At 36.4% G+C, this 140,679-nt stretch overlaps 16 protein-coding genes, 1 non-coding gene and 6 pseudogenes across 26 annotated transcripts; 8 read left to right on the top strand and 15 right to left on the bottom strand.

Annotated features, from left to right (window-relative positions):
• Positions 1–20,402: 20,402 nt before the first annotated feature.
• Positions 20,403–21,884, bottom strand: LOC104789238 (cytochrome P450 710A3 pseudogene; annotated as a pseudogene).
• A 3,090-nt stretch (positions 21,885–24,974) lies between these two features.
• Positions 24,975–25,388, top strand: LOC104789237 (uncharacterized). Its single transcript, XM_010514966.2, has one exon. The coding sequence runs from the start codon at positions 24,975–24,977 to the stop codon at positions 25,386–25,388; it is 414 nt and encodes a 137-aa protein (XP_010513268.1).
• A 1,568-nt stretch (positions 25,389–26,956) lies between these two features.
• On the top strand, positions 26,957–27,880 carry LOC147943730 (uncharacterized). Its single transcript, XM_087512338.1, has one exon. The coding sequence runs from the start codon at positions 26,957–26,959 to the stop codon at positions 27,878–27,880; it is 924 nt and encodes a 307-aa protein (XP_087368464.1).
• A 4,094-nt stretch (positions 27,881–31,974) lies between these two features.
• Positions 31,975–33,807, bottom strand: LOC147943729 (meiosis-specific protein ASY2-like). Its single transcript, XM_087512337.1, has 3 exons — positions 33,669–33,807; positions 32,721–33,472; positions 31,975–32,646 (listed from the first exon to the last, which is right to left on the bottom strand). Exons 1-3 carry the CDS (start codon positions 33,805–33,807, stop codon positions 31,975–31,977), a joined length of 1,563 nt encoding a protein of 520 aa, XP_087368463.1.
• A 1,622-nt stretch (positions 33,808–35,429) lies between these two features.
• LOC104713355 (BTB/POZ domain-containing protein At1g30440) lies at positions 35,430–36,948 on the top strand. Its single transcript, XM_010512267.3, has 3 exons — positions 35,430–35,859; positions 36,039–36,108; positions 36,586–36,948. Exons 1-3 carry the CDS (start codon positions 35,801–35,803, stop codon positions 36,781–36,783), a joined length of 327 nt encoding a protein of 108 aa, XP_010510569.1. The 5' UTR covers positions 35,430–35,800; the 3' UTR covers positions 36,784–36,948.
• A 7,972-nt stretch (positions 36,949–44,920) lies between these two features.
• Positions 44,921–46,605, bottom strand: LOC104786814 (cytochrome P450 710A4 pseudogene; annotated as a pseudogene). The gene has a single exon (XR_015558529.1). The product of XR_015558529.1 is annotated as a cytochrome P450 710A4 pseudogene (transcript).
• A 3,947-nt stretch (positions 46,606–50,552) lies between these two features.
• Positions 50,553–51,332, bottom strand: LOC104786811 (cyclin-dependent protein kinase inhibitor SMR10). Its single transcript, XR_015556937.1, has one exon. It is a non-coding gene; the product is annotated as a cyclin-dependent protein kinase inhibitor SMR10 (transcript).
• Positions 51,333–54,868: 3,536 nt separating this feature from the next.
• On the bottom strand, positions 54,869–59,900 carry LOC104786810 (aminodeoxychorismate synthase, chloroplastic-like). 2 transcript variants are annotated; one of them, XM_010512265.3, is made up of 14 exons: positions 59,704–59,900; positions 58,977–59,318; positions 58,739–58,870; positions 58,585–58,652; positions 58,371–58,435; positions 58,160–58,226; positions 57,814–58,074; positions 57,603–57,729; positions 57,130–57,440; positions 56,930–57,009; positions 56,616–56,718; positions 56,398–56,480; positions 55,667–56,284; positions 54,869–55,474 (listed from the first exon to the last, which is right to left on the bottom strand). In XM_010512265.3, the coding sequence occupies exons 2-14, from the start codon at positions 59,311–59,313 to the stop codon at positions 54,976–54,978; spliced, it is 2,751 nt and encodes a 916-aa protein (XP_010510567.2). In that variant the 5' UTR covers positions 59,314–59,318; positions 59,704–59,900; the 3' UTR covers positions 54,869–54,975. The 2 variants fall into 2 exon arrangements, with proteins under 2 accessions (XP_010510567.2, XP_087306194.1); XM_087450068.1 differs by having other exon boundaries at positions 57,130–57,429; positions 59,704–59,881.
• Positions 59,901–64,222: 4,322 nt separating this feature from the next.
• LOC104789234 (uncharacterized) lies at positions 64,223–66,831 on the bottom strand. Its single transcript, XM_087450064.1, has 2 exons — positions 65,012–66,831; positions 64,223–64,833 (listed from the first exon to the last, which is right to left on the bottom strand). Exon 2 carries the CDS (start codon positions 64,762–64,764, stop codon positions 64,480–64,482), a length of 285 nt encoding a protein of 94 aa, XP_087306190.1. The 5' UTR covers positions 64,765–64,833; positions 65,012–66,831; the 3' UTR covers positions 64,223–64,479.
• A 2,077-nt stretch (positions 66,832–68,908) lies between these two features.
• LOC104789233 (putative caffeoyl-CoA O-methyltransferase At1g67980 pseudogene) lies at positions 68,909–69,640 on the bottom strand (annotated as a pseudogene).
• A 4,621-nt stretch (positions 69,641–74,261) lies between these two features.
• Positions 74,262–77,190, bottom strand: LOC109124665 (putative protein phosphatase 2C 23). Its single transcript, XM_010512264.3, has 4 exons — positions 75,255–77,190; positions 75,041–75,154; positions 74,692–74,956; positions 74,262–74,595 (listed from the first exon to the last, which is right to left on the bottom strand). The coding sequence occupies exons 1-4, from the start codon at positions 76,764–76,766 to the stop codon at positions 74,480–74,482; spliced, it is 2,007 nt and encodes a 668-aa protein (XP_010510566.2). The 5' UTR covers positions 76,767–77,190; the 3' UTR covers positions 74,262–74,479.
• A 5,176-nt stretch (positions 77,191–82,366) lies between these two features.
• Positions 82,367–85,234, top strand: LOC104789232 (BTB/POZ domain-containing protein At2g04740 pseudogene; annotated as a pseudogene).
• Positions 85,235–86,054: 820 nt separating this feature from the next.
• Positions 86,055–87,386, bottom strand: LOC104786808 (outer envelope pore protein 16-1, chloroplastic). The gene is made up of 6 exons (XM_010512263.3): positions 87,200–87,386; positions 87,060–87,111; positions 86,759–86,790; positions 86,630–86,663; positions 86,464–86,531; positions 86,055–86,369 (listed from the first exon to the last, which is right to left on the bottom strand). The coding sequence occupies exons 1-6, from the start codon at positions 87,311–87,313 to the stop codon at positions 86,223–86,225; spliced, it is 447 nt and encodes a 148-aa protein (XP_010510565.1). The 5' UTR covers positions 87,314–87,386; the 3' UTR covers positions 86,055–86,222.
• A 286-nt stretch (positions 87,387–87,672) lies between these two features.
• On the bottom strand, positions 87,673–89,367 carry LOC104786807 (uncharacterized). 2 transcript variants are annotated; one of them, XM_010512261.3, is made up of 2 exons: positions 89,211–89,367; positions 87,673–88,971 (listed from the first exon to the last, which is right to left on the bottom strand). In XM_010512261.3, exon 2 carries the CDS (start codon positions 88,925–88,927, stop codon positions 87,917–87,919), a length of 1,011 nt encoding a protein of 336 aa, XP_010510563.1. In that variant the 5' UTR covers positions 88,928–88,971; positions 89,211–89,367; the 3' UTR covers positions 87,673–87,916. The 2 variants fall into 2 exon arrangements, with proteins under 2 accessions (XP_010510563.1, XP_010510564.1); XM_010512262.3 differs by having other exon boundaries at positions 87,673–88,966; positions 89,211–89,348.
• Positions 89,368–90,477: 1,110 nt separating this feature from the next.
• LOC104786806 (RING-H2 finger protein ATL64-like) lies at positions 90,478–91,321 on the top strand (annotated as a pseudogene).
• Positions 91,322–97,980: 6,659 nt separating this feature from the next.
• LOC104786805 (putative serine/threonine-protein kinase PBL10) lies at positions 97,981–100,703 on the top strand. Of its 3 annotated transcripts, none has more exons than XM_010512258.2 (6): positions 97,981–98,554; positions 99,019–99,344; positions 99,429–99,564; positions 99,653–99,795; positions 99,879–100,002; positions 100,082–100,703. In XM_010512258.2, the coding sequence occupies exons 1-6, from the start codon at positions 98,503–98,505 to the stop codon at positions 100,552–100,554; spliced, it is 1,254 nt and encodes a 417-aa protein (XP_010510560.1). In that variant the 5' UTR covers positions 97,981–98,502; the 3' UTR covers positions 100,555–100,703. The 3 variants fall into 3 exon arrangements, with proteins under 3 accessions (XP_010510560.1, XP_010510562.1, XP_019101458.1); XM_010512260.3 differs by having other exon boundaries at positions 98,020–98,545; XM_019245913.2 differs by lacking the exon at positions 97,981–98,554 and having other exon boundaries at positions 98,850–99,344.
• A 38-nt stretch (positions 100,704–100,741) lies between these two features.
• Positions 100,742–102,901, bottom strand: LOC104786804 (serine/threonine-protein kinase PCRK1). 2 transcript variants are annotated; one of them, XM_010512257.3, is made up of 4 exons: positions 102,390–102,901; positions 101,720–101,983; positions 101,512–101,634; positions 100,742–101,435 (listed from the first exon to the last, which is right to left on the bottom strand). In XM_010512257.3, exons 1-4 carry the CDS (start codon positions 102,834–102,836, stop codon positions 100,872–100,874), a joined length of 1,398 nt encoding a protein of 465 aa, XP_010510559.2. In that variant the 5' UTR covers positions 102,837–102,901; the 3' UTR covers positions 100,742–100,871. The 2 variants fall into 2 exon arrangements, with proteins under 2 accessions (XP_010510559.2, XP_019101457.1); XM_019245912.2 differs by having other exon boundaries at positions 101,720–101,990; positions 102,390–102,887.
• Positions 102,902–108,615: 5,714 nt separating this feature from the next.
• On the bottom strand, positions 108,616–112,673 carry LOC147943728 (uncharacterized). Its single transcript, XM_087512336.1, has 4 exons — positions 112,667–112,673; positions 110,373–110,542; positions 109,213–109,485; positions 108,616–108,954 (listed from the first exon to the last, which is right to left on the bottom strand). The coding sequence occupies exons 1-4, from the start codon at positions 112,671–112,673 to the stop codon at positions 108,616–108,618; spliced, it is 789 nt and encodes a 262-aa protein (XP_087368462.1).
• Positions 112,674–113,826: 1,153 nt separating this feature from the next.
• On the bottom strand, positions 113,827–116,268 carry LOC104786803 (expansin-A6). The gene is made up of 3 exons (XM_010512256.3): positions 115,852–116,268; positions 115,292–115,610; positions 113,827–114,578 (listed from the first exon to the last, which is right to left on the bottom strand). Exons 1-3 carry the CDS (start codon positions 115,991–115,993, stop codon positions 114,269–114,271), a joined length of 771 nt encoding a protein of 256 aa, XP_010510558.1. The 5' UTR covers positions 115,994–116,268; the 3' UTR covers positions 113,827–114,268.
• Positions 116,269–121,424: 5,156 nt separating this feature from the next.
• On the bottom strand, positions 121,425–127,266 carry LOC104786801 (putative LRR receptor-like serine/threonine-protein kinase At2g28960). 2 transcript variants are annotated; one of them, XM_010512254.2, is made up of 13 exons: positions 127,045–127,266; positions 126,209–126,737; positions 125,433–125,905; positions 124,190–124,334; positions 124,025–124,096; positions 123,660–123,731; positions 123,501–123,578; positions 123,254–123,408; positions 122,933–123,165; positions 122,688–122,814; positions 122,521–122,586; positions 122,258–122,447; positions 121,425–122,166 (listed from the first exon to the last, which is right to left on the bottom strand). In XM_010512254.2, exons 1-13 carry the CDS (start codon positions 127,178–127,180, stop codon positions 121,758–121,760), a joined length of 2,685 nt encoding a protein of 894 aa, XP_010510556.1. In that variant the 5' UTR covers positions 127,181–127,266; the 3' UTR covers positions 121,425–121,757. The 2 variants fall into 2 exon arrangements, with proteins under 2 accessions (XP_010510556.1, XP_087306192.1); XM_087450066.1 differs by lacking the exon at positions 127,045–127,266 and having other exon boundaries at positions 126,209–126,270; positions 126,396–126,629.
• A 1,764-nt stretch (positions 127,267–129,030) lies between these two features.
• LOC104786800 (putative LRR receptor-like serine/threonine-protein kinase At2g28960) lies at positions 129,031–133,462 on the bottom strand. Its single transcript, XM_087450061.1, has 13 exons — positions 133,267–133,462; positions 132,475–133,003; positions 131,803–132,275; positions 131,562–131,706; positions 131,401–131,472; positions 131,206–131,277; positions 131,042–131,119; positions 130,805–130,959; positions 130,472–130,707; positions 130,225–130,351; positions 130,026–130,091; positions 129,763–129,952; positions 129,031–129,679 (listed from the first exon to the last, which is right to left on the bottom strand). Exons 1-13 carry the CDS (start codon positions 133,352–133,354, stop codon positions 129,271–129,273), a joined length of 2,640 nt encoding a protein of 879 aa, XP_087306187.1. The 5' UTR covers positions 133,355–133,462; the 3' UTR covers positions 129,031–129,270.
• Positions 133,463–134,228: 766 nt separating this feature from the next.
• Positions 134,229–135,554, top strand: LOC147943727 (putative leucine-rich repeat receptor-like protein kinase At2g28990). 2 transcript variants are annotated; one of them, XM_087450062.1, is made up of 3 exons: positions 134,229–134,436; positions 134,540–135,072; positions 135,414–135,554. In XM_087450062.1, exons 1-3 carry the CDS (start codon positions 134,367–134,369, stop codon positions 135,420–135,422), a joined length of 612 nt encoding a protein of 203 aa, XP_087306188.1. In that variant the 5' UTR covers positions 134,229–134,366; the 3' UTR covers positions 135,423–135,554. The 2 variants fall into 2 exon arrangements, with proteins under 2 accessions (XP_087306188.1, XP_087306189.1); XM_087450063.1 differs by lacking the exon at positions 135,414–135,554 and having other exon boundaries at positions 134,540–135,081.
• Positions 135,427–138,806, top strand: LOC104786799 (putative leucine-rich repeat receptor-like protein kinase At2g28990; annotated as a pseudogene). Its single transcript, XR_015598062.1, has 11 exons — positions 135,427–135,792; positions 135,894–136,135; positions 136,228–136,299; positions 136,392–136,463; positions 136,562–136,639; positions 136,862–137,016; positions 137,099–137,349; positions 137,444–137,570; positions 137,689–137,754; positions 137,937–138,126; positions 138,220–138,806. The product of XR_015598062.1 is annotated as a putative leucine-rich repeat receptor-like protein kinase At2g28990 (transcript).
• Positions 138,807–140,679: the final 1,873 nt, after the last annotated feature.

The raw sequence follows: 140,679 nt of genomic DNA, 5'->3' as shown, positions 1-140,679 counted from the left end.
TTTCATAATAATAATAATTTCAAAATTAATTATCTAGGACAGGGAAAATAAATTAAGCCATATATATCCTTCTCATTTAACTTAATTACACATACTGCCATTGAAGTAATAAACTTTCTTCTGATGTAATATGCTAGCAACACTGTTCATAACCAAATCGATAATACTGTTCATCCGAGAAAAATACTATTCATCAACGATATAATAAACTATTTTTGTAATTTTTGTGTATAACTATTTTGTTAACAAGTTAATTTATATGTTATTACTTTAGAAATATGGATAACAGTATAATTATCGAGTTAAAGTATATTCATTTTCTCTTCCAGAAATGACTATGGAAGCATCTCCACCCGTCTTCTTTTTCAGCGTCGGCTTAGCTTCAGCTCGCCGACGTTGGAACGTTAATTCACTGGCTTTTTCTCGCTCTAGATCTGTCTATTTTAGTTTGCTTTTTATGCTTTTTATTCCCACTTTTCAACCTTTTTAACCTTTCTCAAACCATGGAGAATCCAAACATTAGATACGTTTCATTCAAAAAAGGGAGGTGGCTTCCTGCGAAACCCATCACCCTTTGCATGTATCCAGCCTTTGCGACAACATATCAAATAGTCACTGATCTATACAAGCTTAAAGTCGGATCTCGTTTTGCACCGGAAGTACTCTTCACCTTGGTTTTATTGATGCTAGAAGAACCTCTTTTTAGACCATCAGATGCGCCTTTCCGAGTGAAGATGTCGACGGCGCGCGGAGACCTTTTCTTCAGGGGAACGGCTCTCCAAACTGCTAGGACCTCCACCTTTGTCAATCACCACCATCAGAGCTTTGCAGGGCAGAATATACTTTCTCCGGAGATGTACTTTTCGCGGCAAATTCACACAACCTCTCCGAGCAGCCGCCGCACAACCATCTGCTGTTGGTCAGCCAAAAGAAAACTAGGGTTTCTTTTGGTTAACAATTCTACAGCCCCAGCCCACCTTCTTCAAAACCAGGTCCGAATATAATTTTCTCTTGTCAACCTCTAGGCTAGTTATAGCTTGTGTTTATAAGCTCAGAGGTCGAAGACTCCTCTTGGGAAGTAAATAACCTATACTGCTAGGGTGTTACAATATCTCTTTAAGATATCTGGTTCCTGCTCTATATATGGTGAATGTTATTAGTTTAGATCTGTTGAAGACTCTTGGCAATGTAGCTCGGAACTCTAATTGGCAACAGTTTGATCATGGTTTGGGAATAACCCCGGACAACATCCATCCCGAGTCAATTCTGGCTAACATATTCAACTATCACCCATCTGGCAACACATTTGTGTGTCGTGCATTATCCCAACAACCTTTGTGTGTCAACTTTCATCAACCGCCACTTTTTGTGAAGCTCAGGTCTGCTTTTGTTATGCTTGTGTCATGCTGGTTACAAACTTTGTGTAGAATCCCCTCTCCATGGCCAAGGCCTCGTGAGAGAGGACTTACCAGTTATGTTACATCTATACACTTCTTCAGTGAGAATCCTGATTTTAGCTTCAGATATGATCTCTATTGCTCCCAAGTTCTTTAAGTCCCATGGCTGTTTTGTTTGGAACTCAAATTGCTGAAGGCGTGCATATGGTTATAGATCTTCTTTGATCAACAATCACCCCTCGACATATCTAGCTAGCGACTTCAACCACCATCCAATCGTCTTGAACACCTTATCAATGTTATTTAGTCCATGTTGGACAACGACCAATTGGTCTACCATCGATCTATTCGTGGAAGACGCTTCAACAAGGCTTGATCTCACATGTGGCATACCGCTTTAAAGCTCTCTTGGATCCCTTGTTGATCTCTTTTATTTATCTATGTTTGGCATTGGGGAATGCCTCTTGTTATCATGCTTTGAACTCTGGACCTTTGAATCCCACTCTTTGTACTTCGATTTGTTATTGAATAAAATCAAGTGTTTGGACAAAAAAAAAGAGTATATTCTCTCTAATGGTTCGTTTTGGAGTGTTCGTGTTGGCATATTGGGTTCTTGGATTTGGAAAAAAACTATTAAAGCTTCGACCACTAGCCTCTTCACTTATGCGTGTGGAGGTACAACTGGACAGGGGATGGCCGTCTAATCAATGTTGTTGGCGATATTGGCCCTCAACACCTTGGTATTCTCCGCTTCGCTATTGTGGCTGAGGTTAGTCTTGGAAAAAGTTGGTCTATCCGCAGAACAAGGAGTCACATCTACGAGGCTATTGCAGACATTATAAACCCTATTTCTCCTCCCACTGTAGATGATTGACGAGATAAGGTTTTATGGATGTATCATTAGGGTGAGTATCGTTCTTCTTTCTCATCTAAATGCACTTGGAATCTCATCTGTGATTTTTTGCCTACAATTCCATGGTCTCTTATCATTTGGTTTCCTCAAGCCATTTCGCGGTTCTCTTTCATTTCTTGGCTTGCATCAAGGATAGACTATCTACGAGACAACAAATGGGGTTATGGGGTCAAGCTCATATGTGTCTACTATGTGGTGAGAGGGATGAAACTCGTGATCACCTATTTTTTGCATGCCCCTTCTCTTTCTCCATTCGGTCTGATTTGTGCACTCCTCCCTTGCGCCGCCGTTCAACACCGGACTGGACTGATACTGTTGGAGCACTCTTATTCAAGAACTTGCCAGCGACAGATGCAGTCCTTGCTCACTTGCTCTCCCAAGCAACAATCTACCACGTTTAGCGGGAGAGAAATAGGCACAACCATCATGCAGGTTAGCTATATGTTCTGTAATTGACATGTTTGATTGAGAAAGACATCACAATTCACATCATGAGCTTCAATTACATGCCTCGAAGCAAATATAGCACTCTTGACGTGTTGGTCTTCAATGCGTACACCCGCTCCATCAATGATTGTTTTATTGGTTTTTTTGTTGGAATCTTTTTGATTCTCCAATTGTTTTGAAGCTTTCACAAATTCTACCAAATGTTTGTAAGTATTTTCCTTTTTGTTGATAAATAAATTTAAAATTTCAACAAAAAAAAATTATATTCAATAATTGTTACCTTATACATCACCATGTTTATTTTACCTTGATAACTTAATAATTATCATTGAGTTATAAATTACTATACTGTGTTAACATTAGTTTGATAATATACTAATAAGTAATATGAAATAGTAAAGAGATATATAATAAAATCTTATATAAAACAATAAATATGATTTACTATGTTATGCATTCAATATTTTCTTGAATGTATTAATTTATGTATAAATTTGTGTGGTGATTTGTGGAGCAGATAAAAAATATATAAACTGTCAGATAAGGTTGAGACGCACTATATTAAATGGTAAGTCGGTGTTGACTAATTATGAGCATAATCGGAGAGGGCACATTTGGATTATTTTGAGGAGCAATGTGCGGCTAAATCAGTTTTATAAAAGTGAAAAGATGATAACATGTTTTGTGAAGTTAGATGATCAAACTGATGAGTTTTTTTGTTCTTTTGTATATGCTTTAAATCTTATAGAGCAATGAAAGACCATTCTTGTTCTCCCATTATACAAAGCAAACAGTGGTTGATAATGTAAAAACGAGCTTCAATACTAAGGAAATAGTTCAAGTCCTCTGCATCTTTCACTGAGAATTGTTCATCTAACAGATGAAGGATCTTTTGGATGCCCGCTTGGCTGCTCCCTGTGACAAGAATGTCATCAACATCCACAAGGAGATATATAAATTCATGGCCTACTTGGAGCACAAAGAGACACGTGTCAGACAGTGAGTTACGGAAGCCAAGGCTGAGAAGGAAATTGCAAAGTTTGGTATACCACGCACGTGGTGCTTATTTGAGTCCGTAGATGGCTTTCTGAAGTCTGAAAACATGATCGGGTTTATTAGTGTTGATGAAACCGGGTGGTTGCTCCATATAGAACTCTTCAGTGAGGGTTCCTTGGAGGAAAGCATTATCAACGTCAAGTTGTTGAATTGGCCATGATCTGGTGACAACAACATCGAGGGCTTACTGAATTGTTATGGACCTGATGACAGGACTAAACATGTTGTGTAATCTCATCCATATTGATGATTGAATCCTTTGGCAACAAGACGTGTTTTACATCTGTGATGTGAACCATTAGAGTTAAATTTATTTTTAAAGAGCCACTTACAGCCAAAGACATTGAAGTGGGGTTGATGAGGCACTAGCTCCATTGTTTGATTGCGGGCAAAGGCATCAATCTCTTCAGACAGAGCACCTCTCCACTTCTTATCCTGAAGGGCTTGTTTGACAGCTTGACGTTCAGCCAGTATGCTTCGGGAAAGAGCAGCAGCATAATTACATTTTGGATTTGGTTTGGAAATTTGGTTCTTCCGACGAGTGAGAATTGGATGTTGATTTACCGGCGGTGGATCGACGGCGGGAATGGGAGCTGGTTGTGGTGTCGAGGTCGTAGAAGATGAAGACGGAGAGGAGGATTGATCCACTTGTGGTGTTGGGCTTGAAGAAGATCCATTATTTCCATGGGCCGAAGATGGGCCTAAAGTTGAATTTGGAATGGAAGGCGTGGCCTCTAAAGTTGGAGCATGAGTCAATTCTGCCGCAGAAGTCGATGTCAAATCCGACATCAGCAGGTGAGAACCCGAGTTCGTGGGTCTCGCTGACGGTGGCTGTATGAGTGACGAGGGAGTGGTGTTTCTGGGTTTGGTGGTGACGTTTGGGGAAGTGGTATGGTGGTGATTTGAGGAGATTGGAGCAGAGGTAATGTGTCGGAAGCAAGAGCAGGTGGATTGGAGTGGTGGAATGGGAAGGTATGTTCATCGAACTTGACATGGCGTGTAACATAGATCCGATTTGAGCTAGGTTGAAGACACAGGTAAGCGCTTTGAGATTGAGAGTAACCGATGAACACACATGGGGCTGAACGATCTTCTAGTTTGTGGTTGTTGTATGGTCGAAACCATGGGAAACAGAGGCAACCATAAACAGGTAGCTTGGAGTAGTTAGGTGAGGTGTCAAACAGTAGTTTGAACGGTGACTCCATGTTGAGAACTAGCGTCGGGAGACGGTTGATAAGATAGACAGCAGTGGGAAATGCGTAAGACCAGTAGGTTTTCGGTATTCTGGTCTAGCCTACACTTACACATACATTATCAATTCCAAAGTGAGAGAGAGAGAGAGAGAGAGAGAGACTAACAAACTCCGTACGCATATTTGTTTTTCTTTATGATACATAGTGTATTTCGCAGTCATATATATGTGAATTTTCATTTGCTTAAAATTAATGTGCAGAATGAAAGTGCATCAGAGCTCTGAAGGTGAAAGGAGCTTGTGAAGTGTCTCAGAGTGCTGATACGCTGACGTGGCAGAAGGGCTGACGTGGAGAAAGATTATGGGACGCCATGACAAGATGCGTGAGAAGGAAGGAAGAAGAGATCGAGATATACTCGAAGATATTGAGAGTATATCTTCTTAGAAGAGATAAAGAAGGATATTTCTTAGGATAAGGAATATTTCCTTTTAGTTAGGGATTCACAAAGATCTAGGTTAGAGATCGTTTGTGAAGGGTATAAAAGGAGGGCTAACCGCAAAAAGAGTTAGCACTCGTGGGAATAAAGTTGAGAGAATTGTAAACCTTCAAGTAACAAAAAGCTTTGAAGGAGAGTGTGTTTTTTAACTCTTTTAGATCCACACAGGGTGTTGTGCTAGATAGATAAGAGAGTGAGCTTAGGTTCAAGTCTTGTAAGAAACAAAAGTTTTTATAAGATTGAATAAAGCGTTTGCTTGGCGCATTCCAAGTGTTTTATAGTGTGTGTTAAGTTCGCTATACCTTTATAATTGGTATCAGAGCAAGCACCTGATAAAAAGTTCTGGTATCTTTTTCAACAGGTGAGATCTTGCGACTAGAGTATGGAGAAATCACTGGAGATTGGTGCGTTTCAAAGATTGTTGAAACTGAATCCAAATTACTTTGGTTACTGGAAAGTCTCAATCAAGCAAGTCATCTCAAGCATTGGCATGGAAGCTTGGCTTGCGGTGGAAAACGGCTGGTTTCATCCAACTGAGAAGAATGAAGAAGGCGAACTGGTGCAGAAACACAAAGAGAAGTGGACAGCTGAAGAAAAGGATGAGTCCAAGCACAATTCACGGGCGTTGCTGGTCATCTTCGAATCTTTGCCAAGAGATATCTTTAACCAAGTTCAAGATTGTGTGTCAGCCAAGGAGGCATGGGACATTCTGGTCGTCATGTTTGAAGGCACTTGCCGAGACAGGCATACAAAGCTGGACAATCTTGCATCTACTTTTGAGAGCTTGCAAATGACTGAAACCGAATCTGTGACAGACTACAGTAGTCGTTTGAGTAGTATTGCTCAAGAATCTGCTGTTTTGGGCAAACGATACAAGGACAAGAAGCTGGACAAAAAATTCCTCCGAAGCCTTCCTGACAAGTTCCAACTACACAGATCTGCTATTGATGGGTCTTGGAACTTTGATGAGCTCAAGTACGATCAAGTTGTTGGGATGATGGAGGCTTTTGAGATACTACAAAAGAAGAAAGCGAAGATGAATGCTAAGTCAGTTGCTCCTAAAGCTATAGAGAAACAGAGGCTTGCTAAATCTCAGGAGCTTGAAGAAGATAACAAAGGTGAAATTCTGAACAACTTTGAGGCGTTGCTGGGAGTCATTAAGGAAGATGAAGGAGACGAAGATCTTGACAAGAAGATTAAATCTGACTCAGACAGAGAGGAGGATGACATTGACAGATGGGGCTTCTTATTCAGACTATTGTGCAAAAGACTCAAGATAACAGTGAGCTGTCTGCTGAGAGAGATACACTTCAGATGAACATTGCAATGCTGTCTAAGGAACTGAGTGAAGAAAAAGTCAAGTCTCTGCGTCTTGAAAAGCAATTGGAGGAACAACAGAAGAACATCAAAATGCTTAGCAAAGGAACTAAAGATCTGGACATCTTGCTCAGTACTGGACAATCAAGCACTGCAAAGTATGGTCTGGGATATCAAGGAATCAACTCTAACGAGTTCACACAATTTGTAAAAGGGCAGAACTCTGAGCCAAAACTCAAAGAACAACCTGTTGCATCTTACAGTCAACATAATCAGTTCCTTAAGGTGAACCCGCAGGAGAAGAGGATGCTGGTATTGTGGTCATCTAAATCACTATAAAGCCCAGTGCTATAAGTTTCAGAATCGTGTGATAAAACTAGTGCAGAATGATAGTTTCTATCCAGCTGTTAGAAGAATTAGTCAAGGGTATGTCAGAAAAGATGATCTCTACAGTCATGTTGCATACACAGCGAATAGAACCAAGGTTGATCAGACTAAATGGTATTTTGACAGCGGATGCTCCAGACATATGACAGGTGCTCTTGACAATTTGTCTCATTTAGAAGATGTTGCTAGAGGAAGAGTTACGTTTGGAGATGGAGGAAAGGGCACAATCCAAGGAAAGGGTGCAACTAGTGGTGACACTCAACCACATCTGAAGGACGTGTTCTTGGTGGATGGATTGAAGGCCAATTTGATCAGTGTCAGCCAGTTGTGTGATGAAGGTTTGGATGTTACCTTTACCAAGAAGGGTTGCAAAGCCATTGATGAACAAGGGTCTGTCAAACTCAGAGGAAGACGATCTGGGAATAACTGCTACATGTGGAAATCTGAAATGCAATGTTTTAATGCCACAGTTGAGTTAGACACTGAGTTGTGGCATCAGAAACTTGGTCATGTGAATGTTCACACAATGTTGAAATTGGCTAACCAAGAAGTTGCATGGGGACTGCCCAAACTGAAGGATTATCCACACTGGGTTTGTGGTCCATGCAACAAGGACAAGCAGATCAAAGCATCTCATTGGTGTCTAACAGACGTTCGCACAAGTCATACTCTACAGTTGGTTCACATGAATCTGATGAGGCCTATGCAAGTTCAGAGTATATCTGGCCGGCAATTCATCCTTGTGATAATTAATAGTGAGAAGTGTTCAATCAAAACCATTCGAAGCGATCATGTTGGTGAGTTTCAAAGCGACAAGTTTGAGCAAGTTTGTGGGCATCAAGGCATTACTCCTCAATACTCTGCACTAAGATCGCCGGAACAGAATGGTGGTGTTGAAAGCAAGAACATAACGCTCCAAGAGATGGCACGAGCAATGCTGCATGGCAATCAAGTTTCCCATTGATTATTCATCAATCGTGTGCATGTTCGTCTAGGGACTAGTAAGACTCCTTACGAACTTTGGAAAGGGGAGTCTCCAGCTATGCCCTATTTCCATGTGTTTGGATGTCTCTGTTATATTCTGGATGTTAAGGATCAGCTGGGTAAGTTTAACTCCAAAATTGATGAAGGCATTCCTCTAGGTTATTCTGGACATAGGACTGCCTTTCGTGTCTTCAACAACCGTTTGCAAACTGTTCAGGAAATCGTCAATGCAGTGTTTGACGACATCTTTTTCTTACGGGGTGCAGTTGTGTCTATTGACTTCGACACGGATCTGATAACTGATGATGAGAAGTCTCTGCCAGACGCTGTCAGTCCTGCTTTATCTGACAGACCTGTATCATCGTCTGTTTCAGTTTCTTTGACATCTCAGGTTCATAGGAATCACTCCTCTACTGATGCTATAGGTGTGATTCAGGGGGGTAGAGTTACCAGAGGGAAGATTTAATTTGCTCAGCTGGCTGGACAAATACAAGAGGCTGTTGTTTAGGAGTCTGTCTCTCAGGATTCTTACGTAATGCCATTTGCATGCTTTGTCTCTTCTATGGAACCAAAGAATCACAAAGAGGCTCTTCGGGATGAGTTCTGGGTCGCTGCAATGCAAGATGAGCTGGAACAATTTGAGCGCAACAATGTGTGGGAACTCACTAGACGGCCTGCTAATGTCAATATAGTGGGAAGAAAGTGGATCTTCAAGAATAAGATTGATGCTAGTGGATGCATTGTGAGAAACAAAGCGAGACTTGTGGCTCAAGGTTACTTTAAGTCGAAGGAGTTGACTTTGATGAGACCTTTGCTCCAGTAGCGAGGTTAGAATCCATCAAGTTCATGTTCGGAATGTCATGTGCTCTCAAGTTCACATTACATCAGATGGATGTCAAGAGTGCATTTCTGAATGGGATTTACAAGAAGAGGTGTTTGTCGAACAACCAAAAGGCTTTGAGAATCCACAACATCCTGAGCATGTGTACCGCATGAAGAAAGCACTATATGGTCTCAAGCAGGCTCCGAGAGCATGGTATGAGAGGTTGACTACGTTTCTTCTGGATCAAGGCTATGTTCGTGGAAGTGTAGACAAGACACTGTTTGTTCTCAACAGCGACAATGCACTGATTTTTGTTCAGATTTATGTGGACGACATCATTTTTGGCTATACCTGTCAATCTCTGGTGCAAAGGTTTGTGAAAAGCATGTCACGGGAGTTTGAGATGAGTATGGTGGGAGAGCTGAAATACTTCCTGGGTTTGCAAGTGGAACAATCGGCTGATGGGATCTTTGTGTCTCAAAGCATCTATGCCAAAGAGTTGGTACAGCGGTTTGGTTTAGGGAAGAGTAAAGAAGCTAAGGTTCCTATGGGAGTCAATGACAAGCTTTCAAAAGATGAGGAAGGAGAGGATGTGGATGAAAGACTGTATAGAGGTATGATTGGAAGCTTGCTCTACCTGACAGCAAGTAGGCCTAACATATGTCTGTCAGTGGGGATATGCGCACGGTACCAGGACAAGCCCAAGATGTCCCACTTACTAGCAGTCAAGAAGATCATCAAATAGGTCAAAGGGACAGTGAACTTTGGTATTTCTTTCACCAAGGATACCAATACCAGTCTGAGCAGATACTACGATGCTGATTGGGCAGGTTCAGTGGATGATCGTCGAAGTACAAGTGGATGATGCTTCTTTATGGGCAACAACCTAATATCATGGCACAACAAGAAGCAGAACAGTATCTCACTATCAACCGCTGAGGCTGAATACATTGCTTTGGGCAGTTGTTGTACACATCTTCTGTGGATGCGTCAAATGTCCTCTGACTATGGTATGGATTCTGATACTCTGTTAATTCATTGTGATAATCTGAGTGCAATAAACATCTCTAAGAATCCTGTCCAGCATTCTAGAACAAAACACATAGATATTAGACACCACTTTGTTCGTGAACTAGTTGAGGCGAAACTGATTGAGATAGACCATGTGAGCACTGATTTTCAGCTGGCTGATTTGTTTACCAAGCCTTTGGACTTCAATAGATTCATAAATCTGAGGAAGTCTATTGGTGTCTGTGAAATCTAACTGTTTCTCTGAGTTGTGTTGGTCTAAGGCAGGAACTGGAGCTAGAACAGATTATAGAAATCCTGGAATATATAGAAGATCAACAATCTGAAAAAGTGTGGGAAATAGCTGCCTGTCATACCGGTCTGTCCATCCTGTTAAACGTTGTCATGATTTAAGGAGGTCAAAGAGCTGTGAAGAGACATGCACAGTCATTCTAAGGGTTAATAACCTAGGGAATGTTGAGTTCAGAATCAGTGACTGACACAATCAAATGATGTCACTGAAGCTCAAGATACTGAAGCAGTCATCATAAGGCTGTTTTGGAGATATAAAAGAAAAAGAAGAAAAAAAAAATGTGTGTGCTCTTCAAAGAGATGAACTCTAGCTGCCTTAACATGTTGGGATGGACTGAAGGCTAAAGGCATGCCAGTGTGAAAGACTACCCACATGCAACAGTCCTCTGATCTTCGACAATTCAAGAGGTTGTGATAGTTCCTATTGAAGGTTCTGAACAAGTGAATGATACGATAAAGGTCTGGTTAGTGTTCTGATTTTTGTACTGTTTAATAAAAAAAATATATATATTCTTGCTCATGTGTGTTTAATTCTCGATCTGGGTCCCTCTGAATTTATCATTAGTGGTTGTACGTATTTGTGTGTTTGATTCATGAATCTGCCAAATTGGTTTGTAAAAGAGAAAGAATGAGATTTATTAATGCACGAGTGTTAATTGTGAATGAATTAACTATTAAATGCAGTCAAATGAAGAAATAGATGCGGTGTACACTGATGTTTAATTGAGTGTTTTTAGGATGTTTTTAATGTCTTAGGCCGAGATCAATCAGCCCATTGAGCCTCATGAGGGTGTATAAAAGGAACAGCTTGGGTTTTGGCGTCTACCCTGTCATCCGTGAAATTTCAACCCTATACCGATTAAGCTCCTACTTTTCTCTTCTCTTCTGTCTGTGTGTTCAAATCCCAAACCACCATGAAATCAATCTTCAGCGGCTTCCACTATGACTCTAGCTCAGATGAAGAGCTTCACACGCCACCTTCATCGTTACCTCCACCAACCCCTCATGTTCCGGTTGACCCTAACACGGCAATGGTGGTCTACGAGCCTCGTTACGAGACAAACACAGCAATTTCGGCTCTGGAAAATTCCACATCCACACCCTCTTTTACTGAGGAGAACGATGATACCGCTGACTCTTAATCTTCTCCGCCAAGAGAAGAACCATCTCAATTTCCGGTTGTTGATCTCACCGGTGATGTTCCCAAGACTGTTTTGTCAAGTCCGGGAATCTCAACTCGTCTGCGCAAGAGACATTCAACTGCTGATGCTGACAGTCGCGACTCCAAGCGTCCGTCTCTTGCTAAGGATAAGGGGGTCTCCACTTCTCACAGTGGCTCTTCGAAGGACTTTGATCAGAAACGGTTCAAATCTGTTGAAGCGACATGCCGGTATGGTTTCTTTGCTTCTCGAACCCTTGCCCAAGAAATTAATTATTCTCTGGGAACTGATGATAACACTAGAGAGTTGATTGATCAAGCTGGGTTGTTGCAAACCATCTCCAAAATTGGATCTTTCGATTCAGATGTGGTGTATGAGTTCTAGGCTATTCTCCCTATGGTTAAGGTTGAAGGAGAATCGGTTGAAGTTCTTATTCGTGACTGGGTGTATGAGTTCTCACCCGGTAGAATCAATGCTCTGTTCAGTCTACAATCCGTTGATGTGCGTGAACAGCGACTGCAGACAGCTGCTATCTTGGAGGAGGATCTGGCATTATTTCTGTCTGGTGGTAAAATGAAATCATGTAAGCAACTGGTGGCTACCGCAATCAAGAACCCAATCATCAAAGATCTCCATAAGATATGCTGCAGCAACTGGTCTCCAATGGTGAACACCAGATATATCTCGACGCACCGAGCCATGGTGATCTACATGATTATGCATCGCATTCCGTTCGATTTTGGGAGGATGATCTAGGATCAGGTCATACAGTTGGGTCTGCAAGCTCAATCTGGTTTCCGGTTGCCGTTTCCCAGCCTCATTTATCAACTCTTGGAAGCTCAACGGCCTGTTTCGAGTCGTCGTCTGCATGACACAAAGAAGACCAAGGTAAAGATGACTACATCCATACCTGCTGCACCTGTTTTCTAGAGTGGCTCATCTGAAGAGCGCAAAGCTCTCCGTTTGGCTATCCAGATTCTACAAGGGGTCTTGGCCACCGGTAAGTAGTTCACTCCCTGTTGTATTCAGTTAAGCATATTCTGTTGATGTTTTTGACTAATCTGAGCTAAACAAGCAGGGGGAGAAAAGTCTGATTCTGAAGCTTGAGGGGGAGATTAAGCTGTGGGGGAGCCATGTGTTTTTGGACTCTGTTGTTTTAGTTGTTTTTATTTGACAAACTTACTCTTAGCTCTGCATCTGTTTTGTTTTGAACTTAAAACTTGAGGGTGTGTTTTTGATGCAATGGCTTTTGGTTCGCGGTAACAAGCAGTTGTGTAGTTAGACAATTGTTAGTTGCATTTGGCTTCGTTGTTGTGTGTGCATTTTCAGGCTTGATGCTGCGGTTGCTCGTGTGGCAAGATTCAGTCAAAAAGGGGGAGATTGAAAGTGCATCAGAGCTCTGAAGGTGACAGGAGCTTGTGAAGTGTCTCAGAGTGCTGATACGCTGACGTGGCAGAAGGGCTGACGTGGAGAAAAATTATGGGACGCCATGACAAGATGCGTGAGAAGGAAGGAAGAAGAGATCGAGATATACTCGAAGATATTGAGAGTATATCTTCTTAGAAGAGATAAGGAAGGATATTTCTTAGGATAAGGAATATTTCCTTTTAGTTAGGGATTCGCAAAGATCTAGGTTAGAGATCGTTTGTGAAGGGTATAAAGTGACGAGGGCTAACCGCAAAAAGAGTTAGCACTCGTGGGGATAATGTTGAGAGAATTGTAAACCTTCAAGTAACAAAAAGCTTTGAAGGATAGTGTGTTTTTTTTAACTCTTTTAGATCTACACAGGGTGTTGTGCTAGATAGATAAGAGAGTGAGCTTAGGTTCAAGTCTTGTAAGAAACATAAGTTTTTATAAGATTGAATAAAGCGTTTGCTTGGCGCGTTCCAAGTGTTTTATAGTGTGTGTGAAGTTCTCTATACCTTTACACAGAAACGCGTGGGAGAGAAGTCCATGATGACGAGTGCCTAAAAGAATACGATGGCGAGGATCGTTTCGCCTTGTGCGGGCCTTTCCTGTATACGCCGCCTTGTTATACAAGGTGCAAATTTGACAACGGTGCTAAAAGTGGTAGATGCATCCTGGGACCCGGAGAGTTCATACCTTTATGCTACTGCGACTTCTGCGGCGAAGGATTTACCGAACAGTTTATAAGACAAGTTTGAATCTTGCAAGTGTCATGGTTTGCATAATAATCAAGGATAATATTTCAATATATAATGTAAAGATGAATTAAGTAAAATAAAATCAAGAAACCTAGGCCTTGCCTGGGTTGTTATTATACAGATCTTTTTATTTTTTATTTTCTAAAAAACTAGAATCATATAAATCGTAATCTTCTATAAAAACTAGTACTATAGTTTCTCAGAAAATTGATCATTCATATACGACCAGGGAAACGATCGTACGACGTTCAATTAATTTACAGCTAATCCAACGGTTAATAATAAACTCTAGTTGTGACGTGAGAACAAACACAATTAAATAGGTTCTCCTCCGTAAGATATCGGGTTTAAAGCAAGTCAAAACTATTCTATCCAACTCGCCCAAGTTCGACTCGGCTTGACAGGCTTGTTACTCAGCATACGAGGAGTCTCTATCTCTTAGACAGCATGCTTTCGCCGGAGTTCGTCCTTACCAGCTCCTCTCCGCTGCTGCTCACATCCATTAGGAATCCAAAGGCGATAGCAAGTCGGATACCGTTAGGAATCTTCAGAATCGCTGGGATCGGAGCAGTGACTCAGCCGAGTCAATTAAATTTGTTTTGAAGTAATGTACTTTGAATACATATTATTAAGCTCACGAGAATATCTCAAAATATGTATATATTTTGAAGTTAAACTTATTGTTATACAAACTACTCGTAGTCATTATTTTTACTACATGTAGAATTAGATATCAAACCAACTTGATTTCATTAAACAACTTGACAAACCTATATATACATGTCTAACTCTAGGGTTTTAGGTTTAACATAAACCGTCATAAACATTATAAGCCCAATATACAAAACCCAACATATATGTCTAATATTGATCCACAATACTCCCCCTCACGGTGGAGTGTGAAGATCACGAACGCCCAACGTGGACAGAATGTAATGAAACTAATCACGACCAAGAGCCTTTGTAAAGATATTGGCGAGTTGCTCAGTCGTACGAACATGTTGCATGACAATCACTCCTTCCCGAACCGCATCACGAACTGCATGACAATCATGTCCAATGTGCTTGGTACGCTCATAGAAAACAAGATTCGTAGCAATGTAAATAGCGGTTTTACTATCACAAAATAGGCAAGCTGGCGCAGCGTGGACAATACCTAACTCCTTCAACAACTTACGAAGCCACTTAATCTCCTTAAGAGCAACATACATAGACCGATACTCGGCCTCTGCGGAAGAATGAGAAACCGTCTTCTGCTTCTTTGTCTTCCACGAAACAGGACTACCACCAAGCAGAACAACATAGGCACTAAGCGACCGATGCGTAAGCGGACAAGAACTCCAGTCCGAATCACAATAAACCTCGATGGACAAATCAGAAGACGACTTAAGCAAAATGCCATGACCAGGCAAGCCACTTAAGTAACGGACAACATGTATAGCTGCCTCCATATGTGCTTCGTGTGGTGCTTGCATAAATTGAGCCAAGACTTAAACAGAGTAGCTCAACTCAGGCCGGGTAAGTAACAAATACAACAGACGACCCACCAAACGCCGATACGATTTGGGATTCGACAGTAGAGGACCATCGTCGGTAGCAAGGTGATGATTCTGTTCCAAAGGAGTGTGAACAGGTCGAGAATCAAGGTCCCCAGTGTCAGCAACAATATCAAGAGCGTACTTAAGCTGTGACAAGAAGAAACCATTGGACCCATGACTGACTTCAAGGCCAAGAAAATACTTTAACTTGCCCAAGTTTCATTGAGAAACAACGACTAAGATAATCTTTAAACTTTTGTAACATGTATCCATCATTGCCACAAATGATGAGATCATCAACATAAATTAACACACGAAGCTCTATGTTGTTGCGAGTATAAGAGAAGAGCGAGTAATCTTCATACGACTGGAAGAAAACAAAACGCAAAAGAGAATCAGTCAACTTCTTGAACCAACAACGAGGTGCCTGCTTGAGCCCATACAAGGATTTGCGAAGGCGCCAAACCTTCCCTGGATGAGAATGACGGAAACCCGGAGGAAGCTTCATGTAGACCTCCTCATCAAGATCCCCATGTAAGAATGCATTGTGAACATCCATCTAATAAACCTCCCAATTCTTTGCCGCAACAAGCAAAGGAGGGTGCGAACTGTAGTCATACGAACGACAAGAGAGAAAGTCTCTTTGTAATCCTCCCCCTCAACCTGATTATTACCAAGAGCAAAGTCTTGCCTTGTATCGTTCCATAGTACCGTCAGCATTGTATTTTGTCTTATAAATCCACTGACAACCAATAGCAATTTTATTAGGAGGAAGGTCAACCAACTCCCCTGTTTTGTTCTGTTCAAGAGCATCAACCTCCTTATACATTGCATCATTCCACAGCTTGAGCTGAACAGCCTCTTTGAAATGTTTAGGCTCATTATTGTTAGTATAGCCGCAAGGAAAACACGGTGAGCTGGTGAAAACTCATCATCAGAAACAAAATTCGTGAAAGGAGACAAAGAGATACCTGGGACCGAGATCGAAGACGTTGAAGAGGAGTCGGGAAGATCAGTAGAGGATGATGGTGTGTAATTAACGTTATAGAGGATGTAATCATTAAGCCGAACAAGAGGCTTAGAAGAACGCTAGCTTTGACGTTGTGGAGCCGACACAGTCGGTAACGGAGCAGACACAGCCTGGTCAGCAAGAGGAAGACTAGAAGGATCACCCGTAGACAGAACAACCAGAACAACAGTGGAGGGTGCAACAGCGGGAACAGCCGGTTCTATAATAACTGGAACATAATTAGGAGGAGCAGTCTCCTGAGTAACATGTAAATCATGCGACGAAGAACTGTCAAGAACAGTCTCTTGTACAGCAGAATATGGAGAACTAGGAGCAGAGCTCCCCCTTGCATCCGTAGTAGTCACCAACCAATCATCATCACCGGATGGTGAAGAACCTGACCCAAGAGGTGACGTAGAAACCGGTGATGCATAAGGAAAAACTTCTTCCTGAAAAATCACATCCCGAGACACAAGGAACTCATTCCTTTCAATATCAAAGACCTTCCAACCTTTCTTGCCAGAAGCATAGCCAACAAAAACACACAAACGACTACGCTGACCAAATTTATCTTTGTCTCGACCAAGACGATGAACATAGCATGCGGAACCAAAAACACGAAGCTCGTCATAGGTGGGTTTGAAACCGTGAAGCAACTCAAAAGGACTATGACCAGAATGAAGAGAAGACGGTGTAAGATTGATCAAATGGGCCGCAGTAAGAATGGCTTCCCCCCAAAACTTGATAGGCAAGCTTGCTTGAAATAACAAGGCGCGAGCAACGTTTAGTATGTTCTGATGCTTTCTTTCAACACGCCCATTTTGCTGAGGTGTACCAACACACGACGTTTGATGAACAATCCCATTAGCACGAAAATGAGAAGAAAGACACATGAATTCTGTCCCATTATCAGTTCGAACCACCCTGACAGTTTTACCAAACTGCTTCTCCGTGTATTGCAAAATTTTTTTAAGAACACGTCTTACTTCAGACTTCTCAAGGAGGAGAAACATCCACACTGCGCGAGAGAAGTCATCAACAATCGTAAAAAAATACATGGCACCAAAAGAAGACGGAACCCGATATGGTCCCAATACATCACAATGAATCATTGAGAAACAATCTGTTGTTTTATTAATACTATCCGGAAAAACAGATCTTGTTTGTTTAGCTCTAAAACACACGTCACAAGACGTAGAGCTAACAGAAGACGAAGAACGAGTAAACAAAGGTAAAGACGAAAGAACTGAAAAACTAGGATGTCCTAAACGCCGATGCCACAAGGCAGGATCTGTAGCCGCACTTGCCATATGAATCTTCGTTGTAGCCACATACGTAAGATAATACACACCATCACGCTCTTCACTGCTTCCAATCAAAGTCTTCAAAAATTGGTCCTGCAAAACACAAAGAGTGTCAAAAAACATTGCTAGACACTTAGTTGTTTCAGAATTTTAGAAACAGAGATCAATGTGCAGTTGAGTGACGACAGAAAAAGAACATTTGTCAACTTGACATCCTGGGAGAGTGGAAACGACCCCATGCTTATAGCAAAAGTTTTACTGCCATCAGCAAAACCAACCGGACTTGGTGGGATAGATACCACATCGGTTAATAAAGAGAGAGTCCCTGTCATATGATGGGAAGCTCCAGTATCCAAAATAACATTGCCAAAAGTGATCTTACCAGACAACTTGTTAGTAGCAGCAGTACCATTGTTGGAGGTTCCTTGAATGAATTGTGTAAAAGCTTTCAATTGTTCTTGTGTGAATTCAGGTAAACCAGAGGGACTAGAACTAGTAGCATTAGCTGTAACAGGTTGACCACGTCCGCGACCGCCGACGTTGTAGCTAGTACCACGACCTCTTCCTCGGCCACCAGAACCACGACCAGCATTGCTCTTCTCATTCCTCTCCGTCCATGAGTCCGGAAAGCCAACGAGCTGCCAACAATCTCGTTTCTCATGACCACTACGACCACAATGAGAACAAGAGAAACGAGATTTACCAAGAACAGATTCTGGTTTGCTTCAACTTGAAGCATCAGACCGAGCAAGAAAACCAACAGCCTCCTCTCGTTGTTCACGAAGACGAGTGGAAGACAACCGTTGTTCTTCTCGAATTACTCTACTGTATACTTCATCAAGAGAAGGAAGAGGATCCATGGCAACAAGATTAGCACAAAGACCCCCAAATCTGGACTCATCAAGTCCCAAAACAAATTGGTGATTCTTCTCTTCCTCTCTTTCTTTTGCAGGTGCAGATGTAGCTCCACAGGTGCACAAACCACACGAACAAACTGTGAGAGGTTTGTAAATTTGGTATTCCTCCCACAACGTGGACAACTTGCCGTAGTACTCAACGACTGTTTGTCCTTCTTGTCGACAAGCACTGAGCTGACTTTTGAGCTGATGAACACGAACCTTGTTCCCAACCGAGAACCGCTGCTTCAAGTCTAACCACAGTTGATGAGCGTTCGCGATAAAGGTAACTGTAGATTTCACCTGTGGTTCAATCGAAGTCCTTATCCAACCGACGATCATAGAATTCACCGTCAACCAATTCTCTAAATTGGGATCGTCACCAGCTGGTTTAGGGATCGAGCCATTGATGAAACCAAGTTTATGTTTGGCTTGGAGTGCGTTTAATATCTCCGTTGCCCATTCGTTATAGTTTTCACCATTTAACAATACCGACGAAATCATGGAACCAGGATTGTCGGAGCTTGCCAAGGTGTAAGGAGACACTACCAGAGTCACTGACTGCGGAGAATCATCTTTCTTTGTTGCAGAAGAACTATCTTCGACGGAGGACATATTTACTTGTCACGCAAGAAACAAACTTTGAACAAAAAAGTAGAAAAGAAAATCGAAACTATCGATTGGAAAGAAAAGTTTAGAGAAATTTTTGTGATCTTAGCTCTGATACCATGTAGAATTAGATATCGAACCAACTTGATTTCATTAAACAACTTGACAAACCTATATATACATGTCTAACTCTAGGGTTTTAGGTTTAACATAAACCGTCATAAATATTATAAGTCCAATATACAAAACCCAACATATATGTCTAATATCGATCCACAATACTACATACTATATATACAATCGAGTTTTTTGTTTGAGACAATAATAGAGTTCAAAAAAACAAAAAATCGTAAATCGAATCTTTTTGTGGTTTTAAATGAAAGAAATAGAAATGTCGGCAACGAAAAAATACGGAAATAGAAATAATGAAGCTTTGAAAATAACTTTACCTGCGAGGCAATCCAGAAATCTTAGTTTAACAAATCCCGAAACAAATTCTTTTTTTCTTTTTCTTTGATTGGTAACATAATGATGTTTTACAATGCGAGAAGATTATGATTATCAATCAAGAAAATTTGAATAATGGTATTAGAAAACGCAAAAAGATCAGAATTTATGTATTCGCCTAAAAATACAAAGACAATTTTAGTATGCAAATAAATGGGTATATATAGTGGAGTAACTTCATTAACCCTTGTCATTGTATAAACAGTAGGATTTTTACTCACCTAATTTTTCAGTTGTCTGTGTGTATATATATTGCTCAGGGTTGGTGATAGACATGTTCAACAAGTCCATTTAAACTGGGACTATACTAAATTTACATGTATTTTAAGACCTAAAAAAAAATTTCAAAAAAAAATTATATGTACTTAAAGCCTATTTTTAAAAAATTGAACAGAGACTATAACAATTTTTGCGATTTTTACAAGGACGCTGATATTGCTATTACCCTTAATTGAATCATTTAATTGAACAAGTCATGTACTCACTGACACACATGCATAGGTGATAAAGAGATGTTCGGATTTCAAGTCATTGTAAATAAAGAGAGAGAACGAGCATTTGCAACTTCTAAGTGCTCTCTTTTTACTTTATTAACAAATGTTGATTGGATAATAAAAATATTAATACTCCTTCAAAAGCTCTAGCAATCAAGGTCTGAGTGGTGAAATGTTTTTCATTTATTAGTTAAAGACGCAAAATACAAATAAAACCATATATATGACACAAGTTAAATAACATCATTGGGGAAAAGAGAAAACAACAACACATACATTGTGAAGACATGGCAAAACAATGAAATCTCCTCTCAAATTCAATAGCACTTAGGGTACATGATGAAAAGTGATAAAATATACATTGAAGATGACTTTTACCAAATCAATTCAAGGAGAGGCACCGACGCGGCTAGACAAGAACACCATGCAACCGTCCTTGGGTGACAGCGTTGGGCAATGCACAATATCATCGCAGCCATCTGACCGAACCCTCTCGAAATTAAACACTGACGTGAACATCGCAATGAAGAGCACGAGGTGGGTCAGCGCATAACGCTGGCCCACGCACAGATGTGAACCCGATCCAAAAATTAGGAAATTGCTTTTGAACACTTGATCCTCTTGTCTTGTCTCACTAAACCGATCAGGGTCGAACCGGTCTGGTTCAGAAAAACCTTGAAACGAGGCGTCAAAAACCGAAGGAAAAACAATTGTACCTTTAGGGATTGTGTACGATTTCGTGAGAGGGAAGTCACTAAGAGCAACGTGTGGAACCATACTTGCTGGTGGTCTGTATCTAAGGACCTCACACGCCACAGACCGCGTGTATTTCATCTCCGCGAGATGATTGTCTGTGATCAACGCGTTGGACTCAGGCGACCAAAGCCTTGCCACTTCCTCCCTGACTCTTCTTAACACTTCTGGCTCCGACTCAAGCAGCACCACTGCCCATAGAAGTGATGATGTGGAGGTGTCCTGTGCGGCAAACAAAAAATCAACGAGCATACAACTGATCTCTTCATCTTTAGAGTGAGGCGGTGTTGGATTCTCCGCAATGAACGAACGCGTCCAGAAATCTATTAGACATGTTGGATTCTCTCCTGCGGCCATCTTTAATTTTGATTTTCCCACGCATATAGCCAGCGTTTTCGTTAGCCTCGATACCGCCCGACGAGCCTCGCCGAACGTGAAGCCAGGGAGGTCGATCGGGAGCGCCATTGTTCCTTGATTGAAAAGGTTGTAATCAGTAAGAATCGTATTCTTGACTTCCTCGTCGAGGTATGGTCCGACGAAAATCGTCTGTGAAGTCTCTAAATTAAGTTCACGGATGAGTTGTCGCATAGAAACCGGCCGAGATTCACGTGAAATTTTTACCTCCCACTGGCGTAAATGACGGAGGATAACTTTTTGCTCGAGGGAAGAGTAGACTGAGAGTGGCTTACGGGTGAAGTTAGGAGCGACCAGACGACGAACGGATTTATGATCCTCGCCGAACATAAAGATAAGGCTGTGATCGCCGAAGAGTTTCTTGCCAAACGGATGTCCAACAAGTTGGAACGCATCCGGACGAATGTTGGCGAAGATTTGATTGGAAAGCTCTGCGTCTTTAATGTAGATGATGAACTTTCCAATAAGGTAGTTGGCGGAGAGGCCAACGGAAGTGTTTGCCATTTCGGATTGCTTGTTCCAGAAGGAAGTCGGGTCACGGAGGAGTGCAATGACGTTTCCAATGATCGGAGTGACGAAGAGAGGGCCAGGGAGGTTACGTTTCTTGACAAGGTAAGAGAGGTTCTCGAGCAGAAGGAAGAAAAGTAATACTGAGACTACGTACGGTGCAAGAGAAGCAGATAGAGAAACTGAGGTAATCATTATTCTTCGGTTTGTAATAAAAAGTATCTTAATGGTTTGGATTTGAGTTTTGTTCTTTTGTGTATATATGGAAACGATTTTGCTTTTTGCCGTTCTTTGTTTGGTAGGTTCTCCGAATATTTATAAGAGATTTTGGGTTGAAGCTATTTCTCCTCTGTTTTTTTAACTTCTTCATGCCATTGTCTATGTAGAGAGAGAGAGAGAGAGAGAGAGAGAGAGAGAGAGATTTTTAACTGATCGTGATTTGTGAGTTTTCTTGACAATATTTTGATGTTGTCGTTACGACTTTGGTTTGAACTACGTACCAACTGAGCTTTTCATTTGACAGTTTCTTTTACCTTAAAAGGCATAGCTTGGGCGCCAATATATCATACCTAATCTGATTTTCTCTTAAACTCATAAGTCATTGTGTTTCGTTGTAAGTTTCATTTTTTGGAAAGTTCAGGCGAACTCACATATTTGGAAAATTTTCATTTCGAACTGATTGATGGGACGTCCGACACAAGGAAAATGATCCATATATACCTATCAACTTGATTTGCTCTAAATCATCTAAAGTCTAAATTCATTAATTGTATATGATGATTAAGGCTTGGTTGGTACTTGGTATGCTAGATGTATATATAGCGGAATAACAAAATTACTCATGCAAGTAATTGTTAGCAGGAAAAACTGAATTGGATAAAGTTTTTGTAAAATAATTATAAATCCTTGAAAAACTAGTTTTAGTTTGATGTAAATAATTTACAAGAATGTAGATTAGCTTAAATAATCTCTTAAACTTTTTAAAAAAATAGTGGAAAATATACGAGCCTAGCTGTTGGTGCGGATTCAGCACCCCCGACATACCGAGCTAAACCAGAAATATTAATTGACTATTTAACCGGGAATCCGGTTAAGGGTTCAATTAGGTCACAAGAAGTCAATTCGGATGGAGTGTAATCTTGGAGAGAAAGAAATCGACTTCCACTTCGGTGCGGCGGCCGACTCAAGCAATAAGGCAGTTTTCCATATCTCACTTCGTCCGATAAGGAAAGTTAATATATTATGCGATCTACGAATATGTATAAATAAGGGGAGACTTCTCCATTGTAAGATATACAGAATCGAATACAATAATCGAGTTCTCCTCTTGTTCTTAGCAATAAACCCTAATTCTTTTGAGTTTTACTTCTTTACTTCTAATTTCAAGGTTTAGATCTATTTTCTAGAGAGATTACCCTATTGAATTTGTTTCCCCTTTAAAACAAATTCATTGTGGAAACCTAGTTTCTACAATTGGCGCCGTCTGTGGGGATGCAAATCGTCTCTAGGAAAAGTTACTCTCTAAGAAAATCTCCCTAAGAAGCCCTGCAATAATGTCTTCCATCGTCAACGGAGTCCCCGAAGCAAACCGCATGCCAGAACCCACAGGTCGTTTCCATGGAGGACTTCAAAATCTTGTTCGGCTCCATGACGAAAGAGATCTACCAGATGATCTCCGACACCAACCGCAGAGTCGATGCCGTCGTAACTCAGACAACCCCACTGCAAATCTCTGCCGGACAATCGCCAGCACTCGACTTAGGCGGTCTCACTCGTCGTCTCGATTTTCCGGACGCACAATTCGAGCGGAGGAATCCTCCCCCTCATACCACGTCGAGTATTCGACCGATGAATCCGAATTTGCGGATACACGAGAGCTCGGCCGCCCCGGTCGCCTGCCTCGCGAACTCCGGACCCTGCCTCGAACTCGAAGAAATCAAGACGCAAATTAGCGGCATGAACACGCTCCTCCATCGAGCTATCAGCACGGCTCCGGAGATCGATAGGATTGTCGAGGTGACTCGGCAGTCACCCTTCACTCAACGTATAACGCGGGCTGCCGTACCGAATGTCAAGCTGAAGCTTCCGATCTACCAAGGAGACAAAGATCCGGTCCAGTTCATGACATCCTTCTTGGCAACCATGTCAAAAGCACGATTCACCGACGAAAAGAGGGACGCCGGTTGCTGTCAGCTATTCATCGATAGCCTTTCCGGCCCTGCCTTGGTATGGTTTACGAGGCTCTAGCCGAACTCGATCGACAACTTCGACCAATTGTCCAAAGCTTTCCTCAAGAACTACCGAATCATCATCGAACGAGGTGTAACAAGTTCGGATCTCTGGGAGATGGCCCAGGAACGAGGAGAACCCATCGCCAGCTTCTTGAACAGATTCAAGGAGAAGCTGACAAAGGTCAACGTCCCGGAGGACGCTACAATGGCAGCCTTCAGAAAGGGCTTGATCCCCGGATCACCATTACGAAAGGACCTCAACATCCAGGAACCCAAGGACCTTGACGACGCGCTGCATCGAGCTTCCAGATTCGCGCTCGATGAGGAAGAGGAGGCTCAAATAGCCGCAAAAACTAACGACGAACAACCGTCGCATCCCCCCAAGGCTAAAAATCGGGTCGAACACCACGAACCCCGCAAGCACCACGAACCTCAGGATCGAAAAAAGGCGTCATCCACGCAGTCTCCAAGGTGGACGATCAAGAGAAGCAGCCGTCTGACCCGAAGGAACTCTACTGCGATTTTCACATGTACTCCGGTCACTCCACACATGAGTTTGTCCACCTGAAGAACTACTTGTACGCGAAGTATCTCTCTGGCGAAGTCGAAGCTACTTATCAGCCAAAAAGCGCCCGTGGGGGCAGAGGTCGCCGAGGGGGATGGCGTGGCGGAAGATCTAATGGAGGCCGTGGTGCAGGCGGCGGACGAGGCTACAACGGACCACCCAACGCAGTCCAACAGCCGGCCAACCAAGCACCCGTCAACCACCAAGAAGAGGCGCCCCAAGTAGACGAACTGCCTGGCCCTCCCAAGCGCCAGGGGGGCAAAACCCGGAGCGGGCCAATTCCCCTCCCCGTGGACGAATAACCATGATATCTGGTCCACCGGAGGATTGTGCAGACTCCGCGCATTGAAGAAGAGGGCACGACAAGTTTACACCCTCCAAACAGCTCCGAGAGAGCCTTCACTCTGTTTGGACCCGATATCATTCACTTCGGAGGACGCCAAGGGAATCCAGCACCCCCATTCGGACCCTTTGGTTATCGAAGTCTCAATGGGCGACTTCGACGTTGAACGAGTCCTGATTGACACGGGGAGCACCGTCAACGTACTATGCTGGCAAACGCTAGAGAAAATGGGCGTCACACCAGACCAACTGAGACCCGAAACTCGACCGCTGATGGGCTATGATGGGGTCGCTAAGATGTCGATGGGCGACGTAAAGCTGCAAGTACGAGCCGACGGAGTGACCCGGAAGACTAAGTTTGCAGTCGTTGATGCACCACCAATCTACAACGCTATTTTGGGGATACCGTGGATATATGCAATGAATGCCTTACCATCGACCTATCACCTCTGCCTCAAATTCCCGACCACCACAGGAATTTGCACACTTTACGGCGACCATAGGGTGGCTCGAGTCTGCTATGTTATCGAAAAGAAGAAGAGAAAGACGGAGGATGCATAGCAATTACAGAGCGGGGATCACCTTACCGGTCCCCAAAAGCCGGAGCGGGATCGCCTCAAGTCTCCAGAGTGTCGGATCATACAGGCAAATAAAGACCCCTCTGACCCCTCGCGAACTGTCGGTATCGGGGCTGAACTCGACGAACACATAAAGACTAAGCTGATCGCTTTCCTGCAATCTCGGGCTTTCACGTTCGCCTGGTCAACGAAAGACATGGTCGGGATAAGTCCCGAAGTCATGTGCCATAAGCTCAACATCGATCCCACATTCAAGCCGATCAGACAGAAACGCAGGCGTTTGGGCCCGGATCGAGCCAAGGCGGTCCAAGACGAAGTCAAACGACTATTCAAGGCGGATCAAATAATGGAAGTCCAGTACCCTGATTGGTTGGCTAACCCGGTGGTGGATAAAAAGAAAAACGGCAAGTGGAGGGTTTGCGTGGACTTCACTGATCTCAACAAAGCTTGTCCTAAGGACAGCTTCCCTTTACCGCACATAGATCGTCTCGTTGAACCCACGGCTGGAAACCAGTTGCTTTCATTTATGGATGCTTTCTCATGCTACAACCAGATCGCCATGAGTTCGGCCAACCGTGAGAAAACGGCATTCATCACAGATAGGGGGACCTATTGCTATAAAGTGATGCGGTTCGGATTAAAAAACGCCGGAGCAACTTACCAGCGATTGGTAAACATGATGTTCGCAGATCTGCTCGGCAAAACTATGGAGGTCTATATAGACGATATGCTGGTCAAGTCTTTGATCGCAGAACAGCACGTCCAACAGCTGGCAGAGTGTTTCGACATCTTGGATCAATTCCAGATGAAACTAAACCCAACGAAGTGTACGTTCGGAGTAACTTCTGGAGAATTCTTGGGGTACATCGTCACCGAACGGGGAATAGAGGCGAATCCTAAACAGATCGAAGCTATACTAGGACTTCCATCACCGACCAACAAGCGAGAAGTACAACGCCTAACTGGCCGGATCGCCGCTCTAAATCGTTTCATCGCCTGATCAATGGACAAGTGCCTCCCCTTTTACCAACTTCTTTGCGGAAATAAGGATTTCCACTGGGACGAAGAATGCGAGACCGCCTTTCGGCAGTTGAAGGAATATCTGACTTGTCACCCAGTTTTAGTCCAACCGGAGGACGGCGAAACACTATACCTCTATGTCTCGGTTTCCAGTTCGGCAGTCAGCGGGGTGTTAGTCCGAGACGACCGCGGAGACCAAAAGCCTACCTTCTACACAAGCAAAGCACTAAACGACGCGGAATCTCGATACCCCACGCTGGAAAAACTGGCCCTTGCAGTGATCGTCGCAGCACGGAAACTGCGACCCTATTTTCAATCGCACTCTATCATCGTGCTTACCGACCAACCGCTCCGAACCATCCTCCATAGTCCTCTCCAATCCAGACGCATGGCAAAGTGGGCAGTCGAACTCAGCGAGTACGATATCGAATACCGTTCTCGCCCAAGTCTGAAGTCGCAGGTTCTGGCTGACTTCATCACCGAACTATCGCCCGAGCTCGACGACCCACCCCCGCGGTAGAGCAATGGACAATGTTCGTCGATGGTTCGTCAACGAACCAAGGATCCGGAGTGGGACTCATCCTCCGATCCCCCAGCGGTGAAATCCTTGAGCAGGCGTTAAAGCTCAATTTCAAGGCGTCGAACAACGAAACCGAATATGAGGCCGTTCTCGCGAGACTCCGGTTAGCCCAGGGACTTGGAGTCAAACACCTGCAGGTCTTATGTGACTCCCAACTCGTAGTCAGCCAGTACAGCGGAGAATTCGATGCCAAAAACAAGCGAATGGGAGCATATCGACAGTTAGTCCGCACGTTGTCCGGAGAATTTACATTTTTCTCTCTGACGAAGGTCCCACGGAACGAGAATGCATCAGCCAACGCCCTCGCAGCTCTGGCAAACCGCTCCGACCCTGAGTTACAGCGTACCATTCCAATTGAATGCATCGATGCTCCCAGCATTGATCCAGACAACCAGATCGCCGTCATCAACGACGACCCAATCCCGATGGAAGCCGATGAGCCAATAGAAGATATGACGGATATCGCCAAACCTCTGGAGGATTGGCAACTTGAGATCAAACTTTACATCTCCGAAGGCATCGTCCCGACGGACCGATGGGCAGCTCGACGACTGAAGGCTCGAAGTGCCAGGTACATCCTTTTGGACGGTGAACTATTTCGCCGAAGTGCGTCGGGAGTATTCCCTACCTGTGTTACTCGGGACGAAGCCGAACGTATCATGATGGAAGTGCATGAAGGCGAGGGTGGCAACCATTCTGGCGGACGCGCACTCGCCATTAAAATCAAAAAGGATGGACACTATTGGCCTACCATGATGGCCGACTGCGAAACTTTCGCGGCCAAATGCGAAGCTTGTCAACACCATGGACCAATGCGGCACGTCCCGCCAAAACTGCTAAATACCGTGACAGCTCCATATCCTTTTATGCGCTAGGCCATGGACGCCATAGGACCTTTTCCGGCATCAAAATCCAAGAAGTATGTCCTGGTGCTGACCGATTACTTCACCAAGTGGGTGGAGGCGGAATCTTTCACGAGGATCCAATCCTTAGACGTGACGAACTTCATATGGAAGAACATCATATGTCGCCATGGACTTCCATATGAGATTGTCACCGACAACGGCACCCAATTGACCTCGATGATCACCAGACGCTTCCTGACGAAGTGGCAAATCCGTCTCAGCACTTCGACTCCTCGGTACCCTCAAGGAAATGGTCAGGCTGGAGCCACGAATAAGTCAATCGTCGATGGACTCAAGAAACGACTCGGTCGAAGGAAGGGAGCATGGGCAGACCACTTGGACGGTGTACTATGGTCATACCGCACAACCCCGCAGCGAAGCACGAGACAGTCCCCTTTCTCTCTCGCATACGGTCTCGAAGCACTTGCCCCGGCCGAAGCAGGAGTCCCGACACTTCGTCGTACTATGATGGTCGATAATCCCGAACTTAATGACAAGATGCTGATCGATCACAACGATCTTGCTGAAGAGTTGCGCGACAGAGCTCTAGTTCGAATGCAACACTACCAAGATGCAGCGGCTCGATACTATAATAAGACTGTTTGTCAGCGGCGTTTCAACGAAGGCGATCTAGTTCTGCAAGAAGTTTTCGAGAACACCAAGGAAGTAAACGCTGGTAAACTCGGCCCTCGGTGGGAGGGTCCATACCTCGTGTCTAGAGAAGTTTGTCCAGGTGTCTACAAACTCGTAACCATGGCCGGGGAACGGATCAAAAACTCGTGGAACGCAGCCCACTTGAAACGTTACTACAGCTAAGTCGTTGTTACGACTCTACCTAGGAGTTTTAGGGACTCCGAACTCCATTTATCCTTCTTTTGTAATACGAACTACGCTTGGCTTGATCCCCACTCCGGGGTACGTAGGCAATTCCTTATCTTTCAAAGATTAAGCGAATACAGCTAATATATTAATAAAGTTTTGACCCAAAAAAAAACTTATTCTTATTTTCGAACATATTCAGACCGGCGACAAGCCGGTGTACAACATATCGACCATATTCGAAAAATCACTTGCATTTAATCTCCCTTACACGGTTTGATAATTCCAATTAAAATAAAGTTTTAATAAGCTAAGTCAATCCCCATTACATGCTTTGGAGCGATGACCAAAAAAAAAACAGAGAAAAGAGACGCAAAGGGAGAAAATCCCTTCAACGACTCAGGGTCCTAGATGAGAATAGAAAAAGACCATCCGAAATCAGAGTTCGGAACAGTCAGAGTTCCACCATCACCGTCTGGGTTGGTCCTCCAGACGAAGTGGAGGCCGTGGACCTGACAGATCATCTGCCAGCGGTTCCTCCACCGTTACCTTGTCCAGTTCGGTTCGCCAGAACTGACGAGATTGCCTCAGGGTCTCCAGTCTCTCCCTCGGAACTTCGACGCCTCTTGACGCCAGGTCTTCCAAGAAGGAACATGGGCCTTCAGCCAAGTGCCTCTAACGGAAAATCTGGCCAGCCGACTCCAGAAAATTGGCGTACCGCCTTAACCTTTCCACAGAGGCCCGGTAGGCCCAGATATCCACAGTAAGCGGGTGTGCAGTATCTTCGAGAGGCTGACAGTCGGCTTCAAAAAGGACAGGCATCTCCATACTAGCCACCAGCTCTTGGCACGCCGCGCGCGCGGCAAGGAGCCCGGTCATACGCCACTTCTCCAAAAAGTAACTTTCGGCGATTATTTCATTCAAGACCTGAATAGTCCCGTCCAACCGATAAAGCCGACAAAATTCGGTCAATCTACGGCGTCTCGCCATAAGGTGAGCCCCCAGCCTATAACGGCCAGCTCGGTATCTTCGGAGTTCCTGACACACGAGGCTCCCTTCTGCACCCGTCATATCAACATGAGGAATTGGTGCGCGAGTTCGGAACGTCTCCACGCCCTCCTGGGCGGAGGGATTTTCCGACTTTTCAGTTCAGTTGGAACCACTCGCCGCAGCGGCTATCCTTTCCCGAGCCCGTCTTAGCCACGCAGATCGAGTAGTCACCATCTCTTTCTCTTAATATTTTGGAAAGTTATGGAGGTTAGAATGATCTCCCAAACTCCCAATCCTATTTATACAGGATTATGGGAAGTAACCGCCGCTGAATCCACCAATCAGAGTGCAGCGAAATCTTCGCTAGGTCCCGAGAATAACTCTCAAAGACCGCCCAGCACATTTAATGCGGTGCGTCCCTTATTTCCAAAACGGAAAAAGGAAGTTTCCTAAAATTTATAAAAAAAAAAAAAAAAAACAACAATATATATATATACAGTCATATCTCAACCCGATCTGGACTAAGTATTTATTAGTCCGCACTAAATTCACCCTTCATTGACACCCTGGCCAGGTGATCAGCTAGTATAACTACCCACTATCTTTCAGGATAAGCCGAACCCAGAGTTATTACTTCGCGCCTGACTTTCATATGTAGGGATAAGCCGGACCCAGAGTATTTATTCCGCACCCGCTCTTTTATTTTTGGGGTAAGCCGAACCCAGAGTATTTATTTCGCACCCAAACTTTAGTTCGGACGGAACGGTTAGCCGAACCCAGAGAATATTTTCGCAGTCCGACATCCGGACTAAAGCAAAGGAGGTAAGCCGAGCCCAGTATCTCGCTCTCCGACCAAACACACTTCGTTTAAAATTCATAACCTGCTTTCGAGACCCTAATCGATTTACCGTCATTTAATGAAAATCGCCTGATGTAAGCCGGGAGACGTCTCGCTTCAGGCACATTTTTTTTAGAATCGAATAGTAAAGCAGTGACTAAATACACAATAGAATAGCAAAATAAATCTCTTATTATTACTGTAAAGTTTTATTTTATGACAAGCAAAGTTCAAGTTCGCCTGCTACATTGCAGCTGCATTTTATTAAATTATCACACGGAACATCCTAATTCCAAAATGGTGCGCCATTCGCAGCAATCTCGCGAATGCTCGTCTTGAGTCGCTTCGGCATTGGCCATAGCAGTTGCGACCCAGTCTTTTCCCAGTCCTCGGAACGAGTCTCCAATGCTCTGGCCTTCTGTTCGGATTCATCAAGCAGGTCAGTAGTCCTTTTCCTTTTCGCCCTGAGTAGGGCGATCTCGGATTCCAGAGTCCTCAGCCGTCGATCGATCCTGCTTCTCTTCATATGAAAATACTGAAAATGTTGAGTCAGTTCTTGGTGCGTACCCTCAATCTGCATACGCAAAATCAGCAACGAGTTAGTACGAAGAAGACCAATTTTGGTCGTTCATAAGGAAAGCAAAAAGGAGAAGAGGATAGTGGCTACCTGACAGAAAAAGGCATCGGCCTCGGCAAGCTCGGCATCGGTTGCACGCTGGTTAATGTAGAACGGCTTAACGTTGCCTGGAATGAAGTCACCAATCAAGGCAGGGTCCATGTGTGTCGATCTCCGATCTGATTCCCTTCGGCATTCATTGCAGTACGCAACAAGACATGGCGGCAAAGCAGCTATCTTGTCGAACCCATTCGTAATCCAATCCTTTGGGTGAGGTTCCAGCATCTCGAGTTTGAGTAGCAGATCTCGTTGTACTTGTTCCGATGCAGCAAGACGATCGCGATATTCCGTGTGACGATCTTCCACCTCATGAAGAAATTCTTCCAGTTCGCGCATTTCTTCCGGTTTAACGCGGAACATCAACATCTAGGGAGCTCGGATGTTCGGGTAGTATGCCATCCCTCTTTCAATAGCTTCATCACTCGAGAATGTCGGGACATCGTTTCCAACTAGCGAGGATTCCACGCTACTAATCGAGCTCGACATTGTCTTGATTGAAAGTGTTTCTCAAGTTGTTTAGTTCGGAAACAGCGCCGTTTGATTTATACAAGTATTGGGCGGTGAGACCCTTTCCAAATTTCCATATTTCATGCGAAATGGAAAAAATGCAATTTCTTGAAACTGTCAGTTTTCTTTTTCAATGAAAAGGAAATATTCCGGCAATTAAGTTCCAAAAGAGAAAATGGGCCAAACAGGTCGGTAATGTTTTACAAGGGTACTTAACAAAAACAAAAAATACGGCTAAGCATCTAAGGCACCGGTCAAATTGGCCTGGAAGCTATCGGCATTAGAACCATACGGATGTTGGACGGAGTACGGAGCCGTCGTTCCAGGGGGAGGAAATCCATAGCCGAGCTGATCCGGGGACATGTTGAGGTCTTTTTCATTCAGATCAAGGACATTGATCGCCTTGATGGTCTCTTTGGCTTCGGTCTTTTTCTCGTCAATCTCCTTGATTCGCTCCTCGGGAATGACGGCCCCATTCTCGATCAGATATTGTACAGTTTCCTGTATCCCGGAAGCTTGGTTTAGCAGATCTTCCAGGGGACGAACTTTCCCCTGTTCGAGTAGATAGGCCTTGACCTTATCCCAACGATCCTTCCGAAGTCTCTTAACTTCGAAATTGAGCTGAACCTTTAACCTGTCGCATGATTCCTGCAGTTCGGCTTTCTCTTCTTCGAGAGTAAGCGATCGGGAGTTCAGTTCGCTAATCCTCAGTTCAGAGTTGGCGATGATACCATCTTTTTCGGCGACAAGCGCCTCGAGTTCTTTGATCCTCGCATCCTTGGCGTCGCTGGCAACCCGGATTTGCTCTACGCATTCTTTCACCTTTTTGAGCTCCAATCCAGATTTCTTACTGGATTTGGCACGCCTATCGTATAATTGAGTCAGCGTGTTCATCTTGGCGGCAGTCTGTAAATCCGAAGAACGTATGTCAGTTCGCCCGCTAAAATTTCAAGCAAATTAAACAAAATGATAGGGCATACCATTAAGTGGTACTCGGCGACATCAAGGAACGCCTGTTTGAATTCCAGTTCATCCGCTGACGGAAGGATTCGATTGGAGGTCTTCAATTTTCGGAAAAGCTCGCCTGAGGCTTCGCGATTGGTCACCAGAGGGTAGTCTCCGAAGTAATGATAGGAGAAGCGATCAGTCTTATCATTTCTCCTTTCCAGGCGAAATCGATTGGCAGATTCCAGTCCGGCTTCTTCCGCCGAGCGTTTGCGGTTCACTACCGGCTGTGGTTCAGTGACTGGGTTATCTCCGATGTGCTTCTTCTTCTTCTTCCTTCTTTTCGATCCAGCTTCAAGTTGCGGGACATCCTGTTCTTCGTTCGAAGGATTGGCATTCTCTAAGGCCAAAGGAAGAATATCTCCTTCCGCGACATCGACTGTGTTGACATTTTCTCCAGAAGCCTGAATAGGGTCGAAGTTGGTCTGGTCCGGGATGGGATCGACTTCGGTTAGACCTTGAGATGGATCGATGTCGGCTTCAATGGCAGCCTGAGTGTCTCGGCGAACGATCTGGAGTCTGTCGGATTCAAGGACACGTGCTCCGGTAGGTTCCGCAGTTCGTCCTAGTGACCTAGCAAAACTTGGGAATGTCGTCCTGGGTTTGCCCATCGCTGTTTCAACACGGATGCGGGTAATAAACTCCCACTGACGATTGTTTCCAGCTAATAGAGCGTCCCTGACAGGATGATAGTTTGGAGCTAGCCGCGTCGCGCAAAATGGACGATCTGGAAGCATGACACAAAAAGTTAAAACTGGTTAGAGATGCCGAAGTCAATTAAAACGTGCTGGAAATATAAAATCTACCAGGATTTTCATTCCACACTCTCCGATGGAAACCCAATGGGTTAACGAGTGAGTGCTGATCGACGCGGACCTAGAAATAGTGGTTCATCCACTTCTTGAATTTGCTCACTCTTTTACCAATAAGGAAATTGTGCGCCGGCCTCATATTCACTTCCCAGCGGTGCAGACTCTTTGATAACTTAAAGTTGGATAGTTGTTCAAAGCATTGAACTCCAATATTGACTCCGACTTCGGCTGCTACAGTGAGGGCAGCCATAAAGTTACAAATAGCTCCGGGGACGAACTGGCAGATTGCTATCCTGCGTCTTTGGGCGTAGAGTGATATTAACGCAGGGATTGGGAATAAGAGGCGACATTCGGTAAAAAAACATTCGTACAGGCATATATACCCTTCCGGAGGGTTCTAGGGGCGTTTGTCCTCTCGAGGAATCAAAATTGTGACTTCGCTGTTGAATAAACCACATGAGTTCAGCATGTCTTTCACGGTTGTGGACGAACTCAAACTCTTCTCGCCACCAATTCGTCCTTCATGGTCAAACAAGGGATCGATATCCTCGATCAAGAGTCCTAAGGGTGCAAACCGATCTTCTTCTTGTAACAGTACATCTTGAGTCAGTTCGGTGTTTTCCTCTTCAGGACAAACTGATGGCAACGGCAACACCTGTGAGGATGAGGCTCCCGCTGAACAGCGAACCAGGTGTGGTGGGACTTCGGAGGCCGACCTACTCGATTCACCGATCTGTGCGGTACGTTCTGAAGATCGACGAATTAGCTGTTCGCCCTCGACTTCTGGCGAAGAGACGGGTTCTGATGTGCTCACCATATCTTGAGTTCAGAGAGTGCGGAAGAAAATTGGAACTAACAAAATAACTAGAAGAGAGATCGGAGCAGATTACCTTTTCGTTGTTGGCGGAAAATGAGAAATGATGAAAGGAGAGACGTATTTATAGACTCAAGTGGGCGGCAACCCTACAAAAAGTAATCATGACCTACGCGACTCTTCGAATTCCGGGCTAGCAGATGTGACGCAAATGACACGTGTCATCCGAGAAAGTCGCGGTGAAATGATGCGGAGATCCGGGTAAAATCAATTAAGTCTTTATGGTTTAGATCGGATATTCTCTTTCCAAAATTCAGAATATTCAAATTAAAATCTCGAATCTTCAGAACTGGGGGGGACTAATTGTTGGTGCGGGATTCAGCACCCCCGACATACCGAGCTAAACCAGAAATATTAATTGACTATTTAACCGGGAATCCGGTTAAGGGTTCAATTAGGTCATAAGAAGTCAATTCGGATGGAGTGTAATCTTGGAGAGAAAGAAATCGACTTCCACTTCGGTGCAGCGGCCGACTCAAGCAATAAGGCAGTTTTCCATATCTCACTTCGTCCGATAAGGAAAGTTAATATATTATGCGATCTACGAATATGTATAAATAAGGGGAGACTTCTCCATTGTAAGATATCCAGAATCGAATACAATAATCGAGTTCTCCTCTTGTTCTTAGCAATAAACCCTAATTCTTTTGAGTTTTACTTCTTTACTTCTAATTTCAAGGTTTAGATCTATTTTTTAGAGAGATTACCCTATTGAATTTGTTTCCCCTTTAAAACAAATTCATCGTGGAAACCTAGTTTCTACACTAGCGATTCCATTTTCAAGTTAAAAAGAACACGAATTATAGCCCATGTGGCTCTTCTTTTTTGGGCAAACGGATATTTCATTAAAGAAACTAGGGCTCAATACATAAAGACATTAGAGCGTCTTTTGCTGGCATTTGAAAGAAAAGAAAGTGGCTCTTAGGCCATGTTTATAGAGGGATCACCTCACCTGATCTTGGGCTTTTAAAAATTAAAATTTAGTGAATAGTGCCCACAAGATCAGATGAAATGATCTTAATTAAGATCTGTTCTTCATGTGTGTTCTTCTGCTGACGTGTCAGCTCGTAAACGAAAGAAATGTTTAATTTTTTTTATTTCATTCGACGTTTATTTTTTACTTTTCTTCTTCTCTCTGAAAAATCAAACAGGCGATTTCATGAGAGATTTTTTTTCCTCATCGTCTTCTCCTCTGTCCGGCGATTGAAACACCGGGGTGACCGTCTCCTCGTCGTCTCCTCGTCTCCTCGTCTCGTCGTCTACTCCAGATCCACCGATTAGCTGTTCTTTGTCTAGCTGGGTTTTTGGGGTTGGGCTCTTTGTCTACCTGTTACTTTGGTGGGTTTGTTGAATTCCGGTGAGAGAAACAATGGCTTGCATGAAGCTGGGATCCAAATCTGATGCTTTCCAGAGACAAGGCCAGGCTTGGTATATTCACTTGATCTCTCTCTCTCTCTAATTTTATTTTGTATTTTGCTTCTTGTTTTCTCCTTTCAATTGAGCAGACTTGGTCTGAATTTGAGACCATGGTCTTTCTTTAAGGCAATCTCAGCATTACTTAATCAAAAAACTCATTCCTTTGTCTTCTTGGGTTTTGCTAATTGCAGGTTTTGCACAACTGTACTTCCAAGTGACATTGTCGTTGAAGTTGGGGAGATGTCTTTCCATCTCCACAAGGTACAATTTGCTTAACTTGAACACAACACTCTCTTCTTGAAACAGTTGCCTTAACCTGGAATAGTTATTGTCTTCTAGAATGTTATGCCTTTCTCCAGCATTGTAGAACTACTATGTATCAAAGATCTGTTTGGTGGGTGTGTATATTTATTCTTTACAACATTGTGTCATATTAGTCTTTTGTTGATCAAAAAGATCGAAACTTTGGTTTTTAGCTTTAATCTTCTTATATGACTATTGACTACCAATGCAATTTTGCTAGCTGTTCCACATCCTTGATTATTTGCTGAACTTTCTTTTGGTTCCTTCACAACTCATTCAGTCTCTGTAGTTTTTTGGCAATGCCTTGTTTCCAACAATGAGAATTCTGACACTTATTGTAGAAGCACGTATCTACTAAGCCCCCTCTTTGTGAAATAATGGTGTTACTTGCAATTTCTTACACCTTTTGCTTTAATCATTTTTTGCTATGTGCAGTTTCCCTTGCTCTCTAGAAGTGGAGTCATGGAAAGAAGGACTGCAGAGGCGTCAAAAGAAGGGGATGATAAATGTCTCATTGAAATTTCTGATCTTCCTGGCGGAGACAAAATGTTTGAACTAGTTACCAAGTTCTGCTACGGTGTGAAGCTCGAACTCACTGCCTCTAATATGAGTGTGAAGCTTTGCAAACACTAGTAGTCAGCATAAGTTGTATATGTTATAATTGTTACTATTAGTAGATTAATAAACATGATCACTATGAATCAGTACTGGAACAGAGTTGAAAACAGAGGATGTGGTAAGATACTTGTCATGCGTTATGCAAAATCAGATATAAATAAAGTAAACAATGTATGAAAACGCAAGAAAGGACTAAACAATGGGTATAGTATTTTGAAAATAATAGACAAGATTGGTTGAATTAAGATATAATAACAACAACAAATAATTCGTGATAAACAAGCATATCGCAAATTAAAGGAGAATTTGATTGAGAATATTTGGAATAAATTTGGTCATTTGTATTAATTAAATAAAATGTTTGTCTTCTTTAATTAATTAAGTAATATGTTTGTTTTTTTAAATTTTAATAAAAGTTTATAAGTTTGTAATTAAAATGTTATTTTATAAATTTTTCTAATTGTAATATGTTTAATAATAATATTAATAAACATTATATTATTAAATAGTTTTAAACATTCTTAAATTATTTATTAAACATTAATCTTTGTATTTATTAAACATTTTAAAATTTCTATAAGAATATTATATTATTAAATCTTAAGATCTTATACCTGTTCTCCCAATAACTAACTTCCTAATAAAACTTCTTAAGACCTGATCTTACAATATTTTTACAATATTTCTCCTCTAAGAACACCCTCACCTGATCCCCTATAAACATGCCCTTATAAGAGCCTATTTTCTGGCATTTGTCAGTTGTTGTCACTTTGGTAGTGTTTCATATCTCAAGCTTTTACTCTTTTGACTAGGCGATATGTGTTGGCTAATTTATGGAAACTAGGAGAACATCTAGACCACATAAGATATGTACCACACGAACTTTGGTACACCTTACCACATAAGAACCCGCAGAATCATATCAACTTGCAACAGCTCCTTCCTTATTAACTTATGCATGGACTTGCACCCAATCTCTCAAGACTCAAGACTTCCCATAATTGGCCAGATTTAACATTTAAAAACCAACGACTAGTTTTTTTATTAATTTCGCATATCTTGTTTTTTTCCTTTTTAGATTTTTAGAACATTGTACACAACTCTATATAAGCTGATCTCTCATTCCATTGTAAGGCACCCTTGAATATTGAAAGTTAATAGAAAGTATTGTTTCTTTACAAAGTTTTGAGTTTTTGTGTTGTCTTGTTCTTTCGTTTTTTTTGTATCCACTTAATGCTTTGGAACCAGCTGATTAAGTTTGTTTGAGTGATTCAAACATTCTTGTTCGTCACTTATTGAGCGAGTCAGTCACCCCCTGTCCATCATTTCCACTTGAATTGATCTCACTTGAGAGAAGTGACCGCCATCGTGTTTGATCTCCACCTTCTCATTGTTCCACCTTCTGCGAGGTATGCTTGGAATCTCTTGATCATCAAGTGATCTAAAGTTTGGAGTGCTTCCAATCTTGCATCACTCATGCTTTAAATTTGGATTTATTCTTGGTCTTATTAATAGTATAGCTTTGGATCATTGTTTTAATTTTAAGACGATATGAGAAGTTGAACACACATTTTTTTTCTTTAGTGATTGAGTAATTTATGCTAGTAGTTATTAAAACTCAAATCAGCATTTTAAAAAAATATCAATCCAAACTCGTCCGTGATACTTAAAGTTTTTATAAGTGTATATATTAACAGTATTTGAAAAATTTCTTACATTTAAATATATATTTATATCTATTTTTAAAAAATGATTATATATGATATAATTAAACGGTTCAACTAAAGAATAGAATTAAACCGGATATGACCTTAGAATTTGGATGCTTACTAAGTTAACTTTCATGCTTATTTGGATTTCAATTCATTTTGGTTTTATTTATTTAGTGGATGTGAGACGTTAAACACATTACTAACATAAATTTTTTTTCTTTACTGCTTGAGTAATGCATGTTCGTTTTAAAAAAAAATCATAAAGTATTCAAAAAAAATTAAAATTTTTATTAATTTTATGTACTATATGATAACTCAAATCATTTTTAAAAAAATAAACAAAGATAATACGAAAATCATAATATTGAATCTTTAGTTTCTTTTCAAAATATTTATATTATTAATTGTAAACAATTATATAGATATAATTAATTAAATAATTTTTGTTAAAATACTTTAATTAGGTTTGATTGTGTCTAGGATTAATATTGAAGTATTTAAAATATAACTACCAGTTTTCTGATAAACTATGGTATATATATTATAAATCGAACCACCTCTCATTATTTTTTCGCTATTAAAATTATAAAGATAACAGTATCCTTGTCATTTTACCATAGATTAAGACTCTAAGCTTAACCGCCAATTTATTTTATTTTTTACAATTCACATTTTTTCCTCAATTTTTTTTTGTTGTTTATATTAAAACAAAATAAATCAATCAAAATATGAACAAATTATACTTAAAATTGCAAAAAAAAAAATCATTGAGAATTTCCCGTTTTTTTTTTTTTGAATTGGCATAGAGTAAAAGTTTTTTGAAGCTCTTAGAAATAGCGGATTTAGTTAGCTAAGAACACAATCTTAGATGATCCTTCAAAAGCAAATAACTCCTAATACTTTTGAATCGAAAAAACCAAAAGAAAATCCAATTAAAGGGACCGGATCTTAGTTGACCCTAATAATTTACTAATCTACTAATTTACTTTTAAAAATATTCTTTTGGTTTTTGTTTCATTTTCAGATTTACCTGTAATGTGTTTAATTTATTTTTCTTATATGTAGTAACATACTCTGTAAATTTTTACTAAACAATTTTTTTGGAAAAATATACTACAAAAATGTTAATGTAGATAATGATAATGATTGTTCAGATAATGTATTAATGTATAGCGCAATTCCACGTGATTCTCGTAGCTATCCAAATAAGTATTATAATATGATTTGATTATATATATAAAACAAAGTTGACGTGTTATTTTTGCTAGTTTAATCGTTATTAGGAGCACGATTGAAAGCAAAACATTGACGTATTATTATTTTCTACACAGTATAAATGATTACACTATACTTTTCTTTTCTAACTATTATTTATTATTTCTTTTCTAACTATATACTTTTTTAATGTTTACTTGTTTTAGAAGCATAAACTTTGATTTTTATTTTTACAAACTGAATCTAGTTCAAATTCTTCAATCATAATTATTAATTTTCTAAAAATCCATTGTTGGTTTTTTGTTCGATTAGGACATTTGCCTAATGATTTTGTATCCGTTTCTTTGTTGTGTTCCCACCCAAATTTTCTATGACGTTTTGTGGAATTGGATTGAATCTGTTTGTAAATTGCTAATGAGCCTGAGAAATAAGAAACTCAATATAGTTATTTACCGGTATAGTCATTCATTTTCACCAAGTCGGAACAGTCCGTAGAGAAAGCCACATCCCGAAAATCATGGCCAATCATGCACTGCATGGCCCAAATGAAAGCTTCAACTTCAGCGTGTAGCAGAGATAGACTGCACCAGTAGTTGGTAGCTCTGAGTAACGGGTACGCTCTCTGCAAAGAAGTACAACACCGTCCTGCACCTGCAAAACTATCAGACTCTTTCCAAGAGCCATCAACAAAGAACCTATAGCCGGAGTAAACCGAAAGAAGAGAAGGACTACATCCCTAGGGCCTAGAAGAAGAGACCAGAAGAGAGGAGGGACACTCCACCTCCACTACTTCCTCCTGTGCTTTTAGCCATGAGGTCGCTTCCCCTTCCGCCAGTCGCACAACCTCATCAGGTTGTTCCACCTGGTTCTCGAAGACCCTAGCATTCTTTGCTTTCCAAATATACTACATAAGCCAAGGGAAAATCACAACCAGTGAACCCGGATTCTTATGCCCCAGAAAATGATCTACATTAGTGAATATAGATTTTGTCAGGAAAATTTGGGGACCCACAGGGACATGGGCTAAAGCCCAGACCTGGCGTGCCGGTGGACATACAAAGATGGCGTGATTGATAGTTTCCTCCTCAGCCCCGCATCTTGTACAATCAACATCACAATCAATCCCCCACCTTTTCAAGTTTGCCAAAACCAAAATACACCCTGTCAAAACTTGCCACATAAAGTGTTTAATCTTTGGCGGACAACGAACCTGCAAAACCCCTGCAAGGAGGGAAGTGATATCCGGTCCAGACCCGAAGGCCTGGAAGGTGTTAGGAACACCGATACGCGCTGTATCATATCCTGATTTGACTGTATATTTGCCAGACTTTGTAAAGTGCCACCCAAAGTAATCTGCCCTCGGACTAATACTCAATGGAATAGCCTCTATCAAAGCAACATCCACCGGATCAAAATGCTCCATGAGCCGATCCCGACACCAAGTGTGCGTCTGAGGATCTATAAACTGAGTCAAACAAAGAGTTGGGTCCATAAAAAACCCTTTTGATAAAGCTGGTCTTGGGGGTTGAGCTGGAACCCAGGGATCAGTCCATATAGATATGGAGTCGCCTGAGCCAACCCCTTTAATAAGCCTTTTATTTACCAAAGATCAAGCAGATATGATACTCATCCACCCATAGGAAGGAGAGTAGGACCGTATCGGTGCCATAGGATTGGAATTCCGTTAATATCTACTTTTAAAAATCCTTGCAAACAGTGAGTCCGGAAACTCAATCAGCCGTCATAACTGTTTAGCCAATAAAGTCCAACCAGTTGTCTGGCTTTGTAACCGATCACGAACAAAAGAGAAAACCTTCATCTTAGACCCCCCCCAAACTCTCAGAGATCCCTAAATACGATCCCATCCCGCCCGGTGTGGTTATCCCTAGGACCCCCTGCATCTCCCTCTTAGCCGGTTCGTCTACCGTATGACCAAACTGAATGGAAGATTTAGCAAAATTGATTTGCTGACCCAAGACTGCCTCATACTGATTGAGAATATCCAAAACAACACCACACTGATCCTTATCCACCTTACAGAAGAAGAGACTATCGTCCGCAAACAACAAGTGTGTAATAGGAGGACATTTATTAGCCACTTTGATACCCGTAATCCGCTTATCCGCCTCCGCCTTCCGAATATTTGTAATCAGAACCTCCGTACATAAAATAAACAAATAAGGAGATCACCCTGACGTAATCCTCTCTCTGGGACTATCTGACCATTAGGTTGACCCTTAATAAGAACCCTATACTCAACCGAAGAGACACAAAACATAATCCATGAAATCTATTTCTCCACAAATCCCATCTGTCGTAGTGTATGTTATAATTATTCATAAAACTTGTTTTAATGCTATTTTAGGGTATTTCTCAAAAATAATTCGGTATTACATGAAAAAAATATCAATTTAGTGTAGAGATGGCAAAACAATGACATCTCCTCTCAAGTTCAAGAATACTTAGGGCACATAATGAAAAGTGAGAATTTACCAAATCAATTTTAGGAAGAGGCAACGGCATGCCTAGAAAAGAACTGTAACCATGTTTCCTAAGGGCCAGCTTGTCGAATATGTAACCATGTCTCTGAGGTAACGAACCATATTTTTGATTATTCATATCTCACCCACAATCCTATTTGGAACATCAAGAATGTTGCATCGACTTCTATGGGAATTAAGAACATAAGAAACAGCGGCATTCGATGAAATTCCTAGGTTTATGAAACCAAGAATATCATACAATGATACAAACAACCAAAGAGAGCACCATTTTTCATACCCAAAAGAAAGTTTGTAATTTACCTCAGCTACAACATGACGCTGCGGCAAAAAATGTGTTTTGTAGCTTAAAATTTTGGATGTCGATTAAATTCAGCAGCTGAAAACATTGCATTTTCTATTGCTAATATCGCGTGCGGAGATGAAACGAACAAGCCCATAGTATTCAATACCGTGGGGGCATCTGTGACACCCCGGTTTAAGGGACATGCGGAGAAATTTAAAAGAATTGATTTGGCCACCTATGTCACCAAAGTACACTTATCTTTTCGTTCAAGGGTCCTAAGAGAACTCCAGAGTTAAGCGTGCTTGAACTGGAGTAGTCTCAGGATGGGTGACCTTCCGGGAAGTGACTGTCCGAACTGTGCGAGTGAGGACAAAACACAGGGAAAGATCATGGGGTGATTTGTAGGGACGGTAACAAGTCTTTAAAGCCTCCCGGACGTAGCAAACAAACCGTCAGATATGGATGAGCTCACAGGCCTAGTGAGAGGATGTGAGGCCCATTAAAGAAAATGGATCCATTTACTAGGATTGGACATGGGCTCACTAAGAGGTGGCGGTCGGGATGTTACAAGTGGTATCAGAGCCGAACCTAGACGAGTGTGGAGTCGAGTGGGCTCAGACCGTCGGAGGTGACGGTCTTGGTGTGCAATGAGGACATTGCGATCTGTTAGTGGGGGTGAATTGTGACATCTCGGTTTCAGGGACATGCGGAGAGGTTTAAAAGAATTGATTTGGCCACCTATGTCACCAAAGTGCACTTATCTTTTCGGTCAAGGGTCCTGAGAGAACTTCAGAGTTAAACGTGCTTGAACTGGAGTAGTCTCAGGATAGGTGACCTTCCGGGAAGTGACTGTCGGAACTGTGCGAGTGAGGACAAAACACAGAAAAAGATCATGTGGTGATTTATAGGGACGGTAACTAATTTTTAAAGCCTTCCGGACGTAGCAAACCGACCGTCGAATATGGATGGGCTCACGGGCCTAGTGAGAGGACGTAAGGCCCATTAAAAAAAAATGGACCCATTGACTGAGATTAGACATAAAGCCCACTAAAAAGTGGCGGTCGGGGCGTTACAGCATCTGTAACTCCCAAAACTAAACCCATCTACCCGTGACCTAGTTCTTTTTGTTGGGTATCAACATGTGGTATTCCTCTATCTAATCATTCGAAAACAACCTCTTAAATTTATATTTAGATGTTCGAATTATATTTAGATGTTCGAATCATTTCGAATCATGTTAAATAAAAAACATCTAAATTTCTCAACCTCAAACTCGTAGAACTTATAGAATCTAGGGGTAGGCAAATGTCATGGTTCAAACATTTTTACCAAAAAAAAGGAAAAGAAAAAAAAAAGTTACTAAGAGATTTTTTTTTTTTTTTGGTTAGATCTTGAATTTGAAATTCATTAATTCTGAGATCCATTTCCTTATTGGATCTGCAAACTTTAATTGACGTGGAGGCCAATTAACAAATCTAATTCATCCAAACCCTCATGAAAGATTTACCGTTACAACTCCTTAATAGCCACAAGAGTTTGGGAAAACGATATCATTGTATTTGTATGTATGTGTGTGTTTTGGAAATTGGAAGCTCTTGACTTGTGTCTCATCATCTTGGAGGCCACTCAATGTCCATTAGAGGGAATGTGGTATAGGAACTATTGCCTTGTTCCTGAGACTAGACTTAAGACATGATCACTTTGACTAGCACGTGGATTTGTTAAATTGATGGTTTGTGTCATGACGGGAAGACGCACGATTTCCCCAATCGTCATCCCATGCGAGGGAAAACATTTTTCTCTACTTGAGGCGCCAGAAGACAAAACATTTTATCATGAGCTTCGATTTCTTTTTAAGCCCACTTGAATAGAGCCATATGTGTAGATCATGTACTCACACTTGATAGTATACACTGTCATTGTAACTTTTATTTTCTGGGCCATACTAGTTCTTGCATTATAGTACTTAGGGTATCCAAATTCGTTCGTTTAGTTAATAATTAAACTGCACAATCTTAGATAGGCCGTCGTATAGAAACTATTGATTTCATCTGGATCAGTCGGACAAATAGGGTAACACATTCATCTTGATTTCAGTGATCAAGCATTTAAACCATATTTTACCAACTCTGCTTTCCAATTTCCAATGCTTAAAGATAGTCTAAAATTCTATTAATCGTCGTGCAAACATACCAATTATTTCCAATGTATACAATATGTTAACCCCCAAGAGAAAAGAAAAGCATGCAAAAAGTTTGAAACTTAATATACTTGTAAAACAATGCATGTAATCACTAGCTATCACAAACCATAGGCATATTTATCTTTGATCAATATATTTGATTCTCGGAAGATCGACCAAAAATCCAGGATGCTCGGATCTCAAGTCACTTGATATAAAATGTTATACAAAATGCTTCATGTGACTGGTGAGCAAATAATAATAAAATTTTAATATATGAAACAAATTATACAACATCATCGGCACACAAAAAAATATATATATACATAACAACACAAATATGGTGAAGACATGGGAAAGCTATGACATCGATCTCCCTCCTCTCAAGTTTAACACTTAGAGCACATCATGAAAAGTGATTAAAAAATATACACTGACGATCACTTTTATCAGATCAATTCAAGGAGTGGCACCGGTCCGGCTGGACAAGAACACCGTGCACCCGTCCTTGGGGGACATCGTGGGGCAATACACAATATCATCGCAGTCATCTAATCGGACCCTCTTAAAATCAAACACGGACGTGAACATGGCAATGAAGAGTACGAGGTGGGTCAGGGCATACCGCTGGCCAACGCACTGGTGCGAGCCCGATCCAAAAATTAGGAAATTGCGTTTGAACACATGATCCTCTTTCCTTGTCTCGCTAAACCGGTCAGGATCAAACCGGTCTGGTTCAGTAAACCCTTGAAACGCGGCGTCGAAAACGGAAGGAAAAACAATCGTACCTTTAGGGATTGTGTACGATTCCGTGAGAGGGAAGTCACCAACAGCAACGTGTGGAACCATACTTGCTGGTGGTCGGTATCTAAGGACCTCACGAGCCACAGACCGCGTGTACTTCATCTCCGCGAGCTGATCCGGTGTTATCAACTCGTTGGACTCAGGCGACCAAATCCTTGCAACTTCCTCCCTAACTCTTCTTACCACTTCTGGCTCTGACTCAAGAAGCACCACTGCCCAAAGGAGTGATGATGTGGACGCGTCTTGCGAGGCAAACAAAAAATCGACGAGCAAACAACTTATCTCTTTGTCTTCCGAGTGTGGAGGCGGCCGAATCTGCTGGTTGATCGAATGCATCCAGAAATCGATTAGGCATGTTGGCTCCTCCCCAGCCGCCATCTTTAGTTTTGATTTTCCCGTGCAAACAGCAAGTGTATCCGCTAGCCTAATTACTGCTTGGCGAGCCTCACCGAACGTGAAGCCAGGGAGGTTGATTGGCAGTGCCATTGTTCCGAGATTGAACATATTGTAATCAGTACGGAACATGTTCCTAGCTTCCTTGTCTAAGTATGGTCCAACGAAAACCGTTTGAGAAGTCTCGAGGTTTAGTTCGCGTATGAGTTCTCGCAATGACACTGGCCTAGACTTGCCGGAAAAACTTTTCTCCCACTGCCGTAGATGACGGAGGATAACAAATTGTTGGAGGGTAGAATAGATGGAGAGTGCCTTGGGGGTGAAGTTAGGAGCTAAATGACGGCGAACAGATTTGTGGTCCTCTCCGAACATGTAGATAAGGCTATAATCACCAAAAAGCTTCTTGCCAAATGGATGTCCGACAAGGTGGAAAGCATTAGGACGAATGTTGGAGAAGATTTTATTGGAAAGCTCTGCGTCTTTGATGTAGATGATGAATTTTCCAATGAGGTAGTTGGCGGAGAGGCCAACAGGAGTGTTTGCCATTTCGGATTGCTTGTTCCAGAATGAAGTCGGGTCACGGAGGAGTGCAACGACGTTTCCAATGATGGGAGTGACGAAGAGAGGGCCAGGGAGGTTACGTTTCTTGACAAGATAAGAGAGTTGCTCGAGCAGAAGGTATAGAAGCAATGCTGAGAGTAAGTACGGTGCAAGAGAGGCAAATATAGAATCTGAGGAAACCATTATTCTTTTCTTTGGTTTATATTATTCTTATTATATGGAAATGATTGATTTGAGTGGTAAAATATAAGAAGAGGATTTTGCTTTCTGTCGTTTGTTTGGTTGGTAGGATTCGTAGAATATTTATAAGAGGTTTTGGGATATTGGATTGAAGCTGTGTTGGGAGATTTATTAAGAGAAGAAGAATTCAACGGGTTCTTTTTTTTTTTTTGCAAACAAATCCAAAGGTTTAAGAAATTATCGGAAAAAGAAAAAAAGAAAAAAAAAAAAAGCAAAAAAAAATCCAAAGGTCACCTGTCAAAAAAAAATTATCAGAAAAGAAATCCAAAGGTTTTTTTTTGCTTGTTTCCTATTTTTTGTCAATAATATGTCTTTGTCACATTTTTTTAAAAAAATTTCCATTGTCTATGGAGAGAGAGACAGAAGGAGGAGATATGAATATTTTGAATTGATCGTTTGTGAGTTGTCTTGACAATATTTCTAATACCTTAGTTTCAAATAGATCAATAATTTTTTTAATGGAAACAAAATGACTCAACATATATGCAGAACCATGCCTAGGATTATAGGGGCCGGAAGCGGTATTTAAAAAAAATGCCTTAAATTTTTTTTAAAAAATCTCTGATTGTTGATGGCAGCCAAACTAAAAAGGAAGAAAACAAAAAGATGCATAAGTTAAATTATATGTTAATGTTTTAGTGGTGATTAGTGGTGATCGACTGATCGTGATCGGAGAAGTGAGAACAATGGATCTCAAAAAATCTCGAGTTTTCTATAACCATCGTTGCTCTCCTTTTCTTTTTACCACATAAAATCATTTTTATTAGGTCTAACTATTAGGTTTATTTGGGAAAATTAAGGCTTTAATTTTTTTTCAAAAAAACGGACCGGAAGCAAATGCTTCTTTTGTTTACACGTAGCCACGGCTCTGCATATATGACTGTGAGTTAAGGAAACTTTTGATGTTATCTTTACCACCAATGAGGTTGGTTTCAACTTACTTACGTACCGAAATGAACTTTTTCTTTTTGTTTTTGACAGTTTTTTTTACCTTTAAAAAGGCATAGTTTGGGAGTCAGTATATCATACCTATTAGGCTATTACTATTAGTATTAACATGATATGCTCCAAATCATCAAAATAGCATTCTTAAATTCATAATCATTGTGTTTCGTTGTAAATTCTATTATTTTCTTGAGTCAACGGCTGATTTTACCAATTCAAGTGGTTTTTATTCCCACCCAAATAAATATACCTATTTTAAAGAAAAATCCAAATGAATATACTCTTTTAAAAAAACAAATCCAAATGAATATACTTTTTTTTTAAAGACAAGTCCAAATAAATATACTATGTCGTCATTTTAAATATAAGTATATGACTATTTTTTAATTATTTTTCTGGATAAAAATAATTGATGATATTTTGCCTTTTCAACAGCCTAGATTATTCTCATATATAGAAGACATGAAAGCGAAATTTATCTTAAAAAGATATATATATAGAAAGGGTTAGCAATTAGCATATAAGTTTTTTTTTTACTATTGTTTACTTTGTGTTTCTTTGGACAGTTTTTTTCAGCTTGTTTACAAATTGTTTTTTTTTATTTCTTTTATCATTCATACTAGTAGAATCTAACACTATATCTGTTTCCATTTACTGTGGATTATCTGGTCAATCTGGAAGGATAGGAATAAAAAGGTTTTTCAGTATATTGAGGCAGAGCCACTTGATGTTATTAATCATGCGGCTAATGATAAATTATTATGGGAGGAGGCCAAGTCCTTCATCTCGGACTCCCTACATTCTTTGCCTTTGGAGGTTCGAGATCCTTCTCCCCGGTGTCAGATTGATGGATCTTGGAAGGTTTCAGATCTTTTTGTAGGTTTGGGCTGGTGGTTTTGTAATAGTGAGAATACAACGTTGCTTATAGAGCACGAAGCCAGCGACGCAGCCCTTCACCCCTACATTCGGAGCTCCAGGCTCTGATTTGGGCGATGGAATCCCTTTTGGTGGCGGGTGCTGAATGTCAGATTTTTGAGACGGATTGTGCAGAACTTGTGGCGATGGTGCAATCTCCCGATGAATGGCCCGCTTTCTCCAACCTTTTGGATGATTTCAGCTTACTTCGACTATCCTTTCCCTCCTTCATGCTTTCCAGGATCTCCCGCACGTCAAATGTAAGGGCAGACTGTCTTGCTCGCTCCTCGAGATCTTTATCTTTTGTAACTTCTTTTGTAAACTCGTACCCTCCGATTTGGGCAACCAACCTTGGAGTTATTTTCTAATTTAATGTTTGGTTGACAAAAAAAAAATCTAACACTATATCACCAATCATAATTATATTTTGATTAAATGGATGATTTATAGTTTAATAAGGACATTAGATTTTTTTTTTTTTTAACTATTGGGCCACAACAAGCCGGTCTATTAGCCAAATCTCTATATTCGTAGTATATTCGTAGGAAACATGGCTTGATCCCTGGTGTGATGGTGTCTTGTGCATTAAGGACTTAACATTGGTCAGTGCACTGAAGTTAGGATTGGCTTAACACTTTTTATTAACTTTTTTTTATATCAGACCAAAATAATAATAATAATATCAATAAAATATTTTTATCTGCTCAAGTCAGTTAACAATGCATTTATTTTTATGTTGCTATATATGATAATCTAAAATCTCGAGACATTTGGCCGATTTATTTATGATTAAGGGAGTGGAAGACTTGGTAAGTGAAAGCCGGACCAAAGAATTTCTTTTTATTAAAAAAAAAACAAATGGAGCAAACACAACCCATCTTACAAGTTACAACACAGACTAAAAAACATGACATATGACTTCACAATCCATACTTCCATTGACAATTTGACATGAGTGGATTACACCACTCGGAGTCTTTTAATGTTACTCAACCCCCGTTTTTGGTGATCCCAAAATTGTTGTTCGCGATTCTTTCGTTACAAAAGTTTATTTTGAAGATATGACCTATATATTAACGGGTCCGATAGAGTTTAATTACAAAATACATCGTTGTCATCTAAGCTTTGAAATTTAGTCATAGTGCGTATTATATAACTCAATCGGTCCAGTCCATTTGCATTTTTATGTTAAAGCGGTTCATAATTTTCCGCTAAAAAAAATTCTTGGAAGCCAATAATAATGTCCTTTAGAGGGCATGTGGTATAGAAATTGTTGTCTATTTCGTGAGACTAGACTTTAAACATGACCAATGGCTTTGACTAATATGTAGATTTGCTAAATTGATGGTTTGTGCCATGACGAGAAGACGCACGATTTCCCCAATCGTCATTTCATGGGAGGACAAACCATTCTTCTCTACTTGTGGCAGAAGACAAAACATTTGAACTTGGGCTTCGATTTCTTTTAAAGCCCATTTGGATAGAGCCATATGTGTTTGCATTTTACTCACACACTTGACACTTGATGCTTTAATTTATGGGCCAACTTAGATGAGTAATATATACTGGTTCTTGCCTTACAGTACTTTCCGTATCCAAATTTGTTCATTTAAATTAACAATTAACTTGCACAATCTCGAACTTGATATGAGCTGGACCAGTCGGCCAAATAGGGTAACACATTCACCTTGATTTCAGTGACCAAGCAATTTTTCTTTTTCTTTTTGTCGTCAGTGATCAAGCATTTAAATCATTTTTAAAAAACTTATACATTGGAAACAATCGGTATGTTTTAAAATTTCCACATTTACGTATCTTAGGGATTTTTACCAACTCTGCTTTCCAATTTCCAATGCTTAATTAATGTACTCTACAATCTATAGTATTAATCTTCGTGCATATATACCGATTATTTCCAATGTACAAAAAATATCCCAAGAGAAAAGAAAAAAGCATGCAAAAAGCGTAGCATACACTATTAACCAAAAATCAAAAGCTTTGTGACTTGTCAAAAAAATAAAAATAAATAATAATATAGGAAAGATAAAAAGTTTATAGGTATCTCAATACATTATGTAACTCGTAGTGTATTACACAATTTCGTTATTAGGTAGCTATGTTATACATACATATGAAAATATCGATCAGATATGTCTAGATTTCTTAATTTTATTACATAGAGAAGCTGGATTGAAGAGACATTCAATCTCTCTAGAAACATTTAGAATGATCATTCTCTTGCTTTTATAAGAATTCCTGACCTTAAGGCTTCTCGACGGTACTCTTTTAGGTTTCCTCGGCGCCGGTGGACAAATGTTTGGAATCGACGGTAAAATCTGGTCGAGACGAGTCGGAGTCTTACAATAATCTTCTTCTTCTTCTTCGTTCTTGAAGTTTACTCCTTTACGTGAGCAATTACTTGCTTCTTTCGATTTAGTTTCAAGATCTTGATCTTGATCTTGATCTTGATCTTGAAATTCTTGATATATAGGAGAAATAGTGTGGAACTCGGGTTGTGGTGATGTTGTGTGAACGGTCCGGTCTGAAAAACCTAATGAGGGTTCACGGAGGAAACCTAGCTCCGTCTCGCAGAGATTATTTTGATCGGAGAGATAAGTTCCGGCGTCCGAGAAACCCATATTTGAGAAGAAACGTAGCTCAAACTTAAAGCATAAAGGAGAAGAAAATATAAAATTTTGATGAGAGAGAGTGAGAGAGAGAGAGAGAGCGATTTTAATGGCTCTGGTGGCTTAGTTTGCTATATATAATAGTACTGGTAATACTATGTCCGTGTAAATATGAATTTTGTTTATGTAAATAATGTTCTCGTTTGCGAACATTCGGGTTTATAATTAATGTTGAAGGATCCGATGCAACAACTATACTTTATGTAAGATTGCTTGATTATAATTAGTAAGGTTTTCGTAAAAAATGGTTAGTCTCTCTATACCAATCACATGTTTCTCGCCTTTTGAGAACACATTTTGCTTTAAGATCCAGAGATGACTCTTTTAACCACACTCAGATATTTTCTACGTAGCAACGAAAAAAGAAAAAGGTTTCGTTTACAAGTATACATACAAAGCCTCGTTTCTATTAAGTTTTCTTTTCATAAAACCAGCATTTAAAATATAAAATATTAACAAACAATAAAGAAGAAATTAAATTATACACTCATGTTTAAATTTCGAATTCATATGTGTCTCATTCTCTCATACTGGAGGATTAGTAAAATTTGTATTCCATAAAGAGGCATATGTATAATAATAGTGTAAAGATGAAAAAAAGCTTGAAAGCGTATTGACATGAAAACAAGAAAAGGCCAGTTTTGTTGGTTGAAAAGAAAAAGGTCAATTAGTTTCCTTTATTCATAAGCTAAAAGAAATTATTGAATTTAGTGTCTAAAGGAAGATAAGCTGTCTCTTTCATCTTATTTCAAATTTTGGTTAATCGTATCATCATTTTCTATTATTTTACTTTCTCACTCTGATCCTAACTTTGATGCATGTGAACATCAACCTCACATGCCTTCTATCTTATCACACCCACCTCTATATATGCACTCACTCCTACAACATCACCATATCTATAACTACATTACTTAGCATTTAACTTGACCTATCATACATCCATTACCTTTTGTGTGTATAGATCGATTTAACTGACAAGATAAACAAATCGTTATGCCACTATACAGCTCTATAGCGATTAAAAAAACGATCCGTTAGCATTAAACTATACCCACCTAGATGACAAAAGTCTTAAGTGTGACAATCTTAAATGTTTCTGATATAAAATTATATTCCATTGACATATCTCAACATTTGTCACTGATAACGAAAGTCAACACTAATAATAGATACTGAATATGTTTGTCTTTGTTATGCCCATTTGAAATTGATGTATAAACTAATTACAAAACCACACCAACAAAAAAAACAAGATCTCTGGAGATAACTGAAGTTCTTGTCCGGGTTTTGTTAGATTAACAAAACCCCAAACGCATGTGTTTCTTTTTCTAAAATAACTAAGTTATTAGAGACAAGACATTATCTACGAAATGTTTAATAAAGCATATATTTTATATATGTAAAGTTTGTAAACACGTACGTACATATACCTACGATAAACTGTATTTTCATTATATTTAAAGTTTCCAAGGCTCAACTTCCAAAAGTAAATAAATCCAAATTTTCTTCACGTACTTTAGTTAGAAACGTTCAATCAAATCACAAGAGAATCTTGGTTATGCGAAGCGGACAAAAATATTAAGATAATTTATTCTAAAAATATAAATCAACTATAATCATAAATCACTGTAAAACTTGCAAAAAAAAAAAAAAACAAATCGTTGAGACGATTAAATTAAGAGTCCCCAGTAGTTACATGCAAAAACAAGCGAACGTATAACGCATCATATGATCATCAGTTCATAACAATTTCTGAATGAACATTTTACAGTATATATAAAAAAAAAATCATCTAACACTCGTTTGAAACGGGTTTCTATAAAATTATGTTGGTAGACTAAACAAATCAATACGTTTTTTAAAAAGAAAACTAGAAGTAATTCCTTGGTATGTGCTTAACTACGGTACCTTTACCCACAAACAAGAAACGAAATGTGAATGGTGGCACCAAATGCGTTTGTTAGATTTGTTGGAGATCACATTATCGATCACTATCTACCACCATAAAGTAATATCACAATTTTAAATTCTTATTTAATATTAAAAAGAAAAGAAGTAGAGATCTAAATTCTTGGGATTCTTTAACAATGTTATCCCAATCAACAACTTAAGTTAAGCAGATAATTTAACTTCTTGTTCAGGTAAAAGTTAAAATATCAGTTAGCTTAGTTTATCCACTTTTTTACCAGTAAAAAGGGATAAATAAATAGAAAAAGTTAGCACACACACTCTCAAGGAAACATAATTGAATTATTTCTCATGCTCAATCATTTTGCCTCCCATCTTTTGTTTCCTCCTCCTTCTTTTGCCTTCGTTGAGTTTTAGTTTCAATTTCAGTGTAATTACAATCATTGACTATTAATAATGTAGTTTTGGCCGAACATATATTTTTAAGGACAAGTAAAGATTAAAACAAAATCTTGTCTTGTCACATACATGCTTTGTTTGTAGAATAACTTATTATATGTCTATTAATTTGTCTTTTATCTGATGAATATATGTCTTTTTATAACTTATTATTTGTCTTTTTAATTAGCATTAAAAAAAATGAAAGATATATACTGCATACGATGTACGCCATCTTGGAGAACAAGAGTTTAAACTTTGAAGTGACAAAAGGTTCGGTCATATCATCAATCTAGTGTTGCATTCATACGTGTCGAGTTTAAAAGAAAAAAAAAATTGCAACTTATGTTGAACAACGTGACCATCAACTATAATGTGCTTCGTCCTTTCATATTTGTAGATTACACTGCTTGCAACATAGAGAACGGCTTGATCTTTATCACAACAGAGTTGTGGTTTCGGAATGTATACCAAGCTAATAGAGAAAGTGTTGCGACCAAAGAAGGCTCAATAGTTGCATTGGCATTTGATATGTACTCTTTCGCCATTGCTCATGATAAATGTTACATATTTCTTGAATGAAACACCAAGGAAATCACAATGGCAGATAAGAGAATATTTGGAATAAGGGCAAAAATCTCAATCTACATCAGTGAAAGCTAGAACAGTCATAGTACGTACATGTGTTTTGGGATAAAACAATACTTGTTGTGTAGATCATTCTTAAGATAGTGTAAAACTCTTTGAGCAATTTGTAGATCCACTGAACAAGATGCGTGCATGTACTGACAACTGACAAGGTCGTACCTCCTTTAAAAACAAAAAAAGGTAATATATATAGCCTTAGCCTTAGGCCCCCAAATTTTGATATATGTTTGAATGTTTAAGTTTTAACATTAAGGAACAATATTTTAAAAGAACATGAAATTAACTTATTACTCTTTTATAATTTCCTAGTTAGCTATTTTAAACGTAACAAAACTCTTTATTTATCGATTTACAGTAACAAAAACAGATTTTAAAAAAAACTGGCAAAAGATTAAAAGAGTGTATATTAAAAAAACTTGGATTAAAAGAATAAGCTTTTCACTTTTAATGGTCACCAATTTTGCAAGCAACTGTCCAATGATGATTCATGGATATGATTTACGTCTGCAGTCTGAACCCAATAAATGAAACATTAGTACTCAAATTGTGAAAGTGAAAGACGTTCGAGTGGGGTTTACAAATTTTATCTTAATGGTACCACAAACAATTTATTATATAGTACTATATTTAGTTTTTAAATTTTGAGCCAAATCAACTCCTAATGCCAATAAAAAAACTTACTTATAAAAATAACAAATGATAACTGTTTTAAAGCCACATACACACACACCAAAAACAATTGTTTTGAACTTTGAAGAGACACACAAGACTATTGTCTCCTCGGATCATTACAAAACTCCAAGACTGCATTAGCAGGAGCTCTAGTCTTAAGAATCATCTCCTCAAACTCATCTTCTGGGTCTGATAATGCAACTATTGCTCCTCCTGCTCCAATGGTAGCTTCATCTTCATGTATCACAACTGTTCTTATCACAATATTGAGATCGAATGTACCATTATATGAGAAATACCCAATTGAGCCAGAGTAAAGTCCTCTCGAACAGTTTTCTAGAGAATCAAGAATCTCTACAGATCTTAGTTTTGGGGCACCGGTCATTGAACCGCCAGGGAAAGCTGCTCTTACACATTCGACTGGACTTATATCCGGTTTTTTCAGTCCACGGATCGTGCTCACCATAGTGTGTACTGTTGTGTATGATTCCACGTTCATTAGGTTAGGTACATGGACTGAGCCAGGCTCACAGACACGACCAAGATCATTCCTTAGAAGGTCAACAATCATCAGATTCTCGGCTTGATTCTTCTCACTGTTTACAAGACAGAGAAAGAAAGGAACAATGTTAAAGTAGCATTAATGCGGGACAATTCAGAAACACGTTATGGCCAAGAGCCCAAGACTTAAGCTCGTCAAAGAAGTAATACGTCACATACTTGACTAAACAATCCAAGACACTCATGATATGCAAAGACTAAGTAATGGGAAAATGTGTTTAGGGTACCTGAGTTTTAATTGCAATTTAAGAAGTTCATCTTCTTCAGGTGTGGAGCCACGAGCTACAGTACCCTTAATCGGCTTTGCTTCTAGCATTCCATTTCTGTCCAGCTTAAGAAACCTTTCAGGGGACGAACAGCATAAAGACAGATTTGCATTTGAGAAGTTGAGAAAAGCTGCATATGGTGCTGGATTCCTTTCTCTCAGGTGGAGATAAATCCCCAAAGAATCAGCATTGCCTATATTCCTTCTGTTCTGAGTAGTGAGACAAAGCTCGTAGCTCTCCCCGTCTTTGATGTACGCCATACAGCTCTCAACATCATTTATATACTGCTCTTTGGATTTGTCAGGGATAAAACTTTCTTTGCATTGAGATGAATCTATAGTAGGAACTGTTTGATCCTTCCACTTTCTCGTGGACGAGACCATCAGGCTAGTGAGCTTCTCTTCAGTATCATTCAGGAAAGAGCTTTCTGTGGTTCCGTCTTCGTAAAGAGATAATACATAAACGTCATCAAGATGATGATCAATGGCGACAACATTATCTGCAAAGAAAAAACATGCATCTGGAGCCTTGGATTTGTGAAGATTACTTGGCATTCCACATTCGACTTTAATATCATACCTGCAACACATAAAAGATAATTTAAAACATTCAATCTAGAAGTCTTCTAACAAAATTGTAAAATGGAAAAAGCTTGCAAGAGAGATTCACGGTCTAGATAATTAAACACATACCCAATACAACCTACGTATCCACCACAAAAATCAAAAGGCAACCCTGTGAAGTCCTTCTCATCATAAGAGATGGATGCAAGCTCCTGGGAAAAATACAGTTGACATCCACCAATGAGTCTCTATATTACTATTCTAGAATATAATTTACTTCACTCTCAAAAAGGAGAGATAAGCTTTGACATCCATAGTTCCATACTGAGTAAAGTCTTTCTTCATACCTTACGTAGAAAATCAAGAAAGCCTTTTTCCAAGAATCGTTTCTCAGTAGAGCTCTGAGCATCTTCAATCAGAAGATGTCCTGCATGTTTAGATGTAATCTCGCTGAAAATAAAAGTCAAAAGTTCAATGTTTCAGTCACATGATATAATGCATGACTGTGTAGATTATCTTAGCCATATCAATATAATCTCACAATGACCCAAGCACATATGTACGGTTAAGAAAATGTGCAGGAAGAAGGGTTATGGCGCTCAAGTTTAAAAAAGAACATAAACCTTTGTCGTATAGAGAAAAAGTAGGTCATGCATAAAACCTTTGATCAGATAAACTAAATGTCAATTGCTTCCATAGCGATCCACCTTTACCTCCCAGGAAAGAAAATCGCCCTCTAGCCTGGAACAGTGGGAAGCATTATTCTTTAGAATAAAACAGAGGATAACTAGTCACAAGGAGGCTAGCACAATAAAACATCAATAATAGTCAGCAACTATGGTGAGAAAATAGACTACCAACCTTGTCACTAGAAGAAGTATCCAGCCAAAAAGTATCATTCCCTTTATTTTTGCCAAAGAGTTCTATGAATATATTTCTTGCTCCACCAACTTTATGTGCAAGACGTTCATGCTTCTTCCATTTCAACCTCAGCAATTTCGTATGAGGTTTTGAATATGATAAATCCGCCAGGTCGAAGACGTCTACACCATTTGTCTTGGCAGCAAACAGAGACTTCTTAGGGTTCTCATAATAACTAGAACCATTTCCTCTAAATCTATTTCTGGAAAGTTCCTTCAGGAATTGCGTAGCACCAGTCACCTGCATGTTTGCTAAAAAATATTTATTATTCAGGAGAAGCTCCAAGACAGTTAACCATAAAGTTACACCACAGGGTACTAGAACTAAATTAAGTCATAGATTGGGACAAGGGAAGAGAGAAGCACAAATGACAATCTATTTCTAATGAAAGCATTAAGCTTAAAGGAGCTCACCAGTGTCATTTATGTTTCTTCGAAGCAAGGATGGAGATCTAGAGCGACTCCAATAATCCACAGTTATGTCTTTGAAATTTTTGAATAATTGACTTCCATAGGTAGTAGCAATACTCTCTGGATGAAACTAAAAGCAAAATGCATGTCAAACACAGCCGACCAATGGAGGAAAGAAACTTAGTACGAATATGATCTCTAATAATCATCAAACCTGCAAACCATAATGGGGAAGTGAAGAATGCATGATGCCCATGAGAATGTGTCTATTATGTTTTCCATCAACATGGGACGAAGGCCAATGACTTCGATTTTCCAACTTTTCTGAAACAGGGATGACAGATCCGTTTCCCAGTGGGCTTCCAATGTTCTTCTCAGAGAAAGAACCAGTGTCATCATAAATCGTCCATGCTATTGGTACAAGTTCCTTTGGTAGTGATTCCTTATCTATGATTAGTGAATGATATCTAACAACCTGCAGAATTGAACCCGCAACACAAATTTTACTCTGTATCTAGAGAGATCAATGAATATTGCATGTATAAAAGTAGGTGACCTGCCTTGAAATCAGAGTTTCTCCCAGATGGAATGTCAGAAAACAATGTGTTCCCATCATGCTCAATCCCACTACAAGAAGAAGATGGAATGAAGAGTAAAGTATCTAACAGACACTGAGAAATGAGAAATAAAGCCAGGAAAAGAAGGTGATTAATCAAAGGCACAGAGAGAGCATTAGAAAAGTCCTGCATACTAATCACATTTGGTCAATACCTCAACCGTCCATGGACTGGTTCCGGGGCATGCACTACTTGAGCTCCATGGACATAGCCCAGTGCCTGCCAAAGCATGATATTTTTGTTAACAGAAAGAGCCATAGAGACAGAGATAAACAACTACTCATTTTCATTACAGTAGCCACTAAGACTGGAAACGCAGGAAACACTTAACAAATGAAGCACCGCTATGTTTATGAAGATAATATTACCTGGTGGCCAAGGCAGACGCCTAGAATTGGAATATCACGACATTCACGCAAAAGACGAAGACATATTCCTGCAGAGCAAAACAAAAGTTGGAGAAAAAAAAACACAAACAAAGGTACAAAAATTCAGTAAAAAGCTAGATTAACTGGCTGATACCAATATCAGCAGGGCACATGGGTGAGCCAGGACCAGGTGATATAACAATATTATCAAAAGCAACATCTTCATATAAGTAATGGTAAGCTTCTTCCCACGTCCACTCATCATTTCTAATAACCACAGGAGGCACTACACGGGATACCAAAACAAGAAAGTGTAAATAAAACACTGAATCCATCTTTAGAGATTAACAGAGAGAAACACAAAAAAAAAAAAAAAAAAACTAAGAAGCTACCTCCATTAATAGTACTCAAAGCCTGATAAATATTGAATGTATAACTATCATAATTATCAATTAACAAAGTCCTCACAGCACCAAGCTTCTCTACAGGTTCTCTTCTCTGTAAACTCTTCTTAACAATCGACGAATCTTCCAATTGTCCCGGCACAAACCTGCTCGACGCCAAAACTTTCCCCGTACTACCACGAAGACAAGGCAAACCAATGTAATTCCTCTTCCATTTCTCATCAAACTTAGCCAATTCAGGAGGAAACAACAACCGTCTCGCTACCGGAAACCTCAGAGCATTTTCACTTTGAGATGTTGAACAAAACCAAAAATTCATGTTCATAGCTCCTGTGACCAAAAGGGGACACACACAGAGGTTTCTTAAAACAATCTTTTGGAACTTTATACTCAAAATACACATTATCACAAATGGTTCTGAGAGTGTGAAAACTATATACCACAGACCAAAATTAGGGTTCATATGTGACATAAATCAAATTCAAAAGTTCACATTTCCTAAACATCAGTATCGATTCCCAAATCCAAAAAAAAAAACTATACAATATATCCAAAATTACGAAAGTGGAACGAGAAGCATAAGGTCTGATTCAATCTCACTACTTAATCTACTCCGAACGATCTAATAAATTAAACACAAGCATCTGGAGAAAACGAAGAGCTAGATAGTGGGAGGGAAAATGAAAACGAAACGAAAAAAAAAAAAAACACTTACGTTTAACGAAACGAAACGAAGATGATTTCGCAAAAGCTTGAATCGTATAAAGGAAGAAACTGGAAGAAGCTTTTGTGCTATTGCTTTGCTCTGAGAGAGAGAGAGAGAGAGAGAGAGAGAGAGAGGAATCAATGGTGAGGAAGGACGAGGGAGGAAGAAAAACAAATTGGCTTTTTATAACGAAACGAAGAAAATTAAAAATAGAAATAAACTTTTTAACTTTTACAATAAAGAATGTATCAATTATAGAAATCAATTATTGGAATAAACTGTTCAAATATTTTAAAATAATTTAATTTAGAATAATTAGACATCAATTTATCATGGCCCTATCCAGTATCCATCCAGAAGATTTTTTTGGTATGTGAAAAGATAAAAAATAAAAATAAAAAATAAACTAATCATAAATATCTTTATCCACTGAAGTAATAATACACTTCCCAAAAAAAAATACAAAAAAAATTAATGTATTGTTCAATAGTCTGTCTAACCCACTAAAATATATTCAAATGATTTTTTCCATACAAAAAGTTTTATTTATGCTAGAAAAATATCATAATTATTCTCTAAATTCTATGTATAAAACAAAGAAGAGTTTTGGTATTTGTTTGTCCATATATCTACAAGATAGAACCTAGTTTTAAAACCGTTTAAAAAAATTATAAAATTTTCAAAATAACATATTAAAAAAATTAATAATTAAGATTTCATTAATATTGTAGTAAACTTGTTTCCCTCATGTTCTTAAAAGTATATCTATTAAATTAAACTCAAATAATTTTTCCATATGGTCTTTGTTGTTAAATACCATACTTATATGTATAACATAGAAGAGTTTCTTTGTTATATGGTCTTTGTTATATATAGTCTTTGTTATATACGTAGAAATTTATCATATTTTATACTATTACAATTTATAGTCTTTATAAATAGTCTTTGTTATATATAGACTCATATAGTCTTTGTTATTAAAATTTATAGCCTTTGTTATATTCATATAATTCTTTGTTAGATGGTCTTTGTTATATATAGTCTTTGTTATATATATATATTCTTTGTTATATATATTATTTAATGAAATTTATAAAATTTATCAAGTGAAATAAATGGTATTAATAAGAAACTCAATTTTTAAAAATATGGTATTTGACATTTTCTAAATTTTAATAAGAAAAAACTATAGTCTTTGTTATACATATAAATATATAATTCAGGGAATAGTTAGGAAATATATGGTACTAGGGAGTTTCCCGTACACTTGTGCGGGCAAAAACCTTTTTAAAATAATTTTTATCTAAATTTTTTTTTGTGGTAAAATACATTACTAATTAAATTCTTTTATACGTTTTTGTGGGTAAATATATTTTCACAAAATAGTTCAACTAATTTAACAAACCAAAAAGTAAATTAATTATAAGACTAAAAAGAATTCCAACAAAAATGTAAATGGAGAAAAATTAACCAAAAAAGACGATATGATTTAATTTTCAATAATAAGAAACGGAAATAAATTTTCTAATATAAATATAAAGTAATATAGTTAGGGGAGTTACCCGCGAGCGTTCGCGACCAAATATAATTAACAAAAATAATTTAAAATATTTGTAGGTTAGCATCAGATAACTTACCATTCGTGGACATTATATTGGGGTATGACTGCAATAAAAATAGGTTAAAATTCATGCTAAAATCAGTTTAAAAAATAATAATATTTTAAAATTATAAATACAGTTAGAAATTCAATTCATGAAAACAGTAAAGCATATCAATAGCATCTCACCATAGATAAACAATCAAAATCACATAATAGTAAATTCGATTCATTAGAATCGAATGTTGTGACTGAGCGCCTCTATATTGATAACAATTCTAAAAATAGAAATTTTCTCGAAACAAATATTTATAATAGATCGTAGTATTTTTTTCATTTTTTAAAAATGGTAAATGGGATATGAATATTTGATTTCCAATTTTTTTTCTAATTTTTGTTTTTAAAGAAATAATTCGTGTTTATTTTCATTAGTTTTTTTCTCTAATTTGTTTTTTTGATCCTCCTCCTAATTATAATCGTCAGGATAGTCTTTGTTCATCCTTTTAGTGATGGATATTTGTAGTAACCTTATGAGATTTTTTTGGGATTATAGAAAATTATGCCATATCTTCACCTTAAATAGATATTTGTAGTATATCTTCTTAAGTTTTTTTAGTTCCTTCTATCGAAGTCAAACTTTCATAATTATCTAGAGGAATTTAATATTTTCAAAAATATAAAATTTTCTCGAAACAAATATTTACAATATATTCTAATATTTATTTTCTATTTTTAAAAATTTTAAATGGGATATGAATATTTCGGCTTCTTGAGTTAATATGAAATTTGGCAACCAAAAGCCTCGATAGTTCTACTATTTTCTGATCTGCTTTCTTCCCAACTGGAAATGTAGATTGTATACATTTGATAAGCCTCCACACATTTGTTAATAGAGACATTTGAAAATTTCTTTGGGATGTAATCATCACTTTCCACTTTGAAAATGTAGAAAAATATATAATGTGTTAGGGTTGAAATCGTGCAACCAACGTTCTCCGATCAATTATATAAAGCTTGATCGGCTGATAGTTCCATATTTTAGTTTGGTTACGTATGTTACTTATTACTGATTTATTTGAAATATTTTCAAAACATGGGTATGAAGATGATATGCTATACGGTCAGCTTAATTATAAGTCAACCGAGTAAATTATTTTTGATCGGAAAAGAAAAACGTCAAGTCTGGTTTAGGGGGAAACTTATAATTTTAGTGAACAACATGCAAATTAACATTTCGTTCTAGACAAAGACGACTTCTTAAACCAAGCCAAAGGGGTGGCACAGAACCATGTTATAATTTTGAGAGAAGAGAATAACAAAACAGAGTAAGAGACCTTTGTCTCTTTTAGAAGATAAGAACAAATTTAAACTTCGATCAACTGAAACTTGTTACATACATAACAACAAATATGTTTTATATAGAAAACAAACAGACACCATATCATAATGAGTTGTGTCTCTTAGAACTTGTGACTCTTGGATGAAACGTCACAAACCAAAACGTCACGACTTAAACGTTTATTAAAATAATATGAACACAAAGTAGTATCAACCAACACTCCCCCTTAATTGAGTTTCCCGCTAACTCCAATCTTGCTTTAACGTTTTTCAAACCTTGTTGTGCTTAATGAACTTCTCTGTTTCTAGGTAATTAATGACATCTCTTCTCCATGACTCCATCTGGTTAGAGCTGACTCTTTTTCTTTCAAACAGGCTGTTGCACCGTGTGAATTTCTTTCTCAAAAACATCACACCTTTTTTGCTAAAAAGCCTTCTTCTGTTTTGTACAAATAAACGATTTCTCACGTTGGAACCTTTGGTTTTTTTTTCACTTTTTTTTTTGTTATCTGCAAACCTTCTCCAAGTATCCTTCAAACTTTCACCATGTGAGTTACAAACTTTCACCATGTGAGTTACGTCACGTGTTTTCCGTGATCTTCATCGGCTGATCTTGCAACCTTCTTCCACTCCTTATTCTCTAAGTGAACTATTTTCTTATAGCCTTTTGCAACTAGCTGCTTCTCCATTTTCTCTCTTACGTAAGCAGCTCCTTTCTTGCTTGATGACTTACTTTGATCACCATCACATTCACGTCTCTGTGACGTCTCGTGCGTGAAATGTTTTCATATCTTCTTCGGTTATTTTATCAACCGGTTTATGCTCCATTTTTCTCTGAGGTAAGCATCCTCCTTTAGTGCTTGGTGTCTCCTTTTGATCAGCATAAAGTGCTCCATTTTCTTTTCTGAGGTAAGCATCCTCCTTTGCTCCATTTTTTCTATGAGGTAAGCATCCTCCTTTATTGTTTGGTATCACTCTTTGAACACCATCACATCTCCTTTCCTGAGTGGTCTTGCTCTGTTCATCCAACAGGCAGCTTCTCTGTGTTGACGTCTTTCTTTCAAACTCAACACCACTTTTTGCTAATTCGTCATACTCTGTTTCTTCAAACAGTGGCTTCTCCGTCTGGTTACGTTGAAGAAATCTTCTGATTCTCAACTTCATCGAGTGATGTCTTCTTTGCATCCTTGTGATATACCAAGACATTGTTGAACAAAGTTTCAGAACTCTCCATTCACAATTTCATCTCCACATCTATGGTCTCCATTGCCTTTTTGAGAATATTTTTTATCTCCTTCATCCCTTTGGAGCTTCACGTACTACTTGTGAAAATAATGGTGCTGTTTGTGAACGTTTGTGAAAGTTGATAGTACTCTCTCTTGTCACCACCATCTTTTCCTATTTTGATCTTCTTTTCTTCTTATTCTTCTCACCCTTGGTTTGTTGTCTCCATCTTTCTCTTCTTCTTGCAGCAGAATTTTTCTTATTTTTGTTTTGCTTGTACAGGCTCCAAGACCAACATAAGCTCTGATACCATGTTCTAATTTTGAGAGAAGAGAATAATAAAACAGAGTAAGGGACCTTTGTCTCTTTTTGAAGATAAGAACAAATATAAACTTCGATCAACTAAAACTTGTTACATACATCAACAACATAACTGTTTTATATAGAAAACAAACAGACACTACATCATAATGAGTTGTGTCTTTTAGAACTTGTGACTCTTGGATGAAACGTCACAAACCAAAACGTCATGACTTAAACGTTGCAACTCTGAAACTCAATTATCAACCAACAAACCAAATCTAAACCAAACACAGAGCAGCACCAAACCACACTATCTTCAATTACCAGCCACTGCCACCATCACCGCTTCCTCCGTAGCCACCATCACCTCCTCCGTAATCGCTACCACCTTCACGGTGACCACCGTATCCACCTCGGCCACTGCCGCCTCCACCAGATCCGTAACCACCGCTACGTCTCTCGTAACCACCACCGCTATGGTAACCACCACTGCCGCCACCACGGCATCCTCCACCGCCACCGCTTCCTTGGGACTGAGCCTCATTCACAATGATGGTACGGCCATCAAGCTCTTTCCCGTTTATTTCTTCAATAACATCCCTCATGGATTTCTCGTCCTTGAAGGTGACAAATCTGAATCCCCTTGACCTTCCAGTCTCACGATTGTTAATGATCTATAAACAAAAATCAAAGAGAATCACACAAATCAGCAAAAAACCAATCGAAGACTAATTTGTAAAAAACCCTAAACCCTAAACCGTAAACCCAGAATCAAACCAAGCCAAAAGGGTGACACATAATCAAATCTAAACCAAACACAGAGTAGCACCAAACCACACTATCTTTAATTACCAGCCACTGCCACCGTCACCGCTTCCTCCGTAGCCACCATCACCTCCTCCGTAACCGCTACCGCCTTCACGACGACCACCGTATCCACATCAGCCACCATCACTTCCTCTGTAGCCACCATCACCTCCTCCGTAACCGCTACCGCCTTCATGACGACCACCGTATCCACATCGGCCACCATCACCTCCTCCGTAACCGCTGTTGAAGTTCTGCTCTTGTATTACACCAGAAGCCATTGCTTCAAATACAGAGCATGGTAGAGAAAAAACAGAGAATGAAAAAGTGAAAAACTTCTCAATTATTCTCGACAACTTTTAAAATAAGAAAACATCCACCTTATGTAGTTTTCCTAAAGACACAAAGCAACCGTTGCAACTTCCTACACTAACAACGCTTCATAACATTTCACGTTTTACACATAACATTTGACTTTACAACAGTCCCTCTTAATTGAGTTTTGCTCTTCACTACGTTTCTTTTTTAATTCGTCACAACTTTGGTCTTCAAAAGCGTAGAGTGGTATCTTGCCTCCCTCTTGATCGAATGCTTCCCACACTTCGATTCTTCTACTCATTCATTCCATTTTTGTTTCAAATTTCCTGTGACCTCTTTCACGTTGTGTTTGAATTCTCCATGACCTCTTTCATTACGTCTGTCCCATGATCTTCCATCATGTCTTTGTTGCTGTTCTTGCAACCTTCTTCGGCTCACTTTTCTTTAGATGAGCTTTCTTCTTCTCCCTTTTTTATAACTGGCTGCTTCTCCCTTTTCTCTCTTAGGTAAGCTCTTTCCTTTCTTGCTTGGTGTCTTCCTTTGATCACCATCACATTCACGTCTGTGTGACATCTCTTGCGTGAATCTTTTTCACGTCTTCTTCGGTTATCTTCTCAACCGGCTTATGCTCCATTTTTCTTCGAGGTAAGCATCCTCTATTTGTGCTTGTGCTTGGTGTCTTCCATTGATCACCATAACGTCTCCTTGACGTCATACACGTGAATCTTCTCCACGTCATCATCGGTTACTTCTTTTAAACCGACGACGTTTGCTAATCGGTTTGTCTTCACCATGAACTCTTATTTTTGTTGAGTAGCTTTGCCTTGTTTTCCAGACAGGTGACTAAATCTGTGTTGTAGTCTTCCTCACAAACTCAACCACCACTTTTTGCCACTGAGTCTTGCTCTGTTTTATTCAACGGGAAGCTTCTCCTTGTGAACATCTTTCTCACAGACTCCACACCACTTTCTACTAATAAGCTTTGTTTTGCTTTCAACAGCGGTGGCTACACCACATTTTGCCATATTCTGGTTTAAAGCCAGAATCCTCTCTTTTGGGCCGAGCAATGAACACACCATCATATGTAACCTAATTCCATGAAAAGACATGATTGCCATGTGCTTGGCAGAGTCGTAAACGCCTCCGTTGACGCTTCCTCTGGTTTTTTTCAATTGCGCACCCCTTCGCATGACGCATAGGATTGCATCGATTTGTTCGGAACATCGTCTTCACCAATAACCACAATTATCTCTTGATTAAGATGGCCTTCCTCTTAATCCACACCCGATTTCATCATTTCTCCTTCAAACATAAGAATCACTTGCTGAATGATGATGCCGTGATCTTTGTTTTTGGTTGAACTTTTTTGCAGGTTTTGTTATGCTTCTCATTGTGCTTCCCACTGGCCCTTGAATCAATAAAGCTCTGATACCATGTTGAAGTTCTGCTCTTGTATTACACCAGAAGTCATTGCTTCAAATACAGAGCATGGTAGAGAAAAAACAGAGAATGAAAAAGTGAAAAACTTCTCAATTATTCTCGACAACTTTTACAATAAGAAAACATCCAATTTATGTAGTTTTCCTAAAGACACAAAACAACCGTTGCAACTTCCTACACTAACAACGCTTCGTAACACGCCACGGTTTACACATAACATTTGACTTTACAACACACTTAATAATATACTTATATAAAATAACATAAGCCTAAACTCAATTATTACCAACAACCGCTACCGCCTTCACGACGACCACCGTGTCCACATCGGCCACCGCCGCCTCCACCAGATACTTAACCACCGCTACATCTCTTGTAACCACCGCCGATACGGTAACCACCACGGCCTCCTCCACCGCTGCCGCTTCCTCTTGACTGAGTCTCATTCACAGTGATGGTGCGGCCAACAAGATATTTCCCGTTCATCTCTTCAGTAGCATCCCTCATGGATTTCTCGTCCTTGAAGGTGACAAATCTGAATTCCCTTGAACGTAAGAAAAAGCTTACAAAGATAATTTGGATTGTCTAAATTTTTTTTATGGTCAAATATATCACTAATTCAATTCTTTTATAAGCTTGTATGGGCATATATATTTTTAAATAATAGTAAATTAATTATAAGATTAAAAAGGATTCCAACAAAAATGTAAATAGAAAATAATTAACCAAAAGAGAAACTATAATTTAATCTTCAATAATAAGGAACGGAAGTAATTTTTCTAATATAATCATAAAGTAATATAGTTAAGAGAGTTATCCGCGAGCATACGCGACCAAATGTTTAAGCCTAACAAAGCTGACTTATAATGTTGTGATTGAGCGCCTCTATATTGATAGCTTAGTATCCAAGTCAAACCTTCATAATTATCTATAGAAATTTCACATTTCTAAAAATAGAATTTTTTCAAAAAAAATATTTACAAAAGATTTTAGTATTTATCGTCCATTTTTAATAATTTTAAATGGGATAGATTATTTTAATGCAATTTTTTAATTTTCGTTTACAAAAAATCATTTGTTTTTTTAATTGTTACTTTTAAAAGTGAAAGAAGAATTATTCTTTAAAATTACTCGTTTGTATTTTCAATATATATTCATTTTTAATTATTTTATTTGTTCATCCACCTAATTATAATTGTCAGAACATTTTGTCTTATTTAGAGTATTTGTTCTCCTTTTGGTGATAGTGTATCCAGCCGGAAAAACATGGTTTTTTCCGGAGATTTGCGACAATCCTATGAGATTTTGTCGGGATCACAAAAGATTGTATTATATCTTCAAATTAAATGGATATGTGTAGTATATCCTCTCGAGATTATCAGTTCAAATCGTCATAATTATCTATAGAAATTTAACATTTTAGAAAATAGAAGTTTTCTTGAAAGAAATACTTACAATAGATTCTAGCATTTATTTTCCATTTAAAAAAAGATATATAAATATTTCATTTCCTTTTTTCTAATTTTTGTTTAAAAAAAATTAAAAGTGAAACAAATAGTCTGTAGAAATTTAATATTTTTAAAAACAGGAATATTCTCAAAAAAATATTTGCAATATATTCATGTATTTATATTCTGTTACTTTAAATTTTAATTGAGATATAAAATTTAGATTTCTGTTTTCTTTTTTATTAATCAAAATGAGAAATTTACAATTATTTTATATTATTTATCCATCTAAAGCAATTTCAAATAAACAATAATTGTAATTTGTTAAAAAAAAACTCTTCCTAATTTCCTTAATCTCTTTCGTTCTAGAAAAACCTCTGAGATATGAAGTCCTGAATTTTTAATTCATATTTCTTTCTTCTTCTTCCTATCAATTTAATAGAAAAAATGTCAGTCACGATTATTCTGTTATTTTTAAAAAATAAACAGAATTATAATTGAGATTCCATCTTCTTTCTATTTATTTAAAAAGGGTAAATAATTTCTTAGGCACAAAGATTATATTATATTTATCCAAAAAACAGAATTATAATTTAAATCTATTTGTAAATAGAAAGAAATCCAATTTTTTAGAAGATTACCATAAATTTTCCCTGAATAGAATCAATATGTGTAACAAAGCTATAGTGACGGCTCTGCATGGTCATGTGAATAAAAAAGCCTAAGCTATATAATCAATCATGCAAGGCGTCTACAGAGAGTGACACCATCACCAATGGAGACTTGAGAGAGCTCGATGCGAGGGTCAGCAGCAAGCCGCTTGTTCAATTCCATAATGGATGTTCGGCTCTGTTCTCCCTCATATGCTCTGGCACGCTTTCTTCTTTCTCCTCTGCCTCAAACCCAAACCACAAAGTGTTATCAAACGCTATGATTCCTCCTACCTTCATTTGCTTCATTAGTCTATTGTGCATGTTGGGATAATTCGGTTTATGAGCGTCAATAAATGCGAAATCAAACTCCGGTTTTGGATTCTCCTATAAATGCCCCATCATCATTCATAAACCAATGTCATCAGATTAAGAGAATATGCCAAAAGAAAAGAAAGAAAATGGGTGATATATAATATAAAAAAATGACTGCTAATAATAATGGATTAAATACGGTCAACAACTTGTCTAAAGCCTGAAGAACATCAGATTGGATGAAATTGATCTTGTGATCAACTCTAGACCACCTCGTAAGCTTCTTTGTCGATGTCTATTGCAGTAATATGTGAGAGTCATAGATGTTAGCTAGTCCTATCATTTTCGCTTATTTGATTTTGAGTAAATCAAGGAGTACTGTTGGGTACATACATGTCCATCATGAGGCAATGCAAGAGCCATCGTGAGCAACGAATAACCTGTGAAAACACCAAGCTCACAATATTATTATAACTATTAGAAATTTTTCTGAGCAACGAACAATTTTTTTATGCGTTCAAAGCTCATAAAAGCAAGAACATGAACGTACGATGGGACAAATTTATTCAAGAGGAGTAAATAATATATTAGACACAAAGATTATACTATTTTCCAAAACAAACAGAATTATAATTACAATTTCTTATTCTTTCTATTAATTTAAGAGAAAAAAATTTATTAGACATACATATTATATTATTATTCAAAAAAATAAACAAAATTATAATTGAAATCTATTTGTAAAAATATGTAAATCCAAATTTTTAGAAATTATCATACATTTTTCATTAAACCCACCATATTTTTTCTGCAACTATAACTATTAGAAAAAAATAACATTAGCATCAATATTATTTTTAAAAATTAAGGATTCAGGTTAATAAAGACTAATACATGAATTTCATTATATTCAATTTTGTAGATCCACAATTATGAGCAATGATCGTCCATGAATTCAACTGAAACAAAAAAAAATATGTATTATGTTACATATAAGAGTTTATTTCAAATTACTAAACTACAAAACAAAATATAGAAAAAAATACAACATAAATGTTTTAAAAGATGGAGAAACCATAGACAAAGTCTATGATTGCTTGATCTTGACTTTCAAACAACCACTAAAAACAAAAATACAAAAATTAGAATCTGATGAACCATATAAAGGACCAAGATATATTACCAAAAGTTGTCTTTGCTCCTTTGTTTGTAGAAAAACATATGTTTAACCAAGAAAATAAAATTAAATAACAATAACCACCAAAAAAAAAAAAGCAAATAAACATAATTACTTTACCGATTTGATTTTTCTGCTTGCTTCATAAACTCATTCGTCTAATCTTGTTTTTGATATACAAAAAACACCTATGGTCCATGACAGGTAGACCTAAAACACAAACAAACAGTACAAAATGAGTAAAACTTTCGATATGATTCAACATAATAATTAAAATTTATAACAGCATGAAATTTAATTCATTCAAAGCACCAAAGCATATCGATAGTACATCAACATAAATAATAAAAAATCAAAATCATACAATAGTAAAGTTGATTCATTAGAACCAAAATAATACAAAAAAATTATACTCTCAAAACTATATGTTTAGCTTAATGAATCCGACTTCTACTGTTTTGGCTGAGCCTCTATATATATATATAGCTTAGAAGGAAAACCGTCATAATTATCTTTACCATTTTAATATTTTTAAAAACAGAAATTTTCTCTAAACGAATATTCGTAATATATTCTAATATTTATCTTCCATTTTTCTAAAGAGAGATAGTGCATATAAATATATTAGATTTCCAATTTTGTAAAACAATTTTCGTTTTTTATTTTTAATTTTCGTTTTTTATTTATTTTTAAAAAATTAAAACATAGAAAAAGGGTAAAAAGATCCAGTTTTAAATCTCATTAATCGCAAATTAGTAATCTTAAGTCTGAGGATGAATGTGGTGCGTTTCAGCAACCTAAATAGAGAACAAAAGCTTGTCCGAAAAATTTTCAAGGGTATTTTTCATTAAGGGTAAATGACGTAATTTTTTGTGAGAATGGCTGTGAGCTCTCTCGACTTCTCCTTTAATATATTAGATTACGCGGTCCTAAGGGTGGCAAAGGAGATGGGGGTTCTCCTGGTACCAAAATCTCGAGGGTGATGACCTGAGGGTGAGACGGTATGACTCGAAGACGGGGGGTCTGAAAGTGTGATCGGTCAGGCTTGAAGGTTGCGACCTAAGAGCAGATGAGTTGAGGCAAAAGTGTCAAGGATGTGGAGATAAGCATTGTGACCGGATGCGGATTTAGGGGATTGATGGGGATTCAATCTCAGATTTTCTATTGTGACCAGATGCAGATCTCAGGCTGACGGGGGTTCAATCTCGGGGGTTTCTGTGTGTTGACCGGGAGGGTCAGGTTTATGCTGGTCGGGGGGCCAGAGTTGTGGTGATTGGGAGAGTCAGGTTTTGGTTAACCGGTGGGGTCTGAATTGTGTTGACCACTGGGGTCAGGGTGGTTTGGGTCGGTGGTGTCCTGGTTGCAGTAGACCGGATGGTTAGGTGGTGGAAACCATTGCAGCGGTGGTTGGAGGAGTTTTGCGGATGAGTGGCGGTGTGTTCAGATTCGAGGATGAATCTTTTGTTAGAGGGGAATAATTGTAACGCCCATGTCTCAAAAAATATAAAATATTGAAGTTTATATCGCGAACTGGAGTGGAATCGGTTTAATTTCAGGTTGGTTTACTAAGCTAGTCGATTTATTAATTAAATCAAAGGATGGTTTAATTAATTCCGGTTTAGGTAAATCTTGGTTTAATTTAATTAAACCAGAAACCCTATTATTTATCAAGTGAAGCCTCTTCTCCTCTCTTTTGTGTGTGGTTGTCGACATTGTTCTGATTAGAGAGAGGGAGAGAAAGAGAAAGAACTCTTGGTTATTTGGTGAGAGGGAGAAAGAGATCAACAAAGATGTGTGTTAGAGAGAAGGAGAAGGAACAGAATCGTTAGGGTTTGGGAGGAAACAGTTTCGACATATCAAATCGTTGTCAAAGTTTCGTGAGACACGTGTTCTCAGACACGAGTTAGGATCATCGGAGATTGTAAATGAGATCGTGGTCTTGTCTGGTTTCTGATCGGCAGGAGATTTGTGGGAAGCTTTGTGATGGCTAGGACTAACTTTTCACCGGAAGGATTTGAAAGTTAACGGTTGATTTGGTTTGTCTTCTGCTGTGCATGTTAATTTATTGTTGGTGTTGTAATTAAATATTATAGAGTATTTAATTAGATTATTATTATTAAAGAAAACGGGATCGGATCGTTTGAGTAGAAAAGGCAGAAATTTTTTTTTATACTCTGGTCCGTTAGAATTATTTGCTGGTACGGTAAATAATCAACCTTAGGCCTTATGCTTAATTAATTAGGATCTATTTAGGCAGAAATTCTCCCAAATGCTCCATATAGACCAGTTTATACCATGTACTGATTAGTTTGGTATGCTTCCGGTTTAGTCTGATTCTGATATCCACAGCAATATACAAAATCACAATGGATATGGTTTGCCATCATCACTCTAAAACTTGAGATAAATAAACCGCAATTAATAATTTGCAGTTGCCTAAATAGAAACTATATGCAATAATAATACATAAATAAAAACATACATTTAAAAAAAAAATTACACGTCATGCTTTGCCGTATTTTGATCCAAGACTCTTGTTGGCTGATGTAACCAATAGTGAAGAGCTCCACAAAAATTTCAACATCCTCTCGAGTAATCAGATGTCAGAGATAGTTTTGGTCAGAGTACGTTAAGCTACGACCTACGAGCAATGGGAGCTCCAGTTCAGGCAATTGTTGGTGAAGTAGTTGTGCAATGGGAGCAGATGCAAGCTTTGGTGATATGAAGGGATCAATGAACGACATGTATATTAGTGGGGATGTGTTTATATATTACTTGCAACGCATAGGATTATTATAAACGTTTTCATGACAATGTGGAATTTTATCCGTAATACTCGGATCCCCAACTAACGATTTTACATGCACCATATTTTGATGGATAGGTTAATCCGTAACATATAAATTCACCACGAATGGCTTTGCCTACATTATTTTAAAACTTTCGTGAAGCTTCATATCTAATATTTTGTAATAAACCAAGTGTTGATGCAATAATGATTTTTTCGTAAATATAATGCTTTATTAAAAAGGTTATTTTTTCAAATAAATTATGAAAGATGGGTTGGTAAAGTTTTGTAAAATTATCGTCACTTGGCAAAATTAACACAATGACTCTTGTCAATCTTATCGATGAAGATTTTCAAATAGATGCTTCAGTAAGCAGTTTTAACCCTCAGTTAATGGATGTGTTATCCACCAAATTAGCAAAAGTGTTAATAAAGTTTTTTTTTCTGATTCACCATTTAAATTTTTTAACAAGTTTACTAAACGTTAATTACATTTTTAAAGAGAGTTACATTGAAAGCTAAGACATTAATTTTAAAACAGAAAAATATTTCTTGAACAACACTTGTTTTTTGGGGAAAGTGATGGACTGATAGTACTATTCTAAGTTTGAGAGTTATAATATGCTAACTCCTGCAACACGTATTAGCTTCCAAATTGTCTTTTACAAATCTTGTTTCAGCTTAATCGACATCTCTATGCATTGTGAAAATGTAGATCGAGACTAGAGAATTGTATAATGGTGACTAAAACCAGAAAGATCCAAAATTGTGTTGCCTTTAGTTGGTGGAAACAGTACAGAAACAGAGAGGCCAAGATTTGGTGGGAAGCAAGAGAGTTAAGTGAAGTCTGATTTAATTCATAAATGAGACAAGATTTGATATCCACCACTTCCTCTTCTTCTTCTTCTTCTTCCAACATTTACTTCTCTATTCCATTACAGGTAGAGGTTGGAAGACACTAACTACTTCAATAGCTTGCATTGACCAATAAGCAAAGGGTTTCCACAAATGTCGAATCTAACTCTTAAGTGTCTTAAATTCGAAGTCAAAGGGTTGGTTTTGAAGCCTAGATTCATCTTTGAATATGGAATTAATGATAACAAATAAACAATCAAAACAGATAAGATATAAGACATGGACTTGTATGTATTAATGAGACTTTGTTGTTTTAGTTCCAGAGGCAAAACTTTTTCTTACTGTTTATTAACATATAATAGTACATCATTAGTGAACCAGTCTTCTCGAGTTACTGAGGTTTTAGATTCGATGTGAGATCGAGACTTAAACTCAAACTCATAAAACTAATCAGTTGCATCGAACCATATTCATCTCAGAAACACTTTTACTTTCCTCTATGTTCATTATATGGTTTATGTTTTATACACAAGATTTCCACATTCTTCCTTCTAAAGAGATGACTACAATGGAAACATCATCGTGGTACCGTCTCCGTTCCCCTTGTGGTATCTCAAGCAGTTCATGGAAATCCATACCTAGAAAACATCAATGGAAAAAAAATATTTTAAAATCCGATATTTACACTATAACCCCCATTACTTTGATTCAAATATCTCGTATTAGATTATTACCAGCTTTCTTGGCAGCACGGAAAAGAAGTTCTTGAATCAAATGCTGAGCCGGGTCACCTTCAGGTTGTAATGTGATAAAGAGTTCAACCTCAGAAACCGCTTCTTCGTTTGTGAAGTATTGGTAGAGACCATCCGAGGATAGTATCAGAAACTGGTCTTTGGATCCTAATCTATGATGGTAAAGTGCTGGCAAACAACTTATGTAAGGCGACGTCCCTTTGTAATCGATTTGAAACATCTCAAGTAATGCGTTATTCCATTTAGGCTGCAAATGAAAATGTGATCCCAAAGGTTAAACTTCCAATACAAGATTCCAAGAATCAAGAACTGAAAACATGTTTGAACGTACCTGTTTGAGGAAACCAGCGCCAAAAGCTCTTGTAACCTTCAACGAACCTTTAACACGTTCATTCGTCACCGCGGTTGCATCATCAGGATGCTCCTTTCTAATCCTATCAACTTCCTAAACAACAACAACAACAACAAAAACAAGACTTTCATTAAGCTAAAAGTACCATCAACACTTCGATTAAATGACTGCATTAGTAAGTTGACTGCATTACCTCTTCTACATTTGTGCTATGATCAACAGTAAGTTGAAAAGCTGATAAATTAGGAACCAAACTAGCTCCTTCACCATCATCATCACAACAACCATCAAAATCATTCATTGTTTCTTCATTGATACGTTCCAAATCTTGTCTTATCTTCCCATTCCAATACTCAGTCTCAGCTTTTTGCCCAAGCACAGCTCTACTGTCACCAACGTTCATTAAATACACATCTTCACCTTTCATCAGCATCACTAATACACATGAACCCATTAAAGCTAGTTCAGGATTTTCGTCGAGCATCATATCTGCAATCTCCAAGTAAGCTTCTTCCGTCTTCTTCAGAGCTTGTGACAGAGCTTTTAGAACATCAGACGAACTCGGATCCGGATCTTGATCCGACCCATTACTCCGATCCTTCAACAAACGGTCAAGATCGAGCCTTTCGCGATCCCACTCACACCTCCACCGTCGTTGACTTTCTTCCCAGTTCTTTGACTTTTTCTCTTTAGAACTCGAGTCGCGATTCTCTACATCAGCTTCATCGGTAGATTTTGCATCCGTTTTAGGATCGTCCCATAATAATCCCTTGAGCTCACGATAAACGGCTGGATATAAATGAGAGAGTAAATAATCAGGCGCATCTGGACCGTTGAATCCATCGTAGATTCCAACGAAGAGCCATCCATGTTCTTCCGATACAACCACATGCACACGATCCTCGCCAGCTTTACCTTGTGCCCATTGAAGATTCTGGCTTTCTAATAAAACGTCGTCGTCTAGTAAACTCCCTTCACTACTAAAATTCAAGCTACTATTAACAGTGAGATTATTCTCGTTCTGGTGCTGGGTCTGGGTCTGGATCCGGGTTTTATCCGACCCGAATACCCAATCGGGTTCTTTAACCGGTTTGATCGGAGCAACGATCGAGTTTTGTCCTCTAGTAATCGTCTTCGAAATTGCGCGACGGAGAACCCGAACTAAAGATCCTTTTCTTGACCCGACCCGGTTATTAGCTAAACTGTGAGAGAAGCTACGTTGAAATTGATCAGAACCGGAAACCGGACCGGAATAACCATCAAGTGGACCGGACATGAAACCTCGTTCAATCGGACCGGAAAGAAACCCTCTCTCTAACGGACCCGAACCGGGTACAATCGGACCGGAGCTTCTCGGGATCGGCTGCAAAGGAATCGACGCAAACGACGTCGTGCTCTCGAACGCGGCGGCTCGGTCGATGTGTCCGTAAGGATCGTAGAGAGAAGTAGAGAGCGGAGTGGCGGCGTTGGCACTAACGGAAGCGCCGGAGATCGTACGGAACGTAGTGGTTTCTTCTTCGGAGTGAACTTTAGAAGAGGAAACACGGGTCGGGTCTGGTCGAACGTAGCAGAAAGAGTGACCTAAACCTTCGTCTAAAGGATCTGGTTCGAGGGTTGATGATGATAACTCGGGTTTCTTTTTGTTCCGGCGAGTTTCTCCGGCGCCGGTGAAACATTTAGTAAGCTTTCCAATTCCGTTACCCATCTGAAAAACTTAAAAAAGGAACAATTTTTTTTTTTATGGGTATTGAGAATTCAGATAGAAAGAACGTATTTTTTGTATGTTTAGATTACAATTGAAGTTGTTCATCCATGGTGTGAGAGAGAGAGAGAGAGAGAGAGAGAGAGAGGTTGAAGAAGATGATGAGATATGAGAGAGAGAAAGAGAGTTGACTTGTGTGCAAGAAAAATGATTTTTTTGAGTGGGAAAATTATAAAGGGGAAGAAGAGAATAATATAAATAGAAAAAAAAAAAAAAAAGATATTATTATAATATTATTCTGTTACGTTATGTTATATTGTGTGTTAAATCTGAAAAGAAGAAAGAAAAAAATTGATGAAAATGAGGGAATTTTTATTTGTAAAAGTTTTATTAATTGCAGCGAGGTCTCTTGACGAAGAAGAGGGTTGACTCGTGGCGAAGGCAAAGGTTGGAGTTTTTATGAACTCAGGGGGTTTTGAAATGTGTGTGTCTTGTAGTACTACTGTTTACTTACTCTCGTAAACAAGCGCGTCTACGAGATGTTTTACAAAATAGTAACATGTTTACTATATCTGTTTTAAACTCTACGCGTAATTCTATATTTTGAATTATATATCTTGTATATGAATTTATTTAATGTAGTTGTAAATTAAATAATAAATTCAATGAAAAATAACTTTAAAATATGAATGAAGTAGTATAATAAAGGATTAATTAGTGCCTATATATACTACAAAGATCATTGCGCGTGGGAATGAAAACTGAAATGATCATCTTACAATTTTAGTAATTATAAACTCAAAATTTATGGAAAATTATAGAAAAGCCAATTAAGGAAATAAAGACTTTTTTTTTTCTTTTGTTTCTTAAGAAATTAAAAGTCAAAATAACTACAGTTTCCTTCAAATAACAAACATTTTATAAATGAGACTATACTTCGTAAGTTGTGCATTTGATCACCGTTGGATCACGTGATGATGATCTAAGAATACGCCACGTGTCTTACGATTACTGAATCTTCCGTTAGTTCATAAATTCTCGTCAACTCTCTCAAATGAGTTTTTTGGCTGCCTCTTCGGCTCTCACCCGCACCCTCTGCTGCTGCTTCACTACTTATACCATCACTCTCTCCTATGTCATAAGTATTTTTTTAATCTGAAAAACTTTTATTTATTTCTTCATTTTATTTTATATTTTCCCAACTAAAAAACTTAAAATGTACTCTACATTATATTTAATGATTTTTTATTAATTATTTAAAGTCTAATACTAGATTTTTTTTTTTTGTTGGAGTGGGTCGTAGTTTATATTTATATATTGTAGTTGGAGGTTGTGATAATTACTAATCTAAATCACGCCAGCAGGATTCGAATGTTTGAATCGTTTTTTGTTTGTTTGGTTTGCTTAACGATTTGATTGGATGTAGACCAAAATGAAGTGATTCATGATACATAAATACATAATGTACACATCATGTTTGCACTTGCACATATAATAACATGCATACTTTTATTTACAACAACATATCAAATTATGTTTGATTTGAATATTTTAACGGAAAAGAGCAAGTAAGAGTTGAAGAACAAATAGTTTAAATAACAAAAAATTAATTATATAATTTTTGATAAAATATGGAATGAGAACTTTAGGTAACTTAATAAGATTGGAAAACTATTTACTACTCAACCAAAAGTTCTTTCCGTGTTAACCCCCAAATTTCAGTTTTATATAAATATTTAAAGCTAATATATATATCCGTTACAAAATCATTTTTTATATAAAAAGTAAGCATCATTAGAGAATCAATAATTTAATTAACAAAAATTTAACTGCATTATTTTTGATAAAGTATGGAACACAAAAAATTTAGGTAACATAATAAGAATGGAAAATTGTCTAACTCAAACACGAGTTTCTTGCATGCTAAATTCCAAATTTCAGTTCTATGTAAATATTTAAAGTCAATATTCTCGATGTATATTGGATACGATTCTAACATATCCGTTACAAAACCTTCTTTTATAAAAAAAAAATAATTATCGTTTCTTTCACGAAAATCAATTACTATTTAAGATTTTTTCCATATTTGGCTTAAACAAAATTCAAGTGTTAAATTTTGGGATTTGGATTCGTTGCACCTGAAATTTAAACAAAATAAAAGTGAGCAAAGTGTATATTAATATTTTAAATAAACTAAGAAAAACATGTAGCAAATTTTATGCAAATCTAATTCAATTAAAATTTCGAAGAAACAAAGAAAATGTAATCCATTGCTTTTTAAATTGACTGATGTTCTTGTCTAAGTGTTGAATTTGGGGTTAAAAGTTTGTTTCATTATTAAAAAACTGAGATGAATTATAACATATTTGAAAATATCCACTCTTAATTTGTAGGTCTTAACAAATAAAATAAGAAACTGGTTTGGATAGTCTTGAGTGTTGATCCGTGCATTGAGGGCGAGAACAAATAGTTTAAATAACAAAAGATTAATTACATAATTTTTGATAAAATATGGAATAAGAATTTTAGGTAACATAATAAGATTAGAAAACTATTTACTACTCGAATATGAGTTCTTTGTATGTTAACTCTCAAATTTCAGTTCTATATAAATACTAAAGCCTAATACATGTCTGTTACAAAACTATCTTTTATATAAAAAGTAAGCATAGTTAGAGAATAAATAATTTAATTAACATATACCTAATTGAATTATTTTTAATAAAGTATAGAACAAAAATTTTTAGGTAACATAATAAGATCGGAAAACTATCTAACTCAAACACAAGTTCCTTGCATGCTAAACCCCATATTTCAGTTTTATGTAAATATTTAAAGTCAATATTCACGATCTATATTGGACAAGATTCTGACATATCTGTTACAAAACCACTTTCTTTTGAGTATCGTTTGTTTCACAACAACCCGTTACTATTTGAGATTTTTCAACATTTGGCTTAAAAAAAATTCTAAGTGTTAAATTTTGGAATTTTGAATCATTGCACCAGAAATTAAAAAAAAAGTGAGCAAAGCGTATATTAATGTTTAAAATGAACTGAGAGAAACACGTAGCAAATTTTATGCAAATTCAATTCAATTAAAATCTTAAGAAACAAAAAAAAAAAAACACAATCCATTGATTTTTAAATTGACTCATGTTCTTGTCTAAGTGTAGAATTTAGGGATTAAAAGTTTGTTTCATTATTAAAATATTGAGATAGATAGTAACATATTTGAAGGTATCCACTGCGAATTCAATCCTCTTAATTTGTAGGTCTTAACAAATAAAATGAGAAACTGGTTTCGATAGTCTTAGGGTTGACCCGTGCAAAAACAAATAGTTTAAATAACAAAAAATTAATTACATAATTTTTGATAAAATATGGAATGAGAATTTTAGGTAACATAATAAAATCGGAAAAGTATTTACTATTTACTACTCGAACACAAGTTCTTTGCATGCTAACTCTCAAATTTCAGTTCTATATAAATATTAAAACTAATACATGTCCGTTACAAAAATATTTTTTTATAAATAAAAAGTAAACATCGTTAGAGAATAAATAATTTAATTAACCATTATTTAATTGAATTATTTGTGATAAAGTATGGAACAAAAAATTTTAGGTAACGTAATTAGATTGAAAACTATCTAACTCAAACACGAGTTCCTTACATGCTAACCCCAAATTTCAGTTCTATGTAAATATTTAAAGTCAAGATTTTTGATGTATATTAGACACGATTCTGACATATCTGTTACAAAATTACTTTTTATAAAAGAAAGTGAGCATCGTTTGTTTCACAACAAGCCGTTACTATTTGAGATATTTTCAACATTTGGCTTAAAAAAGCTCAATTAGATTGCAAACTTCTAACTCAAACACGAGTTCCTCGCATGCTAACCCCAAATTTCAGTTCTATGTAAATACTTAAAGTTAATATTCTCGATGTATATTAGACACAATTCTGACATATCTGTTACAAAACCACCTTTTATAAAAGAAAGTGAACATCCTTTGTTTCACAACAAGCCGTTACTATTTGAGATTTTTTCAACATTTGGTTTAAAAAGAATTTCAATTGTCAAATTTTGGAATTTTTGATTCATTGCCCCAGAACTTAAAAAAAAGAAAAAGTGAGCAAAGTGTATATTTATGTTTTAAATAAACTGAGAAAAATACGTGGCAAATTTTATGTAAATCCAATTCAATTAAAGTTTCAAAGAAACAAAAAAAGTAATCCATTGTTTTTTAAAATTGATTCATGTTCTTGTCTAAGTGTAGAATTTCGGGGTTAAAAGTTTGTATCATTATTAAAAAATTGAGATGGATTGTAACATATTTGAAAATATCCACTGCGAATTCAATCATCTTAATAAATATAATGAGAAACTGGTTTGGATAGTGTTAGTGTTGACCCATGCATTGAGTGCGAGTTTCCAAAATTAGTCTTAAATTGTCTTTATAACTATATAAAAAACCTCAAACTTCTCAGTATACGTTTCAAATTTACAAGAAACTGGTTTGGATAATCTTAGTGTTGACCCGTGCATCAAGTTCGAGTTTCCAAAATTGTAAATTGTCTTCTCAACTATATAAAAAATGTCACAAACTTCTCTGATATAAATCCTCTCAAATTTACGACAAATTCTACTATGCATTTAAATTTTTAACAGGAAAATTAGTTTCGTTCAAAAAAAAAAAAACAAAAAAAAACAGGAAAATTAGTATTTACTTATTCACCCATCACAAAAAGGTAAACAAATAGTTAGATGTTTATGATATATAGCGTGCGCTTATTTACAACAACATATCAATTTATGTCCATTTTAAATATGGAGACTGAAGAAAGTAACAACTAAGAATTAGAGAACAATTAATTTAATTTACAAAAAAATTATCAAATAATATTTTATATTGATGATATTTTTCATCTGAAAAGTTAGTTAGATGTTTACAGTTTAGTAAAATAGTAATTTGAGATGGAAATTTCCATCTAAAATACATATATCTTGTATTTGGTATTGAAATGGATAACACTAATATGTTAGTTGTTCTCTAGATATATGTTGTGATTCTCTTCAAATATATCAAATCTTATGGGATCAACATTATACTTTTATGATTCATTGAAAATAGTTAAACAACCAAACATCTATTTTCAGGTTTCGTCTGCTTACATCTTCTAGTATTATATGTTTTATGTATATCTTTTAAGCATGGAATTCGCCAACACAAAAAGGAATGATCAAAACTTTTTTTTGAAAAATAAGGTATTCTATACGAAGATATTAGAGACTTCTGCCTAAAACTTAGTAAAAATGAGTATAGAAATATCATGTTCCTGTCCTACCAAAAACAAAATATCATATTTCCTACCCTATTTTTACTATAAATAGTGTTGCCTTAACGCAGTAGAAATTTTATTAGTTTGATTAAGTGTTCCCTACAAAGTCCACTATTTTTGCTTTCATATGTATCGTTTGGAAAATGCAGAGCTAGATGGTGAGACTATGACTTGGTCACAAAATAAATCTATATATATTACATATATAAAGTTGATTTTTCTTCTATATTGGTTGAGCCGTTGCCATATAAGAAATGGTGTCAAATCGTCTTATAGGAATACTGAGAAGGTAATCCACAAAATGATGCATGCGAAGAGTGCAAACTAATCATTTGTTGTCTTGCGCAAATGTTTCGAACGTATTAATTAATTCTCAAATACTGTTTTGGTAAATAATCAAGATCTACTACAATCCTCACGACGTTTTAGAGTTAAACCAAACTTAGTAGACACGTGGTAACTCAGGGGCAAGTTTCAATGATGGAATAAAATGTCAAATACATGTATCATTAGGCATAAAGAATTCAATAAAATATAATATAATGTCAAATTCAAGTTCCCTTATTAAATAATTACGTTCATACTTCAAAGACAAAAAAAAAAAAAAAAAAAAAAAAAAAAAAAAACACCCAAAATGTATATTTAAACATGTTGACAAAAAAAAAACAACATGAAAAGATAAGTGGAGACATATCCAACTTGCGCATTTGCTTTTGATTAATTATTAAAAGAAAAGCATATTAGGTTTTTAAGGTTGAGATTTGTTTATAAGATATAGTTAATTAACATAAATGTTGTTTTTCAACTTTAATAATCATTTATCTTAATAACACTTGATAATTCATGGTCCATCATCATTTGTAATATTGCAAGTGGAGAACCCTCCATTCTCTGGCCATGTATGCTTCCATTTTAAAATATAATGCCATGATATAACATTTTTCATTAGGATACCTTCATTAGGAAAAATATTTAATGTTTTGGAATTTATTTTCAAACCTTATAAAATCTCTGGAGATGTTCTGGCAAATACAATTATTGAGTATTAGAAGTCAATGCTATAAATTTCAACTTCTAGATTGTATTAGAATTTTAATCAATTTCAGAAAACATGCAGAATAATATATGAATATAACACTTGAAGGTGAAGAACTATTTAATAAAACATGCATGAAGAAAGTAAAATAAAGACTCCTTGTTGCATGTATCATTGACCTTCATAAATTTTATTAGTTGGAAGAAACTAAAGAAGAGATAAATTACTAATTTGCTTCTTAATAATTTTTGACTTTATGAAACGAATAAAGAATTGGATTAGTGGACCTTAATGGTGGGGGATTAATTATCTTCGTAAGAATAATAAGAGAAGTGGGTCTTTTGTGTCAGTTTTATTGATTTTGGTGGATCTTTATGGCTTTGCTGGCACTAAAGTATTGTTGTCTTGACTCATCTTCAACCCACTTCTGCAGTTCACCTATTATGGAAGTATATGGAATATACATGTTACTCTCCTAAATTTTGAAAACTATTATTACGTTTCATTTTATTCTCACATTGTCATTATTAGATTTTACGAATATTTTAATGCATGTTTTGATTGACCCAAACAAGTGAATCACGAACTCAAGATAGATTAGAATAGCCATTTTGATTTATCCTATAGATAACTTTAGATCTTGAAGATATGTATAGACTATATATTTTCCTTATTTACATCATGCATAAATGAAATTTCATTGTAGGCAATGGGAATAAACTGAATGATTTTGATGTAGTAGTGTTAGAAGATTGGTTGAATAAGAAGTATTGCATGAGGTGGAAAGTAGTAGAGAAAGAGAGAGGTAGAGATGGTAGCCATTAAGCAAACATAGATCCATACGAATTTGTTGCAGACAGCATTGTCACTTTCATTTCCACCACCATTTTTCTCCACTACTTACATGTATAAGTGAACACACACCAAGAGACACTCTCCAACAACTTCACGTATATCATTATTTTTTATAATTCTTTTAAAATTGTAAGAATAAAATTCTGTATGTATTAGACAATTTGCGGGAAGAACCAAAGTGGAGAAGACTTATTTGAGGTTACATAAATGAAATGTATAGAGCTGAATAACTATAGGAGTCGGGTCGAAACGGTTGAGACTTCAACATTAAGGCCCAAACTTGAAATTCTAAATCCCATTCATCAAAAGCCCAATCTAGGTTTATACTTTATACAATTATTCGCTCTGTTTTACTGTTTTACTGTTTTACTGTAATGTATAGTTAAGTCCACACATTGGACAACTCGTTTGAGACTTTTGAACATCAGAGAGTTTTATAGAAACCACAAATCATTGCTACTTTCTATAGGGACGACGGCCGATTTATCCAGGAGAACTATCGAGCCAGATAGAGCCTATTCTTTACCCTCGGTCTATATGTCCCTGAAATAAAAGTTCCAAACCAATATCCCCCGAAACAAAAGTTCGATATCTATATCTCCCCAATTATAGATTATAGCGGTTTAATGTTTAAACACAAGACCAAACCATATATGTCCCGAAACTAAACCAATTGTTAAACCAGATTCTTGCACCAACCTGACCAGTTTATCATAAAAACCCAAAATTCCCAAATAAACCTAAAATCAATTTTCATGGTTCATAATGATTCTTTTTATTGAGTTTGCTTCTTCTTCTTGAATTTGATTCTTCTTGGACACTCGAATCCAAACTAGAAGATCTCGACCTCGACCTCCAAGATTACAAACCATCTGTACCGCTAAAACAAGTCCCAAACGGCGACGTTTTCGAAGGTTCACGCGCCGGTGATGTCGATAGGCTCCGGTACCTTCTCGAAACCGGAGTCAACGTCAACGCACGTGACCGTTGGGACTCTGTTGCTCTCTACTACGCTTGTCTCGCTGGTCATATCGATGATGCTCGATTGCTTCTAGAGAACGGTGCGATTTGTTCTGAACATACTTTTGATGGTGCTCGTTGTCACTACGCTTCTCTTGATTTAAGGATTCGGAAGCTTCTTAAGGCCTTTGAAGCTTGTCCTCCTCCGCTTGGTCCATTGCAAGCTTCACTTAGGGAAACGTTTTTGGGATATTGTCATAATCGTATCTGAAACAAGCTTCAAATGCTGATCTTGATGTTTATGGTATGCTTCCAAAATGCCCAATCAATTCTCAATTTTGAGGCTGTGGACTTAATTTGGGGGTTATTCTCGTTCTTTACAATGACACTCACTGTCCAATTTTTATGAAAGTTGAGTTCTTTGAATCCAATTTATATGAAATTTGAGTTCTTTGAATCCAGTTTTTCAGTTTTTATGAAAAAGTTAGATTCTTGAATTGTTTCTGTATGCGAAGATGTGTACTGAGATGATGTTTTTCGGTTTACCATTTCTTTTAATATCCAATTTTTAAAAAGTTGAAGTCTTTGGATCAAAATGTTAGGAAAGTTGTGTTCTTGAATCGTTTCAAGAAGAACCAAACCATATAAGAAGAAGCAAACTCAATAAAAAGAATCGATTATGAACCATGAAAATTGATTTTAGGTTTTATTTGGGAATTTTGGGTTTTTATGATAAATGGGTCGGTTTGGTGCAAAAATCTGGTTTAACAATTGGTTTATTTTCGGGACATATATGGTTTGGTCTCGGATTTAGACATTAAACCGCTATAATCCATAATTGGGGAAATATAGATATCGAACTTTTGTTTCGGGGATATTGGTTTGGAACTTTTATTTCGGAGACATATAGACCGAGGGTAAAGAACGGGCTCTATCTGGCTCGATACCATAGTTCTCGTGGGTAAATCGGCCGTCGTCCCTTATACAAACTTTTCATTTATACTATTATTTATTTGCTCTGTTTTGCTGTAACCACAAATCATTGCTACTTTCTATACAAATTTTTCATTTGTTTTGATGCATTTCTCATATTTTAACATAAGCTTCAATTGCATAATTAACGTTCACAATACTCAAAATGTATTCATTCAGAAAACACTACATTGGTTTTTTATTGAAAGAGTAAAACAAAGGGAATCCATCCACCATATGATGAACCAACTTTGTCCAAAATTGGTCCCTATAGGAAGATGTGAAAATCAATAGAAATAATGATTGTTAAGGAACTGAGAAGCGGTGGCAAGCGCGCCACCGAGGATGGCATCGATCACGACAGTGTCTTTGCCTTTCTTGCCAGCCGCAGAGAGCACTGCTCCTGTCGCCGCGCCTGCTAACATTGCGTTTTTCTGATAACAAACACTCAAACCAAATTAGTTATGTCAAATTCTAGCAAAAATGTTAAGAGCATTGAAAAGAGTGTGAAATGTATTTAGTTAGTACCCAATCTCTGGTGCCACGGACACGTTCGATACCGTACTCTGTCCCAACATAAACTCCAGCCGCAGCTCCTGATCATATTCATGTGTAGCAAACTTTAAACTTATTCTCAATCATTCTATTATCTTCCACTAATGAAAAAAACAATGACATTTAGAAAGCAACTTACCCCAGTAAACACCTTCTGCGCACAACTTCTTAAGCTGCAACAATGTTTAGCAGAATCTTCAGAAACGGAAAACTAATAAAGCGACACATTTTTACAAACATAGATTTGATGCAGTAAAGTGACACTCACCGCATTCTCCAAAGTGTTCTTGGAGAGACTCCCTACAATAAATGAACCATGGAGTAAAAGATGGTATTTTGCAGCTCCAACAAACAAAAGTAGTAATGATAAGCACAAAAAACACAGATCCATCACAATGTGTTCAAGATATAATAAATGTTTCCTAATAATATACAAAAGATTGTCCTAGGAATTTTAGTAAAAGTGTTCATCAAAGTCACCAAAAACCACAACAGTAAAGTAAATCTTATATAACAAACATAGACAGAACACGAACACTAATGTGTGTTTGAGAATGTTGAGGGCTTACCTTTGTCGATGGCCTTGTAAGCATCTTCTGCAATAGATTTAGTGACTCCAACCTAAACCCATCAAATATAAAAACAATGAGAGATAAAGATCAACAAAATGAACCATCAAAGAGAGAGAGAGATGAGTAATGAGTAATACAGCTCCGATCTTGAGGAAAGCATCGACGGTGAGATTGAGAAAAGGGTTTCCCATGTCAACTGCCACCGAAAGCTTCGGCGTGCTCACGGTCCCGGAGAATTCGCTTGAAGGCATCTTCTTCTTCTTCTTCTTGCTCTGTTTTGTTTTTTGGTTTTGGATATATTTCTCTCTGATCTTGCTCTGTAACAAGGTCACCTATTTTCTTGGGATATATAAAGTGGCTTTTAACTTTAACGGTGGATATCTTAACTTTGGTTCAACGGTGGAGAAGAGATAAACAAGGACCCACGAGTAGATATTGTATGAACTGAGCCATGAAACTCGAGCTCAGTGAAAGACCAATCTGCCCTCTTACTCTAGAGCCATGCCAAATTCATCCCACGAGTCTCGTGATCTCTCCACAGCGACACTTGCCGACGTGAGCTCTACGTTGCCGACGTGAGTATCGGTAATAATAACGTAAAAATCGGAACTTTAAAAACAACCAATCAATTCTAAGATCAGTCTTTGAAGCAATAGAGTAGAATTACAACAATCACAACACCAGTAGTATCTCTCACATGCTTGAAACAAACAAAGACCAAACAAGAGTGCATTGCAAATTCAACACAAATCAAATCCCATACAAGACATGTTCATTATTATACATAAGATAGTAAGATTGATAGAGGGCAATGGAGAGTGAAGAAAACGGTTCATGAAGATCAATCTTACTTTTCACTCTTTCCTGTGATGGCGTCTCCTGCTCTTCTTCTCATACCTCTTAGACGAGCCTCTTCCAACGCGTGAATCGTCATCGCCCGAAACAATGGCCTCAGAGTCAGAAGAAGCTGCGACTTTGTTCCTACGCTTCTGCCTTCTATCATCCTCAGAGGACTCCGAACCAGAATCATCAGAATGATTACGACGGCTTCTCCTTCTCCTCTTCTCCTTCCTACTCTTCCTCTTCACACGTCTGTCATCTTCATCATCAGACTCATCAGAATCATCCTCATCTCTCTTCCTTCCCCTCCTCTCCTTTCTCCTCTTACTCCTTCCTTCTTCCTCATCCTCAGACTCACTCACACTCCTTCTCTTATGTCCTCTCCTCTTCTTCTTCGACCTCCGCCTTCTCTTCCTATCACCAGAATCCGAATCAGAATCAGACTCATCAGAAACACGCCTCTTCTTCTTCTTCCTCCCCGAACTCGTCTTCATAACACTACTACCACCACTCCCACTCTTCTTCTTCTTCCCATACCTCTCAGCTATAATCCTCTCCATTTCAGAATCAACATCAGAATCAGAACTCTCACTCTCCTCTTCCTCTTCACTACTCTCCTCCTCCACCTCACCTCCTTTACCAACACTCTTCCTAATCTTCTCCAACCCAGACAAAACAGCAGCTTCAATCGCAGCAGGATCTTTCTCCTTATCCTCCTTGGTACTCAAAAAGTTCCTACACTGAAACGTCAAGTGCCCAACACGACCACACTTCTTACAAGACCCACGAGCCTCATCATTATTCGAACCAGTAATCCTCGCAAGAGCCAAAAGACCCTGGAAACTCGCGTAAGAGTTCTCTGGATCTTCGGTCTTCTCCTGAGTAGTCTTGGGCTCTTCTTTACTAGTTGGTGCATAAGGATCATAACCAATCGCACTCTGCCATATACCGTGAGTTTGAAGCGCTGCACTACTATGCACCCTGTTGTTTGCGGGCATACGCACTCTTCCTGCTGTCGCCGGCATCTTTTCGAATCCCTAGATAACAAAAAACTTCACAAAAACCTAACCTAAAACCAAAAAAGAGACAAAATCAAATATCTCCGCAATACAATTCAATTGATTCCATAGAAAGCTAATCAAAACCTAACAAGATTGGATGGTAAAGCTAGGGTTTTTATTAATCACCAAAATCATTGAAGACCTAGATACGAATCTGATGATAAACGAAGATAGATCCTAGGGTTCCGATGTGAGATCCTAATTCCTAACGAGAAGAAAACTGAAAGAAAGAGACTAAATAGTTTACCTGATTCGATAGGAAGAAGCGACGGAGAGAGATGGATGACAGAAAAGGTTGGATTTTTATTTCACCGGTGCTCTCTGATTGATGAAGAGAGGCGAAAAAAGGGAAAGATAATAAGGGTCTGAGGGGTAAATTATAAAGATTGGGAAACCGACTTTACAACATTTGTTTTTACATTTATGTCCTTATGTAACTTATCCTTTTTTAATTTGTTTGTCATAAGTTTTACAAAATAACCCCGACAAAGTGTAAATTATAAATACTACCTTCATAGATAAAATACCATAAAATCCTGAATTCTTTTGCTAAAATTCTATGAATGGTGGAAATAGCGCTTGGCATAGTTAGAATATCTGACCAATGTTAAGCCATAATATTTTTAAAAAAGCAGAAATTCATCTTTATAATGTGATCAATCAATTGTTGTAAATAATCTAAGAAAATTTTTATAATGACCAATGTTAAACTGTTGTAAATTCATCATATACACTAATCTCCCAAATTTATTCATGAAACTAACACAACACCAAAAATAAAATAAAAAATAAAAATATTTTATTAGTCAAAACCTAAATCTATAGAGAAAAGACATAATAGTTTAGAGTCTAATATGATACTCCTAATTTTTATTTGTAAATTACTTTATAATTACTTTTTGGTAGAAAGAGAAAATATGAATTATTAGATGAATGACATGTAGAAAAAAAAAGCATAACGTAAAAATATTATTTTAGCTTTTTTATCTATAAAAATCAATTTTTAAGAGACAAAAATATATTATAGAATATTAATTTATTAGGGACAAAAGGAGTATAAAACAATTTTTATGATTATTATCAGTGTCGGCGTTGATGCCGTGCAAGCGGTACTTTTGCACCTGGTTTCATATTAAAAAAAAAGAATTATAAGGCTTTGAGTTGATAAAAATGATTCTAAATTTGTGAAATCTACAATTAACACCTTTAAAAAAATAAAAAATAAAAATAAAAAAAATTTGCCAACGTCCAACCACAACTTGAGCCGGGCCTGATTAATATCAATCGTTAACAATCCCAAACATACCAGTTATGGATGATAGCAAAAGAACTAATCAACACCGACTAAAATAGATTTAAACAACAAAATTGTGATCAATCAAGCAAATTAGTAACTGAAAGACAATCCAGATATAACAAACAAAACTGCGCAAAACCTTAATTTAAATTCAGTTTGTTCCCTCAAAGGTTCATGACAATTAAATCCAAAACTCATAAGCTGATAAATTTCTTAACCTCTAATTAACAATTCTTAAACTCGGATATTCCTCCACTTAATCCCTCCCGCCACCTCTCTCTCCACAAAACTATAACCAACTTTGCGTTTATTCAGTTTCTTTTTTTTTTCATCAAAATCAAAATCCATATTTAAGAACATCACTATGCATCCCCAAAGTTATATCAATTTTGTAGAATCCTCAATACAAATCAATATGGAATCAAGTTGCTGTGGTGATTACGTGGTGGCTGCTTCGTCGCCGGACATGGCGCGGTGGTTACAGAATCCGAATCAATAGCGTTGAGTCTTCTATGTATCGTATTCATCGTTCTCTTCTACGGCTCCATTATTCTCCTTTGCTTCGTTATGTACCCGAAGCTACCGAAGGAAGAGATCGGAGACGAAGAAGCCGGAGAGCCCTTACCTCCCGCCGTGAGACTCACGAAATGTGGCAGCGGAGACGGCGGTGACGTTGACGGAGTTAAAGCTGACGTGTGTGTGATTTGTTTGGAGGAGTTTGAAGTAAACGCCGTCGTTAGAATTCTTGTGAGATGCAAGCATGTTTTCCACGTGGAGTGTATAGATTCGTGGTGTTTTTATAAGCTGACGTGTCCGGTTTGTAGAGCACCGTTTCGGTGGTTTGGTGATTGGTAGAGGGAGGGCAAGGATGAGAGAGAGAATTAGTGGTTTAATGTTCGGTTTGATCCGGTTTAATCCCAAATTCGATATTTTTACTGTAATTTGGGATTTAGAAAATTTATATATGGGTATCTGAATGGTAAAAGTATCTATATGTACATAATTTGTAAAAAGGTAATTAGATTTATAGGAATGGACACTATACCGATTAGATTTATAGGAATGAACGTATGGTAAAATTATGTTTAAGTTTTAATAAGATCGAATTATCGAATATCATTTTGATGTCTATTATTTTCATTTTCATTTTGAGGTTTTTAATTATTTATTGCAAAGTTTTAAAGAGCTCGTACATATTAATTTAATTTATTAATATTTTTCTTTTAATAAAAAATTATTCATTCAGTAAAAATTATGGCTTTTGACCCATAATTCTTATCGATTTTTAAATATTTCGAATTAAGGAATAGACTTTCATTTCAAAAGGGGTTTAAATTCGGAGTATAAAAGGATTTGTAATATATATATATATATATATACTATTAAAGCTGAACTATTCAGTAGACTTAAATTGGACCATAATTTTGTTTTAGTACGTTTTTCATTAAAAATGATTAAAGAATCACTTAATTTAATTAAATTACCCTATAATTTCGATTTCACTAAATGACGAAAATACCCCTTGCTCGCTCATTTAATTACCACCGGATCGAGACGTGAATCCTCTTTAACCCGGTAATAGAAGAAAAAAAATTCGCAGATCTGTTTGTACTCCAGGTTTATAATATTCGGATCATGTATGTTGTTTGGTTCAAAAATAATTATTCTCCTCGCCAAACAAAGGTATAATCCCTATAAATAATGAAACTGGTATCCGAGTATTTAATGGCTTCAGTAATATCAAATATTAACTACTACCATACTTAATCCCTATAATTATTACAAATATTAATAATAATGAGAAATCTTTAATACTTATCGATTTTATATTCTTTTGCTTCCAAAATAATCAATAGATTAAATACGAAATTGTACATATATGTAAACTTATTTGATTTGCTTTTATATTGTAAGATATTTACGAAAACAACATATCAACTTAATACAATTAAATAAAAACAAATCATCATTTAGTTTAAATTTTTTAGTATTTCCTTAACGAAATTATAGTACTTAATTATGAGTAGTATAGAGGGAAAGAATTAAAAACGCATAAATTATATATATGTTAAAGTTGTAAACTAATTTAGAGAAAATGTGTATTGTATATCCCATATCGACTAAATAGTTTGGAATATGGTTCATAATCATTATAAATATATAACTAAAATGTTTTGAGTACAAATGAGCAAGAAGCTTGATTTATTAGGTATCCAAATTTAACAGTTTAATTTGGTTCTATATTTGAGTATATTTAAACTTTTGAAAAGTAAACATATTATAATATATTTACGTTTTTAAAAAAAGTTTAAGATATTATAAATATTTAAATTTTTATAGAATGTTTAAATTATTATAAATATTTGAACTCCGTCAAAAGTTTAAAATAATATATTATATTTAAAGATTATATTTAAAGTCTATAAAATATTTAAGTAATATTAATATTTTTACTCTTGAAAATTTTAAAATATAAAAAAAGTTTGAATTAAACCCGTTAAAACAGGTATTTTTATCAAACTATAAATTAAGCCATGGAAGCAAGGTGTGTCTATCCTCTTACAAAACTAGTATCTGATATTGCGGAGTGTCTATTCTCTTATAAAACTACTATCTATTATTGCGGTGTCTGTCTGTTTCAGTGAAAAGTTAAACTAATTACTCTATTAGGATTTCTAATTTATTGTATAACTCCAAATATACAAATAAACACTATAAAAACAAAGAAAATAAGTCAACATAAAAAACTATATTACAAAAATACAAATTACAAAAAAATAACTAACAAAATATATAATTCCGTGTTGTAGCACGGGATATCACCTAGTATATAATAAAACTAATCGTTAAACGTAATAAAGTTTTTAAATAAATTATACTAAAACCCTAAATGACTAAACATTTACTCTAAAATATTAAAAAACTACGGTGTGCCCAAAAAAAAAAGACTAGTAGTCGAGGCTTATTACTCTCGAATTGTTTCTTGGGCCGAGGCTTTCCATCAATTGAGGCCACAAAGTTTAGGGACTTGTTTATGAGTTTTGTTGTATCATGAATTGTGTTATTTCCTTAGATTTATCGTCTTTTTTTTTTTTTTTTTTTTTTTTTTTTTTTTTTTTTTTTCTGTTTTGTGCTTATAACATTTTTCCGCATACATAAACAATTTGTTTCTCTGTTTTTGTTGATAAGATATGTCACATGAAAGACATAAAAAAAACTGACAACTCTTCCTAACCTAACCTGCCTTCTAAATATTTCAATTTCGGCGTTGACATTTGTGTAAGCAAAAACTACCAAAGTACATGTGAACCGTACGGATAAAAGATCATCAATTTAAAAGATTGAGGAGTCAAGATATGTTCATATATATCATATATATGTTCTTCGCTGACATCATAAGTCACTTTGATACTTGCTCCCTCAATTTCGTTGACTTCTCATAATCTCATTACATTGATTTCTCTCTTTCTCAAAATGTCCTTCGTCAACACCTCCACAGCTTCTAGATGGAATCCCATTTTTTTTTTACCTACAAAATGAAAAATCAATGTTCTAGTATGTGTTTGTTAAATTTGATGTGATTAAGATTGACTTTCTTTTGACCGGAGTATTGTTTTGTTTGAGAGTCTTAAGTAAATGTAGTCGGATGGTAGTTGGTTCTGATAAAATAGTGAATAGTATCTTCTTATTGGAGGAATTGGAAAAAGAAAAATCTGGAAAAGTTTAAGAGCTTTGTCGGAAATATTTTGAGTTAATTTTTATAAACCAAAAAATATTCGTTAGGAGTATCGAGTACGTAACTTGGCATTAGTCAAATTTTTTGTTTAGTGAAAATTAATCTTTAATTAACATGACATAGTTATATAACAGTTGGCTTATAGTAAATTTTCATGGGTGATGGGATGTGGAAAGGTGAAAAAGATTGATATTTTCTCACGAATGGGTGACACATTGTTTTTGTCATTTTAGCGAATCAATATAGAAGTTATGCAATATCCGTATGTGAAAATATATCAGGCTATATATAAGCTGATGTCGGAAGTCGGATCATCATTCCACACTTGTACACATGCAATTTTTGTTTTCAAACTGTTTCAAATAGGTTTAGGGTCAAAAGCATCAAAGTCTTTATTGCATGAATAATCACGAGCTACATATACGCAAGTACATAAATGATAAATCTGTATATCTACATATACGCAAGTCTTTATTGTCTGATATCTTACGATCGACCCGTGACGAAAAAGGTTGAAACCTTAAAAGTCAACAGCCGGCCATCTGCCTTAAGTCTTTTTTTTTGTTGCTTTTATTTATCATATTAGATGACAGCGGATCTATAACGTTACTACAAGTATGTATTATTTTATTTTAAAGATGATTTTGGTTAGACAATTATTACAGAAAAATGCTTACATTTGCGAGGTTGTTTTGGTAGCACTCGGTTTTTTCAAACTTAATCATTAATAAGGAAGACACTAGTTAAAAGTCACATATTAAATTGGCTTTGTATCGACATAGAAAAATTTAAAATCAATGGTAAAAGGATCACTAATTATTTGGAATTTTATCGCATTGCAATCAAAGACAGATCAATTCACTCTATTGACTCTTCGTCATTATAATTTCAACGATGATTGGTATCTGGAAACTTTGTCGTTTATATTTTACTAGTCTTCAACTCTTAATGTTCTATGACATAAAAATAAAAGTGGTGTTTAATATGATAACTCAGATCATCTTTCAACATATTTGGTTGATGTACTACTGTTAAGACCATTCAACACTAATAATAAAAATAGATAGATAATTTGATGGCTAGCTGATGGTGACGATCATGATAGTTATAGTGATGGATCTATCAAGAATCACTCTTTAGGTTGAAACAAATGGACTAAATAAACAATTTTAAGATTACGTCGGTTCAACAAAACCCACAATAGTCTATTCTCGTTGGTTTCTTATCAAATATCATATTGTTTGCTTTTTTGGCACCAACAAGACGTACGGACTACATACCTTCGTGATTAGTCATCTTTCAACAAGAGTTAATTAATTGGTAATATTAAAACGATCATCATCTTAGATAACATATGATTATTATCCTCACAAGTTTAGTAGTTTCTCATTTGTCACTTTTAGAAGTGGTAAGTTCGTTTTACCTCAAATTTTCTAACTCTTTTTTCAGTTGGTTCAATAGTTCGATATCCGTTTACTTAATTAAGTTTCGTGGTAATAAGTTTGCACGAGACTTTTGTGGTATTAAAGTACATACTGATATTTTAATTAGATATGATTAAAAAGCAAAGATGAAATAAAGTAAAATCTTTTAGTGTTTTACAATGTGACGACTGACAAGAAACGTGGACGTTAGGTTTGATAGCTAGATACTATCACGGACACTGTTTTAATATTTCTGGCAAATAATACTACATTTTTAATACTCCTAATTGAACCAATATATATTAGTCCACTAACCACGAGCCCTTTTTGCAAATTGACTTTCTCATGATTTTTTAATAAATGTTTTGAATTATTAGTTTTTTGATAAATGATTTGTATTCTTCGTAGAGAAATTCATTAGCTACCAAACAATCTAAACGTTTATAGTTAACAATTGGAACGTCAATGCTTTGTATTATATATATGCTTTCCATTAAAAAAAAAGTTTCTAAGGAAGAAACTAATCTTTACTAGAATAAGTTATTGTTTTTCTTTCTGATAATAAAACAGGAGAATTACTTTGTTTTGCAAAAACAAAACTAATATTTGTTATATATGGTTATCTAGCACAGATTATGTGGTGGAATATATTTAAGATTTTATTTGTCACAAGATATGGTCAACGAAACATAACATAAGTCTATATTCTTCGCTTGCTCTCGTGGCCTCTTCTTCTTTCGTTACCGTTCATTCGTATCCCGACAAAGGTCTTGGATCGAGCTTTCTTTTTCTTTTTCTTTTTTTAAATGGCCACTTACAATTATTTATTTGTCACGGAGACTTTCACAATAATATTTCTAAACACTTCAAAGTAATACTGTAATAGTATCGTTTAACCCAAAATGGCTAGCTCAACCAGCTACGAAGTTCAGTTATCCTTCGAAAATAGATTATATCGATTTTTTTTTGGTATTTAATTGAAGAGATATACAAACTTCAATTCAGAAAATTTCGGATGATCTCCCCTCTCTTAGCAAAAACAACAAAGAACATTTTCGGATGAAGTAAATTATAGTATCATTTACTCTATATATATGATTATATGAGTTATAACAAAGTATATTAATATGGTGTAGTTAGTTTATATGCTCAAAAACAGACTTGTAGATCGATGTCTATATTTAGCACCGGTGGAACAGTATCAAATGTCACGTAAAAAGTATTTTTTTTGGTTTAATGTCACGAATAAGCTGCCGCCGGGAAAGCAAATGAAAAAGTATATGTTTCTTGCTTTTACTTTTTTTCAGGTGCCTACTATAGTCGTGTTCAGAAATCAGAGACCAAACTATTATCTATATGATCAAACTTTTTAAAAGAAAATCACACAGTTAACTAATATGGTTGAACATGTTATGGTCAGACTGAAAAGAAAAAAAATGACAAAAAAAAAAAAAACGAATTAAATGTAAAGTTAAATTTATGAAGCAATGAACAGACGAAATTAAATGGCATGTAACACTTGGCACAAAAAGACCAAGCCGACACGAGTCAACGTACTCACGTTAGGGCATCGTGACGTTAAAAAATGTCTAAAATTGAATATTCAACGGCGGAGAACGATTGGACCGCCGTGCAAGCGATTTACTTCCTTTTACTTTCTGGATTAGTTTTATCAACTGTGCAATGGGGAGAATTTTCATACATTTTATTTTGATTTAAACTGTCATTTACTCCATTTGTATCACAATAAATAAAATTTTAGGATTTTTTTTATCATAAAGATTAATTTCTATTCCCTCTGTCTCACAAAATTTGATGTTTTGGGATATTTTTTTTGTCTCACAAAGATTAATGTTTTATAAACTTCAAAACGTAAAATATTTAAATTTTTGATTTGTTATTGGTTTATATTTTCTCTCTCTACTAAAAAGAAATTATAAATTAATTTATAAATAAAAACTAAATTTTTTCTTAATATGTGTGAAAGTGTCAAAACATCAATTTTTGTGAGACAAAGGGAGTATATATTTTTATCAATTAATACTAGAAAATTGTAAATTTCAAGAATTATTAATTAAAATTTTAATGAATTACTATTGATTACTAACTATAAGAAATATGTTATTATGAATAATAATGTATTTATTGCTAAACATTAAATGTTTTTTTTTAATTTATGGGAAAAATCTAAAAAAATCATCATTAATAATACTGAAGGAGTATATATTTTGATTTATAATGTCTCTGAATCTCTATGTTGTGATAAAAAAAAATATTGATTCTGAATTGCATATAATATATTATTGTTTACAAACTATAATGCCACCTTATTTTTTCTTGTAATCTAATCCATATCACTTATTAGTTAAAAACATAATGTTTTTTTCTCTTTGTAGACTTTTATAAAACAAAATTATTCAATATTTTGACAGAACCATTAAATTTCATAATATTTCATTTTAATTGATGATTAAAGTGTTCCACATTAACTTCTTAAGAAATTATTTATTTGTTTTTAATTCAAAATTTATTTAGTAAAAATCCAACCAATAAACAAATTACATAAATATAGATGATAAAAAAAAAAATTTAGACTAGTATATCTTTGAAACTTGGACAATCATATTCTGCAAATGTAAAAACCAAATTGACTAAGAAAAAAAAAAAAAAAAAAACAAAATAAAAATAAAAGTAAAGAGATGGGGTTTAAAGGCGGGACCGGTTCACCATCATCAATGCTACCTCCCTAACTCCTTTCTCTTTCTCTGTTTCAGCTACTTGCAGCAAAATTGCAAACTGTTCGACACAAACCCTCTCTCTCTCTCTCTCTCTCTCTCTCTCTCTCTCTCTCTCTCTCTCTCTCTCTATTTCTTGGTTGACAAAATTAAAGGAAGAGCAAGAATTTTAGTTCCTCTCTCTCATTTATCCTCAAAAAACCAAAAAAAAAAACAGAAAACAGTATCTTCACAATTTGATCTGTTTCTGCTTCAACTTTCCAAATTTCCATTGATAAAGTTCAAACATTTATGATCTTTTAGTCTGTAATCTCAAAAGGGTTTTGTTAGTTTCTCCTCAAAAAATAATGGGGATTTGCTTAAGTGCTCAGATTAAAGCTGTGAGTCCAGGTAAGCAAGGTACTAGTTCAAGCTTCCATTTACTATATATAGTAGTATGAAAAAACAAATGTTGATTTTTTAATTCAGTTTTTCAAAGTTGGTACTTAAGTAGGGTCTTAAATTAGATTTTGTTTTGTTAAATTTTTGAATGTTTATGTATATTTTTTTCAATTCGAGGTTAGGTTTTTTGGTGGTTGGAGGAGGATAAGAGGACTTAACTTAAAAGTTAGGCTTAGTGTTTTGACAAATCTGTCAAAGGTTTTCTCATAATAATTGATTAATTAACTAAAACTTTGTCTCTTTTTTTTTTCTTGGTGTTTGGTTTATTCACGCTTCATCATAGTTAACAAACAAAATCAGAGTTTTTAACTTTTGTCTGATCTCTCTCTCTGTTCTAACAACACTTTAGAAGATGAGATTTGTCCAAAAAGTGAAATCTAATGTTTTTTTGTATGTAAACTATATGTTTGGTTGTTGCATAGGTGCGAGTCCGAAGTATATGAGTTCAGAGGCTAATGATTCTCAAAGTATGGGAAGCAAAGGCTCTTCTGTGTCTATCAGAACAAATCCAAGAACTGAAGGAGAGATCTTGCAATCTCCTAACCTCAAAAGTTTCACTTTTGCTGAGCTTAAAGCAGCAACTAGGAATTTCAGACCAGATAGTGTCCTTGGTGAAGGTGGTTTTGGTTCTGTCTTTAAAGGTTGGATTGATGAACAGACTCTCTCTGCTTCTAAACCGGGAACCGGTGTGGTTATTGCTGTCAAAAAACTTAACCAAGATGGTTGGCAAGGTCATCAAGAATGGCTGGTAATATTCAAGTTTGGTCTTCTTGAAATATGAACAAGATTGTTTATGTTATTTTTTGATTAATGTTGTTGTTGTTGTTTGCAGGCGGAAGTGAATTACTTGGGGCAGTTTTCACATCCTAATCTTGTAAAACTGATTGGTTACTCCTTAGAGGATGAGCATCGTCTTCTTGTTTATGAGTTCATGCCTCGTGGAAGCTTAGAGAATCATTTATTCAGAAGTATTGTCTCTCTCTCTCTCACTCTCTGTATCCTCAGGACTCTGTTTACGTTTTGCGAGTATTTAAATATTGATTCTTGTGGTTGCAGGAGGCTCTTACTTCCAACCGTTATCTTGGACTCTCCGGTTGAAAGTAGCTCTTGGTGCTGCGAAAGGCCTTGCTTTTCTTCACAATGCCGAGACTAGTGTCATCTACCGCGATTTCAAAACTTCGAATATACTTCTTGATTCGGTATATACCGCTTTACTCTGTCTCGATATGATGTGAAAGTATAAGGCTTTACGTTAACCCTTGTCTTTGACATGATCACATAGGAGTACAATGCCAAGCTTTCTGATTTCGGGTTGGCTAAAGATGGACCTACTGGTGATAAAAGCCATGTCTCTACACGGATCATGGGTACTTACGGATACGCAGCTCCTGAATACCTTGCGACTGGTTAGTCTCAAGAATAACTTCTCTATGTGATTTTGATAAACTGATGAGTGATGACCACTGACTCTTTCACTTTGGTTAGGTCATTTAACAACCAAAAGTGATGTCTATAGCTACGGTGTCGTGCTTTTGGAGGTGTTGTCTGGACGGAGAGTTGTGGACAAGAACCGTCCACCAGGAGAGCAAAAGCTAGTGGAATGGGCAAGACCGTTACTTGCAAACAAAAGGAAGTTATTCCGAGTTATCGACAACCGTTTACAAGATCAATACTCAATGGAAGAAGCTTGTAAAGTAGCTACTCTGGTGCTCAGATGCCTCACATACGAGATAAAGCTGAGGCCGAACATGAACGAGGTTGTTGCTCACCTAGAACATATCCAAACTTTGAATGAAGCAGGAGGAAGAAACATCGATAAGGTCGAGAGAAGAATGCGTAGGAGAAGCGACAGTGTTGCTATAAACCAAAAACCAAATGCAGGTTTTGCTCGGCAAACTGCTGTGGGCGTCATAGCTACTGCTTATCCACGCCCATCTGATTCACCTCTGTTTGTCTGAGTAAGAAATGATGATGTTCTGCTTAGTTCAGATGTACAGTTTTTGCTTCTGCTTATGTACCGAAATGATCCAGTTCATGGCTCGCGAGATTTGACAATTGATCTTTGTAGTGCGAGAATTAACTAACATAAGTATTAATGATCTTCTCATGTCTTCAGCTTCAAGCTTTGTTAGATGTAAAAGGAAATGAGAACAAAGACTAACACTTTCCAAACATATATACAAGCAAATGCACATCAAATGCATTATCTTTGGTGTTAGTTACTTTCAATTCTTTGGCTAAGAGAAGTTTATATATACAGTGAAGACACTATTTTCTACCATGTTCTGACCAGTCCTGGTGTCCAATTTCGCCAGTCTAGCTTCGAAAGCGACTTGTTTAAGTTCATCTTATCCCTCAGATCAAGAACCTTCTGACGATAATAACTCCCTTGCTTCTTTAGCTCAGGCTCACTCTCTCCATTTACCTCACCTTTGATGACTTCTTCTGTTTCATCAGCAACTGGCATAGGAGCGTTTTCCGCTTCTTCATCGATGATGCGTCCAAGGAGTGAAACAACTTCGCTCATTCTAGGCCGGGACTTCGGTTGCTTCATTAGACATTTGTTTGCTAAAGCAGCTACTCTCTGAACAGACTTCATACAGTAGTACTGCCCTTCGAGCCGTGGATCCACAATCACATGGAACTTCTTCGAGTCTGACACATAAGGTTTCACCCATTCTAGAAGCTTCTGTTCCCCACGAGGTCGGTTTCTGTCCACTGCTCGTCTTCCCGTGATCAGTTCATACAAAACTACTCCAAAGCTCCAAACATCACTCTTTGCCGTTAGTTTCCCAGTTTGTACATACTCAGGAGCCGCGTAACCAACTGTACCTACAACCTTCATACACAAGACAAAGTTAAAGACTTACAAAATATGTTTATGTTAAAAGAAGAGTGTTCCAATAGATACATACTGAAGTTGAGACATGACCAAGTCCTTCAGGAGGTCCTTGCCTAGCTAATCCAAAATCCGAGAGCTTAGCACCAAATCCCTCGTCAAGCAATATATTTGAAGACTTGAAATCTCGAAATATCAGCTAAAACATTAACCAAAATCAAAAACCAAAACACAAAACGGTCCTAAAGTCGCATGAAGGGGGAGTGAAAATGCAAAGTCTTAACCTGAAAATCCATTTCTTCATGAAGATAAGCCAAGCCTTGAGCAGCGTCCTGAGCAATCTTCAACCTGGTCATCCATGGAAGCGATACAGAGACAACTCGGCCTACGAGATGATCCTCCAAGCTTTTATTGCACATAAGTTCATAAACTAGAAGCCGTTGCATCCCTCTCTCATCATCATCAGCACAATACCCAACTAACTTCACAAGATTTGGATGGTTCACTACACCTAGAAAATTCACCTCATTGATCCATTCTTTATGCCCCTGAACACTAGAACGCAAAGCCACACACACAAAGCTTTTACCACAAGACAAAACACTCACAAAAACAACAAACCCACTTCAAAAAAATCAATCAAAAACCACAAAGTAAAGCTTCTCCTTTAAGGGTTTATCGTTTCTTGAATCAATTTAGGTCAAAGTTGGAACATGTAGGAGACTAATGAAGCAGAACAGCGTTCAAGACACACAGACAACAACAACAACAACAACAACAACAACAACAACAAATCCAATCACAACACACAATTCGAAAACTCAAACACAAACCACAAAGTAAAGATTCCCCTTTTATGTTTTATCGTTTCTTGAATCAATTAGGGTCAAATTTGAAACCTTTACGAGACTAATTGAAGCAGAACAGAACAGAGTCAAAAGATCAGAGTCATGCCTGTAAACCTTGACGATTAAGCTGTTTAACAGCAACATGAATCTTCGAATCAAAACCATTAGAGTCTGAAACATCAACAACGCCTCTATATACACAACCAAACCCTCCTTCACCGATCAGAAGACCTCTATTAAAACCTTTAGTAGCCAGTTTCAGCTCTTTAAAAGTAAACACCTTTAGATCGTTCTCAGCAACAAGTCCACCGATCCAACGTTGACTCAACGGTTTAGGTAAACCAATTCGTTCCGGTGAGAGACTCCAGTCTGAGTCAAACTCAGACCTCCGAGTTGGGTCTGAAGTTGTGGATGATGCTACGCTTAGAGACCGAGCCCATGAGAGTCTCGAAGCTCTCGAAACAACACTGTCTCCTCCTCCTCCTCCTTCATCGATTGTTGTTGTTGTTGTTCCTCCTCGCTTGTCGCCATTGGTGAAGTGAAAACACTTCATCTTCTTCTTCCCACAAATCCGACCGAGTCAACCAAAAATAAAAATAGAGACTTTTTGAAGGAGATGATACACTTTGAAGAGAGATGGGTGTAATAATCTGATGTGACTGGTTTCAACTTATTATTGATGACGTGGCGAGTTAAGAGTCGTTGATTTCGAGAGATCTAATTTTTCTTGACTTAACCTAACTTACAACTAAGCATTTCGTATAGTGTAAGTAGAAGTAGTTTACTTTAAACGAGTAATATTAACATAGTTACATAAATCCAACAAGATTAATGAATTTAAAAGAAAAAATTGTATAAAAAAATGAATGATTAATACACGAGTTTTTTTAGGTAACCATAAATATACATATAAATGAATTTTCTGTTATATATATAGAATACTCATGAAGCACCAAAGTTTTGAATTAGTCTCGACGACTGAACAAAGTCACTAAACTTTGATTAATTCTACTTTTATTGTTGTGGTTGGTTGGACTGGTCGATTCATTTTTTCTTTCTTTTCTTTATCCATCTCTAATCTCTCGTACATATGGAACTTGGAAACATGGACCTCGAGAAGAAGCGCAACAATTAAAACATGGATGTTTGATGGGCTTTCTAGGACTTCACTTTAAAATATGAATAAATTAGTTTTAGTTTTTTTTTACTATTTAGTTTATCAAATTTTCCTGATCCCCCTATTATTAATTTTGGAAATATATTTTGTAAAGTAACATTTAATTTATTTATAAAATTTACACAATTAAACTTTTACCATTTGAATAAATATCAAAACTTGAAGTCATTATTTGCAATATCTAAGAAACATCCTTAAAATAATTTTAAAATAAATTAATTTTAAAATAAATTAATATCTATAATTAAAATTCTAGATACTTTTAACTTGCTAAAAAATATTAAAGTTTTGAAAATCATGTTATGGAGCGGGCTAGAAATTACATAAATATTAGTATATAGTTTTTTACGGAATGATCTACTAAAATTTACAAAATATTTTACTCTAATATAAAAAATGTATGTACAAATAACTAAACTAAAACTAGATCACATATGGAAATGGCCAATTATATATTTTTTATATGCCTTTCACATTTCCTGCCAAGTTTGCTATCTTAGATTACATGTTCGAAGATTGAAAGTTGGGTGCCTCACTCTTCGATGTGCTTGGAACTAACGACGATTTGAAGCCAAATATAATTATTTTTGCTAGGAGATTGTCTAAAACCAAGAAGTTGGATTTTTGGCAACTTAAAAATTTTGAGAATATTAATTGTGAGTTATATTTTTCTTTTGAAACAATATATTTTAATTAGTTCTCTATTCAACATATTTTTTAATTTTTTTCATTGACCAGATGAATTTTATCATTAAAATGAAATGTAAATTTGAAAATGTGTCTTCTATCCAATACAAGTGATATGTTATATAGAATCTGACATCTGATCACGAACACCAAAGTAAAACAAAAATGGTTTGAAATAATTTTTGATAGTTGTTCCAATATATCAATAAAGAATTGTATCAACATAAACAAATGGAACCCAATATCTTGTACCGCTTTTAGCGGGCACGGTATATGCGAGACTAACTTTGTTCAAGTCTTTATAAATATAGGATGTAAGTGTTCAATCTAAACAAAGATGTAAACCCAATAAACAACATACAAAGTCCAATAACTTAATGAGATTTTTTTACTGATATTACGTTTGTTGTAAATTAGGGAGTTTAGGGAGTAAATCTCTTAGGTTATTATTAATAGGAATTGAGGTTACAATATGTATATATAGTGTTACAAGTCCTAAGGTAAAACCGACATACTAATGCTATCGCCAATGGGCTTCGACTAATGGGCCGAAGGCTCTCGACCAAGTGTGGTCGAGAGGCTGCGCACGGACGGACTGATAATGGGCCGGTTGGATAGAGTCCACCAAGTGTTTTACAACACTCCCCCTTGGACGATACAACCGTGCCTATGCGAGGAAGGGATCGATGCAATGTGCTTAGGGGATGCTGCCTCATTAAAACCTTACCAGGAAAATCCATTGGGACAAAACCTTAGTGAAGGAAAAAGAGTACAGCACACATTGCTCCCCCTGTTCCAAGCATCACTCCAAGTCCTTAAGCCTCCGCATTCCAATCTGGTGCGTAAGCTTCCTGAATGTTGTTGTCGGTAATGCCTTGGTGAAGAGATCGGCTGAGTTGTCACATGACTGAACTTGCACCACTTGAACTTCTCCGGCCTTTTGTAGTTCATGTGTGTAGAAGAACTTCGGCAGGATGTGCTTTGTCTGATCTCCCTTGATGTAACCTTCTTTGAGTTGTGCGATGCAGGCTGTATTGTCTTCATAGATGACCGTTGCTGATTTGTCTATGTCCATGCCACTGTCTGTCCGAATGTGCTGAGTCATTGACCGCAACCAAACACACTCACAGCTGGCTTCATGCATGGCTAGGATCTCCGCGTGATTTGAGGATGTGGCTACTAGAGTCTGCTTCATAGAACGCCAAGAGATCGCTGTACCACCGTGTGTAAACACATAACCTGTTTGTGATTTACCATTGTGTGGGTCGGACAGATAACCTGCATCAGCAAAACCAACTAAACCTTCTTTGTTATGGTTAGTGTAAAATAAACCAAAGTCTGTCGTTCCTTGTAGGTAACATAGAACATGTTTTATACCATTCCAGTGCCTTATGGTCGGACAAGAACTGTATCTTGCCAGAAGGTTTACTGCGAAGCATATGTCAGGTCTAGTGTGGCTAGCCAAGAACATTAATGCTCCTATAGCACTGAGGTAAGGCATTTCAGGACCAAGAATTTCTTCATTGTCCTTCTTAGGAGCAAATGGATCTTTATCCACTTCTACACTTCTCACAACCATTGGGCTAGTCAATGAGTGAGCTTGCTCCATATTAAATCTCTTGAGTACCTTTTCTGTGTATGCCTTTTGATGCACAAGGATCCCATTGTTTATGTACTCAAGCTGTAACCCCAAACAGAATTTTGTCTTTCCTAGGTCTTTCATCTCAAACTCTCTTTTGAGATATCCTACTGTTTGGGCGATTTCCCCAGAGGTTCCAAGGATGTTTAAATCATCCACATATACTGCTATTATCACAAATCCCTTATTCGCGAATTTCTTTATGAATATACAAGGACTGATCGGGTCATTCCTATAACCTTCCTTGGCTAAATATTCATTTAGCCGGTTATACCACATTCGACCACTCTGTCTCAGTCCATAAAGCGATTTGTCTAGCTTATGCAGTATTGGTCTCTAGAACTCTTCTTATCTTTGAGTTCTATACCCTATGGTAATCTCATATAAATTTTATTATCCAGTGGACCATATAGATATGCAGTTACAACATCCATTAACCGCAAATCTAAACTTTCTCTTATGGCCAGACTTATTAGATATCTAAAAATCGTTGCATCCATCACAGGGGAGTATGTCTCCTCATAATCTATGCCAGGTCTTTGAGAGAATCCTTGTGCTACGAGCCTTGCCTTGTATCTGACAATCTCGTTTCTCTCATTTCTCTTTCTTACAAAGACCCATTTGTGTCCAACTGGTTTAATTTCTGGTGTTATCCTTAAGGTCGGACCAAACACACTTCTCTTCTTTAAAGAGTTTAGCTCCACATCTATGGCTTCTTTCCATTTAAGCCAATCTTTGCTTTGTGTACACTCTAGTATAGATGTGGGCTCATGATCCTCATTTATTTCAAGTGCTAACTTGTATGCAAATATATCATCAATGTCGACATCTTTTCGGTTCCATTGTATTCCAGACATTATATAGTTTATCGAGATCTCATTGTTGTCAACTCCTTCAGGCTCTTGAGGTTCAGCGTCCTGAGCCTCATTTGGTGCCGTAGGAGTTTCTGTGACAACGTCTGGCTTTTCTAGAATTCCCTTAGCCTCGGTCTGTTTTGCACTCTTTGTTTTCCGAGGATTCTTATCTTTGGAACCTAATGGTCTACCCCGTTTCAAACGTGGCATAGACTCTGTAGCAACTTGATTATTGTGTTCCTTGTGAACATCAATACGTACTGGTGCATTGCAAGCTGGTATGTACGATTTTGTTACTCTTTTCGGGTCAGCAAAGGAATCTGGCAATTGATTAGCTAGCTGTTGAAGATGTATAATCTTCTGAACTTCTGCATCACATGCTATAGTTCGAGGATCTTGCCATTCTAAGGATGTTTGATTCCATGTCAATTCTTTGCTCAGCTTGCTGGTCTCCCCACCTAGCATAGGGAATTCGGACTCAATAAATTGACAGTCCGCGTATCTGGCCTTGAACAGGTCTCCTGTCAGTGGCTCGAGATACCTTATTATGGTGGGAGACTCATACCCCACATATATTCCCATTCTCCTCTGTGGTCCCATCTTTCTTCTCTGTGGTGGAGCAATTGGTATATAAACGGCACAACCAAATGTCTTAAGATGGGATAAGTCTGGCTCTTGACCCGATAGGAGTTGGGATGGGGAATATTTGTGTTCACTAGATGGCCTGATGCGTATGAGTTCTGCTGCGTGTAAGACCGCGTGTCCCCAAGCCGACACAGGAAGCTTCGATCGCATTAACAATGGTCGAGCTATCAATTGTATTCGTTTAATGAAGGATTCAGCTAATCCGTTTTGTGTATGTACATGTGCCACAGGATGTTCCACACTCACCCCCATGGACATACAGTAATCATTAAACGCTTGGGATGTAAATTCACCAGCATTATCTAGACGTATAGTCTTAAGTGGAAAGTCTGGAAAATGTGCTCTTAATCGAATGATTTGAGCTAAGAGCTTAGCAAATGTTAAGTTTCTCGTGGATAACAAGCATACGTGGGACCATCTGGTTGATGCATCTATCATCACCATGAAATATCGAAATGTCCCACTAGGTGGGTGTATCGGCCCACATATGTCACCTTGTATCCTTTCCAGAAAATGTAAAGTCTCTCTTGTGACTTTTACTGGTGAAGGTCTTACAATAAGTTTCCCTTGTGCACATGCCACACATGTGAGATTCTTAGGGAGAACTTTTCTTTCTTTAAGGTTGTGCCCTTTTGAACTCTTTATCAATTTACGCATCATGTTAGTTCCCGGATGGCCAAGCCGGTCATGCCATAAAGTGAAACTTTCTTTGTATATTTTGTGCTTAGCCAAGTTGGCTTCTATCATGTTAATCTTAGCATGGTATAGACCAGAGGCTAAGGCAGGTATAGTCTCTAGGATCTTCTTTTGTCCTTTCACATTTTCTGTAATGTAGAGGAACTCTTTAGATCCTTCACCCTTGGTTTCAATATGATAACCATTTGACCTTATGTCTTTAAAGCTCAATAAGCTTCTCTTAGAGCTGGGTGAGTATAAAGCATCACATAACTCAATATGAGTTCCGTTAGGCAACAATATGTGTGCTTGGTCGTAGCCTTCTATAAGATTTGCTATACCCGCAATTGTATTAACATTTGCACTTTTCATTATAAGATTTATGAAATATCTCTTATCTTTTAGTATGGTGTGGCTGGAGCCACTATCCACTACTAATTCACTCATGTCCTCGGCCATGTCTATAAATAGGACAAGAATTTCGGATTTTAATAGAGTAGTTTATAAAATAAAATCCATTGAATTTAATTCAAAGCAATTATCCATTACATTAAAAGGAAATTAAATCATAAAGCATAGAAAATAAACCAAAATAAATTCAAAATTCATTCAACATCTTTGAGGCAGTCGGAGGTCTCATGCTTGGCCTTTGATTCTACCTTGTAGCTCCTTGATATCTATCAAGGAGATGAGTAGGTGTTCGGCAATATTTAGCCCAATGATTAAACATACCACATCTCTCGCAAGCCGGTCTTGCTAAGTACCGTGGCTTAAAGGGCCTATGGGCCTTACCACCACGGCCATGGCCTTTTGTGCCATAAGCATTGGAACGGCTGCTATGGTAGTGTCCGCGACCAACATATCTTCTGCCACCATGACCATATTGGCCATAGTGTCTTTTCCTGTAGATATAGTTGGTCTCATCGGGTTCTTTGGGTAAATCAGCCTTGGGTGCCTCTGGTAATGAGGCTGTTTTCATTTTCAGCCTGTTACCCTGCTCAGCCAGTAGTAAACATGGGATGAGAGCTCCATAGGTCCGAAAAACTCTTTCACGGTACAAACGTTGAAGTATCATATTGTCGGCATGAAAGGTAGAGATGGTCTTCTCTAGGAGTTCATCCTCAGTTACCTCAGTACCACACAACCTTAGGATAGAGACAATCCTAAAAAGCTCTGAGTTATACTCACCCACGGTTTTGAAGTCGTGGATCCTAAGGTTTTCCCATTCTAATCGAATCTTTGGGAGGAGTACCATTTTCTGGTATCCAAATCTGCTTTTCAGCGCTGTCCAAAGTTCGAGTGGTTCTTCTACCATGAGGTACTGGTTTTTAAGGCTTTCCTCAAGGTGATGTCGCATATGGCGAGTGGCCTTATACCTTGCCATATCGGAACACTCGTTATCCGGCTGGATACACCTATGTAAGTCCTTGGACTTCAAAAGGATCTCGGTGTCCAGCTTCCATTGTAGGTAGTTCTCACCCGAAGCTCTTAAAGCAGAATGGACCAATTTTTTAACTTGTGCCATCTGCATAAATATAGACAACCGACAGTTAGCATGCGGTATTTGAGACCGAACCATGCAACAAATAATTTTCAGGTCATGCGGTATTTGAGACCGAACCCATGCCTTAGGTCATGCGGTATTTGAGACCGAACCATGCCTTGCCTCTTATAGTTTTTCGGTTTAAATTCATGTATGCAAGACAACAAAACTAAATAGCTATATGCATGCAACAATTTCCTTATTCCTAGATAGGATTTCCTTATCTTATAATTTCCTATTTGATTTAGGATTAAATATTTTTGATTTTAAGGAATTTGGATAATTACTATTTTATTAGGAACTTATCCTAACTAATATTTTAATTTCCGATTTAAAGTTTAATTTATAGAAACTTAACAAAAGTTTTTATTCAATCGGATTAACTTAGGATAATTACTATAATTTTAATTTGGAAATTATCCTAGAACAACTCTAAAATTTTCGAGTTTATGAATTTAGGATCTAGGGGATTTTCTTCTTGAATTTCTCAAGAACAGTTTAAACAATCCTAAAATATAATTCATGCAATCGATTTTATAACAACCTAAGCATGGTCCGATTTTAATTGTTATGCATGAATGATCCAAGTTTTAATTTCCTAGAACAATCTGTAATAATCTGATCCTTATGAATCTAAAACAGTTCTAGGTTCTTATGCAACAATCAAGCAGTCAATCAACAATTTTAAAGCTTGATATAATTTGGTGCAATTTAACAAACAATCTAACAATCCTATGTGAATAGATTTTAAAGTTTATAGGATTATAGATCTTAAATTTGTTTGTTAGTTTACTTGGATATTTTAGGGTTCAATAGTTTTTAGTTCCAGATTCAATTATGTGGTTTTAAGAAGTTTGAATTTTGTTTACCTTAACACCACAAGGATTCTGACTGAAATTGATCTGGGAGCTAAAGACCTCAGATATCTCTTGACCACGAACCACAAACAGCTTCCCTACGAACAGCTCCTTGCTTCCCGCGAACAGCTTCTCGCACTCACCCCCGATCGACGAACCGCGAACAGCAAACCTCGACCAAGCTGTCGAGAGAACTTTGATCACAAGCTAAGGGTTGCTTGTGAACAAGAGGATCTTCGAACAGGAAGGATTTGATCTCGGATGGAAGTAAGAACATGAAGTCGGTTTAGGGTTTTAGGGTAAGGGAGAATAGGCGGCTGCTTTAGGGTTTTGGGAGAGAGGCTATCGTGCTGATAACGTGTTGTAAATTAGGGAGTTTAGGGAGTAAATCTCTTAGGTTATTATTGATAGGAATTGAGGTTACAACATGTATATATAGTGTTACAAGTCCTAAGGTAAAACCGACATACTAATACTATCGCCGATGGGCTTCGACTAATGGGCCGAAGGCTCTCGACCAAGTGTGGTCGAGAGGCTGCGCACGGACGGACTGATAATGGGCCGGTTGGATAGAGTCCACCAAGCGTTTTACAACAACGTTGCAATTTTCAACAAAATCATTAAAAAAAAATGAATTTTTATTTTTCTATTTTGAACCAAAGGAATTAGTCTTTAACCACCAATCTTTTCAAATGTTGCTTCTCAAAACCGGAATGAACAAATTGTGGACAGTTTTGTTCGCTCATTGAAATACCTTCACAAAACTCTAGGGTTGGATAGCAAGTATTATCATGTCTTTCATTTTTTTTGGTTGGTATCATGTCTTCATAATAACTCGTAATTTTGATAAACTGTTTTTATTTTATTTTTAATGAATTGATAGACATATTCGTTCACACGTTTTGACAATTTATGAAGGAGCACAAAACACCAAATAAATAATCTTTTCAGCGAGTCTATACAACCCAAATGTACCATTTATGATGCTAGTAACTTGGATTATCTTATCTCCTACCTTTTTAGATACCTCTAGTTCATCCAATCCGAACGTATGAATAATGTTATTTTTGTCAATATCTATAAAATAATAGAAATGTTGAATAACAACAAAGATTAAAATTGTATATTTACAAAATATATACACATATTTAGGTTAGTTTTGTTCATTTGTATCTAAAATAATGGTAATGTTGAATAAGAACAAATACTATAATTGTATATTTACAAAATATATACACATATATTTAGGTTAATTTTGTCCATATTATCTAATCCTACTATATTAATTGAGAAGTACAAATATGAAACTAACCTTAAAATGTGTAAAAAATTACATTCAATTGCCATTAGACTAAATTAATTAAGCTTAATTAACTAATTTAAATAAATATAATTAAATTTAAAAAAAAATACTCACATATCAAATATTAAAAAAAATTAAAAAAAACTAAAAAAATATTTTCTCTCTCTAATAAATTATGGCCGAAATTAATAATTATTTTTTTAATATATAAACCAATCAGAATTTTAAAAACTAAGATTTTATATCCAAGTATACAATACAATTATTTTTAATAACTAAATTCGAAGATTTTGTTAAGATTTCAAATTATGATTCTCCTATCATCTTTATTTTATTTTATTTACAAATTATTTAGAACTTTCACATAATACTTATAATTAATAAAATGCAATTTTTTTCTGCATATGTTGTGATTTGAATTTTTTAAAATGAAGATATATTACTCAATGTATGAAAATGTGTGTTTTAATTTCCACATTGGTGGGTTAGTAAAACTAAATTTATATAGATGATAAATTAATAATTTTTATTTACTCACAATTATAATATTAAAATTACTATTTTATATTTCACGAAATATGATGCAAATACAACATATAAACAATATAAAACTGTAATAATACGTCAAAAATGAAATACTATAATATTCTAAAATAATTAGTATTCAAATAGACTAATAGATTTACATAACAATTAAAAATAAATATTATTTCAAACAAAATAATTAAAAAAAACAATAATTTTTATTATTATATTATAAATATTTTTAAAAATGTTGATCCGTGCTTTAAGCACGGGATATATCCTAGTATAATGGTTAAGTCGAATAACAATAAAAATTAAAATTGTATATTTACAAAATATATATACACATATTATGGATCTTTTTGTTAGTTTTCCAAAGATTTCCATTAATTTTATATTTGTTTAGAAAATAGTTCAAAGATGAATGGAAAAAGTTATAGATGTTGTAGAGATAGAGAGGGAACAAAATAGAACCCACCATCCATGTGCGAATCTCATATTCTTTATTTTAGTTAAGTACCCAATGGACTTCTTATTTGATGTGACTCTCATAGCTTCTTTCCGATTTCAACTTCTTCTATTTTTTTTTTAAATTCTATTTCCTTCTATTTTTCTCTATGTACACATTTATCATTTATCAATATAATAAGAGCAACCCACAGATTTTTCTTCTTTCAGTTAGTTTTGTAAATGTCAAGAAAACAAAATTATTTTGGTGAATGATTATTTGTTAACTTATAAAAAATGTGGAAACGAAAATTTCTAGTTTAAGTCTTTCCAAATTGGTAACTGCTAAGACCAACATTAGTGGGAGTAACGAAAACCTACTCAAAAAAATAAAAAGAATTATTTTTATTATAGATTTTCTTTTTTTATTTATTTTTTAATTATGATCCACTAAATAAGTGACACTTGTCTCATTTCTTAAATTGCTTTAGGAAAAATCGATTCTCCCACTTGTTCCTTCTCTCTCTTCCTTTTATTACTTTTTTATTAAGAGTATTTCTATGAGCAATCCCCAGTAATAATGCTCTAAGATTGGTAGATATATTTTATATAAAGTATGTTCCAAATCTGATTCAACAAGCCTCCTATCCCGGACCAAAAGAAGTGGCTGGATAACCTTTCTTCCCTTCATATATTAAAAATAAAATAAGTTAGAGCTATGTATAAAATATATTCCAACAATTTATGCATGAATTTTTAAAAGATTCCAAATATATAGTTAAATACATGCGAAAGCTATTTATACTGGATGGTATGGGTTTTTGGTTCAAGAAAGAAAACAAAATAAAGGCAACATTAAATTAAATACTTTTCCTTATTATATCGTTGCTTGGATACAAAATTTCACTATCATCCATTTTGTTTTAGGCTTCAAAAAAAAGGAAATCCCAAAAAAATCCCATGATTCTTCTTCGTTTATTTTTTTCTTATTATCCACTATTCCACCCAACCTTTTTTCATAGATAACTCAAATATTTATAGCCAATCAATTAATTCCTTACTTTTATTCTAAAGTATAGTAACCAATAAAATAATTACTAACTTTTATCCTAACTTCTAAAATCAACTGTTTTTTTGGACAAAATGTATTTATAAATACTAAACTGCATTTCACCTATTTCATTCAGAAAATAAAGAAAAATAAACCATAACATACCCACATTTATATATAAATTACAATATTAGAGGTCTACAAGAAGCATTACAAACATAGCTCTACTGCTTCTTTTTTACTATTAATAGGCTGAAACCAGAACTCTTCACATCTGCTTCACAGCTCCTTCTACTTTCAACAAATTTCTACTTTCACCCCAAAAGATTACTAATTAAAATTTAACACCCCACACGCTAATAAAAAACACCACTTTCACACTCTCCAACGAACACATCAAAAAAATTAGAAAACAAAAAAACCCCATTCAGATGTAAGAAGAATTGGAATTTTAGTGGTCTCTTAGAAAAATATATATAATATTTATATATTAAAATTTCTCAAATTATACTAAATGCCTTCGGCTAGAAATTTTAATAGTAATAATAAATAGAGATAGGGAGTTTCCGATTTTGCCCTTGTTCAGACTCTGAAGTTCTTTCCCATGAAAGTCTGACCGAACTGCCAATTCGCCGGAGCAATGTTCCAAGACGTCGAGCTTCGACGGTCACTGCTCGTGACTCTAAACGAAAGCGACTGACCAACCAAAACCGAGTTAGACTGCCAGTTTTGTCCCCAGTTACGGCTCATGCTCATCCACGAAGTATGGGTTCCTTTCACACCTAACCGCACAATGTTCCCGGCTCCGGCTACGTTCGTGACTAGAACCAAGTTGAAGTAACGGAAACCGTTGATCGTGAACCTTATACCACCTCTCTTCCGGCATGGGACTCTGGTGTGTAATAAAAACATACAACCCAAGGTTAGTTACGTCATTTCGTAAAAAGGTTTGAGGAAAAGAAAAGAAAACGCGTTGTGTTGACTAAAAGACACCGTTTCATTATTGTTTTACTATTGACTTTTACGAATGGTACTGATAAGGTAAAAAAGGGATTGTTGGAAGGACAGTTTCGTCTTTTTGTCAGAAAAATAAGATTTTTCTAGATTTGGTGATTTTTAGTACGAGAGACCCGACATTAATGCTGCACCGACTCGCGCCAAGAATCAAAGACAAGATTTTTCTATACTTTTACATTATTATGTTGGACACCCTACACTTTTAAATCTACAGCTTTAACCCTAATTATTCAGAATTGACTTCACAACTGCACCCTAGTTAGTATTTCTAAAACGTTCAGTTTAATACCCCAAACTTATAATTCTGTTAAAATTAACCCCATTCGTTCAGAATCTATAATAAAGACTTCTTAACTAACACCACAAACTTATAATTCTGTTAAAATTAACCCAATTCATTCAGAACCTATAAGGAAGACTTCTCAACTAGTACCCTTTAACTTTCAATTCTGCCGACATTAACCCCAATAGTTCTAAGACATTAAGTTTCACACCCCAAAGTTTAAAATCTACCATAGTTAACCCCAATTTAAGTAACCAACAGTATACGATTTGCATTGGACAATAATAAAAGTTGGTACTTCTTACCGGCGGAAAGAGACGGGGACGATTCCGGCACGATACTCAGCGATCTTAAGGAACATAGGCATAGCGAGATCGAAGTGAGGTCTAGGAGGGTTACACCAGCCGCCATTATCACTAGGCTGAGCGAAGTTTGGAGGACAGAAATTGGTAGCGGTGACGAAGATTGAAGGGCTACCAGAATGGCACCACCGTGGATCACTCGCGCATTTGAGCTCAAAACAAGCGCCGCAGCTAAAACCATTGTTGAACAGAGCCGTACTTAGAGCCGCTGTGTTCACACCGTAGCCTTGGCTGTATAAGTTACCATAACCACAAGCTCCTCCTGAAAAAACAAAGACCAAAAACAGAGCAAAAAGTTTAAACCTTTAATTTGACAATGTGGTAGTTTGGGTTAGCGAAGATGAAAGCTTTAAAGTTGGGTTTGTATTAAAGTGGTACAAAAATATCAAGAAGCTACAACATTTCTAGATTTTAACATTTTTCACAATGTGGTTACAAAAAAGATTGGAACTTTAGGTTTAAATTGATGAAAATGTATGGAGAAGAGAGAGAGAAAGACATACCCATGGTGCCAGAAGCATCAGAGCCACCATAGAAAGTGGCATGAGCAGTTTCCCAACCACCACCATTGTAAACTCCAGGGATTCTTGCTTCAGACGTTGCAAGAATGGTAAGTACAAATAAAACCAAACTCAACATTGCCATTACGACAGAGAGAGAGAGAGAGAGAGAGAGAGAGAGACAGAGGAAGAAGAAGAGACTATTGGAGTGTTTTCATATGTGTAGGGAAGGGTATGTAGAGGAGAGGGTGTATATATATAAATTTACATTAAAAAGCATATATTAATATTCACTTTTTTACAAATGTTTTGTTATATAACTTCAAAAATAAATTAATAAATTACATGATTTGTATCATTGTATGTAAACTAAATAGTGAGTATGTCTTATGTACAAAAGTCATGCGTACAAAATCCATTATTAATTGTTGGGTCTTTGCTCTTTCCCTTCTATCTATGTGTGTCTTAACCAGAAGCTGTCTACGGCTAAGACCACTCGTGGTTGGTACTGCGTGGCTCATACCACCCAATCATAGTTGATAATGTACGGATAAAGATGATGTTGCTCCACTCAGATCTAGTAAAGATCTCACTACGCTCCATTGAAGCGCGTTGGGGGATGATGACCACTCTTTAGTTGCTATCAATAATTTTCGACCCCTTTAAAAATTTGATATGGATGGACCTATATTGATATCACTATTGATGTCTACTGTCTAGTATTGCGAATTTGGTATTTTATAGTAATGGCTATGTAAATTTTAGTTTCTAACAAAAACAGTTAGGGCTTTTAAATCATGGTAATAAAGTTGTTTTTAGATTGGTCCGACGTTACACAATTAAATCGAATTTTTCTTTACTATTAGTTTCACTTTGTATCATCTTTTCGCCAAAATGCATTTCTATTTTCAAAACACTTAACTGATTTTTTTTTTTTTTTTTGTATCCATAATGTTTATAGTGATGATGATATTACGTAATTATGATGATATAGTTAAAAATATTCAGGGGTTGTATATGAAATACGAGTTTTCCACTTGATATACTGATAAATATTTGGTCATGGACAACTCCAGATACTTTTTCAATTTAAAATGATACATTAGCATAATGAAGTTGTTATTATAGTATCTTAAATTAAAACCAAAGATAAAATTATTGCTTTAGTATCAGACCTAATTCTTTTCTTAAGCATAATTTCCCCTTTGTTGCAAGACACATGATTTGCCCGTACGTAACGGACATGAGAAAATAAAAGGATACGTATGTTACTTGGAAGCGAAAGAAATCTCAATTATCAAACTTCATGCAACAAAATTTTTTAATTAATTACCCCATAAAATTAAATCCACATAAATATCAATGCAAAATGTAATTTTTTTTGAGAAATGATTTATTTTCTTATTTATTGTAAATTTTTTGTTTGAGGTAAATTATGATATTTCAAGCTTTCCACAATTCCACCCATAATTATTATTGTAACTAGATTTTAACCCGCGGTACATCGCGAGATTATTTTTTATTAAAATCTTGCGGGATTAAATTTCAAGTTGTAATAGTTAGTTAATTTTATACGTTTTACTTGATGTTTAAGATTGTATAGTTGTATTTTGACTGTTAATTCTACAATTTAATCTGTCGTGTACCGCACAATAATTTATTTTTGTTATAAATTAATCTATAGTATTAATTTCCTTTTATATTGTTAAGTTGTACTTGTTTTTTACAATAAGTTGTATATAGATGTGTCAAACAGGTCGGTCTATATTTTTTTCTTGGACCGTGACCCGCTAAAATCGCAGTCGTTAAAGTTATTTCCAAACATGTCCCCGACCTAAATTTTATATTATATACTTTTAGTAAAAATTATATACTTTTAGTAAAAATTATATACTTGAATATTTTTAGTAAAAATTATATACTTTTTCTATAATTCACACTTTTAAACAACTATCGCGACGCTTCACAACTTTTTGATGCAATTTGAGAAAACAACACAAAAGGTTTTTGATGCAATGAGAAATATTATAGATGAGCTTCAACAAGAATGCAAATTCAATAATAGACAAACAATAATAAAGTTATATTTTACTATATATATATGTATATATAAATATATATTTTATTTTATATCATTATTAGTTTATAATATTTATAGGACCATATTTTTACATAGGATTCAAAAAAATTATTATTTTATCGAATTATGTCATTTTTACACCGATCTAATTCGGGACCGCAAAAATTTATTAATTTATAATGAATATTAATTTAAAGAATATTAATTTATAGAGGTTCTACTGTATATTGTTTCTCAGGATAGATTTTCAAAATTTTATTTGTTTGATTAATTCGATGTAAAAGTTTCCCCATGGTTCAAGTTGTTTACGTGGTTTTGTTTCGGATCGATGAAAATTTTGATTCGCTTAGACTAAATATTTATGCGTAAACATAAATGTCTAAACCATTAACGACAAATCAAATCTTTAACTAGAAAAATAACGACAAACCAAATGCTAATGCTTTTTAGTTCAACAAAATACCCAAAACAATGATGTACTTACTATTCTTTGAACTATATTGTATTGCATCGTAACGATTTGGGTTGTATATTAATAGACTTAGTCTCTTACCTATGTTACCTCAACAATCAGCTAATAGTAATACAATACAAGTTGGTAAAACCAAATTTATTTTAAGTTGTCGCACAAACGTACAATAAGACATGTGTGGTTTGGTAGAAGTAGTATGACTATACATACCATCTAGAATTGAAAATAGATGACTAACAAAAGGAGATCACCTAAAAATATGCAAACATTATCACATTTGATCATCGTGTCCATCTTTGACGAATTTAGCCTCGAGTGAGTAATGTAAAATATTTGTATGATTGAAGGCTGGGATTGGATGATGAGACTAACCTAAGGGCTAAGGGACCACCACATGGAATCCTATCAAGTGTACTTGTCCGACGTAGTAGGACCCTTTTGATTACCGTAATCATCGGAGCATGTTAACCGGTGAGAGTCTGTATAAACTGAAAACTAAGATTACGACTACATAATAAGCTCACCACCTACAAAACTGATGTCAATACTTTAATGTTTCTTGAAATACAAAGACAAATTGAGAGAGAAAAATATTGAATTCTCGAGCCGCACGCGCCAAACAATGCCAATATGTTTATCTCTGTCTCGTTTATGGTGGTCTCTTTTATTTTCTTTCATTAAGACTAAAAAGCAAAATGCTTTTTTTTGACATCTAAAAATGGTTGCTGAACATGTTGTGGAGCCTATTGTAATTTTTAGTAACAGTAATAACACTGTAGTTTGGAAGATCACATGGTTCTATCATAAAAGCATTTCCTCATAAAGAAGTTTAAATGGCTGTCTAGACTTATGTTATGCTTCCACATATCGTAGCAAGTCTATTTCGAAGTGTTAGGGTTAAGTGGTTTTGTTATTATTCGGATTTAAATGAGTTTAATTAGGTAGATCTAGACAACTTTAAATTTATTTTTGAAATTTGAGACTGCCTAAATTTATCTAGGCACTACATAAAAGTATGATAAGAATCGAATTTTGCAAGAAAAAAGAGCATTGAAAATGTATTTTGATAAACAAAAAAAACATTTCGAAATAATTTGTAAAAAAAAAACCCAAATGCTTTAATAAGTAGCTTATGAAAGCACTTGCCACACTCTTCAAGACTTCCAAACCTCCCATGTGATCGATCATCTCCACAATCCTTTAAATCATCCCAAGTCTTACCAAATTATAAAAGTAACTAAAACTACGTGGACCATTGGTGTATGGCTACGTGCCAAAATCGTGAAAATTTTCTTCATAGAGGTTTACGAATCCAATGCGGTAGTCCCCACCCTATGATCCTGTGTTTCACCATGTGATTATACCAAATCATATCTGACTCTAAACATAGATAGCTTCATCAATTATCTATCATTTCATTCTATTGTATTGTTTATTAGTAGTGATCAGGTTATATTGAGAAATTTAAAGCCAACTTAGTTAACAGTTTTGGAAACTTTAGAACTTTCTGATTGCGAATAACACTTTTCTCACATAGTGCATTTTGGTTTTGGTTATATGACATTTAACGTAATACCTATATGATCATAAGCAAACAAATATACATTCAATTGTTTTGTTGGATTAATGGTAACAAGACATTTAATATGCAGTATACGTTGCTATGAACTGAGCCAAGCATTTTCAACTTGTTCACACATTTAAAAACCTTTTCGTATAAGAAAGATATCAAAATAGATATGGTTTCATTAATATCCTCTTTTAATGCATGGAACCCGAGTTTTTCTAGGGGGAACTAAATATTTTTAATGTTCTAGGTAACTAATGACTAATGTGACCGTAACTAGTCCGATAAAGAAATATTATATATAGGACATGTGTGTAGGCGAAAGCGTATGCTATAATCGAGAGAATGTGATGTTTTTATACAGGTATACTTAGCAATCTCATGACATTGCTACCGATCGAATGGGCCTGCAAGATTTTTTTTTTATCAAAAAGAATTCTCAAATTACGAAAGAAAATAATCGTATTTCTCATTTAAATGATGAAGAAGCCAAACTCTTTTTGTCCAACTCATGATAATGTATACAAAGATCTCATACCAAAAGATATATAAAGGAGATGTACTATGTGAACAACTAATTTAAAATTATGATATTGGTCCAGAGAAATATTAATTAGATGATATATATTTTCACTGTTATACATTTTTAATTTGAAATAATATAGTGAAAAATATTCTATGAGTAAAAAAAACTATGAGACATAATAATGTGGTATTACGAGTATTGTATATTAGAGGTCTAGTAAAGATCCTCTTTTTTTTTCTAGTTTTTTGGAGGACCAAGGACCAAGAGAGGCCCAGAACCCAATTGTAAACTGGTACAGTTTCTCTGGGCTGCAATTTGTTGATCTTCTACAACTGGAGGACCAAAATCAAAATGAGGACTTTTTTTTGTAAGTGATTTTACTACATGAGTTTGTGTATTGGAATATAAATACTAGGACATACCGACATAGACAAAAACTGGCAGTACAGTCTTGCATCGTAGCTTTTGAAACCCGGTTTTGACTAGACGGACCCTGAGGGCAGACACAAAGTCAGGGTTTCCTCGATAGCTGGGTTTATTTTTCATTACCAACGTTTTATAGCGTGCAGGGATTATAGTTCTTTTGTTTGTTTGTTAAAAAAATTATGAAACTATTGAAGATACCATTTCCTAAAAGAAAAAAGATTATTGAAGATATAAGAACTGTATATTAATCTTCACAAAATTATATTAGTTACACATTCACTGATTAAAAATATTGAAATGAGTCTTTTTCTTTTCTTTCTTTTAAATCCTTTCTCACAAAAAACTTTCTTTTAAAAGAATAATGCAAGTTTTATTTGCCTATTTGGCTAATTAGCACGCCTTGTGATGTTGGAGATAAAATCCTTCAAAAATAAAGATCAATACAAAAATCTTTGCTGCATCAATAATGAATTAATAGAACTAGCTCCCCTTGAAACAAAAAAAGAAAAGTAAAAGAATAAGCTCCTTTTGTTTTTTCTTATGACCAAATACAGTCTTCAATTTTTTAGTCTTCTACTCTTAACAATCGTAGCAATGGTCTGTCTTTGAAACCCACTATTCCATAACTCAATACCCACATCAAAATAAAAACCAAACAAAACACGCTAATACCCATAATGTCACATACATAAATGACCAACAAAAACATTTCTTTACTCATTATTGGTTTTTTTTTTTTTTTTTTTTTTTTTTTTTTTTTTTTTGTTTGTGTAAAATAGGTGAAGGAAATTTCAAAATCCTGAGTGATCATTGGATTTTTTTTTTTTTTTGGCATAAGTTACCGTGCTTTAGGGATAATTTCGGTTGTGAAGCTTGTGCTCATTTCAACAGAACTTCTTGATCCCATATCATCTCTTCCTCCTCGCCTTGAGTTGTCTAATATTAGACACTGCTTTAATTCATTAGTAACTTGAGACATGGTTGGTCTTTTCTCTGAAGAAGGATTTACGCAAGACATTGCTATCTCAAGAGCTTTCCAAACAGAAGTAGGCTCATAATCTCTATTGAGTCTTGGATCCACAACGTTTTCAATATCTCCCTTAGTAAGCATATATCCCACCCATGCTGCTATGTGTGGCTTTTCTCGGGTTTGCTGAATCACAGGTCGACTTGTGACGATCTCCAATAATACAATCCCAAAGCTATATACATCACTCTTTTCATTCAACCTATTTGTACGATAATATCTGCAAAACAAGACAATATGATACTTATTTTTCGACTGAATCATAATATGTTTCTTTATGGATCGAATTGGTTAGATGATCTAACACTCACTCAGGATCCAAATATCCAGGAGTTCCAGCAACAGCTGTTGAAACATGAGTTTCACCTCCAATTGGAAAAGATCTTGAGAGGCCAAAATCTGCAAGTTTTGCTTGGAAGTGTTCGTCTAAAAGTATATTTGTTGTTTTGACATCGCGATGTACCATTGGAGGTTGGCAACCCGTATGTAAGTATTCTAATCCTATATATAATAATATTTATCCATGTTAGATGATAGATTTAAAGTGATTGATGGATTTGAGCTTAATACGAACCTTGTGCAGTTTCGACCACAATTTTTAGTCTACTTGACCACTTCAATGGAGAGCCACCTCGTTCTCCTATAATTTCAAAAAGTTGAGTGGTGTTGTAAGACGTGAAACATCAAAATATATATATCAATTAATTCTTGTTTGAAAACGTGGTAAAATCAATTTTAAACCTGAGAGATGTTGTTTTAAGTCTCCGTTGGGTGCATACTCATAAAGGAGGGCCAAGTGGCTTTCTTCATCACAATACCCAACCAGACTTACCAAATTGACGTGGTGGACTCTCAAAAGAAGTTCAACCTGACCAACAATGTCAAAAAATAAATTATTGAGAGCCACTTCATGTTCATTATGAAGACAAACAATCAAGTTTTAAATAGTTTACAACATATGCATTTTGTTTTAGACCTTAACATACCTCAGCTTTGAATTCCTTATAGCCTTGTACTGAAGATTGAGAGAGTAGTTTAACTGCTATTGGTTGCGTACCACTCAAAGAACCATGATACACTACCCCGAACCCTCCTTCTCCAAGAACTCTTTCAAAGTTGTCTGTCAGTGTTACCACCTCGGAATATTTGAACCTTTTCGTTTGAGTAAATATAGATGGTCTACTTGGTAACTCATGTTGAACTGTAGGTAAAGAATCAACTGTACCAAAACCAAAAAAAATTCATCCTTTAGTATGTCATCATGCATGCAAGTTACAATGAGGATATATCCGTCTATGATTAAGTACCTTGCGTTGGCCTTCTCTTTTTGAAAACAAGAATTAGAATTAGCACAGCTACAACGATGAGCACAGAAGCTACCGACGCAACAACTGGTACAACATACTTTTGATTGTTACTTTTGGATGACGCATCATCACTGAACTTTGAGTTTCCTTGGATCCTTAGGAAGATAAGTATTGTTGAATAAGACTGAAAGTAAACAGAAGATTGTCACTAGTAGATGGAAAGGAAACATAAACGTGAAAAACTTACGTTAGCTTTAGCCCATTCTTTTCTTTATCATGAAATACTTTAGGAAGAGGACCCGTAAGATCATTCCAATTTAAGTTTCTGTGCCAAGGTAAAGAAATATTACAACCGTACCAAGTGAAAAATAAGTGACAAATATGTTTGTTTATATCATCAACTCACATGTTCGATAATGACTTCATGCTGGCTAGAAACTCAGGCACTCCTCCGGTAAAACTGTTGTTTGACAAGTCCCTAGCATTTATAAAACGTGAAAAGTTAATATATATGTTTTCGTTTAAATTTACAGGATGACGAAAATATTATGATATGAGATATTTTTTCTTGTCCAATTTGTAACTTTTTTTTTTGTTTTTTGTTCAAAGTCCAATTTGTAACTAAGATATGAAAAATTGGAAATATGATAACACAAAATCTATTTTCTTTTTAAATATGTGGTCAGTTGATCACAATATATATGTCTTCTCATGTGTTACGTTAAGTACTAAAGTATTTTAATAGCTTATAGCTCTTAATTAGTCTCTTACAGTTTTCGAAGCTCGGTCAAATTTTGGAAGGCAGGCGCTATCACCCCTTTTAATCCTCGTGATGACAAATCTCTGTTTGCGTCATAAGAACAAATTTGAAGTGTAAGATATTAGAGAGATTTAGGTTTTCCACAAAACAATATGCTTATGGGACCGTGATCTTACAAGGAAATAATTCTTGGAGGTGCAGACTTATTGGCGTAGCTGCACTTTAGATCTTCCCATCGTAATAGCTCAGGGACACAAGGATCTCCTTGCCAACTAATCATCTTCAGCCCATAAATTGCTTCGATATCCTTCATAGCAGCGACTGACATATATAATATCGCATGTTTTTCATGATTTAGATTTCACACATATTTTCAACAAGTATCATGTTTTAGTATTTGATAACACAATTTTTAGCATGACATCACGCTAATTGTTCAATTCAAACACGAAAAACACAGAATTTATTTATGTTTTTCTCCCAATTTTGTAAAAAAAAAAAATTGTAAATTAAATATAAGTCCTTAATTTGTTCATCTATACTAATATTTTTGCAGCAGTTTTTGCTCAAAAATATTATTTGGAAAGTTTATACATTAAATGCTATTTAATGATTATATTCATATCCAAACAAATTTAGTTAACTTTCTCTACTATATTTATAACCAAACACAATTAAAATATTTTAAATATCTATATTTATAATATTCTATAATTAATATAGATATTTAGAAGATTTATTTCATATTAAAAAAAATTATTCTCTTATCATCTCTTTTTGATTTTATATTTTTGATGTAGTGAATCATCATATAACACATAAAGTTAATTAAAAAGGTGTATTTTTCCTGCATATGTTGTGATTTGAATTTTTTAAAACAAACATATATTACTCAATTAATATAAAAAGTGTGTGTTCAACATACATATATAGTAAATTTACTGTATATAGTAAATTATAAAATTTTAAGAAGTTTATAATTTATAGCTGATATATCTAAACTTAAAAAAAGTTTAAAATTAGAAATATTTAAACACATTAAATTTTCAAAATTACACAAAAGAGTTATATTACATGACGTGTTATATGACATTAAAGGATTGAATTGATAATACTAAAAAATAAACTATCAGTAATATGATATTTCAATACGAGTTAAATCCTCATTTAATGTTTTAACAACACCAATATAAAATATGTCAAATCGAACTATTTTAATTAATACTGTAGTAAACAAAAAATATTGTGCGATATACCACAGTTTATATATTAAATCACTAAAATTAACAAAAGAGTATATTAGCAAAATTAGTATTAAAATAGCATATTAGAAAAAAATAAAAATAAAAACTTACACCGCGATGTACCGTGGGTCATAATCTAGTTAGGCTATATAAGTATAGATGAAAAGTGGCGTACCATCATTTGGATTTGTTTCAGCATATGGAAAGTCCAATACCTTGAAAGCCTCAATAGCATTAATCAGTGGTGGAAGAGTTGACCTTGGAGTTCTAACGAGATCCAAGTAGCACAACCCGAAGCTACATTTCTGAGGTGATAGGTTGTATAAGGTATCTAACTGTAACATCGTCGGACTATACGCTGATTTAATAATAGTATCTTCTAGTTCAATGTCGAATTCTCTAGTATCATTGGGTCTTAAGGCTTGTATCTCGGCAAAGTGAAAGTACACATTAACTTTGTCACTGTCGTCCGCTAGTGACAGTCGAATTCTCAATGGCGTGGTAGCATTTTTGGGAGTAACTCCAGACCTACTTACAGCTTCTGGTACTTGAAAGGGACTGGACGATCTCACACTGAGTGTTGTGTTTACATCTGTTTCAGACAAATCATATCGATACCATTTGCGATCAAAGACATCATCCGGATAGCTGAAATAATCTTTGGGTTAGTGTTTGCTGAGTGAGTGGAAGCATATGAGGTTAATGGTACGGTATTGTAAAATAAATAAAATAACATATATATACTACCTCGCATCATTATCCCTATATTTCTCTTATAATAATTTCAAAAGATATCCTAGAAAATAATAGATAGTTTTCTGTAAGAAACCTAAAGCCTAAAGCCTAAACATCTTTTGTCCAAAAAAAAAAAAAAAAAATTAAAATTAAAATAACATCTTTACTCGATTGATCATAAACGTTAAATGGTTTGGCAAAGCTGAGTTAACATACCGTATCACAGCCGTAGAATTGCTAGTATAGGCCCGCCGGTAAATGAGGTCCAAGGGACCCAACTGCGTCATATAAGAATCATTTCTTAATGGACGTAGTTCTAAGGTTGATATCATTGGTATTGTTGGTCCTGTTCTGACAAGACAAATCTGCAATAAGTTGGATTTTGTCATGTAAATGATCTCACCATCATTCCAGAATTCCAAATCCACCGCCATCCACATGTTAGGCCCAACGTGTAAATCAAATTTGGGGTATACATCAAGACCATCATAGTTTCCATATCCGAATCCAGCTCTTATTAAATAGTTGATGCCTTGCTCTACTTTCAGGTTGTAGCAGTTTCGTATTCCATCGGGAAAATATCTCAAATCCTTATACTGCCTATAGTCATATCTGTTATCATCCCCAGCTTTACCAAGTAAACCGCTTGAAATGAAATCAACATCAGATGAGAACGTTAATCCGGTGTCTGGGTCGGTGTAAGGAGACAAATCCGCGGGTAAACCACAGTCCAAACTGATGAATCCTGGCAAGTCAAAAAATGTAATGTCCCTTGTTGTTAGAACATGAAGTTTATATATAAGGAAGAAGACAATCAAAAGTTTTGAAAAATAGAGTACCCTTATTTTTCTTAAACAAAATCTCTTATAACTAATTATGTGAATTTTTAGCGTCTAATTGTCTATGCATACAAGTAAAAAAACAGTTAATGATCTCGATCAGCCAATCAAGAACACTAAAAAACTACAAGTCTTCAAAAATGGTTAAACCTCAAAAAGTGAGCATGAAGCAAATTATTAACAATTCTTTTAATAAGTGATATGAAAGACTACCTTGTTGGTCAGACTGAGCTTGAACGAGATGTCTAATGGCAAAAGCGCCAAAGCTCAACAACACCAGTAAAAGTTGTCGATGACCCTCCATTTTCATGTTAACATACAAACTAATTCTAAAGACTGTCTGAAACATATATTGACTTTAAGATTGAGACAACTTTCCTATAGAATCGTTTCATGTTACTCGTCCCAGCACGTCTGAAATGGTCTAACGTAAATATATACATTTAATTATACATTATGGAAAAAGGCGAACAATTTAATCATAAATCAAAGCACCTGATCTAATCTTTCTTTAAAAAATGTAAAAACCTGCCAAGTTGATATAATGTCAAAGCTTCATATAGCTATCTGATAATGCGGCCAATGACTTCAACGACTTGTATTTAATAACAAATTGGTCGATTTAATACATTTTGTTGACTTCCCACCTCAATCATACTTTGGTTTTGAAAAAAAATAAAATATTCGTTTCATTTGCCTGTGATACATCTAATAATTAAGTTTAAAGATAGCTGGCTGCTTATGTCAAATGTAAAGATGATGTATAAAAATTCTCAGCATATTTATATACTATATAGTATCAATGACATGCATGTTTACATGCAGTAAACATGCAGTTATGTATATAGCTCACATAGCCGCTTCACATTCGCATTATATCATAACCAGATTATTGTAGTAGCTAGTCTCTCTTAGGACGACACAATATAATTTTTCATCATAGAAGTAAGAAGCATTGTTTACCCAAACATCATCAACTTTCCTTTCTAACTATATAACACATATATTATGTAATAATTTTTTTTTTTTTAAGTTTTATGATACTGACTTTTTTTTTTGGTTTTAATTTTATAGTACTGACTTTTTTAGTATTTTATGTAATGTCGATCGTAAAAGATACAATCTTTTGGTTTGGGTTTGCCTGTCCGTAAAGGCTAAACGAATTAAACCATAACCGAATTTTCAACCAATATGCTCTCATCCCCAACGCAGCCACAAATAGAATCCTAAAAAAAACAACCAAGGTTTCGGAATCTGTTAAGCCATGCTGCGTCTTCTGGGACGCGGAGGATTTCCCTTTCCCGAATGGTCTCGGTCCTGAAATCTTCTCTCGAGAAGATGGGTTATCGTGGATTCGTGGTGACGACTTGTCGATCAAGGCTTATGTTGATGAGGAAAAGCCCTTTCTGACGAATCTACGAGAACTTGTTGTATAATAGTTGACATGGCTTTGTGGGCATTGAAAGATAACCCGTCTAATATAATTGTAATCTCAAAGATCATCGAAGAAGACGAGGCTTTCATTGATCAGCTTGAAAGGTATCGTGAGATATATTTCAAAGTTCTCACATCAAGTATGCTACGTACCGAAGGAAACTTCGAATGGCTTTTCGAAAACCTAGAAGAAAAGCCTATCGACCAAAACCTGAACCTTACAACGTATTATTCAAAGCACCTGATCTATTCTTTGTTTAAACAATAAAAACCTGCCAAGTTGATATAATGCCAAAGCTTCATAATTTATGATAATTCTGCCAATGACTTGAACGTCTTGTATTTAACAACAACTTGAGGCAGATTGCACTGTAGACACAGTCAGATTTCCTCAATACCTGTGTTTATCCTTTCTCTCAACACAAATAACCGATCCTACTAGTAATTTAAACGTTCAAAGCAAAAATCATTTGTTTTCTCTTTAACGCCATGCTATTTGGCTAATTAGCAACGTTCTGATGTTCGTTATAAATTCTTATCAACTTTTTCATGAACAAGATTGAGAGAGATGAAACAGAATCTGGGAAAAGATAGTTTCTTCATTCAAGTGTTAATGAACAATACATGAGTTCTTAAATACATGAGCTAAACCAAAACTAATGCTAAACCAACACTAACCAATATAGATAAAACAAAGATATGTAAACTCTCATACTCCAATATTTCTCTCAAATATATAGAACTAGCTCCCTTTGAAAAAAAAAAGAACCAAAAAAAACCAATAGTATTATATCAATAGTATGACAAATAAAGTCTTCAACAAAACTAACCAAACAAAACACCCACAGTAATAGTCAGAATGTCACATACGAGCACAATCAGAAGTAAATACAATGAAGTTGTAGTGTTCCACAGATAAATGGCCAACAACAAAAATAATTTTCGTAAAATAAGTCGAGGAAATTTCAAAACCATTAGTGATCATTGGATTTTTTTTGGCATAAGTTATCGTGCTTTAGGGATAATTTCGGTTGTGAAGCTTGTGCTCATTTCAGCAGAACTTCTTGATCCCATGTCTTCTCTCCCTCCTCGCTTTGAGTTGTCTAATGTTAGACATTGTTTAAGTTCATTAGTAACTTGAGACATGGTTGGTCTTTTCTCTGAAGAAGGATTCACGCAAGACATTGCTATCTCAAGAGCCTTCCAAACAGAAGTAGGCTCATAATCTTTATTGAGTCTTGGATCCACAACATTTTCAATATCTCCCTTAGACAGCATGTATCCCACCCATGCTGCTATGTGCGTCCTTTCTCGGGTTTGCTGAATCACAGGTCGACTTGTGATGATCTCCAATAATACAATCCCAAAGCTATATACATCACTCTTTTCATTCAACCTATTTGTTCGATAATATCTGCAAAACAAGACAAGGAATTTATATTTCGAATGAATCATAATTTTTTTTGGATCGAATTGGTTAGATGATCTAACACTCACTCAGGATCCAAATATCCAGGAGTTCCAGCAACAGCTGTTGAAACATGAGTTTCACCTCCAATTGGAAAAGATCTTGAGAGGCCAAAATCTGCAAGTTTTGCTTGGAAGTGTTCGTCTAAAAGTATATTTGTTGTTTTGACATCGCGATGTACCATTGGAGGTTGGCAACCCGTATGTAAGTATTCTAATCCTATATATAATAATATTTATCCATGTTAGATGATAGATTTAAAGTGATTGATGGATTTGAGCTTAATACGAACCTTGTGCAGTTTCGACCACAATTTTTAGTCTACTTGACCACTTCAATGGAGAGCCACCTCGTTCTCCTACAATTTAGAATATTCGAGTGGCGTTGTAAGACATGAAACATCAAAATATGTCAAGTAATTCTTGTTTAAAAAAACAAAAAAACAAATTTTTTGTTTTTTGTTTTAAAACGTGGTAAATTCAAATTTTAACCTGAGAGATGCTGTTTTAAGTCTCCATTGGGTGCATACTCATAAAGGAGGGCCAAGTGGCCTTCCTCGTCACAATATCCAACCAAACTAACCAAATTGACGTGGTGAACTCTTAAAAGAAGTTCAACCTGACCAACAATGTCAAAAAATAAATAATTTAGAGCCACTTCATGTTCTTTATGAAGATATATAATCAATGTTTAAATAGTTTACAACCTATGCATTTTGTTTTAAACCTTAACATATACCTCTGCTTTGAATTCTTTATAGCCTTGTACTGAAGATTGAGAGAGTAGTTTAACAGCTATTGGTTGCGTACCATTCAAAGAACCATGATACACTACCCCGAACCCTCCTTCTCCAAGAACTCTTTCAAAGTTGTCAGTAAATGCCGCCACCTCTGAATAGGTGAATCTTTTTGTCTGCGTTATTATGGACTGCCTACTTGTTGGTAGCACGGGTTGAACTGTAGATGAGGAATCAACTGTCCACAACCGACTATTCCATATTATTTATTTATCTTAAATATACCATAATGTATGTTAATTATAAAAAGATGTATCCCTTCTATAAATAAATACCTTGCGTTGGCCTTTTCTTTTTGAAAACGAGAATTAGAATCACCATAGCTATAATGATTAGCACAGAAGCCGCTGATGCAACAACTGGTAATACGTACTTTTGATTGTTACCTTTGCATGATGCATCAGCACAAATCCTTGGGTTTCCTTGGACCCTTAAGAAAGCAAGTTTGTTTGAATAAGACTTGAAACTAAACAAAAGCTTGATGGAAACGAAATATATGGTGAAAATTTTACGTTAGCTTTAGCCCACTCTTTTCTCTATCATGAAAAGTTTTGGGAAGAGGACCCGTAAGATCGTTCCAATTTAAGTTTCTGTCAAGGCAAAGAAAATATTACATAAAAAAGAACAGTCTAGTGAAAATACGTAGCCGATAAGAATTAGTTTGAATATAACTCACATGATCGATAATGATTTCATGCTGGCTATAAATTCGGGCACTTCTCCGGTCAAACTGTTATTTGATAAGTCCCTAACGTTTTTAAAATGTAAAAATGTTAAGATTGTAAAAGATAATGATGAATGGAATATGTCAGAAAAAGGATTATGATGAATGATAATGTATTGGAGGAAAAAAAACATATTATTCATTTACAATTTTTGAAGCTCAGTCAAATTTTGGAAGGCATGTGTTATGACTCCTTTCAATCCGTGGGATGATAAATCTCTGTTTACATTATTACAACGAATTTAAAGTATAAGATACTTAAGAGATTTGATGTTTAACATGAAAATTGTATGAGATAGTGATCTTACAAGGAAATAACTCTTGGAGGAGTGGACTTGTTTGTGTAGCTGCACTTTAGATCCTCCCATTTTAAGAGTTCAGGGACGCAAGGATCTCCCTGCCAACTTATTATGTTCAATCCATAACTTTCTTGGATATTTTTCATAGCAGCGACTGACATATATAGAAGAAGTCAAGAATTAGTATACAAGATATCAGGTTTCGCTTGTTAGGGTATACAAAGAGGAATAGAGATGATCAATGACATACCATCGTCTGGATTTGTTTCAGCATATGGAAAATCCAAAACCGTGAATGTCTCAATAGCATTAATCAGTGGTGGAAGAGTTGATCTTTGAGTTCTTACAAGGTCTAGGTCGCAGGAGCCAAATCCGCATTTTTGTGGAGATATGTTGTATTTTGTTTCCGATTGTAACACCTTAGGACTATAAGCTTTATGAATAATATCTCCATCCAACAAAATGTCAAATTCCCTAGTATCATTTGCATTTAGGGTTTGGATCTCGGCGAAATGAAAGTAGACATTAACTTTGTCACTATCATCGTTAGTAAACATGTAAAAGCCCAAGGGTAGGGTGACATTTCTAGGGGAAATACCCGACCTGCTTACAGCATCTGGCACTACAAAAGGATTACTAGAAGTCACATTGAGAGTGGTGTTTACGTTTGTTTCAAACCAGTTATATGGAACCCATTTTCGATCAAAGACATCATCAGGATATCTGAAAAAAAAATGTTGGGTTAGTCATGAAAAATTAAGTTAAATGGATCATGTTACATTGCATGCTATATTGCATATGATCAGTGGTATTAATAATTAATGTGAATGACTGAGTGAAAGAATAAAAGGGACATGATCAGTTTGCATATTATAAATGAAGCCCATATTTTAACTATAGTTGGTGAAACTAACTTACATACCGTATAAAGCCGCCAGAATTGCCTGTATAGGCCCGACGGTATATTAGGTTCAAGGGACCAAGTTGTGTCATATAAGAGTCATTTCTTACTGGCCGTAGTTCCAAGGTAGATATCATTGGTATAGTTGATCCTGTCTTGACAAGACAAATCTGCAATAAATTTGACTTTGACATGTAAATGATCTCACGATCATCGTCGTTATCCAAATCCACCGCGATCCACATGTTAGGCCCGACATGTAAATCAAATTTGGGATATACATTAAGACCATCATAATTTCCATATGAGAAACCAGCTCTTATTAGATAGTTGGTTCCTTTATTTACTGCTAGATTATAGCAGTTTCGTATACCATCCGGAAAATATCTAAGATCCTTGTACTGCCTGTAGGTATAAGTCACAGAATCCCCAGGTTCACCACGTTTACCACTTTGTATGTAATCAGCATCAGACGAGAATGTTAGACCTGTAACTGGGTCGGTATAAGGAGACTCACCAGGAGGTAAACCACAATCTAAACTGATGAATCCTGGCGAAACACAAAATAGTTAGGCAATACTATTTTTTTCTTTCCTTTTATAGTATATGAAGGACAACTAGAAAAAGTGAAAAGTATTGAAATGGGAGATTATTTTCAAATCTTAAACCAAATCTCTCGGTTCTATAGCGCTAATAATAATTGTACAATGACTATGCATGCAGCTACGCAAAATAGATCAATGATCTTGACACACATGTTACTTATCAATCTTAAAGTGTCAAGAGTGCAGATGAACCAATTAATAAAACTACCTTGTTGATCAGGCTGAGCTTTAACAATATGTATAATGGCAAAAATCCCAAAGCTCACCGCCAGTAATAGTTTGCAATGACATCCCATTTTCAAGTAATCATATAAACATTGGAAGTGAACGATTATACGAAGTATATGAGAGAATATATTGAGTTTTTTTCCAGTATGATAATAATCTTTAAAAAATGCATATATGTGTTGGTGTGGAAATTTTCTCAAGCTTTTTTTCATGTTACTCATCCCAGCACGTCTCAACCTGGTCTAACAAAAAAACATATATATTTATATTCCAACTTGTGGGAAAATGTAATTAATCAAAGCACCTGCTGTTATCTTTATTTAAAACAAAACAATGTAAAACCTACCAAGTTGATCTAATGTCAAACCAATATATATACTTATATAGCTATATGATAATATTCCAGTTGGACTAATGTATATATTTTTGTTAGACAAGTTTCGACGTGCTGGGATGAGTAACATGAACAAAGCTTGTCATATCCTAGTTTTTCTTAAATGTTCTCACCACTCGTCTATTTTGTGCCTTAAAAAAGGTTTATTTTTCTTTTGGGCTCAAGTATTTAAACCAAAGACTGTAGAAGATTAATCTTATTGTATTATACATTGATTAAGGAGTACAAGAATACAAACTAGTGATTTTAAGATTACAGTTTAACCTTTATTTATATATATATATATATATATATATATATATATGAGTTATATATCCTTTACAGAGACGAGGGATATTGACACATATTCATTTGCAAGAAACTTCATGTTCATGTCATAGTCTCGTCAACATAGCCTAGGAGATTAATTACCAATTGGGTTGGAATTTTTCAATGAAATTTATGTGATTATTCATTCTTTAATTTACTTGGCCTCAGTTGACTATTCCTCCCACTCTGTGTATGAGGTGTAACTCATCATTTATTTTATTTCTTTGACTTCCTTGCATGATTTGACCAACTTTATCTATGATTCTTTCGTATGTGTATTATGAGGTATTTCTCAATTACATAGCTTCCATAACTTTTTTTTCTTTTCACAAACAGAGTGTCTATGTTCTTGATTTTCATTGAAACTTTGCAAGAAGATGAAATGTCATCTTTTGTTAGCCTTGATTGGAGCCTTTGCCGTTATGGTCGTAGCTCAGAAACAAGAAGGTAATGTACATGTTCTTTTAATGGTTAGACATTAGGATCTTCCTTTTGACTTCACCTTTTTTCTATGTATAAACTTTCATTGATCTGTTTTATGTTTGGATAGGTTTCATCAGTTTGGATTGTGGATTTCCTATTGAGGAATCTCCATATAGTGATCCCTCTACTGGATTAACTTTCACCTCAGATTCCACGTTCATCCAGACCGGAAAAAGCGCTAGAATCGAGAGACAGCTAAACCAAAATTTCCGAAAACCATATTTGACACTAAGATACTTTCCGGAAGGAACACGTAACTGTTATAGTCTGAATGTCAACCGCGGCACAAATTATCTCATCTCACTTACTTTTATATATGGGAATTATGATGATCTTAATGTTTACCCAAACTTTGATCTGTATCTCGGTCCTGATAAGTGGAGAAGAATAGATATGGAAGGAAGAAGTAATGGTACAAAGGAGGAGATCATTCATATACCTAGGAAAAACTCTTTGGACATTTGTCTTGTTAGAACAGGAACAACCTCGCCAATAATATCAGCCATAGAACTACGACCACTGAGAAATGATACTTATGTTACACATTCCGGTTCACTAAGGAGGTCTTTCCGGGTGTATCTTAGCAATTCCGAAAGGGAGGTAAGGTAAGTTGATTTTAAAATATTAAAATAACCAGTGAAGATTACTCTGTCATAAATCTTGGTGTGCTTACATTTTTTTAAATAAAATGGTTAAAAAATAACTTGTGGATAATATACAAATTTGTGTTCATGCTTTATTTTTGTTCAAAAAACTAATGAGATGCATGGTTTGATACTTCTTAGATTAGGTCGACATCCCAACTTATTGTCGAAGTTGAATTCCCTAAAGCTCTCACTGTGTTTTTGATATAGTTGTAACATTTTACGTTTTTTTTTGGACAAACAGATATAGTTGTAACATATGCTTAATTAGTTGGCCTAATAGAATTTGTTTTACAGGTTTGCTGATGACATGTATGATCGTATTTGGACTCCATTCTTCAGCTCTAGATATACGCAGATTACGACGAATCTCAATATAAACACCTCAGATACATTTGAGGTACCAAAAGCAGCACTTTCGAGTGCTGCTATGCCTAGAAACGCGAGTGCGCCATTGATCATTACTTGGAAACCCATACCCACTGATGCTGAAGTCTACTTGTATCTTCACTTTGCGGAGATACAAACCCTTGGAGCCAACGAGACTAGGGAATTCGACATTATCATGAAAGGAATTTTTAATCAGTCAGGAATTACACTTCCTAAGTTTGAGCGACTTACCGTATTTTCTGCTGTACCACTACAATGTGGCTTGGACGGTTGTCGTTTAGAGCTGGTAAGAACTCCAAAGTCAACTCTTCCACCTCTGATAAATGCTCTTGAGGCTTACACTATTATCGAATTCCCACAACTGGAAACAAACTCAAGTGATGGTAACTCAACCAAACTTTCACTTATTTTACATTACACGAATTTTTGATTTTTTTTTTCACATTTGCTATTAATTTTGTTCATTCAATAACGTTTATATTAGTTGTTGCTATCAAGAACATCAAAGCTACTTATCGTTTGAGTAAAATCAGTTGGCAAGGAGATCCATGTCTCCCTCAAGAATTTTCTTGGGAAAATCTTGGATGCAGTTACGCTAATATCTCCACCCCACCAAGAATCATTTCCTTGTAAGAGTATTCATAAACTAACATAGGCCATAACATAAAGCTACTCTGTATCTAGATATATTATAAGTGTTATTTTGTGACTGCATATTTAGAAACTTATCAGCAAGTGGATTAACTGGGAGTATATCCCCAATTTTACAAAATCTAACGCACATACAAGAACTGTGAGTGACTATTCTTGACTCATGAAACCAAGAGTACTTTGTTCGCACTTGACATGTAGCCGACTTTTTTTTATTTATGTATGCGTGCACAGAGATTTATCTAATAACAGTTTGACTGGACCTGTGCCTAAGTTTCTGGCCAACATCAAATCATTATCTTTGATGTAAGTTTTCTAGAAAGAAGAATGAACATTTAGCCTAATTTTTTTTTTTTTGGATGTAGCTATATATATGATGGTTTTTTTATTTGTTTCCTTAACAGAAACTTAAGTGGAAACAATCTTACCGGTTCAGTTCCACAGAATCTACTTGATAGAGAAAAGGAAGGACTTGTCTTAAAGTAAGAATATTTTCTTCATCATTTATCAAGTATACATGAATGGGCAGTACTTGTATAAAAATTAGAATGCTGAAATATATTATTTTAATTATAAGAATATATAGTCTCAAGTGTACTAGAAAGTTCAGATATATATATATATATATATATATATGTTCCATATCCACCTTTATATTAATATGGTACCTTAATTTAACAACCTCGGTATCATGTTTCTTCTAGACTTGAAGGAAATCCTGCGCTATGCAAGATTAGTTCATGCAACCCAAAAGATAAAAAGGAACTGTTGGTACTGGTTATTGCACCAATTGCCTCTGTGCTTATTGCAATAGTGGTTGTGGGTCTCTTTGTTATTTTCCGAGAGAAGGTGCCTTTAGGTGAGTCTAGCTGATCAAGACATATAATCATTAAATAAATTTTCAAAAAACCGATGTATATATTTCCATTTGTATCATGTAGACGTACATGCTCCACCAAGCTTGCCCGTAGCAGATGTTGGACATTCTAAACATTCGGAACCATCATTTTTCTCGAAAAAGATAAGGTTTACCTATTTCGAGGTTCAAGAAATGACAAATAACTTCAAAAGAGTTCTTGGTGAAGGAGGGTTCGGAGTTGTTTATCACGGTTGTGTTAATGATACCCAACAAGTAGCTGTTAAATTGCTCTCTCCATCATCATCTCAAGGCTACAAACATTTTAAGGCAGAGGTAATATTATATCCGATGATCTTTGTTGGAATCCAATTGTTGTTTACTTTTACTTTCTATCTTTATGAGTATTAGCTAATGGATGGCTGGTCAGGTGGAACTTCTTATGAGGGTGCACCATATAAATTTGGTGAGTCTTGTTGGTTATTGTGACGAAGGAGACCATTTGGCCCTTATCTACGAGTACATGCCAAATGGAGACTTAAAGCAACATTTATCAAGTAAAAGAACATATTTACCAGTTTTTTTTTCCTTTTTAAAAAAAAATAGAACCATTAGTCTTGAACCTTTATTTGAAAAACAACATAACATTAGTTATATAATGTCGGTTTGATACAGGAAAGCATGGTGGATCTGTCTTAAGCTGGAAAAGTAGACTAGGAGTAGCTGTCGATGCAGCATTAGGTACACACTAATTTATTCAGATCTATAACTTTTAAAAGTATTAGTTTTGTCTCCATTGAATAAGCAAGAGACCTTATACTACCATAGGGTGGGAAAATTAATCATACGACACTATGTGAAATACTTCACTTAATGGTTTATTTGCCAAACAGAAATTTACATATATTTTTTTTTATATGTAGGATTGGAGTACTTACACACCGGATGTAAACCACCAATGGTTCACAGAGATATAAAAAGTACAAATATACTTTTGAATGAAAGTTTTCAAGGAAAATGAGCTGATTTCGGGCTTTCGAGATCTTTTCCTATGGCAAATGAAACACAAGTTTCAACTGTTGTTGCTGGAACTCCTGGTTACCTTGATCCTGAGTGAGTATTTTTTGTTAGTCCATAAATTTGAATCATCACAATTGATAGATAAAAAACCATAAACCAAGCATTTTCCATGTTTTGTTTTTTCAGGTACTATCAAACAAATTGGTTAACAGAAAAAAGTGATGTTTACAGTTTTGGAATTGTACTCTTGGAGCTCACCACAAACAGTCCTATAATTCAGCAATCTCGTGAAAAGCCTCACATAGTAGAATGGGTCGGATTTATTGTAAGAACGGGAGATATTGGAAATATAATAGATCCAAACCTCCACGAAGATTACGACGTTGGTTCTGTATGGAAGGTTATTGAATTAGCAATGTCATGTGTGGATATTTCCTCTGCAAGACGACCAACCATGTCTCAAGTTGTTAACGATCTGAAAGAGTGTGTGATATCTGAAAATTCAAGGACAGGAGAGAGTCAAGAAATGAACTCAATGAGTTCCATCGAATTCAGCATGGATATGGACACCAAGGTGATCCCTAAAGCACGCTAGTTCGTTAAAAATAAATTTACCCTTGTTGGATTGTGATGAATCTTTAATAATGCATCTTTTGTGGGTTTAATATCAACTGATTATTCGATTTGATGCGATATTCAGATATCTTTGTTGTAATGGTCGTTGTGGAAAACTTTTGAATAGCTCGAAAAAAATGTATGGTGAATGTTAAGGATATGCACGTATCATGTCAAGGATATGACAGCATCGTATAATCACGCCTGCAATATATTGTTTCCTTGTATATTACATTCCTTAGTTAGCTAAACCTAGAGTACCTCTATCTCGACTCATGTATATATATCAAGCTGTAACCTCTTCTGTGATATATAACAAGATACACAGTTTACATGGTATCAAGAGCCACATCGATACTCCTCTAATTTTTTTTTCAGCCGCCTCTCTTTCTTTCTCTGTTTTTTTCTCTCGTTCCCCTTCCTTCACTTTTCAGATCTGCTCTCCGTCTCTTCTTTTCCCAATCCATGGCTGCCATTGCTGAAACTGTCGATACTCAAGGTCTCCTCAACATCAACATGATGAACATCACCAAACTCACTTCCACAAACTACATGACATGGAGCCTTCAGGTTCATTCTCTCCTTGATGGATACAACCTTGCTGGCTACGTCGATGGCTCCTCTGTTCCTCCCGATCAGACGATACCCAACACCCATCCGCCAACACCGAATCCAGCTTATGCGACATGGAGACGTCAGGATAAGCTCATTTACAGTGGTCTTCTCGGTACTCTCTCCCCTGCTCTGCAACCCCTTGTCTCTAAGACAAAATCTGCAGCCGAGATGTGGAAGACGATCTCTGCAACATATGCAAATCCAAGTTGGGGTCACATACAACAACTACGTCTGCAAATTAAGCAAGCCGTCAAAGGTGACAAATCTGTTGATGAATACATGCAGTCACTCACAACTCGCTTCGACCAACTCTCTCTTCTCGGTAAGCCGCTTGCCCATGAAGAACAACTTGAGTTCATCTTCGGTGGACTCCCTGAAGACTACAAGTCTGTCATCGATCAAGTTGAGGGTCGAGAAACCCCTCCATCAATCATCGAAGTTCATGAGAAGCTCATCAACAAAGAAGCCAAGCTCCTCGCAGTTGCCCTGTCCAATGTCACCACCGGTCCAACCTCCGCTAATGTTGCTGTCACTCGTTCTTCACACAACCCAGGAAAGCAGCCTCATCGCCCTCGCCAGCCGTGGTCCAACAACAAACACCAGCAGCAATATCCACGACAGGACAATCGTGTCACCCGAGGATACCAAGGCAAGTGTCAGATTTGTGGTGTCTTTGGACACAGTGCGAAACGATGCTCTCAGCTCCAATACCAACCCTCCTACGGTTCTCAGTCTGGTCTCCTTCCATCTCCATTTCGACCATGGCAACCGCGTGCAAACCTGGCATTAGGACATCAACAGCCGAAAAATCCGTGGATCCTTGACAGTGGTGCCACTCACCATATGACCAGTGACCTTGGCAACCTGGCATTGCATCAGCCGTACCATGGTGATGATACGGTTCTCATCGGTGACGGCTCTGGCATTCCGATCTCTCACACTGGTTCATTGTCCTTGCCCTCTTCTACTAAAACTTTATCTCTCACAAATGTCCTTTGTGTACCAAACATTCATAAAAATTTCATATCCGTCTATCGACTTTGCAACTCTAACATGGTCTCTGTTGAATTTTTCCCTGCTTTCTTTCAGGTGAAGGATCTGATGTCGGGGGTCCCGTTACTCCGCGGCAAAACTAATGGCGAGCTTTACGAGTGGCCGGTTTCCATCTCCACCATCACCTCCTTCTTTGCATCCTCGTCCACAAAACCATCTCTCAAAGACTGGCACTCTCGTTTAGGCCACCCCTCCCACTCTATTCTTAAAACAATTGTTTCAAAGTTTTCTCTTCCTCATTTACAATCAGATTCACAGACCATGTTGTGCACTGATTGTGCTATTAATAAAAGCCACAAACTCCCATTTTCACAAACTTCTATTGTCTCCACTTATCCCCTCCAAATTATCTTCTCAGATGTA

The sequence above is a fragment of the Camelina sativa genome, chromosome 5 (genome assembly GCF_030686135.1).
Source record: "Camelina sativa cultivar CO46 ecotype springtype chromosome 5, ASM3068613v1".
Taxonomy (NCBI): Eukaryota; Viridiplantae; Streptophyta; class Magnoliopsida; order Brassicales; family Brassicaceae; genus Camelina; species Camelina sativa.
Note: the sequence above shows the minus strand (reverse complement) of the source record. Positions and strands in the feature narration are given on the sequence as shown.

Bases quoted from the DNA above. Each gene is read 5' to 3' on its own strand.
- LOC104789237 (XM_010514966.2), top strand. From the start codon at position 24,975: ATGGGCGACTTCGACGTTGAACGAGTCCTGATTGACACGGGGAGCACC.
- LOC147943730 (XM_087512338.1), top strand. From the start codon at position 26,957: ATGTTCGTCGATGGTTCGTCAACGAACCAAGGATCCGGAGTGGGACTC.
- LOC147943729 (XM_087512337.1), bottom strand. From the start codon at position 33,807: ATGGCTGCCCTCACTGTAGCAGCCGAAGTCGGAGTCAATATTGGAGTT. The intron at 33,473-33,668 runs GTAAAAGAGTGA...TCATGCTTCCAG, and splicing joins GGCGCACAATTTCCTTATTG to ATCGTCCATTTTGCGCGACG. The intron at 32,647-32,720 runs GTATGCCCTATC...TCGGATTTACAG, and splicing joins TCGCCGAGTACCACTTAATG to ACTGCCGCCAAGATGAACAC.
- LOC104713355 (XM_010512267.3), top strand. From the start codon at position 35,801: ATGGCTTGCATGAAGCTGGGATCCAAATCTGATGCTTTCCAGAGACAA. The intron at 35,860-36,038 runs GTATATTCACTT...TGCTAATTGCAG, and splicing joins CAGAGACAAGGCCAGGCTTG to GTTTTGCACAACTGTACTTC. The intron at 36,109-36,585 runs GTACAATTTGCT...TGCTATGTGCAG, and splicing joins TGTCTTTCCATCTCCACAAG to TTTCCCTTGCTCTCTAGAAG.
- LOC104786810 (XM_010512265.3), bottom strand. From the start codon at position 59,313: ATGAACATGAATTTTTGGTTTTGTTCAACATCTCAAAGTGAAAATGCT. The intron at 57,730-57,813 runs GTTTGATGATTA...TTTTGCTTTTAG, and splicing joins TTCCCCATTATGGTTTGCAG to TTTCATCCAGAGAGTATTGC. The intron at 57,441-57,602 runs GTGAGCTCCTTT...AATATTTTTTAG, and splicing joins AAGAAACATAAATGACACTG to CAAACATGCAGGTGACTGGT.
- LOC104789234 (XM_087450064.1), bottom strand. From the start codon at position 64,764: ATGAGGGATGTTATTGAAGAAATAAACGGGAAAGAGCTTGATGGCCGT.
- LOC109124665 (XM_010512264.3), bottom strand. From the start codon at position 76,766: ATGGGTAACGGAATTGGAAAGCTTACTAAATGTTTCACCGGCGCCGGA. The intron at 75,155-75,254 runs GTAATGCAGTCA...GTTGTTGTTTAG, and splicing joins ATAGCACAAATGTAGAAGAG to GAAGTTGATAGGATTAGAAA. The intron at 74,957-75,040 runs GTACGTTCAAAC...TTTCATTTGCAG, and splicing joins GCGCTGGTTTCCTCAAACAG to CCTAAATGGAATAACGCATT.
- LOC104786808 (XM_010512263.3), bottom strand. From the start codon at position 87,313: ATGCCTTCAAGCGAATTCTCCGGGACCGTGAGCACGCCGAAGCTTTCG. The intron at 87,112-87,199 runs GTATTACTCATT...TGATGGGTTTAG, and splicing joins CTTTCCTCAAGATCGGAGCT to GTTGGAGTCACTAAATCTAT. The intron at 86,664-86,758 runs GTGAGTGTCACT...ACATTGTTGCAG, and splicing joins AGAACACTTTGGAGAATGCG to CTTAAGAAGTTGTGCGCAGA.
- LOC104786807 (XM_010512261.3), bottom strand. From the start codon at position 88,927: ATGCCGGCGACAGCAGGAAGAGTGCGTATGCCCGCAAACAACAGGGTG.
- LOC104786805 (XM_019245913.2), top strand. From the start codon at position 98,949: ATGAGATTTGTCCAAAAAGTGAAATCTAATGTTTTTTTGTATGTAAAC. The intron at 99,565-99,652 runs GTATTGTCTCTC...TTGTGGTTGCAG, and splicing joins AGAGAATCATTTATTCAGAA to GAGGCTCTTACTTCCAACCG. The intron at 100,003-100,081 runs GTTAGTCTCAAG...CACTTTGGTTAG, and splicing joins TCCTGAATACCTTGCGACTG to GTCATTTAACAACCAAAAGT.
- LOC104786804 (XM_010512257.3), bottom strand. From the start codon at position 102,836: ATGAAGTGTTTTCACTTCACCAATGGCGACAAGCGAGGAGGAACAACA. The intron at 101,635-101,719 runs GTTAAGACTTTG...TTAATGTTTTAG, and splicing joins ATGAAGAAATGGATTTTCAG to CTGATATTTCGAGATTTCAA. The intron at 101,436-101,511 runs GTATGTATCTAT...TTGTGTATGAAG, and splicing joins TTGGTCATGTCTCAACTTCA to GTTGTAGGTACAGTTGGTTA.
- LOC147943728 (XM_087512336.1), bottom strand. The intron at 109,486-110,372 runs GTAAACAAAATT...ATATTTATGCAG, and splicing joins AGAATCCTTGTGGTGTTAAG to ATGGCACAAGTTAAAAAATT. The intron at 108,955-109,212 runs GTACTCCTCCCA...CTGGCTGAGCAG, and splicing joins GATTTGGATACCAGAAAATG to GGTAACAGGCTGAAAATGAA.
- LOC104786803 (XM_010512256.3), bottom strand. From the start codon at position 115,993: ATGGCAATGTTGAGTTTGGTTTTATTTGTACTTACCATTCTTGCAACG. The intron at 115,611-115,851 runs GTATGTCTTTCT...TTGTTTTTTCAG, and splicing joins TGATGCTTCTGGCACCATGG to GAGGAGCTTGTGGTTATGGT. The intron at 114,579-115,291 runs GTAAGAAGTACC...ATTACACACCAG, and splicing joins GTCCCCGTCTCTTTCCGCCG to AGTCCCATGCCGGAAGAGAG.
- LOC104786801 (XM_010512254.2), bottom strand. From the start codon at position 127,180: ATGTTTCAGACAGTCTTTAGAATTAGTTTGTATGTTAACATGAAAATG. The intron at 124,097-124,189 runs GTAAGATCACGG...TGACGCAAACAG, and splicing joins CCTCCAAGAATTATTTCCTT to AGATTTGTCATCACGAGGAT. The intron at 123,732-124,024 runs GTAAGAGACTAA...TATAAATGCTAG, and splicing joins TTGACCGAGCTTCGAAAACT to GGACTTGTCAAACAACAGTT.
- LOC104786800 (XM_087450061.1), bottom strand. From the start codon at position 133,354: ATGGGATGTCATTGCAAACTATTACTGGCGGTGAGCTTTGGGATTTTT. The intron at 131,278-131,400 runs GTAAATGAATAA...TAAAAACGTTAG, and splicing joins TTGACTGAGCTTCAAAAATT to GGACTTATCAAATAACAGTT. The intron at 130,352-130,471 runs GTATATGTTAAG...ATTGTTGGTCAG, and splicing joins ATAAAGAATTCAAAGCAGAG to GTTGAACTTCTTTTAAGAGT.
- LOC147943727 (XM_087450062.1), top strand. From the start codon at position 134,367: ATGAAATGTCATCTTTTGTTAGCCTTGATTGGAGCCTTTGCCGTTATG. The intron at 134,437-134,539 runs GTAATGTACATG...ATGTTTGGATAG, and splicing joins CGTAGCTCAGAAACAAGAAG to GTTTCATCAGTTTGGATTGT.